This window comes from Echiichthys vipera (genome assembly GCF_963691815.1).
Source record: "Echiichthys vipera genome assembly, chromosome: 2".
Lineage (NCBI taxonomy): Eukaryota > Metazoa > Chordata > Actinopteri > Perciformes > Trachinidae > Echiichthys > Echiichthys vipera.
Genome location: NC_139827.1, coordinates 3,167,349 through 3,311,527, shown reverse-complemented (window position 1 = coordinate 3,311,527; position 144,179 = coordinate 3,167,349). Strand labels below are relative to the sequence as shown.

The following is a 144,179-nucleotide window of genomic DNA, read 5'->3' as shown; positions in this document are numbered from 1 at the left end:
TCCGGGCAGACCGTGCAGAGAAGAGGGGACAAGGGAGAAAACAGACAAGAATACAAAACGTGTCACAAACAACGAGCAGAAAAAGAAGGGCAGCTATTGTTTGACGGCACCAACAGCTCAGCTATTGATGGCCAAATTGGAGGAGAGATGAAGGAAGAAGAAAGGGAAAGAAGAAGTCTAAATGCTAAAGAAAAGAGAGAAATGAAGAGAGAGGCGGAGGAACAAAAACAGAACAGAGGAGGTGTCACGAATCTCGGGGCCGAGAAAGTGAGGGAAGAGGCTTCGGTGGAAGATGTAGAGGGATGAAAGGCAAAAGGAAGAGAAGAGAAGAGAAGGCGTAGTGAATCACAGGGTCAAGATGTGAGGAGAGAGGGAGCAGCTAGAGGAGTGAAAAGGGAAGATGGAGGAGAGGTACAGCAAAGGCATCCAAACTGAGGCTGAGATAAGAGTGTTTTTTTTTGGAGACTCAAAGAAAGAAAAGAGAGGAGGAGAAAAACAAGTCATGGATTGTGGGACTACGGTGCTGACGGGGTAATTATGGAAGTTGTAGAGGAACGAGAAAAAGGGAAACAGGGGAAGGGAAGAAGGTCTCCGGGCCAAGATAAAGGACGCCGCGGAGAGCTACAAAATAAAGGAAGAGGAGGAGCAGTGGATGTTGAGCAGAAGATGAACATAGGGGTGTTTATGGTAAATATAGAGGAAGTGTCCTAAAGGAAACCAAAACCACTAGAATTCCCTCCCTTGGTACTGAGATTTAACGCCTTTCCCACTACATTTCTAGTTCAATTTCCACCTCGTTTCCAGGTGACCGTTCTGACAAGCTAACGACTGACCTTGACCCTACTTCAGAGCAGTCTGATGTGGGCAAAAATGTCATTGTTCAACACCACCATCATACGACCTCGACTGTAAGACTTGCGAGGTGGAATATCAGAAGTCAGATGGGGCTAACGTGAGTAGACAAATGGTAAATGGCACATGCTAGCTTAAATAGCTGCACAAAAGAAACTTAAAGCATTAAAAAGAAACATTCTGGGGGTGCATCGTAGCTATGTTGTTCAGAAGAAGAAGAAGAACTTTATTTTTATCCCACACAGGGAAATTCAATTTTCACTCTTATTATCATACATGTTACACACACTGGTCTGAAATACACACACATGCACAGACAGGACCTTTATACATGCAATTGAGGAGAGATGTTAGAGCGAGGGGGCTGCCAGTGACCAGCACCCCGAGCAGTTGGGGGTTCAGTGCCTTGCTCAACAGCACCTCAGCAGTGCCCAGGCCACCAGTCCACGCTCCATACATGGTCCACACAGGGACTTGAACCAGCAACCCTACGGTTCCCAGCCAAGTCACCTATGGACTGAGCTACTGCCGCCCCTATTCATTAATCCGCTGACTATTCCTCTACACCAGGAGTGGGTGATCCCGGTCCTGGAGAGCCACTGTCCTGCATGTTTTAGGTTTCTCCCTACCCGAACACACCTGAGTCTAACAAAAATCAAACTGTGACGAGCTTCAGCTGCTTGATAACAAGCAAATCAGGTGTGTTAGAGCAGAGAGAAACCTAAAACATGCAGGACAGTCGCTCTCCAGGACCGGGATCACCCACCCCTGCTCTACACCATACGTCACCATGAGGTTCAGGTGTGTCTTTAAATGAAATGTCCAACAACTATTGGATGGATGGCCATAAAATTTGGCACAGACCTTTATTTTTCCCTTATGATGACTTTTAAGCATTTTAATGGTCCCTGAACTTTGCATCTATTAATTAAAATGTTCCAATACCAAATACCAGCAAAACGTATATTATTCCCATCAACTTCAGCTGTACTTTGTGTATTTATATGTATACTTTATTTTTGCGTCCAAACGTCTCAAAGTCAGTTTCTGTCAGTTTTACAAGTTTAAATTTGACTTTCTGAAACCTGAACATGTCCTGCTCTTCTCCTTCTCTCTCTCTGCATCGTACTCTCCTGCACTCACTTTACCAATTCAATTAACTTCACTTTAAAGCTGTTTTGTTGGCATGCGATTAAAAAAACCACAACTCATAATGCTGAAAAGGTTTGCAATCACTTAAACAGCAGAGCATGTGTTTCATGTTTCTGTCAGTGAGCCTAGCCTCTTGTCAGATGTGACCTATGTTGCAGTGAGAAGGTGCATAATTGAGTTTTCTATGCACCCTCACCCCAACCCTGGAACTACATCATGCCTAGTGCACTGTACCTCCATTACTAGATGTAAAACAACGTTAATTTATAGTATGTACAATGTATAAAATACATGTACTAGTATGTTAAAAGAACAAAAGAAATAAGAGTATGAAGAGTTGGCTGCCCAATGCATGTGGGTACAACCAGGGTTTAGCAAAGGGTAAAAAGAACATTTGAATGTCTTCAGTTTAATAGACGAGTGCATCTGGTTTTAATAATTTGACAGCAGTATTCATTCATTCATCATTCATCTTCAACCACTTGTCCCTGTCGGGGTCCCGAGGGGGTGGAGCCAATCCCTAAGTAAAGTGTATTTCCCAAAAACACCTTTTGTTTTACTACTTCACCTTTTTTAACATGTAGGAAGCAAGCCAACAAGCAAACACCCTTCTTTGACGCTTAACTGCTAAGTGGCTGACATCGGGCGTGAGGCGGGGTCCACCCTGGACAGGACGCCAGTCTATCACAGGACACATAGAGACCAACAGAGACAGACAACCATTCACACCTACGGGCAATTTAGAGTCATCAAGGAACCGAACACCTGCACGTCTTTGGACTGTGGGAGGAAACCGGAGAACCCGGAGAAAACCCACGCAGACACGGGGACAACATGCAAACTCCACACAGAAGGGCCCCAGCCGGGATTCGAACCCGGAACCATCTCGCTCTTGAAGCGACAGTGCTAACAGCAGTATTTATTGCTGTTTTTAATTCAAGGAACATCTTTTTCTTCATAAAGAGCCAACAAGTCAACCTTCAGTTGTATCTGTAACAGCTTTCCGTGAAACACAATCAGGGATCAGTCAGAGAGTAAATCACCTCCTTTTCTGATATGAGATAAATATCAAACGTCTACTCCCTGACTGTCTGGTTTATCTCAGATATTTTATAACGTTCTTTGTGAGTGCAAGGACATTTCTCTATCTGCTCTTAATCACAGCAAAGCAAAAAGACGGTATTTTAAAGCAGTGTGCCGGCTGGCAGACCTCAGACGCAGCAGAGACCATGGCCTGGTTTTTCTTCTCTTAGTACGACGAAAACAAGTTTTTAAAATAGTTTTTGTGAAAGTGAAAGTGTGCTAAAAACCCTAACTGTGCACTTGGGAATTAGTCCAACTCTTAAAAGGAAACTAAAATATGCATTTCAAAGAAGACCTGAGAATAGTTCCGCATTCGAACGCCGGTAGACCGTCACGTTCGAACGCCTGACGCACGTTTGACAGTGGAGACATTTTCATTTAACCCTCCTGTTGTCCTCATATTTGACTAACACCATTCATTCTCGGGGTCAATTTGACCGTAAATGATCCTAATCAATGTGTGACTCAAGTGAAGTCGGGTACTTTATGTTTTTATTTAACTAAATGAAAAATATCACTGATGTTAAACTGCATGGAGGGATTTCTGTGTGTGTGTTTTAAAGTAAGTCTGTTATTTTAAGTGCTATTTTGTGTTATTTGTAACATCTGGAATGAAAGTAACGTCCGTTATCAAGGACAGCAGCGTGAATTTGACCTCATATAATATTTGAATTGTAAAATAAACGATAATAATAATGATTAAATCATCCAGATGATCAAACTGACCCAAAGGAACACCGATGAGACAAGTACATGTACGATAAGAACAATAAAAAATATATATAATCATGACAATTTTAGGTTTTTTATGAGTCGTCCCCATAAAATGAGGAAAAGTCATAAATATAAAGCAAAAAAACAAGAAAAGACGTCGTTATTTAGAGATGTTAAACATTAAATGGGGTCAAATTGACCCTTAGGAGAACAGGAGGGTTAAACACACACACTGTTGGGTTGCTTTGGTCAGAACATGACTACGTGTGAAGACAGCCCACCGTACATAATCCTGTTTGTGCTGTGGCAGATGGGGAGCTGATGGTAAGCTGCATCTATGTAGAAGCTGCCAGTGTCCTTAACATACCAGTAAACACACTCCTAGACACCCCAGAGCTCACAGCACGGCGTCTGCTGCGTTCTCTCTCGGGCAGGATTTTCGCCGCTGGTCTTTTTTACTTCTATATTTGCGGAGGTCATGTTGGCGTTCTGCTTCAGCGGTGCTCGGCTGATTCGGTTCCCCTCTGTTTGTCTCTCTTCATCTGTGTCTGCTTATCTCTCCGTCTTCCTTTGCTCACACAAATGTCTCTCTCTCTCCCCAACTTCTTCTCTTTATACTGAAGCTGCACGATCACAAAATGAAAACACCAACCATGCAGCCTGCTGCCACCCACACTTTGATGTGTAAACTGTTTTTTGTCCCGTCATTCTCTGATTCTCTTCTTATTACTAACTCTCGGCCATTACTTTATTTCTTACTCATCCAAGGAAATTCACAAAAATTAACCGTTACGTGAATTCAGTAGTGTAAGCTGTGAAGTGCAACCACAGTCTTTATCTTGCTGACTTCAACACAGGTGGTGCCTTAGGGCGCACTCACACTGTCCTTCCGCACTGCGCCCCGGGCTTTAGGGTACTTGTCCTCCCCCCGCGCCCCAGGCCCGTTTGTACTCACACTACCTGGGCCTCGTGCAAATGCTTCTTGCTGCCTATACGTCATCACGCTGTAACACGTCACACGCATTGATTGACGTCATCGTGATGCGTCTCTTTGTTTCCAAATCTTTCCGTAGACCTCTGAGTTTTTGTGCGTCTTGTCGACTGTTTTTGAATCTTTTCATCGACCAAATCTGCAGTAAACACTCCACCTCCGCATCACACCAACGTGAACCTTTCACCGCCATTGTTGTTGTTGTTAAATGTCCGCGCATGGTCCGTCCTTCTATTTTCTATGTCCCAACAGGCGCACATAAATGACGTCAGAACCGCCGTAGGCCTCGTGCTCGTACACGTGCGCACACTCGTGCTCGTACACGTGCAAACGCACTCTATAAAAGCCCACCTCTCTCAGACGGGCTGTGGACGGCCAGCTGGGCCGGGTGCACTCACACTGGTCAAGCGCACTGCGCTTGACCCGAAAAACCGGTATTGGCCCGGTGCGGAAGGACAGTGTGAGTGCGCCCTTACTCAGGTGCAGCACGACAGGGATTATTGAGGGTGAGGTTCGAGACCCTGTTGAAAAGTCATGTACGCAACAAAAAGGGGTCCCTGGGCTTTATTGTTCAGACCTGCACAACAGCATTGGTGAGGCGTGATCTGATGATGACAGTGAAGTGTCTGTGGCCATGCTGCCCATGTCGCTTTTTAATTATAGCTCGTCTTTTTGTGTTGTGTTGATTCAGTGGACTTATAGAATAAACTGTCGATGAACACATCAAATCAAATCAAATCAACCTTTATTTATTTATACGGCGCTTTTCATACAGAACAGTATCGCAAAGTGCAGAGTTACAGAGATGTACAGAAAAAGAGAAACATCAAATAAAATCAGGAGAAGAAAGTTAAAAGAACCCTCCCACAGTCACGCACAGAGACACACACACACATGTATACGTTCATACACACATTCACACAAACACACACAGCCACGCTGACACACAGACACACACACTCACACCTACACAAACAATAGCTGTCACTACAGAGACATCACTACAGAGACATACACACATATACGTTCATACACACATTCACACAAACACACAGACACCTACACAAACACTAGCTGTCACTACAGAGACATGATAAGGAAATATCTTAATAACATGTATTTTGAGCTTTTCAAGTGTAAATAATACAAATACACAGTACATTTCCCAATCCATACAGCATCTCAGCTGTAATTACACTCCAGAAATGTGCTATACCAGTGTCTGCTGTCTTTGTATTCCTTTAAAGATAAATAATATAAATGTGGGTAACTGTCCTTGCACCACTTCTCTTCAAAACCAATCATGGCAAACCAGCTAGAGGTGCAAACGTCAATGGAGTGTTGAATAAGAGATTGTATAGCCTCTTCTATTGGCACCGTAGACTAAATATAAGATGGCCAACGCGTCTCCATTTCCTTATCATCACATGATCACAATAGAACAAGGGCAGGAGAGTGTGTTTATATAGAGAGAATAAATTAAATTCTCATACCTTAAACCTGGACTTCCTCTCTATAAGGCCCCGTTCTTGTCCGTGTAATACATCAACGACAGGTGCGATCTTGTGAAGAATGATGTGTTTGCGTTTGTCGCTGCCACACATTTAGCAGGACAAGACAAAACACCTCAGTCTGTTTAAATGCAATTACGGTGACTGATGACTCTCAACCTCCTCCCCGCCGTGCCTCTGTGTGTATCAGTGTATCCCAATATCTACACGTATCTGTGCTTCTACCTTCTGGGAATGTGTGTGTGTGTGTGTGTGTGTGTGTGTGTATGGTCACAAAAGAGTATATCTAGCTGTGTGTGCACCTGCTGATTTGATTGTGTATGCCAACTTCTTCCCAATGATATTGAGTGTTGTCTACGGTTGTGCGACGGACCAAAGCCATCACTTCAATGTCTCTGCCCTGGATGACTTGATTTGTGTTCGTAGGGAAAACTCCGTGCTACAGTGCGAGCTCCCTGTTTGCTGTCAAAGCGATGATTTTGCTGACAGCGTGATGCTTGTGTACACCTGTCGGAACAGGACAATGATTTGGTTAGGCTCAGGGGAAGATTGTGGCCATGGCTAAGCAAAGCCAACATTGGCTGTTGGTAAGCTGGTGAGGAACGTGTTTTGGTGCAGGCGTCAGAACCATAACAACATAGGAAGACAAATAAAATAAAATGCATACTGTGGAAGAAAATATGACTGAGAAAGTGAATAACAGGCCGAGGCCACCGTGTACTGGGGACATAGGCCTGATAAGCACATTCTGTTTAGAGAACAATAGAACTGTATTTGGGCGTGATGACATCTGGACACAGAGTAGACTCTACTGATTGTAAATGTATGGCTGTGTATTGGAAGAACCTGACGGGGCGTGTAAGTGTTGTCAGCCTCGTTATAAGACGGGAAGTTCTGTTAAGAGACACTTGGAATTCGGTATTGTGGATCTTGGAACTCTGTTATGCGTGTGTTAAACCTTGATTCAATAAATTCTCCTTGATTGACCTCTCTGCTGACTCCTTCTGGTAGACCTTTCTATTTTTATAATACATTGTTCTACCATAAATTGGTGACCCCGACGTGATCGGTTTGGACCTGCTCGCTGGGACGACGGCTGAGCTCACCATTGCAGGGGCTGTGAAGATTAGAGAACAATGACCAAACAAAATAGTAAAACAACTGCAAATACATTAAAATATTACTTTGTGTATGAACGTAAACATATGTGTGTGTGTCTCTGTGCATGACTGCGGGGGTGGGAGGGTTGGGTTCTTTTAACCCTTTAACTTTCTCTTTTTCTGTACATCTCTGTGAGGCCCTTTGGGATACTTATCTGTATGGAGAGCACCATATAAATAAAGGTTGATTTGATTTGATTTGATTTGATTTTAAACACACTGAACGACGTGTTGCAGCACACTGTTTCCTTTTTTCAGCCCGCTGTTTGGGACGTTACTATGTTTTGCTGTCATTTACATCCACGTTCCTCTCATCACATCTCATCCGACTCAGCAGTCGGCCAACATGTTGAGCTGGCTAGCAAAGTTAGCTGCTCTGTTTAAACCGTTTTAGGATTAAAAATATCCGAATATTCGCTGTTAATTCGTAGTGAAGCTAAAACCGATGGTATTCAGGAAAGCCCTAATAAATACACAGAGCAAACATTAAAAGAATGCAGCGTTGGTTGAGCACAATATTGATATTGTGCACAGTATCACAGTTGCACAGTTTGGGGCAGCAGTAGCTCAGTCCATAGGTGACCCGGCTGGGAACCAGAGCGTCGCCGGTCCGAGTCTTTGTGTGGACCATGAATGGAGCGTGGACTGGTGGCTGGAGAGGTGCCAGTTCATCTCCTGGGCACCGAACCCCCAACTGCTCGGGGCGCCGATCCACTGGCAGCCCCCTCGCTCTGACATCTCTCCATCAATTGCATGTATATAGGTCCTGTTTGTGCATGTGTGTGTGTTTCGGGCCTGTGTGTGTAACATGAATAACAACAGAGTAATAAAACCAAATTTCCAGTTGCGGGATTAATAAAGTAATTCTTCTTCTTCTTCTTCTTCAGTATGGTGAATTGAGGAGATCTGTATGGTGGTGAAAGTGACAATGGGGGATATAAACCTGTCGTATAACAGCATTTTAAAAACACTGGCAAACATTGTTTTGTCATTTGGGTGAACTGGCCCTTAAATTTGGCAGTTTCAGCATTTCATAACACTCATAAATAAGCTACTTCTCAGCCAGGCACGGGGCCCTGAGCTGCTCCGGTTGCCAACAAAGAAGAGGATGGCACTTACACTGGAAAGCTTCCATGTGTGAATGTGTGCATATGTGCAATCATCCCGTCCTTCTGGTGCCGTTGTGGAAGAAAAACTAAAGTAGGAATTCGTGATGGATTAGTTATTGATCTTGTTGTACTTCTAAGAAATCTCCTTATCCCTGCCTTCCTGGATTGAAGTCCTGGCTTTGCGGGGAAATGTGTTTCTTTCAACTTCCCTGATTAAATAAAGGTTAAAAACGTATCCTTCCGCCGTCCCTTCATCATCCTCTTCCCCCTTATCCTCACCTCTCATTTCCATGGAAAGGTCAACCTTGAGAAAGAGATTCAAACCCCAGTTGGGTTAACCTGTTGGAGCGACTGAGAGGCAGAATTAGAACTGATGAATGAATTCATGCTACAATCCCATTTCTATTCCACTTACGTGTCATTTACGATCTACTTTCTGCATATTCTCTCTCTCCTCGTGTATTTCTCTCGCTCTCTCTCCCTCATTCTCTCTCTTAATCTTGCTGCCTCCCCGCCCTGGCAACGAAGAGCTGCTCCCGTAGAGGGCTGTTACCTCACATACCTGCTGAGTGGAGCTGAAGGGTAGAGACTTTTAGAAGTAATTAAGACACAGAGGTATAGTGGACGTGCCCGCACATGCACAATGGCTCATACCCTATGCACAAAAGCACTGTGATGTACATTCAGTTTTTAATGCATTCCCTGCCACACTGAGGAACCTGATTACCGTATTTTTCGGATTATAAGTGGCAGTTTTTTTCATAGTTTTGCCGGGGGTGCGACGTAAAATATCAAATAATAGCCCGGGTTATTATTTATGTCAGTCACGTAAGAGACTAGGCGTATATCAGCAATGTCGAACATAGGCCTCCAATTAGTCCCCATGAAAACAATTGATGATTATTTAAAGAAACCAGGTTGTTGTTGTTTTCTGAAAAGACACATCACTGCTGAATTAGTTCATTTTTCAGTGCTGTGAGTGAAACCCAAGACTTACGCCAGTATGAGATTACATTACGTCTTTATCTTTAGAAACCTCACTGTGGCAAATTAGGTGATCATGAATTCGTGCTGTGACTTGGCTGAGAGACAAGGCAGACGACGCGCTGGAGCCTGACCAATCATAGCTTGCCTAGAAGATATTGTGTTCTCAGAGCCCGGCATTATGCTCATTTTAGACGGGGGGGGGGCGACTGTAGCGCCTGGTAATTAATTTTCACTGAGGCGAGTGTGCAGGTAGGGAGGCATGGGAAACCTCTCAAACCCAGGCCACTACCAGCGTTTAGTTGTTCAAATCAATGGTGGAGTCTGATCCCTGGTGTTTGTGAGTTCCCTGAAATCTAGAACTGTTTTCTAAATGGTTGTTAGGACACAAACAGGAAGCCAGGCTGGCACATAAAACACAGGAGCGTGGTTCAATTCCCGTCCATAGCAAAGCAATTAAAGGCCTCTTTTCTGATCCTATCCAGGTGTTTTTCATGCCTAACCCCAGCCTTCACCTATAGTTGGCTAACATCAGTCACGTAACTTTGTTTTTGTGCATTGTTGCACTTTCCGGTCTAGCACATTGTGACTTACTGTCTGTCAGCTTGTTTTTTTTCTTCTTAGTAACGAATTTCTGGGCATAACTTTATGTCGGATTTGCTATGAACGTGTTCATGATAGGGCGACACGGTGGTGTAGTGGTTAGCACTGTCGCCTCACAGCGAGAAGGTTCCAGGCTGGGGCCCTTCTGTGTGGAGTTTGCATGTTGTCCCCGTGTCTGCGTGGGTTTTCTCCGGGTTCTCCGGTTTCCTCCCACAGTCCAAAGACGTGCAGGTGTTCGGTTCATTGATGACTCTAAATCACCCGTAGGTGTGAATGGTTGTCTGTCTCTGTCTCAAAAAACGTCTTCACCTTTAAAATCTAAAGCTAATTTGGTCCTCACAATGATAGAAGTAAAAGAACACACAAACATTACACAGTAGGATGAAATAGACCTTGTCTGTGTTATGTTCTTCCGCTCGTACAGCGAGTCACAAGTTATTGAGGAGAATGGCCTTGGGCGTGCCTCGTGGTTGAGTTTATGAGAACACAACTAAGCATGGCTGAGCCTCATCCAGAGACGCAGCAGGAAAACTCTCACTGGGGCCGTGGTAATCTAACAAGCCAGAACAATATTCATATTTTGGATTAAAAGAGAAGCAGCCGGAGAAACCGCAGCCGGCACAGATTAGGGCTTTGCCTCGAGAGCTCAGATTTGGCCTTCTTTACTTCCATGAACAGTGTAGAGACAGCCTCAGTGACCCCGCGCTCTCTCAGCACTTCTGTATATCTCCTCGCATGTACATAACTTGCTATGCCGAACATTCACGCCTGACTCCGGGGGCGGCTTAAAGTAGTGTTAGCAAATTTAGGGAAATCATTGACTGGAGTAGGTGGAAATGATGCAGGTTGAGTTTGAGTGAGAAAGTCAATTAAGTGCATTTGGCATCATTACTGAATTGGTGATGTTTAATAGTCCATCCAAGGACTTGAAGCATCACTTCATTGGGACATTTTTTCTAGTAGAAACTATTTTCAATGAGAAATGAGAATATGCCACAGTGAGATCTGTATCATCCACAATATCTGAGGCAGGGTTCAAGGAAACATATGATGCTGTTCCTGCTTTAGAAGATCCCCAGTTTAAAGTCTATTTACCACCATTATCCGCTATTAATGTTTGATTAAATGTCCTTTGCTATATTGTGGTTTCTGTGTGTGTGTTTTTTTTTGTACTTTTCTAGGATATGTTCAGATTCTTGGGTCTTTTGGGGTCTACTCACTTACCAGTCCAACCTTGCCCAAGTACGATCCACGGCTATTGTCTAGTTCGGCACGACTGCACATGCACGAGCATACAAGGTGGTCCTGATGACTATCTATATGCGACTGTTCCCCGCCATGGGCATTTGAAAAAGTGCACAAAGTCAGTGGGGTGAGGACCTGTAAGCAAGAGGCAATCGTGCTGTGGCCCGGATCCTTTGAAGAAGTGTGAGTGCAGGCCGGGCCTGGCTAACAGGGGAGGAGGGAGGGGGAGACAATCGGGCTTAAGCACGGCACGGATCAACTGGGCCAAATGTGAGCACATTCTCAGGGCGCACTCACGCTGTCCGTCCGAACCGTGCCCCGTGCTTTAGGGTACTTGTCTAGGTGTATATGCCTCTGACAACGTTTGGACAATCACTACACAGTTGACACTTTCATCTCGAACACAGCACACATGAAGATGATCCCACACATATGTAATATTATCATGAGTCAATCTCTTTATAGAAAGGCTAGAATCACGGTCAGGGCTTTCTTAGGGCGCACTCACAATGTGCGTCCGTCCCGTGCCCCGGGCTTTAGGGTACTTGTCCCCCTCTCCAGGCCCGTTTGTACTCACACTACCTGGGCCTCGGAGAATGCTTCTTGCTGCCTTCACGTCATCACGCCGTAACACGTCACACGCATTGATGACGTCATCGCGTGCGTCGCTTTGTTGTCAAATCTTTCCATAGACCTCTGAGTTTTTGTGCGTCTTGTCGACTGTTTTTGAATCTTTTCAATCTGCAGTAAACACTCCACCTCCGCATCACACCAACGTGATGATGAACCATGGTGTTCGTGCTCGTACATGTGCAAACGTGCTTTACAAAAGCCCACCCTTTCCCAAACGGGCCGTGGTTGCACTCACACTGGTCAAACGAACTAGACTCTAGCCATGACACGTCCTGGGGCACGGTACGGAAGGACAGTGTGAGCGCGACCTTAGTGTCTTGAAAAGAGTCCAGTAAATTAAAATGTCTTCTATTGGAGTACTGAAAGAAGTCTCAGAGGCTGATATCCCAAACCCTCAGCGAATGAAACTGAAGATATTTGGCAGTGAAGATGTGTTTATCTTTTTTTTCTGATTTGAATTGACCCCAAAAATCTTTCCTCACCGCTAAATCAGTTAGACTTGGAGACATGCGCCGCATTACAATACTAGATGTGGCTTCGTGGGACCGTGTGGGAGGAGAAGAGTGTTATTCAGGCAGGGAAAACGTAGGTTAACATATAACAGTGACACGGTTGTCGATGCAGCCGAACCTAAAACTTCTCCTGTCGCAAACACTCTGCTGTCCCATGATGCTCCATTTGTCTAACAGTGTGTAGCGGTCGAATCCACCCACCTCTCATAGAAACACAGTAAGTGGCTGAAAGCACTCAGCAGCTGGAAACTTCCTTTGTGGTCCTCTGTCCCTGTGGAAGTTGCGTCTGATAGACAGCAACAAATATTACACCCACTTTAAACTGGAGAGAATTCAATGTACAGGAAAGAAGTCTCGCAATAAGGACGGGATATTTGTGATGCTGTGATGGAGGAGAGAGTGGGCCGGAGAGAGGGAATCAAAGAAAAGCAGGAGTAAAATTGAATAAGTTGATAATATATCATTTGTAAACATTAGTGCATCTGTGCTTTTTGATTTTGATAACTCAAATTATTCACCAAAAAGACATGGCGTAGTGGTAAGCACTGTGCACAATGAGAGGGTTCCTGGTTTGAGTCCGGGCTGGGGCCCTTCTGTGTGGAGTTTGCATGTTGTCCCCGTGTCTGCGTGGGTTTTCTCCGGGTTCTCCGGTTTCCTCCCACAGTCCAAAGACGTGCAGGTGTTCGGTTCATTGATGACTCTAAATCACCCGTAGGTGTGAATGGTTGTCTGTCTCTGTTTGTCTCTATGTGTCCTGTGATAGACTGGCGTCCTGTCCAGGGTGGACCCCGCCTTACACCCGATATCAGCTGGGATCGGCTCCAGCCCCCCGCGACCCCGACAGGGACAAGCGGTTGAAGATGAATGAATGAAACTCAGGGTTGAAAAACTCATAACCTTTATTTCCCTGTATTAAGGGATGCTCAAATTCCTTTAAAATGAACCTGTGATCCTTTTAATTATTGCTGTGATTATTTATTTTTGTACAAAATACAAATGCATTAATGTAAATACCCTTATTTATTTTCATGTAACATTCATAAGCAGCCTCCGATGACCACCCGTTGATGTAATTGCAACACAAAGAGAGATGGGTGACGATGCAAACCGGCGAATAGAGACATATTTAGTGAGCTGAAGTAATGTTAGCATGGAGCCGAACAGAAAGACATGAAATAAATTAACCTAGGAAATCAGAACGAGATATGGAGAGAGAGGGAATACATTATGTGCACAGCATCTGAAGGAACGGTGCAGCAGCAGCTTCGTGAGGGCTTGAAAGGAAAGGCGAGATGAGCGAGGGGGAAACAGTGCAGCAGCTTTGGGGGTGAAGCAGGTGAGCTGCCTGGGACGCAGGCTGGGACGCAAAGATAGCACTATAAGGCATAATGTTCAGTGCTTCCCTCACTGGTACCTGGAAATATGACCAGCCGACTAAAGGCCAATGCTCAGATCGACTCGCTGTCTGTCTGACTGTCTTGGTATTTGATTGGCTGACTGACAGACTGGATTGACTGCCTGGGTGACAGACTGAGACACCGGTTGACTGCTCGGCTGATGTTTGGTCTGTCTGGCTGACTGATGACGGGTTTCCTTGTCATGTTCCTTAGCACCTCAGTCTATCCGTACCGTCTGCTCTTTGGCTCCTGTCTGTCTGTCCGCTGTCTGTCTGTCTCACTCAATAGAAAGGTTCTTGGTGTGGTCTCGAGGGTGGTTGTGCTACAACACTCTTATCTCCCTTGTTATTGTCTTCACCTCAACTCCTGCAGCTCAGATTCTGGACAGAGTCAGGACTCCAGCGGCCCTTATATTAATCCAAGATCATTTCTAACCGTAACCCGAAAATCACATCTTCAAAACACATTTTTAGCACTCATAATACCTCAAAGCAATAACTGCAATTGCTCTTTATATTTATACCACAAGATGATATAGGGCGCACTCACACTGTCTGCCCTTACCGTGCCCCGTGCTTTATGGGGCACAGGGCACGCTCCCCCCGCTGGCAAGCCCATTTGTACTCACACTAACTGGGCCTTGCGCAAATGCTTCTTGCCTGTCCGTACGTCATCACGCCGTAACGCGTAACATGCATTGGTGACGTCATGGCGATGCGTGGCTTTGTTTCCAAATCTTTCCGTAGACCTCAGAGTTTTTGTGCGTCTTGTCGACTGTTTTTGAATCTTTTCATCGACCAAATCTGCAGTAAACACTCACACTGGTCAAACGAACTTTGCTTTACCCCTTAAAACCTGTTTGGGCACGGTACGTATGGACAGTGTGAGTGCGACCTTAGTCACTTTAGTGCACTTCTCCAGCTTTTACTTCGTCTTAAACTTCCTCTTGAAACTTAAGAAAGTTGCTCCTATCTTCTGTGAGACTGTGCTGTCAGTCAGGCCCACAATAACTGAGACATGGATGGGACAGGCGGAGAAAGTTCAGTTATTATGAATAAAAGAAGGAAGGTGGCAAGTAGCATGCAAGAGATCAACTCACAAACTGTTTATCACTACAAAGGTTTGCACGTCATAAGAATATATTTGGCAGTCAGTCAACCTGTTCCAGAGCTTTCTTCTCTACACTTTACTCTCCACAATTGAGCATCCAGTTATTTGACTGTTTAATGCAAAAGATAGTAATTCTCTAAAGGAGCTGTACTGTCATGAACGGTGCGGGGAAATAACACTGGGAGACTGGACCCAAATGCACACACGGACGTGGGGTAGAGACGGTCGAGGGGAACAGGGACGAGGAAACGACGGACGGTCAGGGAACAGGGACGAGGAAAACAGGAACGCAGGAGACTATGGGAAGAAACAAAGAAACAATGATTAACACAATCAACGAGGAGCGCAAAAACTAGAGCGAACGAGAAACGGGAGCCAATCCGACAAAGCGTTTACCAAGGGAAGGACAACAACGGTCCGGTGCTGCATGCCTGTCAGCTCTGGGTCCATCTTCTCCTCAGGTGATCAGCGTAACAGGCTGCAGCTGGGAAGGACCACGCCTACCCATACCTGGACAAACTCACACAAAAGGGAGAAAGGAGGGACTGACAGAACTGACTCTTGACATGTACTCATAATACTGCGACAAAATGTGGGCTTGGATTCCCTACACACCACTCGCACAGACTGGTGTCCAATATTTTCGACAGCTCGATCATGCGGAGGGTAATGGGGACTCTTGAGTTCCTGACCTTTCTGGCTTAAGGGAAACTCAAATGTTTACTGTTACGCAACAGATGATGTCTTGTATCTGAAGTTGGACATTGAAAAAGGAACACACTAAAGCCAGCGCAGCCATTCAATACTAGGTTATCCCCAAAGCAATTTCAGTCAAAAGCAACTGGACTTGGTTATTTGTCTGGTCAGGATAAGACCAGTCCCAGCCTGGTCCTGGTCCTGGTCCTGGTCCAGTCCCAGCCTGGCCAGATGCGTACATGAACTGATGAAGCCTCTTGGATGAGAGGTGAAACGAGCACACGGAGCATTTAGCAGTCAGAGCTTAAACTCCAGAGTCTCGTATCTCTGAATGTATTCAAGTCCAAGACAAACTCCATTACACCCAGGCTTCAGGAGTGCAAATGTTTTATTTGAGTGCTAATGTTTAAATTAAACTTGTAAATTCTTTTAACTTAATTTTGAAAATTCAATTGTTATTGTATTCTTATTGTTTCTTTTTTTGTCTTTGATTAATGTGTCCTGGTGTTGAAACTTCATGTGCTGTCATTCTTGGCCAGGTCTCCCGTGCAAAAGAGATCTTGGATCTCAACGGGACAAACCTGTTAACCCTCCTGTTGCCCTCAAATTTGACTAACACCATTTATTCTTGGGGTCAATTTGACCGTAGCAGTTTAAACATCTGGAAAATTATCAAAATCAATGTGTGACTCAAGTGAAGTCGGGTACTTTATGTATTTATTTAACAAAATGAAAAATATCACTGATGTTAAACTGCATGGAGGGATTTCTGTGTGTGTGTTTTACAGTAACTCTGTTATTTTAAGTGCTATTTTGTGTTATTTGTAACATCTGGAATGAAAGTAACGTTTGTTATCAAGGACAGCAGCATGAATCTGACCTCATATAATATTTGAATTGTAAAATAAACAATAATAATAATGATTAAATCATCGAGATTATCAAACTGACCCAAAGGAACACCGATGCGACAAGTACATGTACGATAAGAACAATAAAAAAATATATATAATCATGACAATCTTAGGTTTTTTATGAGTTTTCCCCATAAAATGAGGAAAAGTCATAAATATAAAGCAAAAAAACAAGAAAGGATGTCGTTATTTAGAGATGTTAAACATTAAATGGGGTCAAATTGACCCTTAGGAGAACAGGAGGGTTAAATACATTTAGTCTTAAAGGATTGCAGATTCCTTCCAACATCACTGTGATCTGTGAAACCTAACTTCATCCTGTGATTCTCCAATGAGGACAAACGCAACAGAAAACAGACTTTGTTTTTCTCAGGGGCCCTTAACTGCCTCCCCCCCTCCCAGCCTTACTTTGGGAACTTTCCATTTGTTTCCGTGACCTGACATCATTAGTGTTTGTCAGATGCAAAGCTTTAATTAAAGCCGAGCTATCAGGGACAATAATTAAACACAACGGGAGCCTGGTTTGGAGAAGAAAGGGATGGGGGGAAAGAAAGGCCGTCTCTTCCTCTGGCTTCTTGTCAAAACAAAATCAATGGCAAGAATGTGATAAATCAGCGCGGAGGGGATGTGATAGCACACAAAAGGTGTCAGGTGGTATTTTGGCAATGAAGCATATTCATTTGTGCTTCTGGTAGCAGAGATAGGAAGGCTTAAAATGAAGTCAGCAGGAGAAAGAAAGGGGCAGAAATAAGTAGACAGACGGATGAAAAGAAATACAGATGTGGACAGAGATGCAGAGAAAGACAGGAGACCGACCCAGATGCTAAGATAGAGAGGATTAGGGCCTAAAGTCTGGATCGTTACAGCATTTAAATAAGACAGGAAACTACTGCTCTACTGCACCGTTGTGACAAAAAGAGAGCTGAGGAAGACAAAGCTCTGGATCTACCGGTCAATCTTCGTTCCTACCCTCACCTGTGGTCATAAAAGCTGGGTCAGGACCCAAAGAACCAGGTCGAGGGTACAAGCGGCCGAAATGGGTTTTCTCAGGAGGGGCTCTGGAGTCTCCCTTAGAGAGAGGGGGAGAAGTTCAGCATCTGTGAGGAACTCGGAGTAGAGCCGCTGCTCCTTTGTGTTGAAAGGAGCCAGTTGAGGTGGTTCAGGATCATCTAGTAAGGATGAACCCTGGGCGCCTCCCTAGGGAGGTGTTCCAGGCACGTCCAGCTGGGAGGAGGCCTCGGGGAAGACCCAGGACCAGGTGGAGAGATTAGATCTCCACACTGGCCTGGGAACGCCTCAGGATCCCCCAGTTAGAGCTGGTTAATGTGGCCCGGGAAAGGGAAGTTTGGGGTCCCCTGCTAAAGCTGCTGCCCCGGCGACCCGACCCCTGATAAGAGGCTGAAGATGAGATGAGATGAGATGAAGAAACACTGTTCTGATCTCAGTTGTTGTGACCGGACTGCAGTAAACAACCAGCTTTGAAATGAGTCTTGACTGACTCGTCTTTCATGTTCGTGGAGCACATTAAATACCGTGTCGAGATAGCAGCCATGTCGTATCAGATCTACTTTAAACATGAGTTGCCGACGGGGGGGAAACGGTAATCACAAGCTTAAATATGCTAATGTGTGCCAGAGACTTTGGTACGTTCTCCTAAACTCTAGTGAAATCGAGGGTGTGGAGGAGTGTATCACCGCATCATGACACTAGACTCGGAGGTGTCTTCAGAGTGTGAGAGGAGAAGGAGTTCAGAGACGGGATGAAAGAAGGAGAACGAGTGTCGGTGTGAGCGTGGCCGTTATGATCAATGTCCAAATCGTTGTTTGATGAATTATTCACTTTGCTTGCTTCTTTTCATCGAAACGTGACATGAACTCACACACATGCACCTCGCAGCAGTTAAATCAGAGGGATACATCGGCTTCGGAGCTGAATACATAACGAGTGATAATGAATCATTCATTCATCTTCAACCGCTTATCCCGGGGTCGGGGTCACGGGGGGCTGGAGCAGATCCCAGCTGACATCGGGCGTGAGGCGGGGTCCACCCTGGACAGGACGCCAGTCTATCACAGGACACATAGAGACGAACAGAGACAGACAACCATTCACACCTACGGGTGATTTAGAGTCATCAATGAACCGAACACCTGCACGTCTTTGGACTGTGGGAGGAAACCGGAGAACCCGGAGAAAACCCACGCAGACACGGGGACAACATGCAAACTCCACACAGAAAGGTCCAGGCCGGGATGCGAACCTGTAACCTTCTCACAGTGCTGACCACTACACCACCGTGTAGCCTGTGATAATGAATGACTTTTATAATTATTAATGTGAAAGGGGGTCACTTTAGCTGTTGTTCCGCTGAGCTTACGCTGTAAATTGCTTTTTTTGTGGGTGCTTTATTGTATATATACACACACACACACATTAGGTTGACAACGGTGTTGGGTCAAAAGCAAATTGAAGGCCCGTGGTGGAGGAATTGAGTTGTCAATATCAATTTCATGGAACAATTTGAAGAGAGGACTGAGAGCTGCTCGGGGTGCGGTGCGGCAGAAATGAGAAGTGATAGGGAGGCTAACTGAGGTGCAAGTCAGGACAGAGGAGGAGGAAGAGGAGGAGGGGGAGGACAGGCTATTAGGGATGGGCCACTTTAAGAGATTCATCCAAAGTTGGCTTCCATTACTCCTGAGTAGATTGGGTTGCACCATGTCATTGCTTCTTAGAGCAGGTTATGTTTTCTTCATGTGGCTGAGCCAAACCTAAAAAGCACTGGAGGCAATTTATTTGGTACTGAGATAGAGAAAGTACTTAAGAAGAGTCTTACACAAAGATCCCACAATCGTACTGTGAATAAGATCTGCGTGTTTGCGCGTAGTCGTGTGCGGGTTGACCCTTTTTACACAGGAGCCGAGTTGCTTGTTGCTAAATTTGCTGGCGGTTTAACGACGCAGAGCGAAACACCTCACCTCACTGTGGAGTACTTCCGCTTCCTGGGCACCATCATCTCCCAGGACCTCAGGTGGGAGCCAAACATCAGCTCCCTCATCAAGAAGGCTCAGCAGAGGATGTACTTCCTGAGGCAGCTGAAGAAGTTCAATCTACCGCGGACAATGCTGGTCCACTTCTACACCGCCATCATCGAGTCCATACTCGCCTCCTCCATCACCGTCTGGCACGCTGCTGCCTCTGCCAAGGACAGGCGCAGACTGCAGCGTATCATACGTTCTGCAGAGAAGGTGATTGGCTGCAACCTCCCTTCTCTCCCACAACTCTACTCTTCCAGGACCCTGAGGAGAGCAAGGAAGATGCTGCTGATCCCTCCCACCCTGGACACTATCTGTTTGACCCTCTCCCCTCTGGCTTCAAGGACCCTGAGGAGAGCAGGGAAGGTAGCTGCTGATCCCTCCCACCCTGGACACTATCTGTTTGAACCTCACCCCTCTGGACGGAGGCTGCGGTCCATCAGGACCAAAACCTCCCACCACAAGAACAGTTTCTTCCCCTCTGCCATCAGGCGTTGGACTTCTGTTAAAGACACTTAATGGTCATTCGTTATATTAACGACATCTGGAACTCATACGTTATATTAACGTACCCAAATCACAGGTGTTATATTAACACCCCCCCCCACACACACACACACTACCACCTGCACTGGTCATTCAAACACACTCACTTATATTTCCTGTATATAATTCAATGCTATATGTTTAGTTTGCTTGTGTTCATGGTTATATTTATGCAGGCACTGTCAAATCAAGTCAAATTCCTTGTAATGAAAATTGCCTGGCAATAAACCTGATTCTGATTCTGAACAACGCCGCCCCCCGTTCAGAGACACAGACGAGCGAGGTGTCGGCACAGCGAGGTGTTGTAACAGTGCGACATTCCCGCCCCTGAGCAGGACGTCTGAACGAGGTTTATCCCTCAGTTGTTCTCACTATCACTTCCCTGTCATTCATGTAGTGGCTAGATAACTTTCCCTGGGAGGGAATCAAAAACTTAGGAAACAAATTAAAAGAGTCAGAGCTGTGGCGAGGAGATACATAATATTTTATGCTGGATTAGAGCCTAATCCACGGTTAATCCCCTGAGAAAGGTAAATAGCTAAATGTCAGCTAGTATCCTGTTGAAACATGCAAATTACAACATCTTCCCTCTGTTTCCCACTTAGCCCGCCTTCCTGTTTTCACCCCTGTATAACTGCAGCTATTACATTTTTATTGTTTCATTATGTGCCTCAAAGTCGAAACAATAGAACCTCGTCTGCACGCCGGCGAACCTCGTAAACAATGAGGAAACCAAAGAGAGGCGGTGTTGCTTTCACAGTCTCGGTCATTTCCATTTTTATTGGCGCGTCGTATGCTAATGTCAGAACGTACGAGCGGCAATTTATTCTTTTACGAGACTGTGATTTCCACGAACATGAATAATTACACGACGTAAAAAAAACCAAACCTGGTTTCATTTGAAAAGTCAAAGTGTATTTTCCGCGGGCTTTATTAAGACTTAATTAAATAATGGTGACAGTTAATGGATTCATGGCTGTGGTGCATTACCTCGGAGGGATTGGGTATCATGGGTATTAGATTCATATACCTTTTTTCCTTTTTCATACACTACTTTTAGACCTAAACTCAATTAATTCAAAACCATCTGGGGGAAATAAACTGTATTACAATCCTCGGCATTATACGCATTATGTCATTATCACTATTAATGTTGATACCCCCCCTCTCTCTCTCCCTCTCTCTCTCCCTCTCTCTCTCCCTCTCTGTTATATAGGCTTTCCTGCCTTTCATCTGAGAGTATTCCTCATCTGTGCTGTCAGGACGTGCGGTGGTCAGGGGCCATGAGTAGCTGCTGGGGCGACAGTCTCCAAAACCCTTTGACGTGGAACACCTAAAATGGGGACAGGACTCGCTGCCATGCTGCACGCTCACCTCTAATCACCGTGAAGACACCCTTTCCGTTCATCTGTCTCTCTACTTAGATTTGGCCCGCTCGCCCCTGACCTGCAGCCCTCCCTGATTTGAAACCGCTGCTCGCTGCCTCCCTCCCTTCTACTCCTTTCCCTCTCCTCCTTTCTACTGAGGCGATCTCACACTCCTAATCCAAACCATGGCCAGCAGACTCTGTTTCTCCTCCCTGTTCCTCTCCCTCCTGCTCCCCGCCCTGTTGCTCCTCCATCTGCCTGGCACGGTGAAAGGGGACTGCTGGCTGATAGAAGGGGATAAAGGCTACGTGTGGCTGGCTATCTGCAGTCAGAACCAGCCTCCATACGAGACCATCCCCCAGCACATCAACAGCACGGTCAGTATGAATTTATCTGTGGGCCTTTTTATGCCACCGCAGCCACCTCGATTAAACTCTGTCTTTAATGCACTCTGAGCTATGATGGTGTCAGCTAAAGAGCACATGCCATTAGTGGCTTATGCAAAGCTGCCAGTGAATCCTATCTTCTGTTTAGTCAGTGAAATGCTTGTGGTTTAGTCTGGATTTTGATGGTTGTGATGATACATTTTTATGATTGCGGTGATGACTATTACAGCAATGGAAACACAGTATCCATAATGTAATTTATCATCTTTAGATTCTAAAAATGCATGTTGCATCTTGTTAATCAAAGGTTATATTAATGTGTCCAACAATACGTGTGTACGTGTACATGTATACTGACACTAGCAGCAATGATAAACTGCTGTGGATGTGAGTTTATCTGTTACGGATCGTCAAGGATTAGGACCCAAAAGCGGGAACACAGGAGTTTATTAAACAAAGTCCAAAATTAACATAAGAAGAAGAAGAATTCCTTTATTCGTCCCGCAATGGGGAAATTCAATTTTCACTCTATTATTATTTTCCTTTTTACACACACAGAGGCGTTTACACAAATAGGAGAATGTAACACAGGGAGAGAGACATACAAGATCAAGGAGAGAGAGGTCCCAGGATGGCCAAAGCACAGCACAGCCTGACTTAAAGGGAGAAGGAGGCAGGGACACAGCAGTGCTTGTGGGACACAAACAACAGAATACCAAGTATTTCAATTACTCTCTGCAATTTGCCGCGTAACTGACTCAGTCTGAAATAAACATGACCATTATGAAGCAACTACATCCCGCTCCTTGTACCAGTATTTACCACTGCTGTATATCTCACGTGTGATGCTCAGCTGTTTGCAAACACGCTGTGATTAACTAAACACATTTTGACCAGATGTATAATTAGGGAAATTACTCATTAGACAGCAACCTTGTATGTTTGGAGGTGTAATACGCTCTTGGCAGCTATTTCTGGCAGAGTGTAGGTTCTCCTCCATGGCTGCCAGAGGGTGCGACGCATCACCTGAATGTCACCCGCTCTCTTGTCTCCCGCAGGTTCACGACCTGAGGCTGAACGAGAATAAACTCAAGGCTGTGCTCTTTACCTCCATGTACCGCTTCACGAACCTTACTGACCTCAATCTTACCAAGAACGAGATCAGCTACATCGAGGATGGGGCCTTCGCCGGACAGGCCAACCTACAGGTCTGCAGCCAAGAGCTTAAATCTGCTTTTATGTGTCTCTGATGTAAAGTCACAGTCGTGTCAAACAATCTTCTCAAAGCATGATCATACTGTACATTCATTGGATGTGTGTGAATAATTTGTGGTGCCTTTCATAATATAAATCCCGTTTAAGAGTCGATGCTAAACGAGGGTAGTAATGGAAGTGTGAACTGACCTGCATGAGGGCAACCCAAAGCACTTAGTGTGTACTGTGTGTGTGTGTGTGTGTGTGGGGGGGGGGGGGGTGCTGTAGCTATTTAAATTCAGCTTGATTAAATGTATTAGTGTCACTTTTTGTCACACAATGCAGTCCAGTGTTATGAAAGAATACAGGAATAAAGGAATATATGTGAAATAATCCAACCAAAAACTCTAGTTCTCACAACCTGGTCACAGGTGACGGTTGATGTATAAAAATGTGACTGAATGATGTTTCTAGTCCCGGTAAAACATACTCCATTAAAGTCAATTGCAAAAGCATACCTTCCGGCATTTATCAAACAAATAACAATTAGTTTTATTCAAAATTTCAAGGGGCTTCTCTCTCTTTTTCAATCTCAGGTTCTCCAGCTGGGCTACAACAAGCTGAACAACCTGACTGAAGGCATGTTAAGAGGTCTGGGTCGGATGCAGTGCCTCTTCTTGCAGCACAACCTTATTGAGGTCATTGCCAACAATGCCTTCTGGGAGTGTCCCAGCCTCAGCAGCCTGGACTTATCGTCCAATAAGTTGGCCCGTCTCGATCCGTCTACCTTCACTGTCCTCAACAGGCTACTGGTATGCGAACTAGCAGGGAATCCGTTCCACTGTGGCTGTGAGCTCTACAGCTTCCTCACCTGGCTGGAGGCGTTTAACAATGTTACCCATACCTATGACCGCCTCCAGTGTGAAACTCCTTTGGAAATGAACGGTTATCCACTTCTGAGTCCAGTGCCCGGACACGGAAGAAATGCCCGTTACACTCTTTTATCCATGTGTCGCAACGGTGTGATAATTCCGGGGATGACCTCGCAGACACCAGATCAAGACGGCTCAGGCATGGGTATGGACAACCCAGACCAAGGTCTGTACCATCAACCAACCATATCGTCCACTGCGGACCCTACCTACAACCACCAGATTTCCATGAAGCTTCAAACTGTCTCCCTCTACACCGCTTCTCTCGTAGTGCAGATCCCACGACCATACAGTAAGATGTACATCCTTTCCCAGTACAACCACACTTTTGTTGCAGACATCAAGCCCCTTAAAAACAAGAAGGAGACGCTCATTTTGGAAAAGCTGAAACCGCACACAAACTACACGTATTGTGTTGCCTCTGCGAGCAAGTCTCAGCGCTACAACCACACATGTCTGTCCTTTACCACGCGGGCTATCGGGCCAGAGGACCCGCGAGCCAACCCATCGACAACTACCCACTACATCATGACCATCTTGGGATGTCTGTTTGGCATGGTCATTGTGCTTGGATTGGTCTATTACTGTCTGAGACGGCGACGCATCCAGGAAGAGAAGCAGAAAGCTATAAGCGTGAAGAAAACTATTTTGGAGATGAGGTACTAGAACACTGTCTGTGTTTGTTTGTTTGTGTGTTTGTTAATGGAAGTCCTAAAGGCCACATTATACATGTTTTTATGATAATGAATTGTTGACAAGCCAGTACACAGATAGAGACGGCATCTGAGACGTTTAGCCACAACAGAAATGACAACTCCTGCATGTCCCTTGGGTAAAATTGATTTTATTGCAACAAAAGGCATCAGTTCATTAGTTGTTGTGCTGCAATGCTTTGTTTTGTTTTGATTTAAATTCTTGAAAGCCTCATTTATTTGAAATACAAACCATTTCCTCACACACTCACCACTAAACCATAATCTTTATTGGGGCTTCAATAAGTGTATTATTTTAGCTTTATCTAAATCTAAACCATCTGTCATCCAGTGATATTCCTGAGAGACCCTATTGAATCCAATTAACTTTGTTCAGAATATTAGATCAGATAATGCGTCTAGATGTATTTTCTTGTTAAAGTGAATCTATCATTCTTCAGGTATGGCCCAGAGGCAGCTGCGGCAGTGGCCAATGACTCAGGTGCCATGCAGCGTCTCCAGGAGCAGGCTCACCACCAACACCACCATTCAGGAGGAGCCGGGGGCAAGCTGCCTCCGTCTGCCTCTTCTAGCACAGGCATGCTCCACGGCTCAGCAAACACCAGTTCTTCCCGCCTCTCTACCTTGCCGCAGGTGGAAAAAATGGCCACTGCCTTCTCTGAGGCAATGGGAGGCAAGGGCAACTACATGGATGTGAGGACGGCGGGAGTGGCAGGGGAAGGCAGGGAGGGAGGGGTGGGAGCTGGAGGAGCAGTGATAGGAGGGGACGTAGTTGTGGATATGCGAGGTGGGGCTGAGAATGGGACAGAGGCTGGGGAGGATTCGGATGACGATGGTCATGGCTCAGCATCAGAGATCTCCACCATTGCTAAGGAGGTAGACAAGGTGAATCAGATCATCAACAACTGCATTGATGCCCTGAAGCTGGATGCCTCTGCAAATGTTGTAACCACAGCTGACAATGGAAACTCTGTGTCCTCCTCCCAGCCTCTAACTTGCATCGCGTCCCTCCCCCGCAACCTCCTCCCCCTCTCTCCAGGCCACCCTGGAGATCAGATAATGGCCTCTTCTCCAAAGGTGCATCCAAAGTCTCACCCCCAGCCTCATCCTCAGCCACACCCTCAGCCACATCCTCAGCCTCATCCTCATCCTCAGCTTCTTCAGCCACCTCACCCACCCTCTATGGCCCCAGTGCCCCTGGTCATGCCCCTGTCTGAGCGGCCGGGCATCAGCGGTGGGGGGTTTCTCTCCCCTCCTTACCGTGACCCGCCCCCAGCCAATGCAGTGCGGCCCCTTCAGAGGCAGTTGAGCGCTGACACTGCTGTGGTAAAGAACCGTTGTGGTGCTACTGCTACAGGATCCGTCAAGAGCAACAGAGTCTTCAGTGTGGATATCCCTGAGCAGCGCAGTGATCCTCCCAAGTACCCAACGGAAAAAGGCAGCCCTGTAGGTTGTGGTGGAGGGGTTGGAAGTGGAGGAGGTGGTGGAATGGGTGGCTGCAATGGAAATGGGATGGGAAACATAAATGGTGGTGGAGTGAGTGTGAATGGGGGCGGGATGGGGTGTAAAAACGGGAGTGGAGGTGGGGGTCCAGTGGTTGGCCCTGGACAGCAGCAGCACCACTTGGAGGTTCAGCCGGACTACCACAGCTCCGAGCACCGCCACTCCTTTCCTGCACTCTACTATGAAGGTGGCAACGACTCACCCTCACAGGCCCAAAAGGCCTCATTCCTCAAGCCACTGGGCCGTACCAAGAGGGATGCCACAGCCACCTACTCCCAGCTCTCACCTTCTCGCCACCACAACTACAACTCTGGCTACTCCTCCAGTCCAGAGTATTCTTCTGAGAGCACACTGCGGATCTGGGAGCGATTCCGGCCTTACAAGAAAAGCCCCAGAGAGGAAGCATCCTATATAGCGGCAGGCCATGCCCTGCGTAAGAAGGTGCAGTTTGCCAAGGACGAGGACCTTCACGATATTTTGGACTACTGGAAGGGCGTTTCTGCCCAGCAGAAGCTGTGAATCGAGCAAGTCGAATGCTGTAAGGGAGATTGTTAGGTTGGACGCCAACAGCAGATTAACAAAGGTGAATAGATGTAAATGTAGCAAGACAGATGATGCTGTTTCCTCTGAGGTGACCAGTGACATGGGTCTCTCCCCTGCTGGAGTTAAAGAGATATTGTTTCCGGGTGATTTTTTAAAAAAGAAAAATGATTCTATGATAATCCATTGCCATTTTAAAGAGGTTGTTTCTTAGGTTGGTTGTTTTTCACCACAATACTGAGTGATAATTGACAAGAATCAAGCTGTTCACCAGACTACCTCACCATGGGCACTTTGGTCCTCACAAGCTTCCGTAGACCCACAGAATCACCCACTAATGAGCAAAGAAAAGGTGGTAACAAACCAATGTCTTCCACCTCATTAATGGTACACTGTAGCCCGGCTATCTCACCAGAAGCAGCCCCATTCATGACTTAAACCCGCCTCCCCCTAGCTTCTAATCCCATCAAACCCCCATTCACAAAACAATCATTCCAATGCACCGCCAACACCTGCTCTCCTACAGAAGCATCATTTAGGGAGATAATGAGGGAGGGAGAAGGGATGAGGAATTAGGTGCGTTTGTTTTAGAGTAGCCTGAATCGCTCTCTTTGGGGGGAGGACATTAAGTGATACTTATCAGGCTAATTGTTCTTCCTGGCAATTAGCCAGCGTAAGAATAGGTCAGGGAGGCTGTGTGTTGAGCATGCTTATCGATTTGAAACACCTAACTACATATGTTCAACGTTGTGCGGGCTTGTATATAGTTTGTGCATGCTGGTTGTGTGCCATTGTGTGTGTGGGTGGGAGAATAGAGCCGGGGCTGAGTCGTCCATTATTCTCAGTCTCCTTTACGGCTGCAAAGTAGAGGGCTTAGTGAAGATGTTTTGCATATAGATAACAGTCCAGTCGTGTGTGTGTGTGTGTGTGTCAGCCTGCCTGCCTGTCTATCTAGATAACAGGAAGTAAACCACTTCAAGACCTGCAGGCTTTTTTGTCTCCTAACCCATTTCTTATTTACATGTGTAGCATATTTTTCTTTTGATATGGGAAGCGATGACGTAGGACATTTACATTTCAATAGTGCAAGTCATGCAGGAATTACTTTAGGGTGGGTTGTGCAGGTTGGCAAGCCAGGTGTTAGCTCCTATATTAAAGAACCCGATAATCGCATTTAGGAATAGAGGCAGATTGAGAGCTGGGTGAGAGGTGCATGTGCTGCATTTCATTTTGAACATGCCAGAGGCGAGATGAGGTCCTTGCATCAGCTCGAGGCGAGGCTGCATACAAACTTTAAATATGTCAACTGCTCCCTGTAGTACACAGTCAGATACAATGGTTGGATGACCCTGCTTTGCCCATGGCGGGAGCTTGCCATGGACCAGAGTGCCCTGAGGTATCAGTGAGGCATCTTTTCACAAGTTTCTATTATATTTCTTATATTTGCTTCTCCTATATCCAATGTGAGTATGACGTAATCCCAAGGAGCAAGAACGTGACTGCCTTGGTTTCATTTGGTGTTGTTATTCAAGATTTAACCTCCTGGGTGTGTTACAGTGAAATGTGTGGAAACAAATAGGAGCAAGGCTTGGTTTTATTACAGCCCCAACGAGAGACTTTGACATGAGTCGTGTTTCTCTCACTTGTATTTATGCACGGAGCGTTCTGATACACAAGAGGCACAAATGCTAATGATTCTTACCATACAAATGCTTTAGCTTTTCAAAACAAAAGCACCACTCATCCGTATAAATCGTCTTCATGCACTCGCTCTGCATCGACGTCCAAGCTGTCGAAATATTAATGTCAGTGTTTCTTTTTTCCGCCCTCTCTTCCGATCCTCACCGCTGCCGCCCTGACCTATCTTTCTCTTCTGTCATACACCTCAGCGGAAAAGGTATAAATTCTGCTTTAAAACGTCTAATTAATTCATTCTCCTCCATGTTTTTCCCCCTGCCGGCCACCTCTGTCCAACCTAATGGGGTAAATTAATGAGTAATTTGCAGAGGTTGATGTCGTACCGTCGTCTGGGGTCAGAAGAGCGTGCTGATATTATTAACTCTGCCAGACGCGGAGCCTGATCGAAATTAATGACGGCCGCCTTCGCCTGCCTATCTTTTTTTGTCACTTGCTACCTCATCTTATGCGTAACCATGTCCCACCTTCATCTTTTTACCTCTAACTCTTGCATAGGCATAGTCCTCAGTAAAACCGTTTGAAAAGGTCAGATTTATGCTTCAACATGATTGCGGAGCGTATGAATCGGCCCCGATGAGGCGATCGAATCTCCCGGGTGTTGCTCTTTCTCTTTTGAGTCAGATCCGCCAGGAAGGACAAGTCTATCGAGCCTGGAACTAATGCATTTCTATTATCTGTTAACACAGATGTCATCGTTTTGACAGTGTTTGAATTCACTCGCTGTTCAAAGTGTGAGTTAGACGGGCTAAGTGAGAGCGAAGGGTGGCATTTACTCTTTGACCTTTAAAAATCTGTCGACAGAATCATCCTCTGTTCAGAAGTTCAGGAAATAATACACTATTGAATAGACTATTTCTTAAGTTTGTGAATGTTCACATTCGTCCAGGTCGTCGTTATCCTCAAAGCAATTTCAGTCAAAAGCAACTGGACTTGGTTATTTGTCTAGGAAGACGTTTCACCTCGACGGTCGTTGGCACTTGCAGCACAAAGGGTTTCAGTGACATCATCGGCCTTGAGAGAGGTTAAATACCTGGATCTCACACCAGTTAGTTGGACCAGTCCCAGCCTGGTCCTGGTCCAGTCCCAGCCTGGTCCTCGTCCTGGTCCTGGTCCTGGTACTGGTCCAGTCCCAGCCTGGTCCTGGTCAGATGCGTACATGAACTGATGAAGCCTCTTGGATGAGAGGTGAAACGTCTTCCTAGACAAAGAACCAAGTCCAGTTGCTTTTGACTGAAATTGCTTTGAGGATATTCTTAACCCTCCTGTTGCCCTAAAATTTGACTAACACCATTTATTCTTGGGGTCAATTTGACCGTAGCAGTTTAAACATCTGGAAAATGATCAAAATCAATGTGTGACTCCAGTGAAGTCGGGTACTTTATGTTTTTATTTAACTAAATGAAAAATATCACTGATGTTAAACTGCATGGAGGGATTTCTGTGTGTGTGTTTTACAGTAAGTCTGTTATTTTAAGTGCTATTTTGTGTTATTTGTAACATCTGGAATGAAAGTAACGTCCGTTATCAAGGACAGCAGCATGAATTTGACCTCATATAATATTTGAATTGTAAAATAAACAATAATAATAATAATGATTAAATCATCCAGATTATCAAACTGACCCAAAGGAACACCGATGACACAAGTACATGTACGATAAGAACAATAAAAAGTATATATAATCATGACAATTTTAGGTTTTTTATGAGTTTTCCCCATAAAATTAGGAAAAGTCATAAATATAAAGCAAAAAAAAAAAAGAAAAGACGTCGTTATTTAGAGATGTTAAACATTAAATGGGGTCAAATTGACCCTTTGGAGAACAGGAGGGTTAAGTAGAAAGTAATTCAAGCTAAAACTGATGACAGCGAGATCTCTTAACCTTTTGTGACGGTGTCACTTTTTATTGTAATATTTCAGAGCTACCTTCACCTCCGCTGTGTTGGTGCAGTGGCAGAAATCTCAAAACGTGGCAAAATGAAAACTATGTGAACAGCACAGACACCTCGAGGGGTAAATGAAAAACATATATATATTTTATTTCAGTGAACCAGCCATTTAATTATGCCGTAGTGCTCCACTCACTGTTCCTGCTTTAGATATTACGTTGTGTTTGATATGAATAATGACTCCCCCTCTGCTCTCTCTGTCATCTGTGGCAGCCAATCCAATAGGCCCACAAGCGATCACAATGGGATGTCAAAGGCACGTCATTACTCTGCTCTCGGATCAATAGAACTTAATTTGGGCAGGTGGGACCAAATAAAAAACACAGCAAATCCCCTCGGGGGCTCGGTTGGACAGCTTCCATTTTTTCTTTCAAGAGCCCACTATTCTATTTTGGCCCGTTGTTCAATTTCCACCGGCAGCTCCCCTACGTGTTAGGTCTAAGGAGTTACCAATCAATTTGTTTTAGATTAGTACCACAGGCTGTGCAGGGGTGGAAGCTGTTTAAAAATAATGGTTTCCTTTGGAAGAATGGGGGGAATAGAGCTGAGGTTATCTACATATACGCTCGCCGGCTAACATTAGCTCAGCACAGTGCGTCCAGTGGTCATAGGTTGCTGGAGATCATTCATTTCAGTCCAATGGTGCATTGTTCTAAATTTGAAATCCATACACATGTTCTTTAATTGACGCTTTCTCCATATAGACTTTATTCTGCTTAGCCATATATCACTATGATATGATCCATTTTGGTCTGAACATACAGCCGAGCCTTGCTCCTCTTCTTCCGTTCGTGTATTTCCTGTCTTTCCTTAAGTATGTGTTCTTCCACAGAAGTTATTTTCACTTGACAGCGTCCTTACAACGAGCGGTGTCTGACTCCAGTCCTCAGGGGCCTCCGAGTCCATAAATCGAGACTGACGGATTTACAGACACTGCACCTTAGGGATCGCCCGTGTGTCTTCGTCTCAGTCTCGCCAATTAACAACAATGATGCATCGATGTGAGGGAACAATTGAGACGGCACAACTTGTGGCGGTCCTTGAGGAGTCGAGTCAAACCCCTCTCTCTGTCCAGGGCTGTAAATCCCAGAAGTACATTTAGACATGGTGTCTGCTCCAAACAAAATAATGAAACCATTCACTGGGCCTCTTGTTTTACCCAAAGTCAGGGTCACAGAGAGTCTAAGCGCTAAGTTAAGGTAGAGATTAATGGGTACTGTGGGTGGAGCAGCTCTGGATGAATAGGCGACCAGCTTTCTATTAATCTAGGAACTAGCGTAGATAGTTTACGCCTCGAACCAAATCACGGGGTTTTACGACTTTGCTTGACAACATAGCTGGCTGCCCCGGGGACTCATTGGCACACAAGTTTGGTTTCTCATTTCGGTTATGTAACATTTTGAAGTTCAGGCTTATTGGAAAACACAAATTAATAGACATGGAAAATGGTAGAACAACCCTCAATTGCCTCCCTTCGGAGCCGTAGTTGCTCTCAACGCGGACCTCTGGCAGAGAAACTGTAGACTTGCAATGGTTCCCTGGGAGCGGCAGTGAGCTCTCTTTGTTCCTGTTTAATTAAACTTTTGAATCCATACAAAAAGGTTTGCTGGGGGAAACACGGGCTTTGTTTTAAGGCTGTAAACATTAAAACATCGGTCAAGTAGAGGCCGGCTTTACACTCGCAGGTGAAAACCCAGGAGCATTCCTCTTCCCTTCTCCCCTTTTCGCTCCTTCGTCCTTCACCATTAACACGTTGATGGTACATTGAACCCTGGCTGTGAACATACGCCCTTGTCACTTCTCTTGGACTTTAATACGAGTGCAGAAAATCCTGGGAGGGAAGTTATTAGTTAAAGGGGAATCCGACAAAATGTCCCTAGAATTTTAATCTCCAACTCTGCCCTGGTACGTTTACTGGTATCTGCCCTTACAGAAGAATATATTTATGTTGTAAACATGTAAAATATAATGAATTTTTACATCCCATACATTTCAGAAGCTGCAGTTTGGTGCAGATTGAGTATTTTGTGCTATAGTGTGACGGGGTGGGACAGTCCTGCTTTCCACTATAGGGCTAAACAGGGCTAGCCTGGGCTTAATTCAGTTAAACTTACATATACAAACCTTTCTTTTACATCTTGCTGCTGCCCTTGGAGAAGAGTTAGCAGCAATTTAGCAGTTCATTTTATTCAATGCCTTATGAACACAACAAATTATTGACATTGCGTGACAGCCCCATGCCCATTTTACCCACATGGAGTAAGTCCGATGTACGCAACGCGGCTGTACTTTGGAGGTAGACGTCTCTTGTACGTTAATGAATCTGGATAAGCAGAGCCAAACATCTGAGGGGCTTATTTACACTGTTTCAGAGTCAGACCTTCATTTAAGGCTGTGTACCATGGCCGCAATCTGTCAAGTGCACTAAGTAATCAAGATGTCTGGGTCGCCGGAGGCAAAGCGCAGATTGGTGGGAATGTTCTGTTTGAAAGGTTCGGTTCAGCGCAACGAGCACAGTGAACCAAGGATCAAGGGAATACATTGTGGAGAAGGTGGTTAAATATAATGAAGCAGGGGAATTACAGTATGAGCTGAAATACACACTGTGGTGAAACTGGCTACCACATTTTTCAGTTAATGCGTAACTACTTTGGGTTAATGTTTGCTGGCCTGTCATTTTGTGTTTCTGTTTATTTCTGTTTGGCAGAAATGTCAAAAACCTAAAGCTTTATTTATGCTCTAATTATTTCTTTATATTGACATGAGCCATTTGAATCACTTCCTTACACATTTATGACCTAAACTTTGTATTTTATGTTCTTTATTATTAATATATTCAGGCATTATTCGGGCATCTAGTAAGGTTGCCCCCTGGTCGCCTCGCTAGGGAGGTGTTCCAGGCACGTGCACACATTGGCACTGACACACAAACACACACATAAACACACACACCTAATTACTAACAGTAGATGCAGTCATTTTAACAGACATGGTGGGGGCAGGTTGATAAGACCGACTCAAACGTAAAGAGGCGTGCTAACTGATTAGCCGAGGCTGCATTACTACGATGTACAGGCTAACGTTAAACCTATCCTCCATGACATAAGGCATTAATGCAACAGGTGTGCCTGTGACAACAGTTCAGCATGCGTGAGGAACTCGGAGTAGAGCCGCTGCTCCTTTGCGTTGAAAGGAGCCAGTTGAGGTGGTTCAGGATCATCTGGTAAGGATGAACCCTGGGCGCCTCCCTAGGGAGGTGTTCCAGGCACGTCCAGCTGGGAGGAGGCCTCGGGGAAGACCCAGGACTAAGTAGAGAGATTAGATCTCCACACTGGCCTGGGAACGCCTCAGGATCCCCCAGTTAGAGCTGGTTAATGTGGCCCGGGAAAGGGAAGTTTGGGGTCCCCTGCTAAAGCTGCTGCCCCCGAGACCCGACCCCGGATAAGAGGCTGAAGATGAGATGAGATGAGATTATTAATATAACAGATTCCTTGCCAGAGGTAAATACTCATTGACTCAATCTACACTGTTGCTGTCGATCTTTGGCTCTGCTTATAGAAATTCAAATGATCCGCGTTCAGAGATGTTCTTCCCTTGAGCGATGTCTTTGTAACTAACTGAAAGCTTCACATGAGACGAGTTAAGCTGAGCTCGGCCCTGGCTGGTGTTCCCGGCTCTAAAGAGGAAGCAGGACTGTGGGTTTGCAAACAATGCTGTCCGTCTGCTGTTGAGGCTGAGTCGGCGAAGTGCTGATTCATTTGCGGGGAACTGATCCGTTGATTATTTGACTCATCGTCGACCGAACGACGAGGACTGACGGAGGGAGTTCTCTCGTGAATCCAACGTAAAACAAAGGGGGAGGAGTTTCTACCGGAGGCCAACTGTGACAAACACACTCTTACACAACCACACGCACAGACACAAATGTAGAGAATCAATGAATATACTGTACGTGTTTGAATAGATTAGTTACACTATATGGACATGAAAATGTGACACACACACACACACACACACACACACAAAACACATACAACACTTACCGTCCCACGCATAACTTAAGTATACATAACACACACGCACGCACACACACATACGAACACACACACACACACACACTTATACACACACACACACACTTATACACACACACACACACTTATACACACACACAAACACACTTATACACACACACTTATACACACACACAACATATAAAACACATACAACATTTACCGTCCCACGCATAACTTAAGTATACATAGCACACACACACTCACACACACACACACACACACACACTTATACACACCTTCCCACACACACGCGCACACACACACACACACACACACACAACATATAAAACACATACAACATTTACCGTCCCACGCATAACTTAAGTATACATAGCACACACACACACGCACACGCATACACACCTTCCCACACACACGCACACACACACACACACCTTCCCACACACGAAACATACCATATTCACACCTGCCCACACAAAGTATGGACTATTTAAATCCACGTTTACAGACACAAATGGTCTTAAAAAGTGCCGATGTGGCGAGTTTTATGTGCAGGCGGAGTGGAACCAAACATCTGTAGAAATGAACTTAGTGTCCTTACAGGCCAAGAAGCCTATGTTCTGTTTTTATATATATACATATTTACTTCTCTGTTTTATTTATGCATTTCTTTTCTCTCCTGTTTGTATCACTGGTGTTTATGGTTCTCACGCTCTGCTCTGATCTGTTCTCTTCGTGTACGTTAGAATGAAATCGCTCTCTGTGAACGTCATATTTGGACTTCTCATGGGTTCCTCTGATCTGTCTGACTTTAAAAATCCCAACTCGGAGTCGTCACGCGTGCTCAAGTCCACACTGCGGTACCTGAAGGGGCCCTTTGCTTCGCGGATACCTCCCTTTGATTGGATCCAAAGATTAACCGAGAGCACAATTCTGAACCGATTCATGCGACTGTGTTTGTATCAGAACATTTAGGTTGTTTGTTTTTGTAGACATTTGCGTCCTCAGCTTTACGGATACAGGCGCATCCATCCACACACGCGCGTACACACACACTCACACACACACACACACACACACACACTCACACCCTGAGAGCTGTGTAGAAAAGCAGATAATACGCCTGCCATCGCTGGCCTTTTCAAGGAGAGGCAGACCACACACACACACACACACAAAAACCCAAAACAGGAGAGTGTTGGTGTCTGTGTGTGTGTGTGTGTGTGTGTGTGCGCGCCTGTGTGTGTGCGCGCGCCTGTGTGTGCGTATGTGCACACATTTTATTCATTTCCAAACAACCTGTCGTGTTAGACAGTGCAGCTTTGCATGAGCGGCCGGGGAGCATTCTTAATGATATGAGTGTGTGTGTGTGTGTGTGTGTGTGTGTGTGTGTGTGTGTGTGTGCGCTTGAGGGATTTTGTTATGAAGGTCTGTTTTGTCGTGGGTGTGACGGCTGAGGCTGGGTGTCTGAAGCATTTTCAATTAATCTGCCTTTCAGTGAGCAGGGCTCTCCAATAAAGCTGCGCTCATTCACTGGCTTGCTGTCACTCTCCCTCTCTCTCCCTCTCTCTCTCTCCCTCTCCCTCTCTCTCTCTATCTGTCACACAAATTGCATGCTACCCATTTCATACACACATTGCATTGGCGCATGCACACTCAGAGTGCAAACAATGAGCCAAACACATACAATATATCTCACACAAGCACTGATTGTAATTACAACCTACACACACACACACACAGTTCACTTAAACCATCATGTCACACCTTTCCATCACCGTCACCTCTTCATCACCCTGGTCGAGTGAATCCCCTTTTCTTCCTTTCCTGTAATGCTTTTACTGCCGACCCTACTGCCCCTTGTTGCCTGATTAGCATTAGCGCAGCAGGTTAGCTTGTTCTCTGACAACTAGCGTGGTGTGCTTGTTGCCCCAACTCGTGCCCTGCAGCAGGGGGCAGAGGCATGTCTGACAGACCCCACACAGACCTGGGTTAAGTAAAGGGGAGGCTTTTAAACCATGGTATCGCGTGACTCCATCACAGCTGTTTACTGGTATTTGGTTCAGAGGGTCGAGGGGAAAAGAGAGAGAGGAGGAAGAAGATGAACAGTAATGAAACAGAAAAAAGTATGGTGAGACAACAAAAAACTATGAAATGAAGATGGTTCAGCGAAGCGTATCTAGCATAAGTCCAGTATAAGTGAACTGTAGCGCCTCGGTGTGCGTGCTATGAGAGGCCCCATCGGTCGTCTTAATCCTCCCACAGTCAAATCTCTTTGTGTGAACGACCTTGCCGTGCAGCGCTGAAGACAGGCACGATCGTACGTAGCGAGTACTGCAGTTTGGCTGAAGTCAGAAATATCCTTAAGGAAGGCAGTGAAGCTGAAGACGTCTCTGACGCACCTGCACATCGGTCGGACTGTGGCTGTGCTCTGCTGCATGAAAACATACATTCAGAGGATCGGACAGGTGTGGTTTGTTTCTGTTGTCAGCAAATTCCATGAAGAGACCCAAACCAACGTGGTGTCAGTCAACAATGTCATTGTTAATGTTGTTGCGGTGTGTGTCAAGGAGGAGGACCTAAAAGCGGAAGACTGAGCGAATGAACACAGGCGTTTATTAACAAAAGGTCGAAAAATGATCAACAGAAGGAGTCCGCAGCGGCAAAACGACAGGCGACAGGCGTAACTGAGGGAGTCCGCGGCGGCTGGTGGCTGGCGGCTGGCGTCGGGTTGAAACAAAAGGTGTCCGCGTTGGTTGGCGGCTGGAGGCGAGCTCGTGGCAGGCAGGGCGGCGAGGCAACAAGCGATGAGCCGGAGTTATCTGGCACAGGAGTCAGAGCCGGCTTCTTATGGAGCAGGTGATTGGGTGAAGATGGGAACCAGGTGTGCCTCTCTGCGCTTGCCTGTGTGGGTCAGCCCCACCTCCTGACGCTCTCCACACTGAAAGTAAAAACACAGAAAAAAGGAGCAGGGTGCACACAAACATACGTCCCCGAATAAACCGGGGCAGCCCGAGCCATGACTAATAAACTAGAGTTCCATTACCAAGTTAGTTTAGCTAATTTAGATCAAGGTGCCTCTCGCATAAACTCCAACATTTCGGATTTGTCTCAATTTACAATAATGCGAGACACATTTCTCCCAGCGTAGCATCTGTGCGGAGAGCTCGAGTTTGTCATCGGAAAAAATGTCTTTTTTCCTTTGAAGACGTGCTTCGATCCTTACTCTCTCTCTTTTCTATCATAACTTTTTCCCCGTATGGTGGTTCAGAATTTCCTCCAGGGAATTTGTCCGTAATTTAATTTCTATAAAAGAACAATAATTCCCTCTGAGGTTATGAAAGTGGCTCTGATTTCAGGGTAGGGGGGGACCCGTCTCAGTCTCAGCGACAAAATGGCCGCTCTTAAAAGAGACCCCCTGACATTCACCGTTAACGTTTAACAACAAACCCGTTAAATGTTCTTTGCTTCATCCTTCACTGAATAACGTCAAACATCAAAACCTCGTATCTGGTGATTAAAGCGACCAGAGATGTTTTAGTTCTCCGTCCCTCACGGCGTAGTGGGTCAGTGGTTCTTTGTAATGTCACGCCGCGGTCCCCCCCGTTTGCCAAGCAATCGATTACAGGCGGCGGCGGCAGTTGTTGCCGGGGGCGACGGGCGGAACAGTCAAGGTTGCTAGGTAGCAAATAAGAACACAGGCTCTCATTAATTGCCTTCTGCTGAGAGAGTACGGGTTGATATGGCAGCGGGATGCAGACACACACACTCACGGATATTCAGATATGCACAGAGCGTGTGTGTGCTGTACCTACAGGCACACACACACACACACACACACCTTACTACAGCAGCATCTATCAATTAGACAACAAGAGAGAGGACAACTATGGGAAGATTGAAAAATAATGGAAATCCATAAAAGGAGGCAAACGTAGTTGATTTCATCCGGTGTGAGGCAGCGTCCCCCTTCACCCATGATCAGGCATCATGCGTTCACAATGGTAATGCACCGTCATTAGGCTACACGGGGCTGTGCTTGAGCTACAGTTAGAACATATTAACTGAGAGTTTCTCCTTCCTGTCTGGCGTCGACGGGTCTGGACAGCCATGAAAATGTCAGATCAGAACCTCAAAGAGGTAAACATCAAACACCTGCCCTCGGGGGGGAAAGCCTGTCTTATTGAAATCTGTTTCTGTGCGGATGAAATGCGAAGGTCGTTATTTTTTTTTACAGTTGAAAGCTAATTCGGACAATCTTGCCGGATAATTGCAGCCTCCGGGGCGCTGGTGTCATCCCAATCAGCAGAGACGGATACTGAAATCTGCACGCTCGAGCTTTAAACGGTTCGGTTTGACGGGGAAGTCTCGGTGTTCGTGCTCCGGGCTGATGTTCATCAAAAGCTGCGCCCATTGAAAAACAATGCAACACCTCCGCTGCTTCGTGTTCGCACAGGACTCTGATTTAAAAGTGTTACTTCACTGAACAAGTGACGGTGTACGTCTGTCTTCCCTTATTATTTGAAACACAGCCTGATTTAAATATGTCTTTTTTTATCAACCCTCTAATGCAGGGGTGTCAAAGTGATCCAGTAAAGGGCCGTGTGTGTGTGTGTGTGTGTGTGTGTGTGTGTGTGTGTGTGTGTGTGGCTGCAGGTTTTCATTCCAACCAATCAAAAACACACCTGGTCCAACAAATCAACTGTGTGAAGACAGTTCAGGTGATTTAGGGCGCACTCACACTGTCCTTCCGCACCGCGCCCCGGGCTTTAGGGTCCTTGTCCCCCCCTCCCTCTCCCCCCGCGCCCCAGGCCCGTTTGTACTCACACTACCTGGGCCTCGGCGAATGCTTCTTGCTGTCCATACGTCATCACGCCGTAACACGTCACACGCATTGATGACGTCATGGCGATGCGTGGCTTTGTTTCCAGATCTTTCCGTAGACCTCTGAGTTTTTGTGCGTCTTGTCGACTGTTTTTGAATCTTTTCATCGACCAAATCTGCAGTAAACACTCCACCTCTGCATCACACCAACGTGAACCTTTCACCGCCATTGTTGTTGTTGTTAAATGTACGTGCATGGTCCCTCCTTCTATTTTCTATGTCCCAACAGGCGCACACAAATGACGTCAGAGGTGTCGTGCTCGTGCTCGTACACGTGCGCATGCTCGTGCTCGTACACGTGCGCACGCTCGTGCTCGTACATGTGTAAACGCACTCTACAAAAGCCCACCTCTCTCAGACGGCCAGCTGGCCGCAGCTAGGTGCGGAGTGGTTGCACTCACACTGGTCAAACGCACTAGGCTTTACCCGTAAAACCTGTTTTAGCCCGGTGCAGAAGGACAGTGTGAGTGCGCCCTTAACAGACATATACATGAATTGGAAGGCAATAAAAAACTCTCCCTTTGTAGCTCAGAGGACTTCAAATGTCCCGGTGATCTTTTGATGATTGACGTTGTCAGAATAAAATGTCTTTTTAAGGCTTGACGTCAAAATAAAAGCCAAATTTCATAAAAGCCCTTTGAACTGAGTCCCACTCCACAGAAGTAGGAGGGACAGAGTGTCATAGATACGGACAGACACGGAAAGGAAGCGTTCAAGATCCCAAAAAGGGAAAAGCACATAGCGGATTAAAGAAAATGACAGAGGCAGCTTGTCGTGCTCCGGGCAGAATAAAACACTTAGCATGCAGCGAGGTGGTGGGTGAGGCAGAGAGAGAGAGCGCGGGACAGTTATTTGGAGACAGATGGAATGAGATTTCACCAAAACGATTCGCAGCGGCGCTTGGACGAGCATCAACCTCCACTTTTTCCTCTCCCCCTTTTTCTCAACGCCCTTCCCATCCCTCTCCTCGTCTCTCTCTGCCGCTCTCTCTCTCTCTCACTACATCCCTCCCATTTCTCCCCCTCCTGGCTCTCCCCATATCTCTCACCCCCACACTCTTTTGCCACGTTCCTGGAGTTTCATCAGAATGTGCCTGGCATCTCTGAGGGGATGCGGAACTGTGCGTTTGTGTGTGTGCGTGTAAAACCATCCGTAGAAACAACAGCGGCGTGGTCTAATCGTGCTGCACACTTTGTTCTTTTACAGCAACATAAACCAACACGTTCCTACGTGCTAATTTACGAGTGTATACAAAAGAATACAGTGCCGTGTGCATGTTACTAAGTCGTTTAATGTGCCCATCACAGAGGCAAGCGGTGTATGTGTACGCGTGTGTGTGTGCGCGTGTGTGCATTCCTAGTTCCCTCCTCTTTACGAGTGTGCGGGGGCGTTTCAGTTGATCAATGATGCTCCCCTCCATCCTGACACAGAGCTTGTTTTGAGAACCACTTACCCAGATTGGACTAAATGAACAGCGAGAGGGTGGGACGGAGGGAGGAGAGGAGCTAAAGAGAATAAACGGTGATAAAAACCGCAGGGCGCCGTGCTGTGGACGGGGGCCGATCCATCAATAGAGGTTGTTAAGGGGCAGGACGGGAATAGCTGAGTATCGCCTTCACAACACGATGCGAGCACACTCCACTTGAGCCGGAGACATGCACGGACCTGTGAGAGGTTATTCAAACTCGGGGTTCGCACGGTGCAAATGCATTTAACGTAATGTAACATAAACAACATAACCTGCCACTTTTCAATACATTATTGCTTTCCAAGACCACCTATTTGAGTGTCTTTACCTCATGGAAAGCATTTTGCTATAGGATTCAAAAATGAACAGGAAGTGTAGAGGCCACAGCTTTGAATGACTTCAGCACATCTGCGCCCACAGGACATCACTAGTTTCTCACTCTGCTCTGTTTTGATCTTGGTGCGTTCTTCTTCAGTCTCTTCCACAGTTCAGTAACTGTAGTGGGTTTCTTAGGGCGCACTCACACTGTCCGTCCGTCCCGTGCCCCGTGCTTTAGGGTACTTGTCCCCCCCTCCAGGCCCGTTTGTACTCACACTACCTGGGCCTCGGAGAATGCTTCTTGCTGCCTATACGTCATCACGCCGTAACACGTCACACGCATTGATGACGTCATGGCGATGCGTGGCTTTGTTTCCAGATCTTTCCGTAGACCTCAGAGTTTTTGTGCGTCTTGTCGACTGTTTTTGAATCTTTTCATCGACCAAATCTGCAGTAAACACTCCACCTCCGCATCACACCAACGTGAACCTTTCACCACCATTGTTTTAAATGTCCGCGCATGGTCCCTCCTTCTTTTTTCTATGTTCCAACAGGCGCACAGGAAATAACCTCAGAGCCACCGTAGGCTTCGTGCACATGCTCGTGCACATGCTCGTACACGCGCGCAAGCCCACCTCTTCCAAACGGGCCGTTTCCGGCAACCCTACCTAGACGCAGTACGGTTGCACTCACACTGGTCAAACGAACTAGACTTCACCCGTAAACCTGTTTGGGCACGGTATGGAGGCACAGTGTGAGTGCGCCCTTAGAATTTATTCTCGATGGGGTTAAGATCTGGACATTTCATTGTTGCAAATATGTAAATAAAAATATATAGATATAAAAAGTTAGAGTAAACCAAACATGGATCTTACGCAACCACTATCCAACAAGCATTGCATTGGTAAACCCATTGGCCCGCTGTCAAAGTCATCACTAACAGAGTCGTCAGCCACGGCTGCCACTAAACGTATGAACTTGGAGCTCTCAGCTGGGATCACACCACAAGTGATGTGTTCTCACTGTTAACTCTGCCTCTGACAAGGTGTGAAATCACATGACGGTTAGCATAACGGAGAGCTGCGCGTGTCTCCAGCGTTGAGAGCGTCTCGGACGTGTTCAGGAACCTAAAGGTTGATGCCTTTAATGAACGTGAGATCGTGAAAGAACGTATAAATTGTGACTGCAGCAGAGACGAGGAGGCGCGCCGTCTTTCCTGGAAAAAATCATCTGTTTGTAGAATATCTTTTTTTAATAGCCTGTGGCTGTCATAATCCTGCTGCAGTAGGATCAAAATGACAAACAGCATCACGCAGCTTCAGCATCCTTGGATCACAAAAATGTCTGTGCTGAGGAGGTTGTATGGTTTTAAAACCCACAGGGGCCATGGTTGCATACCGCAAAGTTTCATACACCTAAAGCGCTTAGATGGCACTTTAGGTAGATGGATAGATAGATACTCTAGGTGTGTCAGTCAGACAAGAAAAGGCTTTATCACTGTACACAAGTTTCAGAGCCACAGACGACGGTTATGAGTTGAAATCAAATCAAATCAACCTTTATTGATACGGCGCTTTTCATACAGAAAGTGTCGCAAAGTGCGTCACAGAGATGTGCAGAAAAAGAGAAACATCAAATCAAATCAGGAGAAGAAACTTAAAAGAACCCTCCCACAGTCATGCACAGAGACACACACACATATGTATACGTTCATACACACATTCACACAAACACACACAGCCACGCTGACACACAGACACACACACTCACACCTACACAAACACTAGCTGTCACTACAGAGACATGGCCGGGCAGCGAGACCTGAGGTACAGAGGAGGCTAGAGGAAGCTCCCTTTGGGGGGCCAACCACACCGGGAGAGATCCCAGTCCAAGGTCACAGGGAGCAGCGCCACAGAGACCACCGCCACAGAGACCATCGCCACAGAGACCACCCCGACCCGGGCAGACAGGAGGCTCCGCACCAAGGTGCAGAGCCCTCTAGTCGCCCGGGCCGGAACTGTCCACGGGACAGCACCCCCCGCGGCCAGACCAGAGACAACTCCACAAAAAATACACATTTTCTCATTAGTGTTCTGCGATGAATGCTGTTTCATCCGATACATGCAGCTACACAAGAGAAAATAACAGGTTTCATTTTAGTTGGGCGTTGATTTAGAAGCGAAGGCTCAGCCTGGGAACATATTCCTGATAGTCGTGATTGGGTTAAGACTCACACATTATGATCTCAGCACTGCACAGATGTGACTCAGAACTCCCCTGACCACTTTCCATCACGGACACTTCAGTCGTGTTACACAAACTACACAAACTACAAGGTCGCAGGGAGCACCGCCACAGAGACCACCCCAACCCAGGCAGACAGGAGCCTCCGCACCAAGGTGCAGAGCCCCCTAGTCGCCCGGGCCGGAACTGACCACGGGACAGCACCCCCCCACGGGCAGACCAGAGACAACTCCCAAAAACACTGAGTAAAATACACATTTTCTCTTTAGTGTTCTGCAATGAATGCTGTTTCATCCGATACATGCAGCTACACAAGTTGGGCGTTGATTGAGAAGCGAAGGCTCGGCCTGGGAACATATTCCTAATAGTCGTGATTGGGTTAAGACTCACACATTATGATCTCAGCACTGCACAGATGTGACTCAGTACTCCCCTGACCACATTCCATCACGGACACTTCAGTCGTGTTACACAAACTACACACACACACACACACCTCGTTAAGTTATTTCCGTCTCCACAGTTGCGACAGATTCCTCTCCAGGAGAAAATGCTGCTTAAAAGCTCCTTTAGAACAAAATCACATAATTGTGTTTCATGAGCTATTGTATGACCTTAATCACAGAAGCCTCATCAGTCCATTTTAGCCGACGTCTCCGGCTGTTGCCATGGCGATGGACCCAGGTGGCACGCTGCTGGATTCCAAATCCGCCACATTTTCTCACGCTGCTGAGGCGCCGTCCTTATCTCAATTAGCGGCCAACAATAGTCTCTGTGAAGTGATAATTTGCCGAGCGAGCCAAACCAAGACGTTCCCGCCCTTCGTCTTAGGGGAGGATTGTCTCTCCCTGACAGTTATTCATAGCTAATTCTGCCTTTTGAGTGACCGAGATAGACGTCGGCGCTCCCCTCCTGCCGTTCTCCCGCAGTGTCACGCTCCAGTCGTCATTTCGCAGCCCCCTCATTTCCCTCTCTCGTACTTTTGGCTTTGTACTCCGGCTCTGTTCTTTCATCTTCAACTGTGACAAAAGGCAATTCACTGCCATCACTGTACCGCCATTTCAAACGTAAATTCAGGTTATTTCAGGTGTTATTATTTCAAAATGAATATTTCAGCTTTCAATATTACGTCCCAAGTCAATCACTGTGTCGTCCGTCGTCTAACTTCGACCCTTTCAAAGTATATTTATTATATTATTTCAGTTCATGAAAGTTAAGATGGAAAGATGTATTGTTCAGCATTGGTTGTACTAAAAGACACTCTACACACACTCATCCCGATGCTTGGCTTTGTTTCCAGATCTTTCCTTTCCCCCCACGCCCCAGCCCCGTTTGTACTCACACTGCCTGGGCCTCACGCGAATGCTTCTTGATGTCCATACGTCATCACACCGTAACACGTCACACGCATTGATTGACGTCATGGCGATGCGTGGCTTTGTTTCCAGATCTTTCCGTAGACCTCTGAGTTTTTGTGCGTCTTGTCGACTGTTTTTGAATCTTTTCATCGACCAAATCTGCAGTAAACACTCCACCTCCGCGTCACACCAACGTGAACCTTTCACCGCCATTGTTTGAAATGTCCGCGCATGGTCCCTCCTTCTTTTTTCTACGTCCCAACAGGCGCACAGGAAATGACCTCAGAACCGTCGTAGGCCTCGTGCTCGTACACGTGCCCTCGCTCGTGCTCGTACACGTGCAAACGTGCTTTACAAATGCCCACCTCTCCCAAACGGGCCGTGGCCGGCAAGCGTGCTGCAGTTAGGCGCGGTACGGTTGCACTGAAACACTGGTCAAAGGAACTAGGCTTTACACATAAACCTGTTTGGGCACCTTACACTACAGTAATCCAAACTTCATTCATCAATCAAATGATCTTTTAAATTCCTATCTTTCCTTCATCCGTTTGCCTCCATATTTTATATGTATGCAGACGATAGTGGTCTATTACAGGCAATCACATTACATCAATGGTGTGTGTGTATGTGTGTGTGTGTGTGTGTGTGTGTGTGTGATTGGTTTAATTGCCCTAATCATTGTAACTGTAGCATCACAGGAGAGCCATTGTCCGTATGGGTCTGCAGCCTCTTACACTTTCTACTGTGACCTTGTTGTGTCCTGATGAGTGAGATTAGTGTCAAAATGTCTCACTGAGGAATAACACACACACATAGAGAGAGAGAGAGAGAGACATGCAGCAGGTGAGAGAACCCCTCTACACAGCGCCTCGTCGGCTGTGTGTCTGCCTTCATTAGCATCAGTCCCTGTGAACAGAGTTAAGCAGTGTTAACGATGCAACACATGGTGAAATGTTTTTGTTCATTCACTGGAGCTTTTAAAGTTGTAGGTGTCAACACGTTTAATGCTGCGAAAAAGGTTAGAGAAGACATCAGACAACAAAGACAAGAAAAACATGTCAAATATACAGTAACCATGACAACTTTAATGTAACTTTTTAAACGTTTTTACCCAGCTCGGTTGGGTCTGAGCGTACTGAGGATAGTCCGTCCATCCGTCAACCATGTGTCATGAACCACATATGCAGTCCAACTCAATGCGGACATTAATGATTCCCAGTGTCTTTTGACCTTTCCTCTGGCGCCATCGTAATCACAACATGTCTCCCTATAACTACGAAATATCAACTTATAACCAATAAAGTGAGATAGACAGGTTACCATTAAAATTTCCCTGAGCATGTCCATGTCCCCAGAAGATGAACCCTGAAGAATTTCATGACTTTTCTTTGAGCATTACAGTCAGACCCAAAATAATGGCTGTGTAAATTGAATATGTTATGATGGTATAGGTCAGGGGTCTGCAACCCGCGGGTCTTTGGCCGCATGCGGCTCTTGGGCGCCCTTTCAGTGGCTCCCTGTAGCTTTGCCGAAAGATAAGATGTAAAATAAAATAAAACAACATGTTGGTTTTTTTACATAGGAGACAATCAGTGAAAGGGAACACCTGTTCTCTTGGAGTTCGAGGTGATTTTTAAAAAATTATATTATGTAGAACTAAAATATGCGTCACATCCTTCGTCTACGGCCCGGCGCCTTTCCCTGCCGGTGGCTAACCTCGAGTTTCTCGCATAATGGTGGCTCCCCGTATGCCAGATATCGTCAACAGTTTTCTTTATTTTCGTTCTATATTTTTTGTATATATCATATAACTACATATAGACATTTATAAGCTGCGACATCAGATATGTTTTGCGTCTCCAGACAAATTTAAATTGGTGGAAGAAGGGCAAAAATGGCTCTTTTGACGGTAAATGTTGCAGAACCCTGGTATAGGTAGACTGCCATTAAATGCTGTCTAAACTCACCCTCAGGTTACACTGGAGAAAATATTAAACTCATTACAATGTGTTCATTATGTGCAACACTCTCCGATGGTTAAGTGTGATGGAAACAACAGCCTCAAGGGACCATTAGTGGGACGTTCAGCCTTGTTATAACACTATTTACAGTGATGCTCAGTGCGTGCAGATGAAGGGTTTCATATCCAAATGTTGTTCACGTCTGCGATTCATATTGTTTGGACAGATAGGTGTTTTCACCTGCTAGGCTCTAGGTCTGCCGCACCTCCACCGGCGCCCTTTACCCTAGCTGTGGGGTCATCAGCTGGGGACCACCATTCACCGATGTTTCGCCCCCTAACCCAGAACACCTCCTGGTGGCGGGGCAGTGAACAGGGACGTCTCCCAGTCACCCCCCGCAGCTAGCTTTCCTCAGGAGTTGCTCACTCCCCACACCTTGTCCCGCCCCCTCAGCCAGCTTGCATATTTTAATATCATTCATATACACGGATGATTCAACCCCTGAAATGCAGTTGTTAAGTCAGCGGAGGTTATTCGTTTCTTCGTATCTGACTACTGCGGATTACAGTCCAAATATTATAATACCTCCAAAATATGATCAGTTCTGAACAGATCGTTGTCCTTCAGCTAACATTTGCTGTGTCTCTCATTCTGACCAGCTTTCATATTACATTTAACTTTATCTCACTTTTTTTCTTCATGGTGCCCCGTGTGTCGTTAACCGCTGGGCACCCCTACAGCACATTTGACAAAATATCCTATTATTATAGCAGGGGACCCCAAACTTCCCTTCCCCGGCCACATTAACCAGCTCTAACTGGGGGATCCTGAGGCGTTCCCAGGCCAGTGTGGAGATCTAATCTCTCCACCTGGTCCTGGGTCTTCCCCGAGGCCTCCTCCCAGCTGGACGTGCCTGGAACACCTCCCTAGGGAGGCGCCCAGGGTTCATCCTTACCAGATGATCCTGAACCACCTCAACTGACTTTCAACGCAAAGGAGCAGTGGCTCTACTCCGAGTTCCTCACGGATGCTGAACTTCTCCCCCTCTCTCTAAGGGAGACTCCAGCCCCCCTCCTAAGGAAACCCATTTCGGCCTCTTGTACCCACGACCTCGTTCTTTGGGTCCTGACCCAGCTTTCATGACCACAGGTGAGGGTAGGAACGAAGATTGACCGGTAGATCCAGAGCTTTGCCTTCCTCAGCTCTCTTTTCATCACAACGGTTATTATATTATTATTATTATTATTATTATTATTATCCTAATATCCTTCATCTTATTTCACACACAATGCCCCATTGATAGCGTTCGTGCTTTCTCACTTTTCTCCGTTCTCCTCTCTGTAATCTTCTCCTCCACGTTCTCATCTTTATTAATCCAGGCAGCAAAACACAACTCATTAACAGCGATGCATCTAAAAGTCACGGCCGGCACTAATAAAAACCCGTTATCACGCCGGATATTATGAGGTTAGCTCGTTATGCGAAGCGACAGATCAGAGGAGAACCATGACACTGTGGCGTGACACGCGGGAAGATGAGTGAAATTCAGACTGCGAGCTGAAATGTGAATATCACTTGTCTTCGCTGCACTGCCCCCACTAACAGTCATATTCACAGAGCCGTATCAGCGGCGGTAGCTATTTCTATCCAGCCTATGTTCACGTTTGTTCACTGCTGTTTACTTTTATTTTGTGTACTTTTGATCTATTTCTGGTTGGTTTGGTCGGGAGGGAGTGTGTAAACTAAACAAGGAGGGCGAACAAACAAGATAAATCTGTGAATTTTGTACAAACTGTAGGAACAAATGACTGTTTTTCTACTGAGCCTGTTATCTCTGTATGTTTCTTTGGTGGAGGGGAGGGCGGGCGGAGAGGGGACGGCGCTCTATGCGTCGAGGGTGGCGGGAGGTGCGGGGGGGGGGGGGGGGGACGAGAGGTGAGATCTTTCCGTAAACGGTCGGGGACTGTGCAATGACTACTTGTAATTATTAAGAGAATCCAGAGTATAGAGGTGGAAAAAATGTCCCTTATGACGAATGAAATAAAGTGTTATATTTGCATGAGTTCCTGTATTTTCATCGAGCAGATATTTGTGTGTGTACGTCCGTTAATGAGTGTTTAACTATGAAAATGCTGTCACTTGCTTCTGTGAATATAAATGTACAGTTTTCTTAGATCTTTCATGACTAACTCAGCTGTTTCTAAATGTTTCCTGTCGGAGGCACTCTCCGTCATCACGCCATCCTTCCTGTCACGCCACTGCTGTGATCTTTCATCGACAAACGTAACATACTTTGAAAGAGTGCTCCATGGTTTGGGATTACCAAATGTATTTATTCTCTAAAGATGGACATCATTTTGACAGGGAAGAAAACAGGTTCAATTCAGTTCAATTTTATTTAAAGTCCCAAATCCTAACAAAAGTTATCTCAGGACACTTTACAGAGTAGGTAAAGACCACACTCTGTGACTTATTTATGATTTACAGAGACCAAACAATTCCCCCGTAGAGTACGGTGGCGTTGAAAACCTTCACTATAACAGACAGGAACGTCAGACAGACCCAGCTCTGTGGAGGACGCACATCTGTCTGCACCGGAGAGAGGAAGAGGAGAAGAGAGAGAGAGACACAGATGGACACTTCCAGAGATACAAGCAGCCAAGGAGTAACAGTAACTATAATAATATCTATAGTAATGTGAATATGACTCATATGTTATGGCAGTTAATACAGCAGATTAGTAGAAACAAGCACAGCTAAGGTGATAGATTATGAAAATGATAATAATTATGGTGGCAAACATGATCAATGATGAGTAGGGGCAATAGCAGCTATGATACAGCGAGACAAACCACTGATGGTGTTTTTATGGCTACAGATTTTATAATTTATAAGACTAGTGACAGGATAAATGACTAATAGTTATAGAAGGTTTAAGAAACATACCCAAAAAACCCCAATCCTCCCAAAAGTTAAACATATCTGACAAAGCTCAAGTTTACTGTCAACTTGTCATCAATTTCCAAAAACAAAATGGTGGACCCAATGCAGACACGGACACGAAGTAAAAGTACAAATAAAACGTTTAATAATATTAACAGACGGACGCAAAACACTACAAGGGAAACAGGTGATATAACTAACAAGACGAGCACGGGTAAAACAGGAACGAGGAGACGACGGAAGATCAGGGAGACGGACGGGAACGTGGGAAACTACGGAGAAAACAAACACGATTATTATACTTAACGACGGGGAGCGTGATAACCACAACGACAAAGGGAACGCCAATCCGGGGGGAATAGTTTTACCAGTAAAGGGTCTACAACGGTCCGGCGCTGCATGCCTGTCAGCTCAAGGTATTTGTAGTGGTTCAGGTGATCAGCGTAACAGGCTGCAGCTTGGGGGGAACGCCTACCGGACCTAGACAAACATGAACACACACACACACAAGCAGGGACAGACGGACAGAGGGATACAAACTCAAACAAAGAGGAAGAGAGGAGGGTACTGACAGAACCGAGTCTTGACAAAATCCCCCTTTCAACCGCCTCCCATGAGAGACGCATTCACGTTTCTGAATCAAAGCTTTAAATGCCACTTCCTCGCAGAAGAACTCTAAATGCTACACACCGAACCCTTTCCCTTTTAAAAATGGCTGCCACAGGGGAGGAGTCCTCCCTCGACGGGAATCAGCTCCTGCATCCTGAGTGGAGCTGTACACCAACTCGTCTGACAGTGTGTGTGATGCGTTAAAAGTCTCCAAACCCAAAGACGACCGTATGAGGTGAAAGATGAGCATGCTCAAGAGGCTTTTACCATGAAAGAGGAAGGACTCATGAGGTTTAAGTCCCGTATGAGTGTAGGTAAGCAAGTTTTGTCAGTTTTAATGTACAAAACTCAAAATAGGAACAAATGGCTCATTCAACTTTAAATACACTGAGATGCCCGTTGTGTTTCAGTGCAGATCATCTGCAACCACCAAAGACTGTGACTTAGGGCGCACTCACTCTGTCCTTCCGCACCGCGCCCCGTGCTTTAGGGTCCTTGTCCCCCCCTCCAGGCCCGTTTGTAATCACACTACCTGGGCCTCGGCGAATGCTTCTTGCTGTCCATACGTCATCATGTCGTGACACGTCACACGCATTGATGACGTCATGGCGATGCGTTGCTTTGTTTACAAATCATTCCGTAGACCTCTGAGTTTTTGTGCGTCTTGTCGACTGTTTTTGAATCTTTTCATCGACCAAATCTGCAGTAAACACTCCACCTCCGCATCACACCAACGTGAACCTTTCACCGACATTGTTGTTGTTGAATGTCCGCGTCCTTCTTTTTTCTATGTCCCAACAGGCGCACATAAAATGATAGCAGAGCCTCCGTAGGCATCGTGCTCGTGCTCGTACACGTGCGCACGCTTGTGCTCGTACATGTGCAAACGCGCTCTACAAAAGCCCACCTCTCTCAGACTGGCCGTGGACGGCCAGCTGGCCGCAGTTATGTGCGGAGCGGTTGCAATCACACTTGTCAAACGCACTAGGCTTTAGCTGAAAACCTGTTTTGGCCCGGTGCGGAAGGAAAGTGTGAGTGCGCCCTAAATATGCGCAAGGCAACATTTCTGGCCAGACTTTAAGAAATAACAACAGTAGTTATGGTGTTCAGAGGCGTGGGCAGGCTGTGAGTGAGAGAGAGAGCTGACTGATGCACATTTTAAATGGTTTTGAAAATGTGCAATCGACGACCGTGGCATTTGTGATATCATGTCAACTCACTGAGAGTGTACGGATAGGGATAAAGGGATGAAAATGGTTGAGGGTCTTGTTGATGCACTCCATCATTGGTGGAGGAGTGAGAAAATACAAAAACCAGGTGAACAGTGGACCAACAGGAGTAACACGAGCCAAAATATGATACAAAGTATATCTGAGATTCAGAAATCCTCACGAGTAAGGGCTTCATCACATCTATATATGAGATTAAATGAATTGCGATGAATTGTCTGCGTGGGTTTTCTCCGGGTTCTCCGGTTTCCTCCCACAGTCCAAAGACGTGCAGGTGTTTGGTTCATTGATGACTCTAAATCACCCGTAGGTGTGAATGGTTGTCTGTCTCTGTTCGTCTCTATGTGTCCTGTGATAGACTGGCGTCCTGTCCAGGGTGGACCCCGCCTCACGCCCGATGTCAGCTGGGAACGGCTCCAGCCCCCCCTCCCCCGTGACCCCGACAGGGACAAGAGGTTGAAGATGAATGTACAATTTGATTTTATCACTTCTGCACAATTTAAAATACAAGCACCAACGGTGGCCACCTTTGTATGACTGCTTTTACATTAACAAGCATTAAAACTGGACTGTAATTGGAGATCAAACTATAAAAGGAGAATACTTAACTTTGCTAAGCGTTCCCCGAAGGACAGGACAACTGTACTGCACTGCATATGTTGCATACGCGGCTCATGTGCTCCAGCTATCTGGGCAGCACTTTGAGCGGCCGTGAGGCTTTGAGAGTGTTGTTGTGCTGGTGTGAAGCTGCCTGTGGTGAAAACGACACCGGTGGCCTGCAGCATTAAACACAGATGGGCTGGTAGATATGAGCACTTGACTCTGCCCTCCTCCTTGATGGGAACTCATTGTGTTCTGACCTTTAAGTTCCCTCGATATCTCCCTCCATGTCTCTCTCTGGCTGTTTTCCTCCCCGCTGCTATCTCGCTGTGAGGGCCGGGGACTTGACAGCTGATTTGAAGCACTGCGGCGGCGGCACCGGCGTTTTTGTTTAATGATTTCCCCCCCTCTCCTATCTCCCTTTCAAAGCCAAGTCTGTCTTAATATGTTCTGTCTGTCACCTGCGATTCTCTCTCTCTCTCTCTCTCTGTCTCTCTCTCTCTGTCTCTCTCTCTCTCTCTCTCCCTGTTATGTATCAGTATGCAGAGCGTCCACCCCCTCTCTCAGTAGAAACCTGGTATCTGGGCCACAGAAACAATGGCTGCTCAGGGCGATGGGAATAAGGATTGGAGAAAGTCCGCTGACATTTCATATCAGTTCCTCATAAAATGGCAGAAACGGAGACAGAGCAGTACAGTCAGAGAGATTTGTGTATATCGTATTACGTATATATAAAGTTTAATGTCTTTATTTCCATCAGTACCACTTTGTCGATCAGTATATATCCCTTAAATACACTAGTTCCAGAGTTTTGCTTGGATTTAGGTCCAAGATGTCCAGTGTTTGAATGTGACCCAGGATGCTTTTGCGTGGCCTGAGCTGACATGTTCAAACAGACCCCACATGGGCTCCTTCCACTTCTTTCGTCCATCTGCTCCATGTACTGCAGGCCCCATGTGGGTCCGCTCATAACGGGAGGGCAGTATGGGACCAAGTTTGGCCACAAGTGGGGAACTATTTTTGCCCTCTGACAGAACAAATGTTCCACTTTTACAGCCCCTGAATGGGAAACATTTTCAGTAGCCTTTTGAGTCAAACATATGTTGCCCAAAGTGATATTTCCTGTAGTAAAAGCTCATTTAAAGCCACACTGATGCAACAAACAACAACAAAACTGTTCCAAACAAGGCTTTGGAACATAGTTTGATCGTGGCCTTTAACAAGAACTATTTCCATGGAGTCGTACAACATCGTGGATCGAGGCAAAGCAAGTCCATGAACTAGTTGGGTCCATGATTGTAATGATGATCAGATTGATTGATTACTGCCTTATATGCCGGCTGGCATGTAGGGCAGCAACAAAGCATCTCCACTCCTGTCTGTTCTGGTCTTTATGGAGCCCCAGGTACGATGCAGGGTCTTCAGTTCTCCCTCCGCAGTCCTCCGCCAGGTGTTCTTGGGTCGGCCTCTTTTGCGCTTGCCTTCTGGTGTCCAGTGAAGAGCAGTTTGGGTGATGTTGTCCTGCTCTCTACGGATTACATGCCCAATCCACTTCCACCGCCTTCTCATAAGGATGTCTGCCATGTCGTCTTGTTTACAGATACTAAGAAGGTGTTGATCAGAGATGGTATTGGTTCCAGAATATCTGCTGTATTTTCCGTAGGCTTTTGGTGTGAAAGGTTGACAGTCTGATCAGACAGGCTCCAAAAAAAGTACCCGTAGATGCTCTACCTAACTGTACATCTCCCCACTTGTCCAATATGAACACACTCCCATCTCTGCATGAAGATAACCAGCCAACAAAGTAGAATATCTTTAGTTATAAGTCAAAGACATCAGATTTGCTGTTTTATTCTCTCGTGTTTTACCATTTTTCTGTAGCTCAGGCCCTAGATATTCCCGTTCCACACCCCACAACACCAATCTCGCCTTTCTGTTTGCCTCTACTTTGAATTATTTTTCAACAATTACATCATCTCATCTCATCTCATCTCATCTCATCTTCAGCCTCTTATCCGGGGTCGGGTCTCGGGGGCAGCAGCTTTAGCAGGGGACCCCAAACTTCCCTTTCCCGGGCCACATTAACCAGCTCTAACTGGGGGATCCTGAGGCGTTCCCAGGCCAGTGTGGAGATCTAATCTCTCCACCTGGTCCTGGGTCTTCCCCGAGGCCTCCTCCCAGCTGGACATGTCTGGAACACCTCCCTAGGGAGGCGCCCAGGGTTCATCCTTACCAGATGATCCTGAACCACCTCAACTGGCTCCTTTCAACGCAAAGGAGCAGCGGCTCTACTCCGAGTTCCTCACGGATGCTGAACTTCTCCCCCTCTCTCTAAGGGAGACTCCAGCCCCCCTCCTGAGAAAACATATTTTGGCCGTTTGTACCCGCGACCTCGTTCTTTGGGTCCTGACCCAGCTTTCATGACCACAGGTGAGGGTAGGAACCAAGATTGACCGGTAGATCCAGAGCTTTGTCTTCCTCAGCTCTCTTTTCGTCACAACGGTGCGGTAGAGCGACTGCAGCACCGCCCCCGCTGCTCTGATTCTCCGGCCAAACTCACGCTCCATCGTCCCCTCACTCGTGAACATGATCCCCGAGGTACTTGATCTCCTTCACTTGGGGTAAGGACTCATTCATCATCAATTACATCATAGTCAGGATAAATCCCAAACTGGGGCTGGAAGACGTTGCAAATCCATCCATCCTATTTGGCAGAAGTACTATTGGCACGGGTGTGTTGATGATTGATCCATCCAGTAAATGCCATATGCACATAAAACAATGCTATATATTTTGCCTTTTGTATTATCTAATTGGTGAGCGTGCATTCATTGTACTCATCTATTGTACAGTGTATGCCTCCAATGATTTCTAAATGTCGATGTAAAGGTTCCAACTTTTCCTGTCATTGCCGTCGGGAAGTAACTCACCAAGTTCCCTGGGACCGCTCCAAAGTTTGTATTGTGCTGCGGTGGCACACTGCATTTCAAACCAACATTGCGATTCAATTTGCTGAAGCAGAGAAAAACCATAAGTACTTTTCTAAACACAATCAGGCTTTACACTCTTCACGGGAAGCAGTCCTCTCCCCTCTAAGGTCTGAAGGCATTCACCCTTCACGGAAACTGTTTGCAGTGACTATATTTCGCTGTCTCTTGGTTTCCTTCTGGCACGGCACAAATTGTTCCTTTAATAGCCTCCTTCAGAGATCTAACAACGCCTCTAAGAGAGACAGGGAGCCAGACATCTTCAATCACGCATCTGTCATCATCCCCGCTACCTGTGCGAAAGATAGTCCCCAAGACTTGGTTACCACAGCAGGAGGCCAGACGGAGCTTGTCTATCACTGACAGTTTCTATAAAAAACACCTGTCATCTATTTTCCGTTAGGAGCCGTGTCTTCATAATGGAACAAATCATTATTAGGACAAAGGAGAGGATGTTTTCCAATGTCACTTAAGTCAGTGCATTGACCTCTTTGACCTAGAAGGACTTCCTAAAGCAGGGATGTCAAAGTCAAATACATCAGAGGGCCAAAAAACCTAATTTGCTACAAGCCGAGGGCCGGACTGGTTCAGTGGTTATTAAAACATGTTAAAATGATGCATATAACCTATTGAACCAAGACCTAACACAGGCTCACAGACAAAAACAAACTTCCTCCAAAGAGAAAACGTCTTTGGACTGTGGGAGGAAACCGGAGAACCCGGAGAAAACCCACGCAGACACGGGGACAACATGCAAACTCCACACAGAAGGGCCCCAGCTGGGATTTGAACCAGAAAACCTCTTGTTGTCAGGTGACAGTGCTAACCACTACACCCCTGGCCAGACAGTTTATAAATTACACATGAAAATGTGATCAAATTACAGTAAAGTTACAGTAGGCAGCTTTTAGTAAAATATACTCATGAAGCGGTGGAGGAGAACATGCAAACTCCACACAGGAGTGCCCCATCTGGGATGCGAACCTGGCCATCCTCGTTGTTAAAGGGCCATAGCTGATGTTGTGTCGAAGTCAAATACATCAGAGGGCTACAAGCCGAGGACCGGACTGGTTCAATGTTTATTAAAACATATTAAAATGATGCATATAACCTGTTGAACCAAGACCTAACACAGTGTACCGTATTTTATTTAATGATTAAATTAATAATCCAATATTTTTGTTCGGCTCTGTCAGTGATTTTCTAACAGGCTCACAGACAAAAACAAACTTGTCCTGTACATTAAATGAATAAAGCAAGATTTTCTTATGACTTTAGTTATTTCAAGGAAACATTTTCAACAGGCAAACAGCAAAAAAGAAAATGACCTTCAAACATAAAACATGTTCCTTAATATCAAGATAAAGACGCACAACTTTGTGAACATGTGCTTGAAACACCCTGTTCTCATCGTCCACCTTCCCTTTAGCCGTTATTGGGGGGGGCTGAAAGTTGACATCTGCCCTGAATGCTGATGAATAATGAAGCCGAGGCGGCTCCCACTTGCGGCGTTGCAGTGAGTTTGCGGGCTACCGTTGCATTGTGGGTAATGTAGTTTTAGTGCGCGAAAAACACCAGCAGGCGGCTGTGGCGTGCGGGCCGGTTCTAATACTAATCATTACTAGGACAAAGAAGAGGATGTTTTCCAATGTCATTTAATTCAGTGCATTGACCTCTTTGATCCTAAAGCAGCGATGTCAAAGTCAAACACATCAGAGGGCCAAAAAACCTAATCTGCTACAAGCCGAGGGCCGGACTGGTTCAATGTTTATTAAAACATATTAAAATGATGCATATAACCCACTGAACCAAGACCAAACATTAAATGAATAATCCAATAATTTTGTACGGCTCTGTCAGTAATTTCAGGTGAAAACATTTTTGAGCAGCAAAAAAGAAAATGTCCTTCAAACATAAAACATGTCCCTTAATATCAAGATAAAGACGCACAGCTGTGTGAACATGTGCTCTGCCTCCCACCGAGCTTCAAACACACTGTTCTCATCGTCCACCTTCTGTTTAGCCGTTATTGGGGAGGAGCTGAAAGTTGACATCTTCCCTGAATGCTGATGAATAATGCAGCCGAGGCGGCTCCCACTTGCGGCGCTGCAGTGAGTTTGCGGGCTACCGTTGCATTGTGGGTAATGTAGTTTTGGTGCGTGAAAAACACCAGCAGGCGGCTGTGGCGTGCGGACCGGTTCTAATACTAATCATTATTGGGACAAAGAAGAGGATGTTTTACAATGTCATTTAATTCAGTGCATTGACCTCTTTGACCTAGAAGGACATCCTAGAGCATGGGTGTCAAAGTGATCCAGTAAAGGGCCGTGTGGCTGCAGGTTTTCATTCCAACCAATCAAAAACACACCTGGTCCAACAAATCAACTGTGTGAAGACAGTTCAGGTGATTGAATGAGTCGAGTCAGGTGTGTTCTTGATTGGTTGGAATGTAAAGCTGCAGCCACACGGCCCTTTACTGGATCAGTTTGACACCCATGTCCTAAAGGAATCAGTAGCGCCCGTTGATTGCAGGACGCTGTTCAGTCGCCACGTTAGCACGTTGTTCCGTTCTTATTGATGTAGCAAACGGCAATAGTTGAAAGCACCACAGCACCCAGTAATTCAGTTTCAGTCGGCTTGGAGGAAAATACGATGTGATAAGCAAATCACCCTGAATACCAACAGACACTCAACAGCAGACGTTTGTTTGATTGGCGTTATACTCGTAATACAGTTTCTACAGTAATCATTCCCAAACAGCTTCAGCTCTCAATGCCTTCACTGTTGGCACAATGCCATGTAATCTCCCCCTTTACAATTTCCCTACAAAAAGATCTGTTTCCATGTTTGCAGTGAATTGTTATTGAGAAAAGCTGGTTTTCACTTGAGTGTCCTTGATGTTCGTTTTATGGAAAGCTGTAAAATGTGCTGTGGGAGTGGGAAAGATCATGTGTGGTCCCATTACGTGTTGATTTTTCGTCCATTAAAGGCCAAATCGTTGTTTCATTTGATGATATATACGGACGCATCACAGGCCCGGCCCCGTTAAAGCCAACCGTGTCAGTCTCATTTTACGGGAAGTGCATACCTGTTCATTCGCGGTGCTGTGTCAGCAGCTATAAAGCCAGACAATGAAACCTTTAATGTGGCCATCCGTCCACAATGACCACACACACACACACACACACACACAAGAGCGCTCCCGGAAAATTGCCTCCGCCGTTAAAATAGGTAAATATGAAGTGTGTCATTTCAAAATCCACATCAGGAAATAAGCCGACCTTTCTCTCACTTGACCAGATATTGGTATGAAAACGAGTGATTTCTGCATAATAAAGAGATTTTAGGTTGTTTTAAATAAAATAAAACAAAGACCATTGTCTAGAAAGTGCTTACCTAGGGTGAAATACACGACAACATTAAGCCACACATGAAAGGTTGGATTTAAATCACAAAGCTACTACTCAATGAAATCCCAATGGTTTGCCGTCGTGGGGCCACAGCGGTGGAACGAGCTCGCCATGGACATTAGAGCCGCAGAAGCTCCACACGTCTAAATCTCATCTGTTCATACCGCATCTTTGCCCACGAAGGAAGGAAAAAATGCAACACCCTTCTCTATCTCTTGTTTCTAAAATGTAGCATTTGAAGCTGTTTTGCTTGATGCATCATTTATTCATTCATCTTCATCCTCTTGTCCCTGTCGGGGTCGCGGGGGGCTGGAGCCGATCCCAGCTGACATCGGGCGTGAGGCGGGGTCCACCCTGGACAAGACGCCAGTCTATCACAGGACACATAGAGACGAACAGAGACAGACAACCATTCACACCTACGGGTGATTTAGAGTCATCAATGAACCGAACACCTGCACGAGTTTGGACTGTGGGAGGAAACCGGAGAACCCGGAGAGAACCCACCAGGAATCGAACCAGCAACCCTCTTGCTGTGAGGCGACAGTGCGGACCACTACTTCACCATGTCGCCCTGTGCTCTATATAATTACATTTAAATTTGACATGACAGCTGTCCAGAGTGTCGATGCTGCAGCTGTCCTAGGTGTTACCAAATAGTGGGCTGCGGGCTGGAACCCCAGGGATGACAGCCAATAGTGTCCTTGACTGATCGGCCTCATCACCTGTTAAGCTAACAACATTCAACCATTCACACCTACGGGCAATTTTATTTTTTTAGAGTCATCAATGAACCGAACACCTGCACGTCTTTGGACTGTGGGAGGAAACCAGAGAACCCGGAGAAAACCCACGCAGACACGGGGACAACATGCAAACTCCATGCAGAAGCGCCCCAGTCGGGATTTGAACCAGAAACCCTCTTGTTGCGGGGCGATAGTGCTGACCACCACATCCCTGGCCAGACAATTTATAAAGTATATATGAAAATGTGATAAAATTACAGTAAAATTACAGTAGGCAGCTTTTAGTTAAATATACTCATGAAGCGGACGAGGAGAACATGCAAACTCCACACAGAAAGGCCCCAGCCGGGGTTCGAACCTGGCCATCCGCGTTGTTAAAGGGCGTTAGCTTATGCTATTGGGTAAGTAGAGAGATAAAGGGAGAAGGCTATCAGAGCCATGGAGCAGCTCTCTGACGGTCCAAGTGCTAAAATGAGAAAACAAGCGTCATCGCCTGAGAGCAGAGGAGCTGTCCATTTCACCGTGGTGCTGAAATCACTGCTGCTTTAACAAAAGGCATTCTGCGGTGCAATGGGAGTGCACTTGTGTTTGGTACAAAGGTATGTATTGATAGTGAAGTGAAGCGTAAAGCACACAATGAGACACACAAAAGCTGCAATATCCAACAACAACTAAAGTACATTGCTGCTGACTGTTTTACCGCTCCATGAAAGACAACCATGGGGTTGCCTACAGAGCCCATGGGACCATATTTTATTTAAGAGTTGCTCTTCTTCTGCGTATTTCTGAGGCGGCAATCTCAATTACTCACATGGGCTCAAGTGAGTGATAATTGTGAGTGATAGTTCTGTGAGTTCTTAAAACTGACTCTTACTTTCACACTACGGATAAGGGGGGAGGAAAGGTGGTTGCAGGGGGCGCGAGCAAATCCCAGGTGACATTGCGGGAAGGAAGGTTACACCTTGGACGGGTTGCCGGACTATCACAGGGCTGACATACAGAGACAGACAAGCATCCGTGCTCGTAATCACACCTACGGCGATTTAGAATCAGCAATTAACCATCACCGGTGAAACGCACTGTGGGAGGAAGCTGGAGAACCCGGGGAAAACCCTGGTTGACATAGAGAGAACGTGCAAACTCAACACAGAAGGGCCCCAGCGTGCCACCCTTACCATGATGCAGTGCAACCACACAGTCACAGTCCCCCCCCCCCCACACACACACACACACACAGTCACAGACAGACACACACACACATTCACAGTCACAGTACCCCACACACGCACACACACACACAGTCACACACAGACACACACACACACACAGTCACACTTTGCAATTACCATTGATCTGGCTGTGTGATCGTTCTTCACACACATGCTACACATAGAGCAAACACGCACACACACACACACACACAGTCACAGAGCAGGGATTAATCAGAGCGTTGACCCAAGCGCTAATTGCCGACACAGCAGTATATCCTGCTGATTTGTTATCTCTTTATTGTGCAGAGTCTGTTCTTCCACCTGAAACCGGACCGTCCGTGCTGAGAGAGTGACACAGTGAGAGTAATACCAATCAGGGGAAATCACTCTGGAGTGCGTCCTCCCATCTTTCACTCCCGTCCCCTCCGCTTTCCTCCTCTTATCTCTCCTTTATTACCTTCACCCCGTCATCTCCAACTCTTCCTCGTCCTGACTCCACTTTGCCTGTAATTTCCTCTCCTTTCTCTCTTCTCCTCTGCCAAACCTTGCCCTCTCCTCTTCTCCTCCTCCTCTCCTCTCATCTCTCATCTCTTAGCCGTGAGTGTGTTTCATAGAGTGGAGTGTGTTCATGAATCCTCCTGTATCTCATGGTTCAGATATAACCGGCTGCCAGGTTGGGTTGCTGTTGGAGTTTGAATAAGTCGATCCGCTGTAAGAGCACTGTAGTGCTGACTTGGCTGCTGTCTTGGTAATATGTGGGCTCTACAGATGAACTAAACAGCTAAAGCAAGAGGGCCATGGTGAGTTAGGGCGCACTCACACTGTCCTTCCACACCCTGCCCCGTGCTTTAGGGTCCTTGTCCCCCCCTCCAGGCCCGTTTGTACTCACACTACCTGGGCCTCGCGCGAATGCTTCTTGCTGCCTATACGTCATCACGCCGTAACACGTCACACGCATTGATGACGTCATGGCGATGAGTCGCTTTGTTTCCAGATCTTTCCGTAGACCTCAGAGTTTTTGTGCGTCTTGTCGACTGTTTTTGAATCTTTTCATCGACCAAATCTGCAGTAAACACTCCACCTCCGCATCACACCAACGTGAACCTTTCACCGCCATTGTTTGAAATGTCCGCGCATGGTCCCTCCTCCTTTTTTCTATGTCCCAACAGGCGCACAGGAAATGACCTCAGAACCGCCGTAGGCATCGTGCTCGTGCGCACGCTCGTGCTCGTACATGTACAAACGCACTCTACAAAAGCCCACCTCTCTCAGACGGGCTGTGGACGGCCAGCTGGCTGCAGTTATGCGCGGAGCGGTTGCACTCACACTGGTCAAACGCACTAGGCTTTAGCTGAAAAAACGGTTTTGGCCCGGTGCGGAAGGACAGTGTGAGTGCGCCCTTAAATACAGCCAGGTGAGATATCCAAGCCAAGACGTAACATTGCTTTTCCCCCTGGCTGTTTGGTGTCATTAAAACTATCTGCATTCTAATGAAAGACTTATGTATTCTACATAAATAAGGAAAACACGCAGCTCAATTCAGTCATACAGAGGATAAGAGAAATAACCAGCCTATCTTAGAGGCAGATACAGTCTGTTGACTCAACCAGTACAACATATATCTCTGTTGCACATTAGTAATCATGGAGGCGTGGCACAGCCGGGGTTTTACCTGCTGCACAGACAGAGTGTGCCTGACAACTTTCCAGTGTGCAGTGAGTTTTAGTAAAGAAGACGTAATGAAGTTGGTTATGCAGGGTTCAGAAGGCTATATCAACTGGTACTGTATTAATTAGCTTAATAGCTTATACAGGATCTTGGACACACATTGATTTGACTGATTCGTTTTAACGTGGAATGTAAAAACACATGGGTGCGCCTTATATATGAAAAAAGTTTCAAAATAAGACATTCATTGAAAGTGCGCCTTATAACGCGGTGCGCCTTTTAGTGCGGAAAATACGGTAATATAGTTTCCTGTGACAGCTGCAATCAGCCGACGACAGATCGGAGAATCACACAGGAGCAGTTCTGGAGTGGATTTCTTGTTGTTAATCACGCCGATAACAGGGTTTGTGCTGCATGGTTTTAGATCTCTAATACAGCTCGTATCCAAAAATGTGAGTAAGTCTTAAATGTCTCAACTTCCAAGGGGTGTTCAACAGCCGTAGAGCCCAATGCCTGGATGGATTCACCCACAACCAATCAAAGCAACAAAACATCACGTAGCACTGAGCCGAGGAACGAATGTCAACACACTACAGCATGCAGAGATGGAAGTTGTCAGTCAGTGTTTGAAACATATGAGATAAACTGCTGTGATTGGCCCAGTGGAGGAGGACCGGACGCATGACTTCATCACTGATCATTAAGACATCTGAAAGACAGACACGAGGAGAACCAGGGGACAGTGACGCTACGTTTACAGCAGGAAGCTCTCAATTTAAAACGCACTGGGAAGTTGTTGTTTAAATAGCAGATGGGAAACAAATGATTCTGCGGTTTGTGCCGCGTCTAAGAAGCAGGAAGTGGGTGATAATGTTTACTAGAGTGTGTATGTGAGTGAGTGAGCAGCAGGGGAGGGTACGTGTGTTTGCGTGTAAGGATGGATAATCGAGGGTCAGTGCAGACGTGAGAGTGTGTGTGTGTGTGTGTGTGTGTGTGGGTGTGCGTGTGTGTGTGTGTGTGTCAGGCCCTTTCATCTCTATTTTCTCTTCTTTCCTTCCTTGGTCCTCTGAAAGGACGCATTACAGTTTTCACTATTGTAATGTTTATCAGTTCTACGCATACGTAACATTTATTTCTATCTTAATTTACTGCATGTGTTATGTTAATATTACAGCCCAGTTTGCTTCTTTTTTATTACTTCGTCGTCGTCCCCCCCATTCAAGCCCAGTTCACCTCTTTTTTATTACTTCGTCCACCCATTCATATCAATGAGGGTTGGCTAAATAACAGACGCCCCTCACTGTTAATGAAGTTCAACAGCACCAGAAAACACATCCTCCAAAATGCTCATAAAGTTGAATCAACACCTCACAACAGCACTTTATAAAGCTGAACACTGTAACATAATAAGATGATATAAGCCTTCATGGGTCCCCAGAGGAGAAACTCAGGTGTTGCAGAAACACAGAAATAAGAACAGATATAGAGAGAGGTACATAAAACATGATAATAAATAAAATAGCAAACAAAAAGAACTATACAAGAGCTATTAAAGACAAAACTACAAAGTGACAAGTTAGGTGGTAAAGTGACACAACATAGTTAGTAACAGTGAGTTTAGTGTATGTAAACAGTGAACATCAGAATAACATGTACTGTGATTAAGTTATGATACTCAGTGCTGTCTGTATTAATACGGTTAGACAGTATAACATTAACACACTGAGTATGATACAGGATAGTATAGCAGGGCTGTAGTCAAGACCACCTTAGGGCGCACTCACACTGTTCCTCCATCCCGTGCCCCGTGCTTTAGGGTCCTTGTCCCCCCCCTCCAGGCCCGTTTGTACTCACACTACCTGGGCCTCGGAGAATGCTTCTTGCTGCCTATACGTCATCACGCCGTAACACGTCACACGCATTGATGATGTCATGGCGATGCGTGGCTTTGTTTCCAAATCTTTCCGTAGACCTCAGAGTTTTTGTGCGTCTTGTCGACTGTTTTTGAATCTTTTCATCGACCAAATCTGCAGTAAACACTCCACCTCCGCATCACACCAACGTGAACCTTTCACCGCCATTGTTTTAAATGTCCGCGCATGGTCCCTCCTTCTTTTTTCTATGTCCCAACAGGCGCACATAAATGACCTCAGAACCGCCGTAGGCCTCGTGCTCGTACACGTGCGCATGCTCGTGCTCGTACACGTGCAAACGTGCTTTACTAAAGCCCACCTCTCCCAAACGGTCCGTTGGCGGCAAGTGTGCCGCACCTAGACGCGATACGGTTGCACTCACACTGGTCAAACGCACTAGACTTTAGCCGTGAAACGGGCTTGGGCACGGTACGGATGGACAGTGTGAGTGCGCCCTTAATTAAGTCCAAGACTGGGTCCAGTTGAGTTTAAGTCAAGACCAAGTCCAGAGTCCAGAGCAAACTGAGTCCTGTTCAGGACCACAGTAGGCTATAGACCTTTTTACAGTGAGTGACATCAGCTGACAGGAAGTTCAGGACCGAGGCTGTTGCCTAGCAATGGATTTCCATTGAAAAGGTCCATAGTGTCTTTCCAATGCTAATATAGTGATTAAGGAGTAGGATGGTTGTCTAAACAAGGTTGATCTCCTAACATCAAACTAATCCATGCATATCATTAAGACAACAGCCAGGAACAACTTGAAGATTTATTTGACATAAACAAAGAAATTTGGTTTTGAATCAAATGTTTTATGGTCAAGATTCGCAGCTGGTTGGCTCAGTTCCAGGCTTTAAAGTCTTTTTATAACAATTTATTCCGGACTCAAGCATTACAGCCCTGTTGTACGGTGTGAGGTATAGTAAACGGTGCAATGTAACAGTAGTAAAAGTAATAATATAATAACGTGGGCAGGATTTATTGCAGGACCGTTATATCAGACTGCGTTTGTTTGAGCCAGGTGCTCCTCGTAAAGAGCCAACGGAGAGTTTTCTAAGAAATAAACGGGCCAACTAATGTAACGTAAGTGCCTGTGGAGTTAAAACCACACCACATTTGGACCCATTTATATCATTCGTGGCCAAAAGTGAACACATAAAACATTTTAAAAAGAAAAGAATCCACTGTTGAGGACTGCAGAGATACTACCTCAGCATTTTTGTTCTGCGGTGATGTGGTGGTCAGCACTGTCGCCTCACAACAAGAGGGTTCGAATCCCGGCTCGGGGGCCCTTCTGTGTGGAGTTTGCATGTTCTCCCCGTGTCTGCGTGGGTTTTCTCCGGGTTCTCCGGTTTCCTCCCACAGTCCAAAGACGTGCAGGTGTTCGGTTCATTGATGACTCTAAATCACCCGTAGGTGTGAATGGTTGTCTGTCTCTGTTTGTCTCTATGTGTCCTGTGATAGACTGGCGTCCTGTCCAGGGTGGACCCCGCCTCACGCCCGATGTCAGCTGGGATCGGCTCCAGCCCCCCCCCGAGACCCCGTGCGAACAGAAGCAACACAAGCGAACAGAAGCAGACAGAAGTGAAGCACCATCAGGAAACATGATGGGGGGGGGGGGTTGTGTATATACAGAGGTGGGGGTGTCAGTGTACGCCTTCGTCAACATCACGGGTCACATGATTACAGTTTGCAAATCCAGCTGCTTACAGAAGACTGGGGGGGGGGGGATCGGCTCCAGCCCCCCGAGACCCAGACAGGGACAAGCGATTGAAGATGAATGAATGAATGAACCTGTTCCATCCAGTATCAGCTCAATCACTAATAACCTCCGACTTTCCGGGTTCTCCGGTTTCCTCCCACAGTCCAAAGACGTGCAGGTGTTCGGTTCATTGATGACTCTAAATCACCCGTAGGTGTGAATGGTTGTCTGTCTCTGTTCGTCTCTATGTGTCCTGTGATAGACTGGCGTCCTGTCCAGGGTGGACCCCGCCTCACGCCTGATGTCAGCTGGGATCGGCTCCACCCCCCAACCCCCTGCGACCCCGACAGGGACAAGAGGTTGAAGATGAATGAATGAACCTGTTCCATCCAGTATCAATTACCAATAACCTCGGACTCTCCTGCTCACTTGCAGGTGATCTAAAGTTCATAGTCGTGTAAAAAGTCAACTTCGGCATCAGTTCATTTACACTTTGAATAGAACTTTCTAACATAGTGTCATTAATTTGATTGGCACTATCTGGAAGCTATCCTGTCCGCGTTGACACGTCCAACCAACACCGACTGAGTATGCTCTCTATCTCCCCCCGCCTCACTGACCTGTGCATATATACCTTTGGGCTGTTCATTAAAAAGCCTCGCAGCCCGTGTGCAGCCTCTGTCAATGAAACATTAAGCAGACTTTGCAGACTGAATATTGAACTTCTGGGGGACTTACAGTATCTTTGGTCCATTTTTTCAACATCTTGGAGATTTCATATTCCTTGTACAGTAACTGCAACTGTCCATCAGTTCGCCTTCACTTCTTCTTGCTTTTGCATGTTGGACTTGTACTTACATAGCGCCTTTCTAGTCTGCTGACTACTCAAGGCGCTTTCACAGAGTTTGTCACATTCACCCGTTCACACAGACGTTCACACTGATGGCAGTGGACGTCTACAGACCATCTAATCTGACCATTCACACCACATTCACACACCCATGCGCAGCACGCGGAGCAATTCAGGGTTCAGTGTCTTGCTCAAGGACACTTCGACATGTGGACCGGGGGAGGTGGGGATCAAACCGCCAATCTCTTGAATGGAGGAAGACCCACTCTTCCTCTGAGCCACGTTGTTAAGCTCTATTTCTTTTCATACTCTGCCTCTACCCCTTTCTTCATGCTCTCTTTTACTCTCACTTCATCTACTCCGGTGTTTTCTACCTTTCTGTTTCAGTCTTTGTCGTCTCGGCTCATTTAATCCGCTTCTTTGTCACTTTTGTTCTGTCCTGCTTCTTCCTTCATCCTTCTTTCCACCTTTCCTTCCGCATTTCGGTCCCTCCACTCGTCTCTGACCTCTGCATGTCTGTCTCCATTAGTTTTCTTCCAGCCCTCCCTTCTTCATCTCATACGCTGGCGTCATCTCTCTGTTCCCTTCGGAGCCGACCTGACAGCTTCGTTCTGCGGTGCCTCAGTCTTTACTCTCTCAGCTCATATCAGACTCTCTTTGCGCTTCATGTCCTTGTTTTTTTTTTACTATCTTTTTGTTCTTCTGTCCTTCCTGCTCCTCTGAAGTAACGTCCCGCGTCTCGTGTTTGATGTGGAGTTTTACAACACCTTGTTCTGTTTATCATGTTTTTTATTCCCAAGAGAAAGTAGTGTCTGACTACAGCCTATCTCTACTAGTGGCATCTCTTTACGACAGCTTTGGCTTTCAAGTGTTGCACAGTCTACACATGCAGGATGGTCAGTGTAAGATTTACAGTCGTGGCGATGCTTGTAAAGAGAATTGTTAGTATCAGATTATCTCCTGACAGAGGAAATCAAAGCAAAATGGCACGCTTGCAGCCTTTATTGAGGCCACCGAAGCACTTGGGACTCCTTGTTAGCGAAAGGACATGCACGACCCTTGTTTACCTAACCTGACTCCGCCAGATGGATTAAATCGCATTAGAAGAAGAAGTAGAGGAAGTTGTAGAATTCCTTTATTTGTCCCGCAATGGGGAAATTCAATTTTCACTCTTATTAATCATGTTACACACACACAGGCCCGAAATACACACACATGCACAGACAGGACCTATATACATGCAATTAATGGAGAGATGTTAGAGCGAGGGGGCTGCCAGTGACCGGGGCCCTGAGCAGTTGGGGTTCAGTGCCTTGCTTAACAGCACGGAAGGCAGTGCCCAGGAGATGAACTGGCACCTCTCCATCCACCAGTCCACGCTCCATTCATGGTCCACACAGGGACTCGATCCAGCGACCCTCCGGTTCCCAGCCAAGTCACCTACTACTGCCGTACCATTCTGCGTAACAACTTTTGACTACTGATGGTGTGAAAGATTCAACATCAAAGCACAAAACAAAAGGCATGGATATAACATGGAGGCTTCTCCTCCTGCAGGACCTTCCTGCTCTACATCATCGATCTGTAACTTCCATCTTAAGAAGCAGGACTGAGAGGTATGAAAACATCAAACCTGGCTCTGTGTGTAGTTTTCCTCAACTCTTATTTCTATTTCCAGACACAAATCAAAGTAATCATTCCAGCGCTCACTTCCCTTCCTGTGTCATTACGAGGGGGTGAGTCCCAGCGGGAGCATTTACTCCTGAACATGAGAGGATTAGGATGTGATGCTGAGCGCTGATGACCTCATAATGAGATGAGTGATCTATATTACAGTCCTGAGCCAAATGAGCCCTCTGCACCGAGTTAAAGGTTAAAGGCAGCAGGATCTCTCGCCTCATTTGATAAAGGCAGACGATAAATGTGCGGATAAGTGAAGAGATTTAAAGAAAATGGGGCAATGCAGATAATGGAAAAACTGTCAAACATGTGGCGTGAACCTCATCTCATCTTCAGCCTCTTATCCGGGGTCGGGTCGCGAGGGCAGCAGCTTTAGCAGGGGACCCCAAACTTCCCTTTCCCGGGCCACATTAACCAGCTCTAACTGGGGGATCCTGAGGCGTTCACTTGCCTGGGTGGCGATCTAATCTCTCCACCTGGTCCTGGGTCTTCCCCGAGGCCTCCTCCCAGCTGGACGTGCCTGGAACACCTCCCTAGGGAGGCGCCCAGGGTTCATCCTTACCAGATGATCCTGAACCACCTCAACTGGCTCCTTTCAACGCAAAGGAGCAGCGGCTCTACTCCGAGTTCCTCACGGATGCTGAACTTCTCCCCCTCTCTCTAAGGGAGACTCCAGCCCCCCTCCTGAGGAAACACATTTCGGACGCTTGTACCCGCGACCTCGTTCTTTGGGTCCAGCTGGACGTGCCTGGAACACCTCCCTAGGGAGGCGCCCAGGGTCCATCTTTACCAGATGATCCTGAACCACCTCGACTGGCTGGGATAATACACTAGTGACCATTTTAAATATCAGTGTAACGCCCTTTAGTTACACACACAGTGTAAACCCCAATATCTCTACTTTAACCACCTTAAACTCTACAGTCTGAATGAGTCTGTGGTTGTAGTTCCCTGATCTCGCCAGCAGGGGGCGCCGCTCGCACTCAAAGTTAATTGTTTACCTGTTTGTTTATTTATTTACTTCACTGATGAAGAAAGACACCACAGCCCGGAGTATTAACTAAAGTTATTAACTTAAAGTCATTAAAAATGTATTTCTTCCTGGACCGTGAGGAGCGTTTGAGGGGCCGGACATTTCCTGTTCATGTCGAGGGAAGACTCAGGTGAGCAGTAGCCGTTAGCGCTTAGCATAGCATGCTAACGGTTGCTAATTACTCACTCGTTTCATGAATAAATCATAAATATGTGTCGTTATGTTTATGAGAAGATGCTTCAGATCAACTGGAGGTATTTAAGAGTGTGTGCTTAAGTTGAGTATGTGGTTAATTTCGTTTCTGTGTGGAAATTAGCCGCGCTAATTGAGCTATTGCTAAAGGCTAGCGAATGCTAAACAAGCTAGTCTTGTAAGCTAATACACCTGCAGTCATGTGCATTTGAGTTATTGAGGCACAGTAATTCAGTTAATTCATCTCAAACATGACTGATATGTGATTTAATCCATATGTTGTGTGAACTACGCTGTGCTAAAAGCTAAAAACATTCATAATACACTCTTTTGTGCTTTTGTGGCTGTTAAAAATCCATTTTACAGCTGTTTATGTTACATTGTCAATGTGAATGGTCAAGTTCATTGATTTAAGGTTAAAAAGAATACATACTGTACAGTTGATTTAGATTAATAGAGATTAATAATAGATATAAAACTGCTGCACTCTGCAGGTTGTTTTTTTTTGTTGGTGTGTGAAACGGTTCTGATGGCGAACCAGAGCCCGAACCCGAGGATCGTGGATCAGGACCGGGCTTACACGCTGTGGAGGGTGTGACGTCAGAAACGGCTTCATCGTGCATCTGGAGAAAGCCCATCCATCACATCATACAGATAAGACGCACAATCACACCGACCGGGCAGATGAACAATTAACGGACCACCATGGACACTGACTCAAGTGGACATTTGACTTTATCCCACTGTGCCTCCGTCCCGTGCCCCGGGCTTTAGGGTCCTTGTCCCCCCCTCCAGGCCCGTTTGTACTCACACTACCTGGGCCTCGGAGAATGCTTCTTGCTGCCTATACGTCATCACGCCGTAACACGTCACACGCATTGATGACGTCATCACGATGCGTCGCTTTGTTTACAAAGTCGTATGCGCATGATAACGTTTTTGGCTTTGTGGTTTTTTGACTCATTGTGATGCAGCACCGTTTAGTCAACGCTTGGTCTCTCCTTCTTTTTTCTAAGTCCCAACAGGCGCACATAAAATGACGCCAGAACCACTGTGGTTGTTCACACTTTATTCTATTTAATTTGCACTTTGAACAGTATTTTTCCAATCTGTATATTATATTTGTTAATGTCTATAACTGAGGTTGTTAAATGGTCAATTCTAGGTTGCTTTAACTGAGTTAAACTGGCTTCGTCTGCCAATAAAGACGTAAGGATGAACCCTGGGCGCCTCCCTAGGGAAGTGTTCCAGGCACGTCCAGCTGGGAGGAGGCCTCGGGGAAGACCCAGGACCAGGTGGAGAGATTAGATCGTAAGAAAGTGTGCGTGAAGTAAAAAACAAACTGGTCGGAGCCCGCTGATGGTTAAAAAAATAAAAAATCTCCTACAGGCAGAGACGCAACGCAATCTACCAAACAACATCTGGATGAACCCGCGTTTACAGAACTCTGCTGGTTAATAAGTAAGTAAAAACGAGCCTGAAGCTGAAGGAACCGTAAAAGTTAACGGAAAAGACCCGTGAACCAGAGTGACAGAGGGAGAAACAGAGAGCTGCTCTGTGAGAGCGAGACACAGCGGCACGATCTGCATGTGTGTGTAGGGGAGGGGCGCTGCAACACACAGTCCACTACCCTGAGGATTTTCAATCAATCCGATATTGACGCGTATTTCTAGTATATTACTCTGACTCAGCAAAAGTGCTTTACCCGCACCGGATACTCGTTATAGCCTGGTACCCGGCTCATGTCTAACAGTGAGTTATGAGTTAAGGCTGACAGCGTGGACATGTAATGTGACAAAGGACACAGACGTGTAAAAGGTGAACTGGAGACTGCACGTAGGCGTGACTGTGCGTATGTTAAGTTGTCTGTGTTCCTACAAACACCTTTTTAAAGTAAAGGGAAGAGTGACAGCAGCGAACTGTCCCACGGTGGCTCGACTCCGGCTGCAACCATTAACAGCAGCCACACGCCTGACCACTGCTTGGTGAGACGCTAAGCCTCTTTGTAATCTTCCCTCTCCTGCATTTGATCATTTATAAAAGAGGAGGAGGCATTGTGCGTGAGGATGACGGTGTGTCTGCTGATTATTGGGTTTCTGGTACGCTAATAATGGGAGTGGTAACCAGAGTGAGCATCCACTGTGGCTAAATAGTGATGGATGAATAGGTACTAAAGTCTCGCATCAATTATTAACGGGTGCCCTTGTTATAAATCACCTGTGAGGCCGGGTCCTGCCTGTTTGTGTGCGCGCTGAGGGAGGGTTCTCTTCATGAATAATGAACATTCAATTCTCACCTCCACTGGGGGATTTTCACACCTCTCAGACTGTGTCTATGTGTATGTGTGTGTGTGTGTGTGTGTGTGTGTGTGTGTGTGTGAGAGAAGGACGGATAAATAATGGATCGCAGGATGTTGATGCGTTTGTGAGAGACTGTGCATGTAATAGAAAATCAAAGGGGTAGGAGAAATGGAATTAAAATGAAATCAGTCTTCGTCAGAGTTATTACGTGTGTGCATGTTTGCGCAGTATATGTGCAAACCTCTAAGTACACGTCATTCCGAGTATTGCATTATTTAGATGGCGGATGAGAGGCGGGCGAGCCGTTAACTACGTCGCGCTCTTACGGTCATGTTTGGATTTGCGTCAGAGTGATGGATTTCCAAATGAAGAAGCAGCGTCTCCCTTTTATCCGCTTGTTCCTCCCGTCTGCAGAGAGGAATGTACGCTGCAGCCTGCCACACTGAAAGCCCATTACGGCATCAACCAGTGCTGTTTACAGCCTGCCAGCGGATCCAAGAACGCACCTATTATGTCATTGCCTGACCATAAGAAAATATTTTATTCATTGTTTTGTTACTTAACTGCTACTTTCTATTATGAGCTTTCCTTTTTATTTTGTCTGCACGGTGGTGTGGTGGTTAGCACTGTCGCCTCACAGCGAGAAGGTTCCAGGTTTGCATCCCGCCTGGGGCCCTTCTGTGTGGAGTTTGCATGTTGTCCCCGTGTCTGCGTGGGTTTTCTCCAGGTTCTCCGGTTTCCTCCCACAGTCCAAAGACGTGCAGGTGTTCGGTTCATTGATGACTCTAAATCGCCCGTAGGTGTGACTGGTTGTCTGTCTCTGTGCGTCTCTATGTGCCCTGCGATAGACTGGCGTCCTGTCCAGGGTGGACACCGCCTCACGCCCGATGTCAGCTGGGATAGGCTCCAGCCCCCCCGCGACCCCGACCGCAGGATAAGCGGTTGAAGATGAATGAGTGATGTCTTTGCCCTCAAAAATGAAAAGTAGCTCCCGTTCTTAATATTTTATTATTGCGAACTAAATATCTTTGAAATCTTCCACATAATAAACAATCGTGACGAAGTGCATCAAATAATAGAATAAACCATAGTTGAAGTTCTAGTCTCTACTAAATGAATTACACTGTACAGTATTTTACGCTTATATTCACTAATTTACATTCATTCATTCATCTTCAACTGCTTATCCCGGGGTCGCAGGGGGCTGGAGCCGATCCCAGCTGACATCGGGCGTGAGGCGGGGTCCACCCTGGACAGGACGCCAGTCTATCACAGGGCACATAGAGACGAACAGAGACAGACAACCATTCACACCTACGGGTGATTTAGAGTCATCAATGAACCGAACACCTGCACGTCTTTGGACTGTGGGAGGAAACCGGAGAACCCGGAGAAAACCCACGCAGACACGGGGACAACATGCAAACTCCACACAGAGAGGCCCAGGCAGGGATGCGAACCTGTAACCTTCTTGCTGTGAGGCACCAAATCATAACAACAGTTCTCTCAGGACACTTTACAGAGTAGGTAAAGACCACACTCTGTGACTTGCTCCGCCCATTTTATCGAGTCTGCATCGAAGGTGACTTGTGTGGACTTCAGACAGCCAGATATCCCAGAATGCATTTCACATTAACGGCCGTACTGCGTCCTCCCGTCCTCTGGAGTGTGGACTCCGACTTGAACTTGCCAAGTCTGAACTACTAAGCTTACAAGTCCAAACTTGGAGTACTTGGTAGCCAACCAGCGGATTTAGGAGTGCACACTTTTTCGATCACCTTTCGTGGTTCAATAATGACCTCCCCTGCACCCTGCCACCCCCTGTTTTCATCAGAACCAGCGGTCCAATGGATAATCCTCATCACTCAAATAAACTCCAGTACATCCAGAACTCTGCTGCTCATCTGGTCACCTATTCCAGTGACCACACCTCCGCTGGCTCCCTGTCCCTTTACCAGATCCAAAGTCCTTCTCCCCACTCACACAGTCCTCCATTAATAGGCCCCCTCCTACCTCACGGGCCTGCTCCACCACCACCACCACCACCACCACCTCCCTGATGACAACTTCCTGTCTCTATCATTGAGGTCCGAGACCTGTGGGTGACAGAGCCTTCATTATATCTGCTCCCTCTGTCGGGAACGCTCTCCTAAAACACACCAATTTGCATTTTCAAATCCCCAATTAAAACTCACATCTTCAGAATTGCTTTTAATGTGTAATTCATATTGTGTGTTATATATTTAAGTGTGGTTTCATACAATCTTTTAACTCGGGTAAAGTGTCTTTGACTACTATGAAAAGTCTCATCTCATCTCATCTTCATCCGCTTATCCGGGGTCGGGTCTCAGGGACAGCAGCTTTAACAGGGGACCCCAAACTTCCCTTTCCCGGGCCACATTAACCAGCTCTAAGTGGGGGATCCTGAGGCGTTCCCAGGCCAGTGTGGAGATCTAATCTCTCCACCTGGTCCTGGGTCTTCCCCGAGGCCTCCTCCCAGCTGGACGTGCCTGGAACACCTCCCTAGGGAGGCGCCCAGGGTTCATCCTTACCAGATGATCCTGAACCACCTCAACTGGCTCCTTTCAACGCAAAGGAGCAGCGGCTCTACTCCGAGTTCCTCACGGATGCTGAACTTCTCCCCCTCTCTCTAAGGGAGACTCCAGACCCCCTCCTGAGGAAACACATTTCGGCCGCTTGTACCCGCGACCTCGTTCTTTGGGTCCTGACCCAGCTTTCATGACCACAGGTGAGGGTAGGAACCAGGACTGAGCGGTAGATCCAGAGCTTTGCCTTCCTCAGCTTCTCTTTTGGTCACAACGGTGCGGTAGAGCGACTGCAGCACCGCCCCCGCTGCCCCGATTCTCCGGCCAAACTCACGCTTTATCGTCCCCTCACTCGTGAACAAGATCCTGAGGTACTTGAACTCTTGCACTTGGGGTAAGGACTATGAAAAGTGCTCTACAAAATGCATTCAAGCATTGCAAGTTCATTCTTTACACTTTCAACACCATATTCACTTAGGACTGTGTGAATATTCCCTTAAAAATTATGACATCATGTGAGGATAATCACCGAAAACTCCTCCTGTGTTTCTTCAACTATTCCTCACACTACATAAAATAAATGAATGTACCCCTTTAAGCCACTCTTCAAATAATCAAAACAGTCTGCTGAAAAGAAATGTATTCAAAAACTTTCTTAACAATAATGGTACTTTTCAGCTGCAAAATATATTTAAAGTTGAATCTGACACGCCAAGGTCATTTTAATCTCCTCCAGGCTGAGATGTGGTGTTTTACAACACTCCTGACTTTTGCTCTGGGAGGCAGCGTCGTGTCTAGACTACATTAGGTGATTGATGATCTCTGTGGGGAAACTCGAGTCTTGCATCAGTAAAAGCAATGGGATCCTGAGTGGGACACAAAACAAGCATACAAATAAAAGAAGTCATAAAAGAGATGTTGGAGGTGATAGGCTGTTCTCATTCACTTTTTGTACATATAACTATGTAAAAGGAGGTGTGTATTCGATGTATGTATTTTGTGGGTATGCCACATACTAAAAGCAGGGGACGTAGTGTAAGACGAGTGATCTCCGGTTAAACATGTAGGATGGGCTGGTGGATGGGTCCGGGGTTTGTCTCCTGTTGGTGCTCATGACCCGGGCGGATAAGGCCAAACCACAACCGTCATGATGACCGGTCGGGTAACAGTAGTGTTGGAACCAGTCCTGTCACTGGCCAGGAGCCAGTAGTTCAACTCATTTTCTGTAACTAGTGTAGCATGAAAGTATAATGGAATTAGCTGGCCCTCTGGCTAACTAGCAGACAGCTAGCTAGCAGTTCCTCTTGTGCCGGGCGAATAACTACTCCAAATTAGGAGCTAAAAAAGTCCCTCAAAATGGCGTTCTAAGAACTACGATTGTCTCTAGTTCTCTAACCTATATGTTCTTGGAGCTATGAGAAAGTTCTTCTGTTCAGAAAACGTAGAAATGTTGAATACAAAATGTGCTCGCCTCCTCCCTTATGGATACTTTTATGACACTTGCGTACATTTAACCCTTCAACTGCATTTCAGTTGAGTATGTTCCATATGTAAAAATATCTTAAGTATATCTAAAGCACTGTCTGAGCCTTGGTTGAATGACTCCGCCCGCTCTCTCAGACGCTCATGTCGGCATACTGAGAGAAAGTGGAAGAAGGACAAACTCCATGTCCCCTTTAGAGGCCTTAAAGGTCTCTTCATCCAACTATCAGCCAGTTGTTAAAGAGGCTAAAACAAAGTATAAATCTAATCTTGTCCTCACAAACAGTCATATTATTAACTCTATTGTAAATCCCTGTGAGGTTCCTTCCATTCTGCCATCAGCTTCCCTTTGTGAAGACTTTGTTAAATTTTTTATTGGAAAAATCTCTGCTCTCAGGTCTGAGATACACACCCTGGCTGCCCCCGATTTTCTTGTTACACCAGTGTGTCCTGCTGTTTTCGACCAGTTTGAGCCTGTATCCCTGTCATCACTTTCAGATATAGTGAAGGGTCTGCGGCCCAAGAACTGCCCCTCTGGTAGCATTCCCTCTTGCTTTCTCAAAGCAATTTTTTGATACTGTTGGTTCAAGTATTCTTGTTCTTATAAACACTTGTCTCCCTCCAGGGTGTGTCCCAGCTGCCTTTAAACATGCTGTAGTAAGCCTATAATCAAAAAGAAAAATCTAGACCCTTCTGTTCTTTCTAATTTCAGACCCATTTCTAAGCTACCGTTTCTGTCTAAGGTTCTGGAGAAGGTAGTCCATGTTCAGCTGCAGTCATTTTTACGTGACATCAATTAAAAATTCCAGTCTTGCTTTAAACAGTGCCACAGTACCGAAGCGGCCATTTTAAGAGTTTTTAATCTTATTTTAACTGTTGATGCAGGTAAGTCCTTGTGCTCCTAGACCTGTCGGCTGCCTCGACACTGTGGATCACAGGACCCTTCTGTTACAATTAGAATAGTGCGTAGTCATCACAGGTACTGCCCTCAAATGGTTTGAGTCTTATCTGCCTGATAGGAGTTTCACAGTTCACCTAGGGGAGTTTTTCTGTACCGCTGCCCCTCTCACCTGTGGAGTCCCTCAAGGCTCTATTTTGGGCCCTATCCTGTTTTTACTGTACTTGCTGCCCCTGGGATCCATCTTCGCGAAACACAACATTTCTTTCCACTGTTTTGCTGACGATGTACAAATCTATATCCCTTTAAAGTCCAGTAGTAAGGACTCATTGCAGCCATTGCTTAATTGCTTATCAGATGTAAAAACTTGGATGTACATACATTTTCTCAACCTTAATGAAAACAGTTTAAATTTGACAGGCAGGTTAGTTCTGTCGTCAAAAGGAGTTTCTTCCAGCTTGGACTCTTAGCAAGGATTAAGGCCTATCTTCCTCCCAAAGATCCAGCGAGAGTGATCTACGCCTTTATTTTTTCAAGGCTGGATTACTGTAACTCTCCAACTCCAACTCCAACTGTTTGTTGGTTATCGACCGGTTGTTGCTTCGTCGCCTGCAGCTCGTGCAAAACGCAGCCGCTCGTCTCCTGACTGGTAAAAGAAGGTGCCACCACCCTATAACAGTCTTGGCCTCGCTACACTGGCTCCCTGTCCTCTACAGGATTGATTTCAAACTTTTGTCCCACTCCAGCAAGAGCGCTGAGGTAGGCAAATCAAATGCTGCTGGACGTCCCCAGGACCAGACTGAAAACCAGAGGGGACCAAGCCTTTGCCCTCTGGAATCGCTTGCCCTGGCATATTGGATCAGCCTAGGATAGGATAAGTTTTTAAGTCCTTGTTGAAGACTCAGCTGTTCTCCACGGCTTGACTCCCGTCTACTGTGTTTTATGCTTGTGAGTGAAACAGAAACATACACACTGCGCAGCTGATCGCTGCTAACAGCCGCTAACCGCCACTAACCGTCGCTTACATCACTAACCGACGCTGCCCTACGCTGACCAACGCTGACCTACGCTGACCAACGCTAACTGACGCTGACCAACGCTGACCTACGCTAATCGACGCTGACCTACGCTAATCGACACTGACCTACGCTAACCTTTATTCTAATTGTGTTGTATTGTGTTGTCTTGCTGAACTGTACAGCACTTTGGTTTGACCATTGATCGTTTGAAATGTGCTCTATAAATAGTCTGATTTGATAATTTCCTCCTAATTAAAAAAAATGAAACAGCTTTTACAGTGGCACATTATGGTCCACTAACCCACCAACATCTCAGACTCTGCACCCTTTAGTCATTGGAGAAAACTAACATACCCCGACCTCCTAGCACCCACCATTAGCCAGCACATCAGCCGTTAACCCTGTGCTGCAGCAAATAGCTGGAGCAATTCAGCCTGCAGAATTTAGCGGCTAAGTGACAATAATGCCACTTCAATATAATCAAGGGACAAGCTTGATTATATTGAATACAGTTTTCCGGCCCACGTTACACTGTAATAAACATGAAGGTTTGAGTGCTCAAAACACAGTGCTGCACAGGAAGCAGCTGCAGTGTGGAATATTAAACAGCACACTTATTTATTAATGGGTCTCAGCATGTCTGCAGTACATAAGGCATCCCAAGACACCACCATGACAGAAAGGAAGAACAGTTTGTTTGTATTTTTCAGCTAGAATATTACAAGATTGCATCAGTCTTGCAAGTCAAGCTGCTTTAAAGGAAATGCAGCGTTTCCTTACAAAGAAGCTCCGTTTGGTAGCTCCCTTTTCTTTTAAGTGTAGAAAAATCTGAGAGCACAAGGGGCAGTTTCAGTCAGTCAGTAAAACAATCAATCCAACAGTGTTCGTTAACCATGTCATATGCGTATTGACTTAGGTGCTGAGTTTGTTAAGCAGACTTTTGCGGTAACAAGGGAGCGTCTCGCTAAATACTCTTTTTTTTTTTTTTCTATGTCCGAACAGGCGCACTTAAATGACGTGAGAGCCGCCGTAGTCCTCGTGCTCGTGCTCGTACATGTGCGCACGTGCTTCACAAAAGCTCACCTCTCTCAAACGGGCTGTGGATGGCCAGCTGGCCGCAGCTAGGTGCGGAGCGGTTGCTACGGGCCAAAACAGGTTTTTCGGCTAAAGCCTAGTGCGTTTGACCAGTGTGATTGCACCCGCTCCGCGCATAACTGCGGCCCACCTGAGAGAGGTGGGCTTTTGTAGAGCGCGTTTGCACATGTACGAGCACGAGGCCTACGGCGGTTCTGACATCATTTTATGTGCACCTGTTCGGACATAGAAAAAAAAAAAGACGGACCATGTGCGGACATTTAACAACAACAACAATGGCGGCGAAAGGCTCACGTTGGTGTGATGCGGAGGTGGAGTGTTTACTGAGATTTGGTCGACACAAAGCGACGCATCGCGATGACGTCATCAATGCGTGTGACGTGTTACGGCGCCATGACGTGTAGGCAGCAATAAGCATTGGCTGAGGCCCAGGTAGTGTGACTACAAACAGGCCAGAAGGGGGGGACAAGTACCCTAAAGCCCGGGGCACGGTGCGGAAGGACAGTGTGAGTGCGCCCTAATAGACATAGTGACATTTACTGCAGTAAACTGCTATTATATATTCACTCACTAGTGCAAGATTTCTTTACTGCAAGAAGACTTTTTAAAAATAATCCTGGTTAACACAAGTAATACACGTTAACAGTGTCCATAACGAATGCTGCTGTTTGGGACAACAGAGGATTACTGCAGTTTATTCATCCTCAAATACTCAGTTGATTCTATTCTCTTGATTATTCCTGGATGTGCATCTTGCTGATTAAATTCACCTTTATGTAGAATCAAGCCATGATAAAACATGTACTATTTCATGAAATGGGCACACTCACATGTCTCTGAGCCCTAATGTGTCTAATGTGTTTACCGTCGTCTTTTTCTGTATTCGAGAGCGTGTCCTCTATATGAAGAGTCTATCGATCCCTCTGCGAAGAAAGAGTCGTGTGGTAGGAGGCCATGGACGTGTCTCTCGATCCACTCTCTAAATCAATGAGACACACATAGCAGAGAGGGACGCAAACATTTCATGGAAACTAATCAGGGTACATGTAGGAGATGCATGGGCAGTTTACGTGTGTTTTGAGTGTGTCTAAACTACTGCTCCTGGCTGTTGCAGTAGCTCGAGGATAATCTATAATGGAAAAACAGTTGTCAGGTGTAGAAAATGGATTTTCCACATCGCCAATGCGCCATAATGGTTACTGCAAGGTATACCTTTGTGTTGGTCAGTCCGCTGTTTGTAATTGCACGGATGTAAGGCTCAGATGAGTGTGTGTCAGTGTTCTTCTTTATGTCCGTGCTTGTGAACGTTGGCCAGCTTTCCTCTATACATGCCTAATTGCATCTCTGTTTAAATGTGTAATATGTGTGAATTTTGTGTGTGTGGGCACAAACGCGCGTACGTGTGATCATATGTGAGTAGGCCTATACATGCGGAAGAAAGGTAATTGCTTCTCGCTTAATTCCTCCCTCCACCCTTCCATATATAGGAGCTCGATCCAACAAAGGAAGAAGGGCAGCTGGTGCGAAGAGTCGTTTGTCAGCCATGTTGAAACGTTCCTAATTGGATTTCCTTGGCAGCAGTCTTGGATGGTGGGGAGGGGAGCTGAAGGGAGTGAGAAAAAAAAAAATGAGACAAGTTAATTTAGTCTTCTTGAGACAAACTTTTCCCATCTCGTTGGATTTCACCCCATCTGAATTTAAATGGAAGACCACTACCTACGACGAAAAGCGTCGCATGATATGACGCATTCATGTTAACATCACATTGCTTACTCCAGGTAGGGAATGAGTCCTTACCCCAAGTGAAGGAGTTCAAGTACCTCGGGATCATGTTCACGAGTGAGGGGACGATGGAGCGTGAGTGAAATGTTGCTTTCATTCACATTTCCATGTGAGCTGTACAAAAAAGGTACAAAGGTCGTCCTGGGGTCAAAATGACCCGTGTGGCACAAAGAGTTGAAATCAAGGTCACAGAGTTATTTACAAACCACAGAATGTTACAATGTTTGAGTTGTTTTAATCAGTCGCAGACGTAAACAAGACAGATCATGGGGTCTTCTCACGGACTGCTGTGCCTTTGATCAGTCTCAGATCAATGAGGAGCAGACGTGAACGAGACAGTAGCAGACGTAAACAACACACAGGTGTTATCGCAGACTGCAGAGGTTATAAAGGTGCTGCAGACGACAGGGCCCTGAACTCTGTCTGTGCTGAAGCCGTGAGTGTGTAGGAGCATGATGAATGCTTATATTAGGGGTTTAGTGAAGACACAGGGTGTATACAGAAAATTAGGACAACAGGAGGGTTAATTAAACAAGGAAGAGTTCTTTAGTTCTTCCAGGTAGGGAATGAATCCTGACCCCAAGTGAAGGAGTTCAAGTACCTCGGGATCTTGTTCACGAGTGAGGGGACGATGGAGCGTGAGTTTGGCCGGAGAATCGGAGTTGTGACGAAAAGAGAGCTGAGGAAGGCAAAGCTCTGGATCCACCGGTCAATCTTGGTTCCTACCCTCACCTGTGGTCATGAAAGCTGGGTCATGACCCAAAGAACCAGGTCGCGGGTACAAGCGGCCGAAATGTGTTTCCTCAGGAGGGGGGCTGGAGTCTCCCTTAGAGAGAGGGGGAGAAGTTCAGCATCCGTGAGGAACTCGGAGTAGAGCCGCTGCTCCTTTGCGTTGAAAGGAGCCAGTTGAGGTGGTTCAGGATCATCTGGTAAGGATGAACCCCGGGCGCCTCCCTAGGGAGGTGTTCCAGGCACGTCCAGCTGGGAGGAGGCCTCGGGGAAGATCCAGGACCAGGTGGAGAGATTAGATCTCCACACTGGCCTGGGAACGCCTCAGGATCCCCCAGTTAGAGCTGGTTAATGTGGCCCGGGAAAGGGAAGTTTGGGGTCCCCTGCTAAAGCTGCTGCCCCCGCGACCCGACCCCGGATAAGCGGCTTAAGATGAGATGAGATGGGACTGTCCAAGTTTGCACATCCACATGCACTTTAGGATGACTGCGCATGTTCCTTTGAATGATTTTCGTCTCCAACGTCAGACAGATAAAGGCAACAGATGCTTGCTGGCCACATTCAATATGACTGATTCTCAATCATGGTCATCATTAGAACCCAGAGCTTTCAGTCCACCCATCTAATCGAAGACTGATTTGCACTTTGGTCGGCAGGCGAAAGCAGTTGATAGAATAACAGCTGTTATCCAGCCTTTGATGACCAGGAGGAAGAATCACTGCTGGAAAGCCACTTCGTGTGACCTTTTCTTTTACTGCAGCCGTTTATATCATCATTTGAGTTTCATAGCTTTGGCAACTTGGGGACTCTTTGTGCCTCGGTTGTACAGTTTAATTATCACTTTCCTAAAGGGATTAATGGTCCCTACATGTGAAAGCTACGCTGAAGTCTGTCTGAGGCTCCTCAAAAATAGAACTTATTAGGGCTTCAATGGCTGTGAGCTTGGGCTGCTTCTGTTTTCACCCAAATATTTCTGATGGTGCAATAGAACATCAATACAGCATCTTTTATTAACAAGCCACAGAAAAAAAGCGACAGAATTGAAAACAATTGCAAAGTAACAAATAAAATAACTGAGGCTGGCCGAACAGCACCGAACCAACAAACCACCTCTCTTCTGTTAGATTAGATTCACAGCTGTTCAGAGGGCAGAAGAAACACAAAACCCAGAGAAAATACAAGCAAAACAAATATGCTACCTGCCTACCACAATTAACTAAACGAGCGTCTGTAACGGGCAAATAATAAACCCAAAAGAAAATGCAAAATCACGAAAAACAAGTCCGAGCTTTAGCCCTGATTTCCTGCTTGCCCATAGCTTTTGGCGCTCCCCAACAAAAGCTAATGCCCATAATACCAACGCCCAAAGAAACCTTGAGCGTTGGTTTCGAACACACCGTGTTGCTGATGTTTGGCATTAACCATATTCTCCATCTTAGTTAAGTGTTAGAATGCAATTACAGCCGAGGCTAATGGGATAGACATTGAATTACCAAGTGTTTAGTTTAAAAATTTGACAAATTAAATGATGATGATGATGAGTGTTGGTTTCAATTTCACCGGGTTGGGGGCGACTGTGGCTCAGAGACAGAGTGGGTCGTCCTCCATTCGAGAGATTGGCGGTTCAATCCCCACCTTCCCCGGTCCACATGTCGAAGTGTCCTTGTGCAAGACACTGAACCCGGAATTGCTCCCCGTGCTGCGCATGGGTGTGTGAATGTGGTGTGAATGGTTAGATTAGATGGTCTGTAGATGTCCACTGCCATCAGTGTGAATGTCTGTGTGAATGGGTGAATGTGACAAACACTGTAAAGCTAGACACTAGAAAGGCGCTTTATAAGTACAAGTCCATTTACCATGATGATGACACCAAATGTGTCACAGTTCACAGTTCATCCTGAGGGTGACATTAATACAACTCAAAACTCTATTTCAAATGTATCTGGTCATTTGGTTTTATTTGTTCTTCATGGTTCTACCTGGGTTTTGTAGTTTTTCGTAGCCCTGTAGGACTGTAATTAGAAACACGCACCAAACAAACTCATATTGTATTGGTCACACTATGACAAGGGTGTCAAAGTGATCCAGTAAAGGGCCGTGTGGCTGCAGGTTTTCATTCCAACCAATCAGAAATACACCTGGTCCAATACGTCAACTGTGTGAAGACAGTTCAGGTGATTGAGTAAGTCGAGTCAGGTGTGTTCTTGCTTGGTTGGAATGAAACCTGCAGCCACACACACACACGGCCCTTTACTGGATCAGTTTGACACCCCTGCCTTGTGATCTCTCTCTCTCTCTCTCTCTCTCTCTCTCTCTCTCTCTCTCTCTCTCTCTCTCTCTCTCTCTCTCTCTCTCTCTCTCTCTCTCTCAGTAGACCTTATACAATCCTAAAATGTTTTTTTCCCTTTCATGACTCAGATTTACGCCAAGGCCAAAGCCAAAGGACAGACAGTGCAAGTCTAAACAAACAAGACAATCCAACACAGACAGGCGAGGCAGCCAGACAGATTAACAGCACCGGCATAATTAGCTCCTAGAGCTATGTGCGTTGTGTTATTATGCCTGCCAGTGGTCAGGAATGCACACAGCGAGCTGCTGAGAGAAAGGTATTCTGGTAAAAGGGCTCAGCTTGGCACTCTGCCTTCTCTGGATATTACTGTTATAGCCGTCTGAGCGGTTGATGAGAATTGCTGTGTTTCTGTGGTTGCAGGGGGAAATTCTCTCTCCTGGTGGTTTCACAGCTTAGGTTTCACAGAACAAACTAAATACTTAACAATGTCAATCCTAGCCTACTGTTTTAATCTTATTGAAATGTGTTTGAGAGAGTAGGCTCACAGGATTCTGAAGTAGTATCTTTCCTAAGACAGAAAGGTTGTTAACAACGGCGGCCATCTTCAGGCACATACCGTATTTTCCGCACTATGAGGCGCATCACATTATAAGGGGCACCTTCAATGAATGGCTTATTTTGAAACTTTTTTCATATATAAGGCGCACCGCATTATAAGGCGCATAGAAGAGATGCTGCAGTCGAGGCTGGGGTTACGTTAAGGACCGCCTCTAAACCCATTGATGTTAAGTTGGCGTGCTAGCGCTGTTGCCTTCAGTGGAACAGTGATTGTACTGACACTTCTACTTGCTGCTCTCTGTTCAACAACCCACTGTTGGAGTTTGTCCTCCAGCTGCAGCCGTCTCGCTCTGTTCCCTCTAAACTCTGTTTAGTCTTCTTTACTTGGCGCAGGTCGTCTTGTTGCTTCCTCCACTTCGGCACCATTGATTGGTTCATGTTAAACTCTCTGGCTGCTGCTCTATTCCCGTGTTCTGCTGCGTGACTAATGGCCTTGAGTGTAAACTCTGTGTCGTAAGCGTGTCTCTTAACAGGAGCCATTTTGGGCTCTTTACACAAACACACACATGGAAATGAAACGGCACGCTTCACGCAGTCGTATATCTCAACATGCACCGCGCGCAAAGGAAAAATAGTACATGAATAAATAAATAAATGCATTTAATAATGAAAAAATACACTTAAAAATCAATAAAAGCCAAATATGTAAAGCAGGAAATTGAAATATAAATATAAATTTATGTCTCGTTTTATCAGTTAATGATTACCTTCATTTATTTATATGTTTTGTCATCTTCCGTATTCTTTATATGTGCACATGCATACAGTCCCAACTGCATATTAGCTTTATTCTTTCAGTTTGTCTCACCCTGTTTGAGGTGTTTTGAGCAGCTTGAAGTACAAGAAATTACAAAAGAGGATAACATCCCTGAGGATGACTAAAACATGTCTGCCAGGTTGACACATGACTCTTGACTCTCAGTAAAAGGTGCAGTGAGACTGTTGTGCATTTTGAATTATTATCATTATTATGAAATAATTACAGGATAATGCGACACGCTGCTCGGCTTTGCGTCATGGTCTTTGTTCACACGTCAGTCCTTTGGCGCAGTCAGAACTGGCTCACTGCACAGTGGTTCGCTGTTATTACAGTACTTTAATTACTGGACACAAGACCCTCTAATTGAAATATTCCAGATGGACAGTCCAACAGGTTTAGAGTCATTCATTGTCAGTATTATATCAGTTGTTTTATATAACCATGACGGTTAAATGCAGTTCAAACTACTTGATATTACATCCAAATTAATGGGGGGGGGGGGGGGGGGGGGCAAAAACTGCAGTTCTCTGAGTGTCCACTAGGTGCAGGTTTCATAATAGAGCAGTTTCTCATTGAGCCCCATGTTAAACAGGCCATTTTCACAGCATCATCAAACCTGTTCAAGGACAAAAGAACATTCTGGTCTGTGTGTTTAGGTCATATCTCCATGACAACACTGAGGGGGGGGGGGGGGGGGATTTATGGACCAGGCTAGTTTTTATTTTATTGGAGGTTAAAGTTCATGAATAATTAGGGGCGTGGCCTCTTGAGTTACAGCTAGCCTCTGGCCCTCACTTCTCCTCGGAGGTAAACGTCAGCCAGACGGACGTATCTCCCTCCCCGCAACGTCACATACATGCCCTTTTTTGGTAAGAGGAAATGCCGCGGAGTGAAAGTCTGACAAGATGGCGACTCCCGTAGACGAGGACGATTGGATCAAGTTGAGAGAACAGACCCCGATGTCCATTTTTATACAGTCTATGGTGTGTATGTATATATGTCCCTACAAATGCCCACGGAAACACACGAGAAAGGGTAATTATAGTTAATTCCACTCATCCATTACCCTCAAAAGTCCGCCAGGGCCAGTAACCAGCAGTCAGACCATTAAATCAGATGATAGATCGATAGATAATAGGCTTCAAACAAGCCTCTCGGTGAGCCACTTAGCCAAGCTAGCAATTTATTCAAAAGAGAAACCCCAAAGCAAACTATCAAAAACGATCTGATCACAACATCCAGCGCAGCTTAATGACTCACCGCAGTCTTTTATGTTGATGTATACAAATGGTTGCCTCTACAGACAGACAGACAGACACTTGAGCACAGACTGATACAAACAAATCATATAAAGAGCAAATACATATGTTTGTGTTGAATAAAATCAATCTGTTGCTGGACACAGCCTAAACTAAAGTGAATGACTGAGGTGAGGAGTTTATTTCCAGTGTAAGGAATTAGCATAAAGAGGCGTTCAGTCAGTGCGCGTACAGCTGAAGCTCCCACTCATCGACTCAATCACAGTCTGAAATCAAAAGCCCAACTCTGAAACAGATTATTCAGTTGACTGTCAGGTCTCATGTGGGCGGATGGTTTATGGAAATATGAAATTCCAAAGTTAACATTGTCAGTGTGTAACATACATTAATATTAAATAGCTAAAATAGCCGGCTACACCGGCCTCCCGACTGGGGCCCTTCTGTGTGGAGTTTGCATGTTGTCCCCGTGTCTGCGTGGGTTTTCTCCGGGTTCTCCGGTTTCCTCCCACAGTCCAAAGACGTGCAGGTGTTCGGTTCATTGATGACTCTAAATCACCCGTAGGTGTGAATGGTTGTCTGTCTCTGTTCGTCTCTATGTGTCCTGTGATAGACTGGCGTCCTGTCCAGGGTGGACCCCGCCTCACGCCCGATGTCAGCTGGGATCGGCTCCAGGCTGATGTAGTTGACCTCCATGTGTGCCATAAAGCTCCATTGCACATTGTTCCATGCATATTCTTTGCTGTCTCTACTACAGATATTTTGGAAACATACACAGACTGTTGCATATTTCACAATCTAGGTTTCTAGAAGAATGTCACGTCAAAGCAATATTTTACTGTAAATCCTCTTTGTTGGCTTGAAACCATCGAAAACACAAGAAACGTTGAGGAGTTAAAGGTCAACTGCTCAATCTGGCTAATAGAAGGTGGCTTATTTTAATTAGTTGACTGTAAAAGTCAATAATTATTGAATTGTACACATCGAGTGCAGGGAAATCCCATAAAGAGAACAGTGCAATAGACTGTACTCATATTGCCAGCACCACACCCTGGGAACACAGACCTTGGGAATACGCAGTCTCTGTGTGACACAGAAATATGCTCAGTGCATCTCCTATCGACTTTTTTTTTTTGTACCCTTAGCAGCAGAAACCTTATTATTTGTCACTGTTGTCTGTTTGTATTGGTTTTAGCCCATTCTCATTCAAAGGGCGTCACTCATTGATGTTTGTCACAGCCCTCAATGCTTGGCACGGACGCACGAGCCACCCACACGCAACAGGCTTTCAACTGAAACCCCATGGCTATGTTAGACGCTCAGAGTGCTCCAGAATATTAAGTCAGTTGGAGTGGGGGGATGATTAAACCAAACACCGGACTTTCACCAGCAGCCTGTGGTGATGTCCCATTCATGTTCCATGTGTCACCTGTGGTAATATTACAAATTCACTTACCGTATTTTTCGGATTAAAAGTCGCTCCGGAGTATAAGAGCGTACTCACACTGTCCTTCTGGCCGGGGCCAAAACCGGTTTTTCAGCTAAAGCCTAGTACCTTTAAGCAGTGTAAGCCATGTGAGTGCACCCGTTCCGCGCATAACTGCGGCCAGCCGTCCACGGCCCGCTTGAAAGAGGTGAGCTTTAGCGGAGCCGTTTGCACGTGTACGAGCACGAGCCCTACGGCAGTAGCGTTATGTCCGCCTGTTCGGACATGTAAATAGAAGGAGGGACCATGTGCGGACATTTAACAACAACAACAATGGCGGTGAAAGGTTCACGCTGGTGTGATGCGGAGGTGGAGTGTTTACTGCAGATTTGGTCGATGAAAAGATTCAAAAACAGTCGACAAGACGCACAAAAACTCTGAGGTCTGTGGAACGATTTGTAAACAAAGCCACACACACGCGATCAATGCGTGTGACGTGTTACGGCGTGATGGCGTATGGACAGCAAGAAGCATTGGCCGGCCCAGGCAGTGTGAGTACAAACGGGGCTGGGGCGCGGGGGGAGAGGGAGGGGGCACAAGTACCCTAAAGCCCGGGTCGCGGTGCGGAAGGACAGTGTTAGTACGCTCTAAGTCTCACCGGCCGAAAATGCAGAATAAATCAGGAAAATTGAATTGAATTGAATTGAAACGGGACAATTGGCTGAGGTTTGCAGTTAGTACACTAGTCGCTCATTGTCATTTCCAACATTACCAATGTAATATCTCTATTCAATTCAATTCAATTTTATTTATAGTGCCAAATCATAACCAAAGTGATCTCAGGACACTTTACAGAGTAGGTAAAGACCACACTCTATGACTTATTTATGATTTACAGAGACCCAACAATTCCCCCGTAGAGTACGGTGGCGTTGAAAACCTTCACTATAACAGACAGGAACGTCAGACAGACCCAGCTCTGTGGAGGACGGACATCTGTCTGCACCGGAGAGAGGAAGAGAAGGAGAGAGAGAGAGAGAACAGACGGACAGATGGACAGAGAGAGACAAAGACAGACACAAAGACAGAGACAGACACGTTGAAAACCTTCCCTATAAGAAGGTCAGACAGACCCAGCTCTGTCAATCCTATATGCGCCCTCCCATGTCTGTAAAATGAAAAGCAATTTGTCTCATGTGAAGGGTACGCCGGGCTTTACAACTACACATACAACTGTCGATAAGTGAATTACACAGCTGGTTGTCATGGTAATCATGGACCAAGACATGAAGGCATGAAATCGTTAAACACTTGAAATGCAAAAGAAAATTGATTAATCAGTTTTACATGTGGTATATCCAGGAAATGTTACAGCGCCGTTGAAGATGAAAACAGAAAGGAAAAATGGAGAAGCAACTTAAAAGCCACTGTGCATGTTAAAGCTTAACATCGCCAACTCAAAGGCTCTTTGAGTAACTGATTGTCAATCCCATTCACTCCGCTGGTGAATACATTGATGGCTGTTTATGAGAATAAAAGGACCAGAAGGGTTGATCCAGGATAAAGGACGTGTGAATGTGATCCAGTTTTACTCATTCAGGAAAATTGCACATGAAAAAGCTTTAGGTCTGATCGCATCGTTTCTTATCTTGTGTGGTTGGTACAGTGTTTGTAACCACGGTCAAATGGCAGTCATGTGAGGAGTAGTCAGAAGGAAACGGCATGCATAAAGAAGAAGAAGAAGAATTACTTTATTAATTAATTCAATTTTCTCACTCTATTATTAATCATGTTACACACACAGGCCCGAAATGCACACACATGCACACACAGGACCTATATACATGCAGTTAATGGAGAGATGTCAAAGCGAGGGGGCAGCCAGTGGATCGGCCCCCTGAGCAGCTGGGGGTTCGGTGCCTTGCTCAACAGCACCTCTGCAGTGCCCAGGAGATGAACTGGCACCTCTCCAGCCACCAGTCCACACTCCATTCATGGTCCACACAGGGACTCGAACTGGCAACCCTCCGGTTCCCAGCCGAGTCACCTATGGACTGAGCTAGAAGATAATAAAAATGTCTCAGTTTATAGAAGCGGTTTTAACATGTGTTAAAATGGCCCGTAGGTGAGAATGGTTGTCTGTCTCTGTTCGTCTCTATGTGTCCTGTGATAGACTGGCGTCCTGTCCAGGGTGGACCCCGCCTCACGCCCAATGTCAGCTGGGATCGGCTCCAGCACCCCCCGCGACCCCGACCCCGACATAAGCGGTTGAAGATGAATGAATGAATGACTGCTAAACAGCTCGACCAAATGAATCATGGTGGCACAAACATCACTTCTCATCTCTTTGTCTTATCCGTGCGCAGAAACAGAATACGTGACCCATGTCACTAATGACCCCTTGAATTAAAATTTCCCCATCATACCAATTTCCTGTTTGGCCTCTCCATAGATGATTATCGTCCGTCTGGCATCCTCTCTCGAATCAGCGCTAAGCTAATGGCATGTTGTTGGGCTGAGTGTGAGGAAAGAGGGAGCCACTTGAGTCTGGGCTGAGCAGGATTTTACAATGCGAGGCAGATGCTGGTGCCATTTTCCATCCCAGTCTTTTGACACGTCCTCGTAATCCTGTGGAATAACAGGGATTTAAGAGGGTTATAATACGGAGTAGAGTTTGATTGGTTTGGGTTTAAGCCGTTGTCGTATTAGTATGCACACGTTGTTTCTTAGTCACTGTACACACTGATCAGGTGCGTATGACATCTCACGGAAGGGCGACTGGAAGCGAACTGTGACGGTTTGACATTTAGGAAACAGAAGGTTTGGTACACCAAAATTAACATTACCGTATTTTTCGGATTATAGTTTGGTCGGGGGTGCGACTTATACTCTGGAGCGACTTATGTGTGAAATTATTAACACATTACCGTAAAATATCAAATAATAACCCGGGCTGTTATTTATGTCAGTCACGTAAGAGACTTTTAAATCACCTTTCAAGATGAAATGTCGTTTCTTGCTGTTGGATTTTATCAAATAAATGTCCCCAAAAAATGCGACTTATACTCTAGTGCGACTAATATATGTTTTTTTCCTTCTTTATTCTGTATTTTCGGCCGGAGAGACTTTTAATCCGGAAAATACGGTACGTTACCGGTTAAGTTTAAGCAACAATAGGTGACAGAGTTAGCATTAGGTATCAACATGACTTTGTTAGGATCCGGAAAAAGGTACCTCCAGTACCCATCCACTACCGTGACCTACCTTCCTTAAAGGGAAACTGTGTAAAATCATCCGAGGGTCTTTTTCGGAAAAAATGCACTCACCAAATAAGCCCTCAAGACCCCAATCCACTAGAGTCCCTAACAGCTGAGTACGGCAAACACTGATTAGCTCGTGAAGGCATTAAAACGGCTTTATTAACCACTAGCACTGCAATTTAAGTTTGTGTCCTTTTTCAAGAGAAGTAAAACCAGAATTTTACATTTTATTTTTAGAGACACTTTGGATCTTATCATACATATGAATAAAGAAATTAGCAGATACAAGACGATACATGATCTATCTCATATAGAACATGCACAACAATTGTATATTTATGTATATTTCTATCCACAGGTTTGAATGAAAGGCTGTCTTTTTAAAAGTTATGCACAATAATTTGTATATTACAAAATATGACGTCTTATTTAACACTGAATCGTGACTGGAAGGCAACAAAAGGGGATGGTTAGGTTCAGGCACTATTGTTTGGATAACAGGATTTCGTCCTAGAATCCATCATGAGTAGGTTGTTGTGTGACGCCAGCGTGGTCCGCTCCTCTTCTTCTTTTCCTAGTATCTGTTCTTATCAGTTTAATATCTGATATGTCCTCTATCAGGGAACCACATATTAAATGGATTTTTATCATCTGGAGTTGAAAAAGGAGCTTGCTCTCAGTGTTGCCGGTTTATTGGGGCGGCAGTAGCTCAGTCCATAGGTGACTTGGCTGGGAACTGGAGGGTCGCTGGCTCAAGTCCCTGTGTGGACCATGAATGGAGTGTAGACTGGTGGCTGGAGAGGTGCCAGTTCATGTCCTGGGCACTGCCGAGGTGCTGTTGAGCAAGGCACCGAACCCCCAACTGCTCGGGGCGCCGGTCACTGGCAGCCCCCTCGCTCTAACATCTCTCCATTAACTGCATGTATATAGGTCCTGTCTGTGCATGTGTGTGTATTTCGGGCCTGTGTGTGTAACATGATTAATAATAATAGAGTGAAAATTTAATTTCCCGGGATGAATAAAGGAATTCTTCTTCTTCTTCTTCTATTAAATCTATATTGGACAGAATAGCAGATGTCAAAGACTATACAGCTTTAATGGGTCTCTGTTCAGGAGAGCATGTTGCTTCTGACAGCTGCTGGGAAATCCTGAGGCGTTTTGTTTTCTAATTAACTCTTGTTAATGTACTTTACACCACACATGCAACTGCCTTCATGTTCTTCGTGTAGCCATAGACTCACTGCTCCAGCACCACTATTGCACTCCTGAAGTAATGGCTGCTCGGTTGACGAGAGGCCACAGGAATGTGCTGCTGATCAGCGGCCAAGAGTTTTTCATTAAAGATGTTCCCTTCGTCTCGGTAGCATCTCACAATGAAAAGGCCAAAGGGGCTGCGGTTACACAGATAACAGGAGATGAGAAACAGTTAATTAATCCCAGAGCGCGCTCCTGACTCTCCCGCATAGCAACAGTAAACTAATGACCATCAATTAAAAAATGGAGAATAAATGTTAGGAAAGACACACAAAGGAGGGTTGACCTCCACTGGATCCAAACCAAAATGAGTCCACAGGGTGTGCTCATGTATTGTAATGCAATATGCCTCTTATGTACTGATGATGGTGAGGGTGGGCAAATAGTGCTCGGTACGAAACTGACACTTCAAGGGCTGGATGAGTCAGAAACAGCTGTTTGCTAAGTGCTTAGCATGCAAGCATATGGAGGTACTCTGCATTAGTTTAAACACAGTGTTACGTGATGAAACGTGATCATGATGGAGATAATTTAGTTTTTCTTTCAGGGTATTGTGGTGATTTTTAGACATGAAGTCGTCACTGTCTTCCTCAGTATAATTAAAATTTTGTTATTACTCGCTGTGTACGTATCGGCTCATCTCATCTTCAGCCTCTTATCCGGGGTCGGGTCTCGGGGGCAGCAGCTTTAGCAGGGGACCCCAGACTTCCCTTTCCGGGCCACATTAACCAGCTCTAACTGGGGGATCCTGAGGCGTTCCCAGGCCAGTGTGGAGATCTAATCTCTCCACCTGGTCCTGGGTCTTCCCCACTGTGTACGTCATTCATCTTCAACCGCTTGTCCCTGTCGGGGTCGCGGGGTGCTGGAGCCGATCCCAGCTGACATCGGGCGTGAGGCGGGGTCCACCCGGGACAGGACGCCAGTCTATCACAGGACACATAGAGACGAACAGAGACAGACAACCATTCACACCTACAGAAGTTAATTTAAAATGATTTTGCATGCTTTCACATTATTATCAATTCAACACAGACGGCATAACTAAAGGTGGTTGCAGATAAGAGCTTGGCTGAAAGCCAGGATGGCTGCAAGTTCTGACCCCAAAGAGACCCCATGGCCAAGCAGAAAATTCTTTGCTGTTTCTATAATAAACTTTAAGAAGTAATCTGGTTTTCCTTGAATAAGAACAATATAAAAGAGCGAGAGGTGTTTATTAAAGGCCCATAGCTATCAAATCCCAGTACCAAGCTAAAACACATGAGATCCTTGATCCACTTCATGATGTAATGTAGATTAGTGAAAAGGAAGGAAGAGTGACCTTATACACCACTTGGAGGCCATTTTATCCCTTTTATCTCACTATAATCCATGATGACACTCGCCCTGCTTCCCCATCAGCATCACAAGATCTGAGCTCCTGCATCTTTATGGACTTTTACCGACCTCGGCAATGTGTGAATCCCTCCCTACTTACGATAGAGTGCACTATGTCTGCTTTAGTGTTTTCATTCACAAGGTTTATCTGCATTTTTGAAGCACCACATTCAAAATCTATATGCAAACAGAAACATCTGATGAAACAGCTGTGCTAAAAAAGTATTTACACTTGAGGTGGTTGTTGTCTTTGGGAAATGGAAACTCCTTTGCCGCATAAGTTGACACAGCGAACAATGAACTCACATGAGTGATCAGCTGTTGCCACTGTCTGTATCCCCCTGATGTTCCCATAACATGTCTTTGTCTGCGGACAGCATGAAACACGAGTTATCCTACTTGACTTGAAATTAACTGAAACATTAAAACAAAGTTGGGGTTCCAGTGACATCATCGGCCTTGTGAGAGGTTAAATACCTGGATCTCGCACCAGTTAGTTGGACCAGTCCCAGCCTGGTCCTGGTCCAGGTCCAGTCCCAGCCAGGTCCTGGTCCTGGTCCTGGTCCAGTCACAGCCTGGTCCTGGCCCTGGTCCGGTCCCAGTCTGGTCAGATGCGTACATGAACTGATGAAGCCTCTTGGATGAGAGGTGAAACGTCTTCCTAGACAAATAACCAAGTCCAGTTGCTTTGGACTGAAACTGCTTTGAGGAGAACGACGACCTGGACACATGAGAACATTCACGGGATTAAAACAAAGTCTATTATGTCCAAGTCTGGATCACACAAACAGTATAATGATATCTATTCTACAAGCAGATTCTGCATAGGAATGTAGTATATAATATATAATATTTGGGAAGCGGTCTGGTTTCTGTTTGTAGTATTGACCAATCGTGTTTGAGCAGGCTTTGGCTGCAGGAGGGTAAACAGTCTGTACGGGGAGTAAACGAGCACATGGGTTGGGTTGCATTCATGGAACAGTTTGTCAATTTTCTGGCGACGATTTAGCTTTACATGAGCTTTTGTGTTATTATTCATCAGGGTTCGTACACCTTTCACAAAGGCACTTTCAAGGTCCATTTTCAAGCTTTTACAGCACCTTACAGCTGTGGTAAAGAAGAAGAATTCCTTTATTAGTCCTGCAACGGGGAAATTTGATTTTTTCACTCTATTATTATTATTCATGTTACACACACACAGGCCCGAAATACACACACATGCACAAACAGGACCTATATACATGCAATTAATGGAGAGATGTTAGAGCGAGGGGGCTGCCAGTGATCGGTCCACTCTCCATTCATGGTCCACTCCGGGACTCGAGTCGGGGACCCTCCGGTTCCCAGCCAAGTCACCTATGGACTGAGCTACTGCTACCCCACAAATACACAAATAACATATTTCTATGAATACGTACATAGTTAAAAAGATTCTTTTACGATTTTTATTTCAGGCGCTGACTCATTGTATTTCTACCCGATAGCTGTTTGTTGTGAAAGACATTCAGATGCATTTTCAAGCACTTTTTAAACCTTGGAAACATTAGAGTTCAAGGATTTCAAGCATCAATACGGACCCTGATTAATCAGCATCCATATGAAAATATCTGTTTGTGGAGACGCCATCTCTCAACTCCAACTCCATTATTGCACCTCAAGTTTAACATCTGAGGAATGGTGTGATGTGTTCAAAGATAAGTAGCACACAAGGGAATTAGCATTAGGTACGACTAAACAGAGTAATCATGATCAGCACAATCAAGCACTTTTTAAACCCCGGAAACACGACATTAAAGTTCAAGCATTTCAATACGGACCCTGATTTATCAGCATTCATATGAAAATATGAATGAATGAATTCATTAATTTTATTTTTGGTTATACATCAGATGTTAAATAAAATGACATAATATTTTGACAATTTTAACCAAAAAAGGGATTGGGCTGAAGCAACTTGCTTTTATTAGCCCACCCTAACGATAGAGACGCCATCTCTTAACTCAAACTCCATTATTGCACCTCAAGTTTAACATCTGAGAAATGGCGTGATGTGTTCAAAGATAAGTAGCACACAAGGGAAATAGCATCAGGTACGACTAAACAGAGTAATCATGACAAAAAAAACAAAATTGAAATGTTGAAATGGTGGATGTCTCCGAAGGCCCGTGAGTGAAGTACCGTGTAAAAACAAAAGTGCATCATTTCCTGCAGTGGAACTAGAAAGCAGGTCCCATGTTGGAAGTTGCCCCACATGTTCCTGCGGACATGTCTGGAAGCTCGGCTGTCTCAGGAAACAAGCGCATTCATACTGTAGCAGACTGTTTTGCCATCACTGCCCTCAGCGGAGTGAGGCGAAGAGAGGTACGCGTAAGAGTGGCTAACATGCTGTAATGATTCCTGAGGCATGATGGCACAGAGATGGCTTCCTCGGGGATCGTGGAACGGCTACAATGCTAGAAAACACGGATATCACATTATGTAGACAAGAGTCTGAGGAGGCCGGCTGGCTGTAAGTCCTCATCTGGGAAGAGGTGCTGGAGAGGGAACAAGCAGGAGGGAAAGATAAAGGACATAAAGCGTGGGTAGCCAATCCATCAACAGAGAGAGTTCTTGTGTGAACCTGTGCTTGAATGCGTGCGTATCCTCTTAGGAGAGGGGAACTCTGGGGAAAACTCTGGTAGGATGAGACGGAGGTAGAGAGCGTAGGCACAGAAGAGACGATTGGTGAAAATTGACAGCAACCGTTTGTGTATGTCTTTGTAAGCGTGCACATGCAAGCGAGAGCGTGTGTGCTTATGTGTCTTAGGCGAAGCAGCTTCTTCTTAACGGAGGGGAAAACTCTGAGGTAGTGACAGGACAAAGCAGTGCAGGAGATGGAAAATAGACACGGCCTCAAAGGGAAAAGAACTGTCAGCAACAGACAAGTAGTGGAATAGTTTGACAAAAGGTAGATGGAAATCTAAAGTCGAGAATGTGTTTGTGTGAATATTTGCATGCGAGTGTCACGGAAGCAGCTTGCCGGTACATTAATCATATATGAAACACTTCCACAATTACACAGCGCCCCGGTGTCCTTCTAATTATCCATTTGAGGATGATGACGACTCGCCAGTTCGCCGCAGGGCTGAAATCAAAGAGGACGCAGAGAGAGGCGAGAGTAAGACAAAGTAATGAGGGGAGCGATACAAAGAAGAAAAAGGCGGGCGAAGGCGAGGGAGAGAACTAAAACAACGTGTTAAATGTTAATTAACCGGGGACAAAAAAGCAGCACATAGGGCACTGCATTATGAAAGCAAGGATGAAGAAGAGGGGAAGCGTTGAGGAACGAGTGTGTTCACAACAAATACATGAAAGTGTGGAGGAAGTGAAGGCAGCAGGGAGGGCTTAAGTATTAACCTATTAACGCAGCAGGTTTGTCATGCTGTAAGCCTCTTAGGAGGACCTTTCCAAACCCAGAGGCGGTGAGAATGTCAATTTAGGCACTTTCTCTGCTGGTAATTACACTCTATCTCGGGGCTAATGGCTTATTTTGCATGCGGACGGACAAGGCAGAGATATTAAAAAGAGAAGATGTCCACGCAGAGGACACGCAGAGGAGAGAAGGGATTCTTGCATGCGGTGGAGACACATTGGCTCTCTAATTGGTTGACGGTGTAATCGCAGGATATGATGAGATAAGCTACTGACAGATTCTCTATATTCGTCAAGACTCAAGTAGTTTTTGCAGCACTACTGTATTTAAAAGCTCGAATGGGCGTATATGAGGAAATGAAAGCACCAAACAGATCGATTGTAAGAGGACATCCTCACTATACAACTAACTTTTCTGACTGGAAGAAACTTTAACTTTCAAAACAAAACAGATCGTTAAGAGTTCGACTAAAGCACACGTGCCTATTTAAAGCAACATCGCAGACAGATGCAATAGTTTTTAGGCTTCGTGAGTATATTTTACTGTAATTTTATCACATTTTCATATATACTTTATAAATTGTCTGGCCAGGGGTGTGGTGGTCAGCACTGTCACCTCACAACAAGAGGGTTCAAATGGTTTGAATCCCTGCTGGGGTCCTTCTGTGTGGAGTTTGCATGTTGTCCCCGTGTCTGCGTGGGTTTTCTCCGGGTTCTCCGGTTTCCTCCCACAGTCCAAAGACGTGCAGGTGTTCGGTTCATTGATGACTCTAAATCACCCGTAGGTGTGAATGGTTGTCTGTCTCTGTTCGTCTCTATGTGTCCTGTGATAGACTGGCGTCCTGTCCAGGGTGGACCCCGCCTCACGCCCGATGTCAGCTGGGATCGGCTCCAGCCCCCCCGTGACCCCGACAGGGACAAACGGTTGAAGATGAATGAATGAACGAATTGTCTGGGCATACAAAAAACTACATTTTTCACTCAACCAAGGCCCTAGTGATGAGTTCCTTCACAATGCGTTGTAGAAAACAATGTAAATCTTTCACTTCACCCATATCCAGTAAAGCTGTTTTCACATATTCTGTACAGTGTGAGGAGAATCAGGTGCAGGCATTACCCGTAGACTCTCTTCCACACGTAGCACACAACAGGAGATCCTCCGTGTCAAACGTGTTCTCACGGTTCGTAATTTGATCATGATCGTGTCTCTCGCTGTTCCTCGAGACAGATGTCTGATGATTCCAGCGTCTGTCCTCGCCGACAGAACTTCCCGAAGCTCGTCGTCTCTCCAGATCAGCGTTTTCACGGGCGTACCTGTGTAAATCACCCTTCTTCACCGCCAGATGTGTTTTTTACGGTTTTGCGAGCAGCGTGGTAGAAATGTCATCAACTACAATACTGAGCCGTTCTGTTCACACATGTGCTCAAGCTTACGATATACACAGTCTTTGTACGCGGCGGCATGGTAAACCGTTGGATCCATTTGCATTCTCACGTACAGTTCTGCTGGGTAATGTTTAGGTAGTTAAAGGTTCTGCTGTGCATGTGTGAAAGAGGCTTTTGTTAACTTTACTGACTATAAAACTGGACAACCATGATCTCTGGTTTTATGATTTGTTCCGTTCCCCTCTACTATTCCTCTAGAAACACTTTTAAACTGCAGCATTTCGTTATAATAATTATTGCAGCCTAAAGGGGCTGCTAGAAAGGCTGTAGACTTGTAATCTTTTTAGTGCTAATTGTTCAAAGCAAAACAAGAGCCCATGTTAATGTCTGGCAATTAAATTGTAAATTATGTGAGGAAAGGAAAGAAAATGGACTGAAAACAACATTATTGTACTATAAAGTATTAACTGCAAGACAAAAAGAGAAGGGTCGGCCTCAAAACAGTTCCTACTTCCATGTCTGAAATGATAAAAACCAGAACGGTTTAAATCTTAGGTATACTGGGGATGCAAGAAGCTCCTGTTAACCCTATTGGAGGAATAATGGTTGCAGTTCAAAAGTCAGATCTCTAAAAGGAAGAGGTTGCTAATTAACACCAATGTCAGACTTCATTAAGTCAGGTCTGCAAAATGCACTTACCCCAAAGAATACTGATGAAATTGTTCTGCTGAATATAGAAATGTATTCTCATTAGCAGGTCGTAGGAAAGTGTAAGAAAAGTTATGCACACAAATTTGTAAACGCTGCACGAAAAAAGATGCTGACGGACCGTAAGGCTTAAAGTCACTGCAAGACCAAACCGAACCCTGCTCCCCTCCGTGAAAGTCCTGTTTTACGACCCATCTACCTCCATATGCAGCTGCTTGCTGTTCTGTACTACATCACACGCTATAAATACATTGCACACACACGAAATAAATGTCTATAAATCACTCTGCATTCTTCTTTACTGTTTCATGCAGAACTGTTGTGCTTTTATGTGCTTCCACTGAGGAGTGTGCCAAACAGCATTTAATGTTAATTTGTACAATGTTATATATAATTATAGGTTTATAAAATGAAACCTTAGTGATTGCCTGAGATGGGGGCGACACGGTGGTGTGGTGGTTAGCACTGTCACCTCACTTCGAGAGGGTTCCCGGCATGTTCTCCCCGTGTCTGCGTGGGTTTTCTCCGGGTTCTCCGGTTTCCTCCCACAGTCCAAAGACATGCACGTGTCAGGTTAAAATCACCCGTAGGTGTGAATGGTTGTCTGTCTCTGTTCGTCTCTATGTGTCCTGTGATAAACTGGCGTCTTGTCCAGGGTGGACCCCGCCTCACGCCCGATGTCAGCTGGGATCGGCTCCAGCCCCCCGTGACCCCGACAGGGACAAGAGGTTGAAGAAGATGAATGATTGCCTGAGACGGCAGAACAGCTTCAGTGCTTTCTGGGAAAGATTCTGAAATATTGGAGATGAAAACCTGTTTTTGTAATTATGTTTTGGGTTATTTTTATGCCAGCAGACAGGTGTAATGAGGAGAAAGCGAAGCTAGACTCAAACTGGAGTCAATGCTGTGCCTTAGTGCCTTGACATCTAGGCCTAGAGGGTGTCCTAATGAACCCCCTTATATGATGACGGTGGTGAAGAGGGCTCTCTAATCAAGACATCTGTTGAAATCAGGAGAACACACTACATTTTTTGTGTCCTATGATCTCACATTACAGCTTGTAAGAAAGCAAAGCTAGACTCACACTGGAGGCGATGCTGTTCCTGGTCAGTGCTTTAACATCTAGGCCTAGAGTGTGTCCTAATGAACCCCCTTATATGATGATGATGGTGGTGAAGAGGGCTGCCTAATCAAGAAATCTGTTGAAATCAGGAGAACACACATTGTTTGACCTATGATCTCACATTACAGCTTGTAAGAAAGCAAAGTAATCTACTGATGCATTGCATATCAGGAGGATTTGCATTATTTATGCTTAGTCATAGGAGACTTGTCCGTGCTCGGTCAATTGTAACTTGTTGTAATTTCTATGGCTTCTTGATTCTTGTGCTGTTTCGATCTCTGTTGATAACTTGTACTGAAGCCCTGTTTATTGAGATCCCCTGGAAGCTCATTGGAGAACTCAGATATTCTCCAGAGTCGGATAAACCTGCCTAGTTCTGTCATTTAAATATTTCATCTTCCCCACATCTATCTCTATCTCTGTCTCTCGGGGTGGTTCCCCTCTCCCTGTTGTACCCCATGATTGCGTTCCCTGGCCTCTCCCTCTCTTGCTGTTCTTGATCTTGTGCTCCTTTCTTTTTCTCCATTTTGCCAACTCAAACATTTTTTTCCTTTGGCGGTGTGACAGTTTCTCTCTCATACACAGACTTGGTGCATTTTCAAGCATCATGAAGCCGCCTGGCTGTCATCCAGCTAAGGTCTGACGACAGTCAAAGGGTATTTCCGTAATTTGATCAACTTTTATCAGACTCAATAACCGAGGGGACGCAACAGCATGAACGTGTCACTGGCACAGCTCAAAGAGGCCTGTATAGACAAGAATGGAAATGTCCCTCCTACTGTTACCAGATTATCTGATTACCATAATATGGCCTACAACAGAAGGCAGAATGGCTGGCTTCCTCTTTTAGTGAATCAGTTCAAGGTCTTTAGCATATGACTCAATCTGAATACACAGAATGCACTTCAGTTCCACTCTTAAGGATTAACCACAAGCATAATGAATTGAAAAGTCTGCCACATAACCATGGGGTTACCGGCACGTCCTCATGACACTTGGGTTCATATCCTCCTGTGTTGCCTGCCTGCCTGCCCGCCCGCCTACAGCCGTGATCTGTAATTCCTAAATCCTGGACCGATTCTACACATCGTCTCTGTCTGTTACACATGCTAAAGGCTGCCAAAGATGTTGAATTTCAACATATTTGTGGTTTGCAGAGACATAATGTCAACAGTTTTTTTCTGACGTCGAGGCTGGAAATTGAAAACTGAGATATTATTTTTATTTACTGAAGTATTTTTGCATATGGATGGATTGTTAGCAGATTTACAGGTTGGTATCAGCACGCACTGAATGTTGTGGTTTCAGTACTGGCATGTTCTCCCCGTGTCTGCGTGGGTTTTCTCCGGGTTCTCCGGTTTCCTCCCACAGTCCAAAGACGTGCAGGTGTTCTGTTCATTGATGACTCTAAATCACCCGTAGGTGTGAATGGTTGTCTGTCTCTGTTCGTCTCTATGTGTCCTGTGATAAACTGGCGTCCTGTCCAGGGTGGACCCCGCCTCACGCCCGATGTCAGCTGGGATCGTCTCCAGCCCCCCGCGACCCCGACAGGGACAAGCGGTTGAAGATGAATGGATGAATGTTACAGGGGAATAGGCCTACAGAGTAATACAACAGTAATAACTGTTACTCAAGATGATGTGTAGGTGTATCAACCTAAATCTAAATTACTTGAGCATCCAGAACTGCCACAGTCTTTTACTCCCTCTCCCCACTCCATTCAGGTTAAACAGTCACTCCCTTTGTTGTTATTACAATCCATCTTTCGTTCTCTACCTGCGACAACTCTGTTTACTCATCTCTGTCATTGTCATGCTTCTTCAGGCCCTGTTCTGTTCTCTCCTCTAATCTCCAGTTTGCTGTTTTCACTTAAAGCCGTCCACGCTCTATCTCTTCTATGTTTTTACACCAATTCAAACAGACAATTTGAGCGTAAACATATTCTTATCTGCAACAGCAGGAACACAATTTCAGGAAATGAACTGCAAGGAAATGAATCGTGATACCAACTCACTCACACCTGGAACAATGTCCCTCTATTGTCGAGGGAGCTGTATACACTGAAATAGAGAAACTCAACACACACAGAGAGGGAGAGTGGCTTCATTCTCTGCCCAGGACTTCATTTCTCCACTATATCTTTACCACAGAGTGTATCATAATGGACGCAGCTACCATAACTTCAACCATTGGTGTGTGGACGACCATTCTGAAGCCAGGAGATTGGGTTGTGGACATCGTCATCTTGATTTTCGTAAACCAGACTTGACGATATTTGGACAAATGGTCAGAGCTGGAGAGCAGTGCTAAGCAGCATCAGGCTGTGCTCTGCTGTAGTTTCAATGTTGCTGTGCTAAGCTAAATGCTTAAAGGTTTAACAAGTTGACGTGAATCACCTGGCCGGTGGGTGAGCAGGTGGCTCTGATCAGTCGGACACAGTGACAAAGCGCTGGTGGAAACTGGCTACCTAACATTAGCTTTGTTTGCGAGGTACAAACAAACACCGATCGAGACATTTTCAGGCAACCACAATGTTACAATGAGGATCAAAGTGCTCTGAATTTAATACAACACCCAAAAACAAGTTTACGGCTATTTTAATGTTCACAGTGTATACGTATGTAAACTGTATGTTCTTAATTATGACATGATCTTGAGTTCCCCCAGTCCTGAATAGAGTCTGATTAGAGATTTCAGACTGAAGGTTGTCTGGTAGATAATAATGTAATCTAATACACAATTTTGTCTGGATGGCTTTGAATAATGTGGAGAAAAACATTCAGATGAGCAACGGGCTTTAGGTGCTCCAAAACATTAATGGCGCACTCACACTGTCCTTCTGCGCCGCGCCCCGGGCTTTAGGATTCTTGTCCTCCTCTCCCTCTCCCCCCGCACCCCAGACCCGTTTGTACTCACACTACCTGGGCCTCGCGCAAATGCTTCTTGCTGTCCATACGTCATCACGCCGTAACACGTCACACGCATTGATTGACTGACTTGAATCTTTTCATCGACCACATCTGCAGTAAACACTCCACCTCCGCATCACACCAACGTGAACCTTTCACCGCCATTGTTTTAAATGTCCGCGCATGGTCCCTCCTTCTTTTTTCTATGTCCCAACAGGCGCACAGGAAATGACGTCAGAACCGTCGTAGGCCTCGTGCTCGTACACATGCGCACGCTCGTGCTCGTACATGTGCAAATGCGCTCTACAAAAGCCCACCTTTCTCAGCCGGGTGTGGACAGCCAGCTGGCCGCAGCTAAGCGCGGAGCGGTTGCACTTACACTGGTCAAACGCACTAGTCTTGACCCGAAAAACCTGTTTTGGCCCGGTGCGGAAGGACAGTGTGAGTGCGTCCTAAGATAATATTAAAACCTTTTTTTTTCAGGCGTGTCCAACGCATCCTCGCTCTTAACTCGTCATATACGGACGCCTGGGCAGGACCCCTGGGTGTCGTGTCTTCAACAGGGTAAAGATTCAATGGAAAAAAGAGTGATGTTCCAGAAGTGAAAATAGGCTTGACCCGAAAAACTCGAAAAAGCTTAATCTCCTCTTGTAGCAGTGGTTGAAGAGAGTGAAGTGTAAGTTTAGCCATGACATTACACACTAGACACTGAGTTCTTTCCCATACAACACATTCTCATGTAGCCATTCATTTCCTCCATATAGCTCACTTCCTGCCCTCGCTATGTCAAACTTGTATTTTTCAATGCATGCCGCTCAAACCATTCTCCTGTAGCCATTCATTTGTGCAATGACATAAGAACAACAGAAGGTCGTATCAAGGGTAACATGTAGAACATAGCCTTGAGTGTTGAGGGTGGTTGGAGTGTGGGAGCGTTCATTTTACTGCTGTACCAGCACTGTGTACTGTGCTGCCAGAGTGAACGTGCAGTGCAGACTGGACTCTGACTGTGATGCTATTTAATAAAATCATCTGGCCTCGGGGCCAAAGGTCTGTCCACATTATGGTGAGGTGGTGAGGGCAGGCCAAGAGTGTGTGTACGTGTGTTTGTGTGCATATTCACACACCGTCCTTGCCTTCATATTTCTACATGTTCGTATGCTGTAGATCCCCCGTCTGCACAGTAGCCTCATCATTACTCCTTACATTCTGCGTGAACTTCAAGTCACAGAAAAGCAGAGGTCGGGCACGGCCAGCTAGAGATGATTATTGTTGAGAGCGTCGATTTCTAAATGCTGGTTCTCTCGTCTCTAAATGGTAGACGGCGAAGGAGCTAATTAGCAGAGAGGCTAAGGAATCAAGGAGGAGGGAGGAGTGACAAGATGATGAATAGGATGTATATGGAGAGATAAACACAAAGACCAAAACAGTAAACTTGTGATAAAGAAGATGAACGTGATATATTTAGTTTAACCTTGTGAGTTGTTATCAGTCACAGAGCTGATGCAAGGCCAAACGGTTGCTGACAAACTCCCATGCAGTTACAGTATCCTGTAAAACACGTGTGCACATAGAGGCGGCTCATTCCTCATCTGCAAATATAAAGAGCAGAGCGTCTCTGGAGACTGCACCCTTTGGTGTTTGCAACACAATTAGCAAGAGTGCTCTAATTAAGGTAGCAGTGGAAGTTACTGTGCCCCACCTGTATATTGAAGTGGGTCAGTTGGGGGGTTTTGCGCTCAACACAACACCTGAAGACTCTTCTGACGCTTTAATTAGATGTGGGGTTTTTCAATCAGAGTCTCGAGGGCGTTTGTGTTTATTTGATGTTTAGGTTTTGTGTGCCTGGGAACAAACGGAGCGTTCCTAACAAAGTAATCCCATAAATTAGCCGCCAGGAAGCTCTTCACAGAAAGTGGTTAGCACACCCACACAGTGGCGCAGACAAACACACTTTTAAGCCTCCGATCTAAATGTATAATATATTCAAATTGGAATTTCACCGCTGTCAATATCTGCACGAGTTCATCGGCTCCACGATATGAATGCGATTGGATCTGACATGAGTAATCAAACGTAACCCGTCTCTCGTTTGACCTCTCCTCTTTTTCCATCTTAGTTAATCACTGCAGACCCACTTCAGTCTCATGTTGTCATGTGAAAACCTCAGGGCTGTCAGAGGACAGTGGTCAAGTGTGACAGAAGTCCAACAAAAGTAACCGTGTAAGCTTTTAGGAAAGAGGATCAATGGCTGAATGATCTGCTGGAGCAGTGATCATCACAGAACACCACAGTGATCAATGCTTATGTGTGTGTGTGTGTCTGTGTGTGTGTGTGTATTTTACATGACTGCCAGGAACTTTGTGCAGCTTAACCTCACTAAACAATCTCAATTTGTGTAGCATTCAGCCGCGTTCACATTGCCTCCAGCAGTGAATCGCTGCAGGGTTGTACGCACAGTGTACAGTGTGTAGTGTCACTTAAATGGCCCATTTGTGTGTTGTGTTCCTTAACACCCCTCGCACCCCTACACCCGTAGCACAAGAAGGCTGCTTCATTTCATGGACAAAAAGAGAGAAAGAAAAGAGACTGAGGGACTGTTTTGGAGCTTGTTGCAGGAAACAGTCAGCTGTTACACAAACTCCCAGGCAGTTAAATGTTTGCATTTTGTTTTTTTACCCGCCTTGTTCTTTTTTGCAGTGATAGGCAGGGATGTGTCTTGTACAGGACTCTCACACTACCTCGAAATGGACTGAGAAGTCTGATCGCCATCGGATCTGATCTCATTCATTCATTCATTCATTCATCTTCAACCGCTTGTCCCCGTCGGGGTCGCGGGGGGGCTGGAGCCGATCCCAGCTGACATCGGGCGTGAGGCGGGGTCCACCCTGGACAGGATGCCCGTCTATCACAGGGCACATAGGTTCATTGATGACTCGTAGGTGTGAATGGTTGTCTGTCTCTGTTTGCCTCTAACACCTGCACGTCTTTGGACTGTGGGAGGAAACCGGAGAACTAAAGATTTGAATCTGTCTCAACTTTTTACCACAGCGTGTTGTGTTTGTTTTTTTCTTCAGCACTGGTTGTGCGTATGTGTGTTTAGTTAGAATGCAAATGTAATACTTTGATACTGCATGAATCATCCATCATGACCGAAAGAACGAGGTCGCGGGTACAAGCGGCCGAAATGTGTTTCCTCAGGAGGGGGGCTGGAGTCTCCCTTAGAGAGAGGGGGAGAAGTTCAGCATCCGTGAGGAACTCTGAGTAGAGCCGCTGCTCCTTTGCGTTGAAAGGAGCCAGTTGAGGTGGTTCAGGATCATCTGGTAAGGATGAACCCTGGGCGCCTCCCTAGGGAGGTGTTCCAGGCACGTCCAGCTGGGAGGAGGCCTCGGGGAAGACCCAGGACTAGGTGGAGAGATTATGAGCGTGATCACACTATCCTTTTGGCCGCGGCCAAAACCGGTTTTTCAGCTAAAGTCTAGTACCTTTAAGTAGTGTGAGCGCACCCGCTCCGAGCTCAACTGGGGAAAGCTGGGCCGCCACGGCCCGCTTGAAATAGGTGGGCTTTAGCGGAGCTGTTTGCACATGTACGAGCACGAGCGTGCGCACGTGTACGAGCACAAGCACGAGCCCTACGGCAGTAGCGTTATGTCCGCCTGTTCGGACATGTAATTAGAAGGACGGACCATGCGCGGACATTTAACAACAACAACAATGGTGGTGAAAGGTTCACGTTGGTGTGGTGCGGAGGTGGAGTGTTTACTGCAGATTTGGTCGGATGAAAATATTCAAAAACAGTCGACAAGACGCACAAAAACTCAGAGGTCTACGGAAAGATTTGTAAACAAAGCCACACACACGCGATCAATGCGTGTGACGTGTTACGGCGTGATGACGTATGGACAGCAAGAAGCATTGGCCGAGGCCCAGGTAGTGTGAGTACAAACGGGGCTGGGGCGCGGGGGGGAGAGGGAGGGGGGACAAGTACCCTAAAGTCCGGGTCTCGGTCCGGGAGGATAGTGTGAGCGCGCCCTAAATCTCCACACTGGCCTGGGAACGCCTCAGGATCCCCCAGTTAGAGCTGGTTAATGTTGCCCGGGAAAGGGAAGTTTGGGGTCCCCTGCTAAAGCTGCTGCCCCCGAGACCCGACCCTGGATAAGAGGCTAAAGTTGAGATGAGATGAATCATCCACACATAAAGGTATATATATTTTGAAGGGAGAGGGGGTCATCCACTAATCGGAACGCATGTTAAAATGAACTAAGCCACTGAACCCCAAATTGTATGCAAATGTGCGTCTGACTGAGTAGACCCTGATGAGCAGATGGCACTTTGCATGGCAGCCTCTGCCATCAGTGTATGAATGTGTGGGTGAATGTGGCAAGTAGTGCAAAAGCATCTTGAGTGGCTGAAAGACTAGAAAGGTGCGAGAAAGTAAGGGTGTATTTTGCGTCACAGAAATAGAAAGCAGCATACATTAGGAAGGCTGTCAGCATGGGAGCAAGGCATTGTTATCCGCGAGACATCTGCAAGGCTGCACTTATTTCTCTGTAAACCCGAGAATTCACGAACAATTTCAATCCTCAGAATTTCTCAAATGAGGACGAAACCTTTCCATGACAAAGGCCAGAGCACTCAGAGCGCGGCGACTAGCTCTTAAAATGTGTGTGAGTGAAAAGAAAATGTCCCGTAAATGAAAACCGTTCAAAAGAAAAGTGCACTCTCCGTGTCGTGGGGAATGCTTTTGAAGGGTGTTTTTTTTTTTTTTTCTTACACGTCAATTTCTTTACAGGAATTTCTGCATACAGCTTCTGCTTTATGTTAATTGCTTGGCTTAAGGCTTCAAAGAAGAGAAGCTGGAGGGACTCATTAAAGCAAAGAAGAAGGGAAAACAAATAAGATGAAGGGGGGAGAGAAGGTTCAGTGATGGTCAGGAGGACAAAGGCTGTATTTTCGCTTGTTTGCCACGTCCAAGACCAGAAACATGTCACAAGTGAGGCTGCAGTTAAATGCTTGAAGAGTAAAAAGTGCGAGCTGATCCTCTACTTGGAAAACCGTATGTATTTAGTTGTCTGTCCAATTTCTTGTGGACGTGATGTCTCAGGAATCCCTGGATGCATTGTCTTGACGTTCAGCTCAAATGTCTGATTAGATTTTGGCGGAGTCAAGATCACTGTGACCTCAAAAAGGGTTTTTTTTTGACGACAACGCAAGAATTCCGACACTAAGTATGACCCTTCATCATCCATCATCTGCAAACGCTTATCCCAGTCGAGGTCGCGGGGTACTCAAATGTTAAGTGGGATAAAATGATGAAGTGATGACATTTTATATCCAAAAGGTCAAACGTCAACTTTACTGTGACATCACAATGTTTCTGTCCATTATCCAACGCCGTAACTCAGGAACAGAAGGGGAGACATTTGTGATAATGAGTTAGAGACACTCATTTTGAAACTGTGGTGATTGTATTGATCTGAAGATGTGTATTAAGCGTACACGCTTCACCAAAAATGCACTTAATACCTTTCATTAAATTCCTTCAAATTCTTCACTACATTAATTGTGGAAGTCTGGATGGTTTGGAATAAAACTGAAACTTGACTGGTTGGTGAAGACCTACAACTTAAGCTTTAAAAGTTCAGTCTTGACCTTGAAAACAGCTCAACTGACTCCGCCAGATGGATTGTTTTTGCATTTGCTCACCATCTGGGCATATTCGCTGCTCCTTTGCGTTGAAAGGAGCCAGTTGAGGTGGTTCAGGATCATCTAGTAAGGATGAACCCTGGGCGCCTCCCTAGGGAGGTGTTCCAGGCACGTCCAGCTGGGAGGAGGCCTCGGGGAAGACCCAGGACCAGGTGGAGAGATTAGATCTCCACACTGGCCTGGGAACGCCTCAGGATCCCCCAGTTAGAGCTGGTTAATGTGGCCCGGGAAAGGAAAGTTTGGGGTCCCCTGCTAAAGCTGCTGCCCCCGCGACCCGACCACGGATAAGAGGCAGAAGATGAGTTGAGAGATGTGCCTGTGACAACAGTTCAGCCATTCCAGACATTATGTAACGTGTATTTCAGTATGACAGATGTAACTTGTTAAAACGCTTGGATCTTGTTCATATATATGAATCAAACATCACCTTGAATCAGCACCTGTACCGTAGCTGTCCTCGTGAACGCCTCCCTGTTTAGCTTTTCATTGCAATGTTAACCATAACGTCACCTATCTGATCCGTCTTTATAGTTTTGTTTGAGGAAATGTGTCAGTCGCGCTTTAGACGTCGCTTATTGTTACTTTTATTGTAGCGTACTTTTTTACCGTATTGCCTCCCTTGGTCTGAAGACCGCGGTAGCATCGTTTGAATAGTTGCTTCTGCGGATTGATGATAATTCCGCAGTCATCTTCCTCAAACGCAAAGTCCTTCCATACACGACTCTTGGTGCCTTTTTAATCAACAAGTTGTTGCGAAGAGATTGTTGTAGCCATCTTTCACATGGGGTTTGTTAAACCATGCGAGTTCCACTTCTTTGTGACCTCCAATTTCTGAATGCAAGTATGACTGGAACACACGCTATACTGCCCCCATTAGTCCGGGAAGAGTCACAGCACCGAATCTGATGGTGCCTCGGTGCTTCCGGTGCCTCAAAACAATAGGCATCGTTTTTCGGTATTTTCTTATTTTAGGGCGCACTCACACTGTCCTTCCGCACCGCGACCCGGGCTTTAGGGTACTTGTCCCCCCCTCCCTCTCCCCCCTTTCCATAGACCTCTGAGTTTTTGTGCGTCTTGTCGACTGTTTTTGAATCTTTTCATCGACCAAATCTGCAGTAAACACTCCACCTCCGCATCACACCAACGTGAACCTTTCGCCGCTATTGTTTGAAATGTCCGCGCATGGTCCCTCCTTCTTTTTTCTATGTCCCAACAGGCGCACATACCGCTAACCCCGTAGGGCTCGTGCTCGTGCTTGTCCACGTGTGCACGCTCGTGCTCGTACATTTGCAAACAGCTCTGCTAAAGCCCACCTCTTTCAAGCAGCCCGCTGTCGGCTGTTATGCGCGGAACGGGTGCACTCACACTGCTTTAAAGTACTAGGCTTTAGCTGAAAAAACGGTTTTGGCCCGGTACAGAACAACAGTGTGAGTGCACCTTTAGAATCGAAAGGTACAGGAAGTATCGGTACTTGTGATTGGCACTTTTTGGTCTATTCGTCAATGAAAAATATGCCATGTACTCAAGACAAGTCTCAATCCAGGTACCAGTCTTAGTGAGAGATGATGAAGGACAGAAAGTGGGAAGATGAAAGATGTTTGTATGCATGGATTTAAGACGTGATCCTACTGTACACACACACAAACAACACAAACACAGTCAGAAACAAACCAAGAGTTCAGGAGATGCTTCTCCATATGTCACTTTTCTCTCACTCTGAGGTCACTTGTAATGCGTTATGGATCCTGCCCACTGTAGTTGGGGGTTTTGGTGCATTATATGCTCCACGATCCATCTATGAGATAATGTTTAGCTCTCGCTTCCTTAACTTTGCATTGGATCACCAATTAATTAGATGTTCAGCTCGTATGAAGACTCTTTTTCAGCACTTTTGAACATAATGAACATTATATATTATATGATTTTTCCAATCATGTCTCTGATTGTCTTAAATATATATATATAATATTACTTGTTCATAATTAATGGTTGTTTATTTGCTACATTGCACATTGTCTCTCTCTCTCCATGTTGAATGCTAAATGGCATATCACTGCCCACAGCTGAACGTTGACTCCGATTGCGACCTTGGTGTTAGTGAACGCATCGCAAACCAAGAGCAATTACCCCGAAATGTTCTCCGCACATAATCAGGCCTTGATTGCGAGCTATACTGCCTCGCACTTACCAACAGACATTAAAAAACAACCGATGACACGGACAATTATCCACAAGTATCCAACAATGAACCAGTTTCCTGAAAAACAGGTGGTTTATTGTTTAAGCAGACAAAAGGCTCAGCTTCCCTCATCACAGCCCAGGAAGTGAGCAGCCAGATGCAGAGCGTCCTCTGCCATGTTTTCAGGGCCGTGCTTTTGTGCACATAAAAAAAAGAACAAGAGAACAAGCAACTTAAAGACATTCATTCCTCCTGACGTTTATTTCGGTTACCCCGCCAGGCTCGGCCGGCAACACCGCGAGGTAGTTGTCAAGTAATCAATTTACAATGCGCTAATCACGGCTTTCAGCGGATTCAAGTGATTCCAAAGAGTTGCGCAGGCCAACGCGGCGGCGGCGGCTGTGGCTGAGCTGTGTGTGTGGTAAACGGGGGTGGAAGGCTTCCTTATGAATGACTGGGAGAGGCCGTGATAGGAGGAAAGTAGGTGTGATTCATGGAGGAATCTGAAGCCGGCACTTCTGACCAATTCTTCAACCATCGTTGAGTTAGCTGCACGGTGGGTGTTTGTGCTGTGCCTGTGTTCTTCTGTGTGCATGCTTTCATAAATATGTGTGTACACTTGCATGCAGGTGTACTAGGCTTAAATACTGGTATATAAAAGGGATTCTCACCATTATCTACTCCCTTTTACCTTCAAGAACTACAATATGTCTTCTGTTGTATCGCGAAACTTTGAAAGATTGAACTTGAAACTGTTGAATTAAATGAAACTTTGATTTCAGATGTGGTAGTTTCTTCCAGTTCCAGTTACTTCTCATGCAGAGATGGTGTCCTAGAGTTCAGCTGTGTGACAAAATACATATAAGAGCAAATAATCCCTACCTGCGGGTCCGGCCTAAAGCCGACAGATCGCAGGCCAATTAGCAGAACAGGAAAGCAGAACGGACACATTTCTCCTGCACAAAATATAAAGAGGGTGAATAAAGCAAAGTGCAAAATCTGTTGTCAGACATGTAACCTCCATCCCCAAACTAGACTGCAGAGCAGGATTTGACAGGTGGAGCATTACCTGCTCTCAATCTGTTTGTATGTCCTCCTCCCATGTGTGAAGGGCAGGTGTCTGTACTTGAGCATATGCTTGATCTGCCTCTTCATGGTGATGCAGAAGAGCACGATGAAGTATAGGCCAGAACATCGGCAGATTGAAGACATCATGGCAATGACGATGCCTTTTGTCGCCGAATGCCAGAATTTGAATTCAGGCAACCTCCTGATGAAAGGGCGGAACTCCTCATTCTGCTTGGTAGGAAGGGACGGGCCCTCATCTTCGTCGAGCGGTGAAGGATCCACGTTTGGCGAGAGGAAAGCAATGAACAGGTTGAGAGGGTAGATTCCCAAAGCATATGTTACTATATACCAACCCTGTAGTACACGGGTGTCAAAGTGATCCAGTAAAGGGCCGTGTGACTGCAGGTTTTCATTCCAACCAAGCAAAAACACACCTAACTCGACTTACTCCATCACCTGAACTGTCTTCACACAGTTGATTTGTTGGACAGGGTGTGTTTTTGATTGGTTGGAATGAAAACCTGCAGCCACACACACACGGCCCTTTACTGGATCAGTTTGACACCCATGCTGTAGTATGTACACTCACGCCCAACGCCCAATGCACTGCATAGAATGGCGTTGACTTGTCAAGCCATGACTGATACACCTGTCCAATCCGTGTGAGAAAAGGCACCAACTACAGATGGTTTCCCATGGACTGACTCCCCAACTGTCCCCCTTCTGATATTCTGATACGGCCGCTGTGTCACTACCCGCCTCTACCTAGCTAGCTAAACTAGCCACTTCTGCGTGGAACACGTCAGTCAAGATAACCTTAACAGTACAATTTGCTGTAACATCGAAGAACAATTCCCTCACAGCATTTAAACCACAGCAACAACGCCAAAATGGCCACATGGGACAGGTTTCCCTTTCCTGTCTGAAGACAAGTAACAACAAACAGGATCATACGATACTGTACGGCCGTCATTGTCTTTTTAAAGTGGAGTTTCTGTTCCATTAGAAGACATTACCATATGATCTGAATAAATGAATATAGATGAAGAACATCTGAAGACAACAACATTTTATGCTGTCTAGTTTTTAAAAGGAGACTCGATTGAGAAGTGAATACATTCTCATATTATAATAATTTTCTGTTTCTTTCTCAGTTGCTTTGGCTCAATTATCAAATGACAGAGTCTCTAAAACAATATGTAAAATCTTTCACAACATTAGATGAGTATTTCTTATTCTTTGGCACCATTTGTAAATGTTTTACCTGCCAGTTTATTTTATTTATTTATTTTATTCCCGAGTCGGAAAGACTTTGCGGAAGCTCTTCTCACAGGTGATTGTTGGCCTTAGATATACGGACGCTAATGATTTTTCTAGAAATACCAACTTTTGTCACCAAATATTTTACTGTACATGTCTGCCGGTCTACGCAAGGTTATTGTGCGCAGCAAGCTTTATGAATGAGGCCCCTGAGCTCTGAAACTAAGTCTGACTACTTAGGGCGCACTCACACTGTCCTCCGCACAGCGCCCGAGGCTTTAGAGTACTTGTCCCCCCCTCCAGGCCCGTTTGTACTCACACTACCTGGGCCTCACGCAAATGCTTCTTGCCTGTCCATACGTCATCACGCCGTAACACGTCACACGCATTGATGACGTCATCGCGATGCGTCACTTTGTTTCCAAATCTTTCCGTAGACCTCTGAGTTTTTGTGCGTCTTGTCGACTGTTTTTGAATCTTTTCATCGACCAAATCTGCAGTAAACACTCCACCTCCGCATCACACCAACGTGAACCTTTCGCCGCCATTGTTTTAAATGTCCGCGCATGGTCCGTCTTTTTTTCATTCTATGTCTGAACAGACGCACATAGAAAGAAAGACGTGAGAGCCGCCGTAGGCGTCATGCTCGTGCTCATACACGTGCACACGCTCGTGCTCGTACATGTGCAAACATGCTCTACTAAAGCCCACCTCTTCCAAACGGGCCTTGGACGGCCAGCTGGCCGCAGCTAGGTGCAGAGCGGTTGCACTCACACTGGTCAAACAAACTAAGCTTTACCCGTAAAACCTGTTTTTGCCCGGTACGGAAGGACAGTGTGAGTGCGCCCTAAGTCTGACTACTTAAAAAGCGGAGTGGTGGAGTGAGGACCAAACCAAATGTTTTTACTTTTAAAAATAAATCACACAAAGATAGAAGAGCACATTGACACATACACACACCACTTGCCCACAGCGCACATTTGAGACTTAACTTCCTGATGCACGACACATTTTTGACCAGGCAAAACACAAGATTAAATTATAGTTTTTCTATACATATATTACAGTCATTTGCTTTGGCAGCTTCTAAGGCCTCTCTGTCCTCGAGCCTTTTTCTAAATCTCACCAAAGCCAAACAAACCGTGACAAAGCATGTCGAGAACTTGCACAGAGGCCCGTGTGCCAAAAACAGACTTTTGATGTTGTTCACATCCCCGGAGCTGTAAGGCGAAGAAATAAACACTGCGCTAAACTGTCAGCTCTCAGTTGGAGACTCGCAGCACGTGCAGACGCCTCTTTGCTGCTGTCTGATGGCCAACTCGAGCCCACTGATTGCTCGTTGTAACGTGCCAACGGTGGTGCAGAGATAGCAACTGCGTACTGTACAACATGAATGTGGTTTGGCTGCTATGAGTGGCCTAAACTGTCAAACATAACGCTATTCATCCCTTATTTGACAGTTCCTCACATTTCTCACAGCCACCGGGCCAGAGAAGAAACATTTATCATTAGTGATAATTAAGATTGATAACTCCATATGATAGAAATCATCAATAATCATCAATATTTTCTCTGACAGACGCTGTCAAATATATTCTTGCCACTTTTAATAATTAAGTCCCATTTCATGCAGCTGATACACTTGTACTGACCTTATTTAATGACTTATCAGTATCGAATACTGGTTCCGAGTTATTGGCATTGCAAAATTGTGTCGTTTCACAATTTTACAAACTTTGTATAATTAATATCGGTGTGTGAAAGTCTCCTCTTACAGATACTAAGAGATCAGAATCATAAGAAGAGAACAATTTAAAGGTTCGACGGTGTGAGGTTCACAGATTTTGTACTGAAATAGCAATTGAACAAATTAAACATAGCCACAATTTTTATCTGCTGAACAGGAAAAAGGTGATGAATAATTTTAGATAACCTCAAAGCAATTTCAGTCAAAAGCAACTGGACTTGGTTATTTGTCCAGGAAGACGTTTCACCTCTCATCCAAGAGACTTCATCAGTTCATGTACGCATCTGACCAGGCTGGGACTGGACCAGGACCAGGACCAGGACCAGGCTGGGACTGGACCAGGACCAGAGCTAGGACCAGGCTGGGACTGGTCCAACTAACTGGTGTGGAGATTGAGATATTTAACCTCTCAAAATGACTGTCACTCTAACAACGGTCGTTGGCACTTGGAGCACAAAGGGTCCCAGTGACATCATCAGCCTTGTGAGAGGTTAAATACCTGGATCTCACACCAGTTAGTTGGACCAGCCTGGTCCTGGTCCTGGTCCAGTCCCAGCCTGGTCCTGGTCCTGGTCCAGTCCCAGCCTGGTCCTGGTCCTGGTCCTGGTCCAGTCCCAGCCTGGTCAGATGCGTACATGAACTGATGAAGCCTCTTGGATGAGAGGTGAAACGTCTTCCTAGACAAATAACCAAGTCCAGTTGATTTTGACTGAAATTGCTTTGAGGAGAACGACGACCTGGACACATGAGAACATTCACAGGCTTAATTTTAGACAAAACAGTTTTTTCATTGAAACAAACTTGATTTCTTGCTATTTGCTTGCCAGCTCACATGAGCAGGATTAAATGCTTCGCTTACTGTATAATTTATAAATGCTAGTTTTGCTTATTAATAACTAACAATGTTTTTTCTTGCATCATGAAATGTAGTGTTTTAATTAATAACATGTAGTTAGTTGCAGGCAAACTGCTTTCTAGCTATGTTAAATATTTTTTTAGTAGATCATATTTGGACATAGGGCGGCGTGCACTGTCGCCTCACAGCTAGAGGGTTCCTGGTTTAAATCCCGGCTGGGGCCCTTCTTAGTGGAGTTTCCATGTTCTCCCCGTGTCTGCGTGGGTTTTCTCCGGGTTCTCAGGTTTCCTCCCACAGTCCAAAGACGTGCAGGTGTTCGGTTCATTGATGACTCTGAAATTGCCCGTAGGTGTGAATGGTTGTCTGTCTCTGTTTGTCTCTATGGGCGCACTCACACTGTGCGCCTGTCCCGTGCCCCGTGCTTTAGGGTCCTTGTCCCCCCCTCCAGGCCCGTTTGTACTCACACTACCTGGGCCTCGGTGAATGCTTCTTGCTGCCTATACGTCATCACGCTGTAACACGTCACACACATTGATGACGTCATGGCGATGCGTCGCTTTGTTTACAAATCTTTCCGTAGACCTCTGAGTTTTTGTGCAACTTGTCGACTGTTTTTGAATCTTTTCATCAACCAAATCTGTCCTGTCCAGGGTGGACCCCACCTCACACAGATGTCAGCTGGGATCGGCTCCAGCCCCCCCGCGACCCCGACAGGGACAAGCGGTTTAAGATGGATGGATGGATATTTGGACATAGTGGTTGCATATTTGGATAAAAATCTGTTGTGTGGTTAATAAATAGACCTGGAAGAAACACAAAACACAGTATTATATTTTCTAGGAAACTGAATTAGATACTTGTGGGCATGTGCCTTTAATGCATAAGTGTGTCTCTCTCGTGGCAGTTCAGTTCAGACACTGAGAGAATCCTTCACCTCACAATTGTAGGTTGTTTACAGTTGTTACATTTCAAATTTGCTTTATTACTTATTATGTGAAAAACTCCACATAAATGAATCCATTAGAGAGTGGGGGACATTTTCAGTTCACACATGTACTCAATGACACAACAGGCACTTTGTCGAACAATAACACAAATGTGATAAAACGCCACATTTAGTGAAGCCAGAGTGTGTGCTGAGTTAGTGCTGAGACATTACGCTGCTCACTGATTTCCATTTAAATTTCCCTTTGGTCCTCTCACCGTGTCTCCTCTGACTGCTGCCGTCCCTGGTGGCTCTCCACCGCAACACTTAAAACACTTGGGAGGTCAGCGCTGTTTTAATAGCTTCTTCACACGCATGCAGAGTCGGCTCAAGGGCTAGGTGTAGTGTTAACCGCATCAGGCAGCAGGGCGTTGGTGACGGGAAGGCAGGTCGTCCTCCAATCAGAGCGACACTTCCTTTAGAAGTCAAACAGCAGAGTGTCGCTTTTGAAATATTCAAGGTTTTGACTTAATGGGAGACACCGCAGGCAGAGCATGAATTTTTCATGCACTGGTCAATTTTGAGATTTTAGGGTATTTTGCTTCCTTATCATGTCTTCTTTCAGACCAGTGGTAGGGAAACGTGTGCATCATCAACATAGCATTAGATAATGCCTCATTTGCATAAGTTAGTCAGTAAATAACTGTTTTTTTCATGGCAATATCTGTTAGTTAGCTTTTTTTACCCTATTCACCTGTATGCAGTGTGTTGCAAAATGAAATTCTACAATACATTCATTCATTCATTCATCTTCAACCGCTTATCCCGGGGTCGGGGTCGCGGGGGGGTGCTGCAGCCAATCCCAGCTGACATCGGGCGTGAGGCGGGGTAGAAGGATTCAGTACAAGATTCAAGATTCAAGAGGCTTTATTTATTTATCCCGAGGGAAATGATTGTGCAACAGTTTCAATACAAAGGTGGGAAAGGATCAGAGTAACAATAAACATAAAAACATAAATCAAATCAAAATAAAGCTGACGTAAAATAAATCAACAATAACTAAGTGTGACAGAGTGCAACAGACATTGTGGTTAAACGCAGGTTTATACAATATACAACAATAGTAACACGTCACACGCATTGATGACATCATCACGATGCGTCACTTTGTTTCCAGATCTTTCCGTAGACCTCGGAGTTTTTGTGCGTCTTGTCGACTGTTTTTGAATCTTTTCATCGACCAAATCTGCAGTAAACACTCCACCTCCGCATCACACCAACGTGAACCTTTCACCGCCATTGTTTGAAATGTCCGCGCATGGTCCCTCCTTCTTTTTTCTATGTCCCAACAGGCGCACAGGAAATGACGTCAGAGCCGCCATAGGCCTCGTGCTCGTGCTCGTACATGTGCAAACGTGCTTTACAAAAGCCCATCTCTCCCAAACAAAAAAATCCACGTTAGGACACAGTAAATTCTACTATTGTTAGGCAACCGTACTTAGGAGCGGTACGGTTGCACTCACACTGGTCAAAGGAACTAGACTTTATCCGTGACTGGCCTATAACTTTCATTCACGTGAGGGCAAAATACACTTCCCTGATATTTTCTTCACCTGCGTCTAAATCAAGAACAAGCTGACAAGACACAGAAAGTGTTGGAGAGGCAAATATGTACGTGCGGGATTGTTGAAATAATCCATGGTTTTATCCGTTCTTAATTATGTCACACGTGCAAGACAAGCATCCGCTTCCTGTTGACTTCACTTATAGTGAAAGGGTGAATAAACGTTTGATTCCTGGGGCAGAGCAGGTTTTAGCGCCTTACAGGAAAACAGCTGACCTGGAACGAGGAGTCTGACCTCACAGCATGTTTTCACTTCAGTTCACTGAAACACTTTGGTCACCTGTAAATGTCTTGTTCAGTGTTTGGCTGAATCTTGCTAACCAAGCTAGCATTAGCGTTAGCTGGTACCTTAAGCGCCAGCTAGCATTAGCGTTAGCTGGTGCCTTAAGCGCAGACAGTACATGCAGGTGAACAGCACCAGCGAACGGAGCTCCCCACTTCGACAGCAGCTCGCTGTGTCCACTTCCACTGTGGTGTAGACACTTTCTGAAAAAAAACCTTGTTCAGTCTTCAGTCCTTTGCCCCGCTCTTGTTCCAGTGTCCCACCGTCGGGCGCCTCTCTTCTCTCCAGACTGCTGCATTCCTCAGAGTCATGAGACGTGGACATGCTTGGCGTTTAATCAGCTACATTACTACCCGCTCACACTCTGCACTCTCTCTGGTCTGTGTTGTTTAGTTGCTCTCTCCCACTCCCAGCCCTCCCCTCACTGCGTCTCCTCTCTTGGCCTTCTCACCTCCCATTTCCTCTCCCCCCACTCCGCCTCGAGACCCCGTGGCTCCGAGCGGTTGGTGTTTGTCAGATCCATTAAGACGAAGGCGCGGCAAAGGACGGGAGAGAGGGAAGGGCTCACTGCCCCAGTGTTTGACCCGCTTTGACCTCCCCCGTCTCCGGGTGGCCTCGGCAGAGCCCTCCGGGAGGTTCTGCTTGTCAGACTGCTTCCTCTCGGCGTAAGCCTGCCTAGACAGTAATTGGCTGGCTCGGAGCTCCGCGATGGGGCCCTCTCCTGACAGCTGGTGGGTGGTTGCTGCACACCAATTAGAAAAACAGAGAGAGACACAGGGCGAGAGAGGGAGAGGTGCACTGTTTTTCTGTGATTACCTGAGGAAGTGAGAGTTGCTGAAATAGCGAAGAGACAAGAGAGCACAATTTGTTTTTCTACCTTTTCCAAATCCATGCTGGCTGAGGGAGAAACAAATAAATACAAACAATACAAGAACAATAGTCTCTCTCCATGGCAGCAAATGTCTTCTGCAAATACAGTAGCTATGTTTTCTAAATGAGGACCTCTTCAGAGCAACAGTGTAATACGCTGGTACACACGCAGAGTTAAACTCACACACACAACACACACATCTATTAATACTTTAAACCATCCTGAAGTAAATCTGTAAACACTGAAGGAAGAAAGAATCTGGATCCAGTGCTGCTTCCAGTTTCAAACTTTGCTCAGTGATGTTACATTTGCTTTTTAATTGGACGATATGAACAGAATTTATACATTTGACATTAACAGTTACACCTCGTATGGTGCCTTTTTTAATCTTTGAGAGATGGAATGAGAATTTTCTGTCAATCCAAGATAAGCCGAGCTGAACAAACGTACTTTCCCCCTACACCTTGCATTTGATGAAGCTTTCCATATGCATGTTAATACACCTATGCATTTAAATAGAGACTTGTTCTGATACTGCCCCTGTGTTGAAAGCTGTACAAGTCTGTGCCACATCTGCACACAGCAGCATAACATGTAAATCTCATCCAATGCACTCAAGTTGCATTAAGAACACACTCTGTTGCACAAACCCTGCAGCCAACATGGAACCTGTTTATGTAAAGCCTGTTTAAAGAGTACCAGGAGGGTTGCATCACCTTTAACTCCTATCATTTATGTTGTATTGAAAGCTACAGCAGTCAACTGGAATTATCACCACCAACCAGTCAAGTAGCAGTTAGAGCGTACTCACACTGTCCTCCCGGACCGCGACCCAGACTTTAGGGTACTTGTCCCCCCTCCCTCTCCCCCCGTGCCCCAGCCCCGTTTGTACTCACACTGCCTGGGCCTCGGCCAATGCTTCTTGCTGTCCATACGTCATCACGCCGTAACACGTCACACGCATTGATCGCGTGTGTGGCTTTGTTTACAAATCTTTCCATAGACCTCTGAGTTTTTGTGCGTCTTGTCGACTGTTTTTGAATATTTTCATCCGACCAAATCTGCAGTAAACACTCCACCTCTGCATCACACCAACGTGAACCTTTCACCGCCATTGTTGTTGTTGTTAAATGTTCGCGCATGGTCTGTCCTTCTATTTACATGTCCGAACAGGCGGACATAACGCTACTGCCGTAGGACTCGTGCTCGTGCTCATGCTCGTGCTCGTACACGTGCGCACGCTCGTGCTCGTACATGTGCAAACAGCTCCGCTAAAGCCCACCTCTTTCAAGCGGGCCGTGGAGGGCCCGCTGGCCGCAGTTGTGCGCGGAGCGGGTGCACTCACACTACTTAAAGTTACTAGGCTTTAGCTGAAAAACCAGTTTGGGCCGCGGCCAAAAGGACAGTGTGAGTAGGCTCTTAAATCCATGTGTGTCCAGACTTAGGGAATACATGTCCTCTAAATGGACGGGCACCACTGTACTAAGCTGAACTTTTACATTATCACACTCCAGCCAGAGCGCTGAGGTCGGCAGATCAAATGCTGCTGGAAGACCCCAGGACCGGACTGAAAACCAGAGGCGACTGAGCCTCTGGGGCAGCTGCCCCTTGACTCTGGAACAGCCTGCCCTGGCAGGAAAATTGTAATCCTGTGGTCGTTTGAATGATATTGTCTCCTGGCTAGCATCGGGTGGCACTGGGGAGGGAGGGAGAGGACCGCCTTCCATGCCCTGCTTTTGTTTGTTTCTTGTTTTTTTTGTAAACTTAGCCTACGTCACACTGAGCTGTCAGATGCAGTCTGACTCCATACAGTATCCTATGGCAGGCTGCTGTATGGAGCCTAGCAGGTTGCATATCACAGGGGCTGCCGCCGCACCCCTAGTATTGACGTCTATGTCCAGGGGTTCTTGAGATATCACATTCAAAGGAATAGGATGGACGAACACATAGAAAACCCGAAAATAACACAAAACCTCCGTCCACGACTATCGTCAGCACGGAGGCATAAAATACCCGAAAGCTATAATCACTAAACAATGCATGAAATAATTAGACCTTACAGAGTCACTGTGTGACAGTGCTGCTGAATGGTTAGTTTAAACTTTGTGAATTAGAAACAATAATGTTTCCGTGGTCACATGTTAAAAAGATGCTGATGCAAAGTAAAGACAGGTGAGCACAGATTTCATGCTTACCTTTCCAAGTGCATGCTGGTAGACTGCCGTCTGTGCACAGTGGGGAGTGCAATGACACACACACACACACACACACACAAACAGTAGACTTATTCAGCACAGATTGTATCCTGTCACTGAGGACCTAGTGATACTTCAAAGTGGAAAGACACTTTGCCTTGTACAGACACACATTGACACACACACACACACACACACACACACACACACACACTCAGTATAGTTCTTCCCTGCAGACACTGTTTCCTGTCACTGAGGACCTGAGCTGTATTTCAAAGCAGGGAAACACTTCACTCCATGCGCCTGCATTAGACGCTCACACACAAACTCACGCAGCCATGCAGCAGCTATAATTGATTAGCGAGCCACTCTCTGCTCTGTCTCTGGTCCTCTCAGATGTGAGTATGATGGATCTGAATCTCTCCTTTAATCCCTGACTCATTTCACATCTTCTCTACTGTAAAGCTCTGCTCTGCTCAGAAAGAATCAGACTTTGTTGGAAATCCATGTGTGGATGTGTTCGCAAACATTTCACCACCGCGGCTACATCATGTTCTAGCAACTAGTGTAGCTTTAGGGCTTATGTGCAGAAAATAGTTGTGTTTATTTCCAATGGACTATTTTTTCCTTTTCCCTACATAAAAATAAGCAAGGTCGTTGTTACTGTTTGCTGTATTATACTGGTTATTATGTCTACAGCAAGTGTACTCTTTGCAGTCCCCGGTTGGACCTACAAGTGTCAAGTATCAAAAGCTTATATAGATGATTGACGTTGTCTTGTTTAATTTCAGTCCTCCGAGCCCATCCCATAATGCACAAACAGGTTTTTACGGGTAAAGTCTAGTTCGTTTGACCAGTGTGAGTGCAACCGCGCCGTCCACGGCCCGTTTGGGAGAGGTGGGCTTTTGTAAAGCACGTTTGCACATGTACGAGCACGAGGCCTACGGCGGTTCTGAGGTCATTTCCTGTGCGCCTGTTGGGACTTAGAAAAAAGAAGGAGGGACCATGCGGACATTTAAAACAATGGCGGTGAAAGGTTCACGTTGGTGTGATGCGGAGGTGGAGTGTTTACTGCAGATTTGGTCGATGAAAAGATTCAAAAACAGTCGACAAGACGCACAAAAACTCTGAGGTCTACGGAAAGATCTGGAAACAAAGCCACGCATCGCAAAGACGTCATCAATGCGTGTGACGTGTTACGGCGTGATGACGTTTAGGCAGCAAGAAGCATTCTCCGAGGCCCAGGTAGTGTGAGTACAAACGGGCCTGGAGGGGGGGACAAGTACCCTAAAGCACGGGGCAGTGTGAGTGCGCCCAAGTCATTAAAAGCTTTTTGGCTGCAACAGTATGGAGTTTCACATCTGGTGAAAACAAAGAGTCCTGCATTGACAGACTGAAACGTCCAACTTACAAGCCTGTGGTCTTGCTATAGGTTATTCCCAAGTTAGCTTACCTGCTAAACTGTGTCTTTCCACCTCTTTAATTGAACAACTACCCGCTGCTTCAGCTTGTGTGTACCCAGTGTGGCCTTGTATATTAACAGGGCAGTGCCTTTTCCTAATAAGTCCCCTTGTGTCTTCAAACCAGACAATGTCAAATTCTCTGAGAACCGTAAACTACTTGAGATGTTTGCACCCAGCCAAACTACCTCTGTCAAGTCACACAGAGAATCCTTGATCGACAACGTCTAAGAAGTAAAACTGAGATTAATTTTCCACACAAGCATCATTTTAACAGAAGTTGTCTCAATTTCTAATGATATTTTGATTACATCCGCCCAGCTGGTGGAAGTATTTCTGACAGGCTTTGGCAGAGACAGCTGGTTTATTATAACAAGGGCACAATTTTTGGATCTGTTTTAATTTGTGGATTTATAGTTTCTGAGAGTTGAAGAAAAACAAATTTCACCGGCCTTGTCATGTGGCAGATAACTAACCAACCATCCATCCATCCATCCATCCATCCATCCAACCTTTATTGATCCTAGGATAATTGTGCAGGAGGGGGGCTGGAGTCTCCCTTAGAGAGAGGGGGAGAAGTTCAGCATCCGTGAGGAACTCGGAGTAGAGCCGCTGCTCCTTTGCGTTGAAAGGAGCCAGTTGAGGTGGTTCAGGATCATCTGGTAAGGATGAACCCTGGGCGCCTCCCTAGGGAGGTGTTCCAGGCACGTCCAGCTGGGAGGAGGCCTCGGGGAAGACCCAGGACCAGGTGGAGAGATTAGATCTCCACACTGGCCTGGGAACGCCTCAGGATCCCCCAGTTAGAGCTGGTTAATGTGGCCCGGGAAAGGGAAGTTTGGGGTCCCCTGCTAAAGCTGCTGCCCCCGCGACCCGACCCCGGATAAGAGGCTGAAGATGAGATGAACTGTAAAAGGAGCCAAACTTGTCTCATAATTTAGCCAGCAGGCAGAGGTGGGGTTCTTGGTATTGTGTTGTGTGAGTTCACCAACCCAGGTCCTTTGGACTGTATTGAAATGGCACTGTAGTACATTTTGAAGTCGTAATGCCAATTTTTTGGATCTGTTTTAATTTGTGAATTTATAGTTTCTTAGAGTCGAAGAAAAACAAATTTCACCGGCCTTTGTCATTTGCCAGTTAACTAACCATCCATCCATCTAACTGTATTGATCCTAGGATAATTGTGATACACACAGTGTGTAGCCTTGTACTAGAGAATAAGAGAAATGTATAATTGCCGGCTGAATGTATTTCTTTTGTTTAGTCGGAGAGTAGAAATTACCTTACGGGGCGGCAGTAGCTCAGTCCATAGGTGACTCTGCTGGGAACCGGAACCAGTTTGAGTCCCTGTGTGGACCATGAATGGAGCTTGGACTGGTGGCTGGAGAGGTGCCGGTTCATCTCCTGGGCACTGTTGAGCAAGGCACTGAACCCCCAACTGCTCGGGACGCCGATCCACTGGCAGCCCCCTCGCTCTAACATCTCTCCATTCATTGCATGTATATAGGTCCTGTTTGTGCATGTGTGTGTATTTCGGGCCTGTGTGTGTAACATGTATAATAACAGAGTGAAAAGATTGAATTTCTCCTTACGGGATCAATAAAGTACCTCCTCTTCTTCTTTAGGTTTTGAAGGACAGTGTATTGTCTCTCTTAGCTGCTTGATTAGTTAAAAATAGCCTATTAAACTTGTGTTGTGATCAGGAAAGCACGGTAAGAATCCAAAAATCCCTGAGAAACTAGAGCCTAAATAAGACATAATAATAATGACAAAGCATTTTAATCTGTATTACTCAGGATTTTTTTGATGTAGGGTTATTAAGACTCTTAAGTCTCTTTTTTTAATTCCTGCATAAACACCTCAAGTACCGTGAGACTAATTCCCATTAGTGGCGGCGTAGCGTTTAATAGGCTTTATGTGCTCAAAATTCAACACCAGTAAACACCATTTTTTTTTAAGTAAGCACAATAAAATGGATGATTTTGAGAGGCGACAATATGCGTTGGTGCTTTCACCTTTGGTGCGGATGAAGCCGAAGCGAAGAGTGAGTCAGTCTTTAAAAAAAAGAATAAAAAATCAGAAGCACTCAAGGTGACAATGATTGCATATAAGGCATTTTCATATCCAGATGAATGGAATAAAAAGGTCAGAGGCAGAAGCACTCAGAAGTGACAGCCGCCCTCTTTCTGATCTGTGTGATTACTTTGGATTCGTACGTTTGAGTGATGTACCTGTGTGCTGCAAAAACACACAAGTGCTCCTCTCTTCTACCTCGTCAAATTTAGAGTGGCAAAGGCCGACGTATATTTTTTCATTTTGCTGTGTTATATCACCCTCACCCGTGGTCATGAAAGCTGGGTCAGGACCCAAAGAACGAGGTCGCGGGTACAAGCGGCCAAAATGTGTTTCCTCAGGAGGGGGGCTGGAGTCTCCCTTAGAGAGAGGGGGAGAAGTTCAGCATCCCTGAGGAACTCGGAGTAGAGCCGCTGCTCCTTTGCGTTGAAAGGAGCCAGTTGAGGTGGTTCAGGATCATCTGGTAAGGATGAACCCTGGGCGCATCCCTAGGAAGGTGTTCCAGGCACGTCCAGCTGGGAGGAGGCCTCGGGGAAGATCCAGGACCAGGTGGAGAGATTAGATCTCCACACTGGCCTGGGAACGCCTCAGGATCCCCCAGTTAGAGCTGGTTAATGTGGCCCGGGAAAGGGAAGTTTGGGGTCCCCTGCTAAAGCTGCTGCCCCCGAGACCCGACCCCTGATAAGAGGCTGAAGATGAGATGAGATGTGGATAACGAAAATAACTAACTCATGATGATATATTGGCATATGCGTGCATGTGGACTCTGTGTTAGAGACCTTGGCCTATGTGGACCCTGTGTTAGAAACCTTGGCCTATGTGGACCCTGTGTTAGAGACCTTGGCCTATGTGGACCCTGTTTTAGAGACCTTGGCCTGTGTGGACCCTGTGTTAGAGACCTTGGCCTGTGTGGACCCTGTTTTAGAGACCTTGGCCTGTGTGGACCCTGTTTTAGAGACCTTGGCCTATGTGGACCCTGTGTTAGAGACCTTGGCCTATGTGAACCCTGTTTTAGAGACCTTGGCCTGTGTGGACCCTGTGTTAGGGACCTTGGCCTGTGTGGACCCTGTTTTAGAGACCTTGTGATGAGGTAGGTTCAGAATGTCCAGAATTGTAATGTCTAAGGCATGTTTTTGTTTGGTCTAAAGACGTCACCCAACCAAAGCTTAGCGCGTCCTGGCTCTTCCTCTAAAAGACTGAGCACCAGTTGGATCCGTGTCAATTCTTCTAGACTCTGGGTTTTGTGAGGACGCAGGGGTGAACGTGTTTTTGTCTGCAGAGGAAAATACTTTGTCTGAATACTTTGTTTTTGGCACTTCCTGATTGGATCAACAAGGAATATGCTGTGGCGGGGGCTTGGTGTGGACTAGGAGACTGGCCCCTGCATGTTAAGACTATTTTGGCCTTCTACTGCATGCTGAATTTTGTGAAGATGAGGCTTTCATTGTCCAATCAGGCCTCTCTGGAGGAGGTGAAGGAGAAGAGGATGCTGTGTGCATCCTAGCATCCTGAACATCTCCCGCCTCCTCCACAACATGCTGAGAAGAGAAACATCAATACACTTATAACCCCAAGGTGTTATACCGAGAGACACAGGAAGACATCTTTGCAGGTGACTTATCCCAACTCAATGCTGCTGAATGGACATCAGTAGTCTGGGAGGCTGCTGAGGTCCTTCTGGACTCACACTTATACTCTCTGTAACTGGCAAATTGAAATACATCTTTGTAGTTCATGGGTGTTATCAAAGTGGCACATATTCAAACAGTTTATAACTATAACTCCAACACATTCCTCCATTATCACGTAGTTTAAGTAGATGATTAAATATCCAGCAGCAAATAACTTCACACATCAGCACAAGACCTTTCCGTGTGTACCGTTATCCCTGCCAGCCATTGACTGGTCGACTTAAATCAAGTGGATGCAGCATCGCTTTATACACCAGGCAACAAGAATAAAAACAACTTGGGATCAGATTTAATGGCGTCACGTCAGAGGGGAGAAGTGGTTGACAAAAACACTCACACACATACACAAATGTGTGTGTCTAACAGCTTACCTGTTTGAAATGTAAGCAACAAGGACAGCTCCTCCAGTATTCATACTGTTGCAGCAGTATCACTCAGCCAGAGCCTCAGGCGACAGAGGAAATGGAGAGGGGAACTACACACAAACAGGAAGAAGGAGCTACACAAATGTTATACAATAAGAAATCTTGTATACAATACATATGATATTCCTCTAAACTTTGGTCACAAGTCAAAATGCTGTTTCTTATTGTTCAGTATTAATATGGAGACTTTAACGGAAAGGATCGACTCGATAACTGAATACATTTAGACTGTATGATCATTATTAGCAGTCGTAAAATATAAGTTTGTAAAAGAGGTAGTGCTAGAGGCGTGAGGATATAGTGATTACTCAGAGGGCTGGTTGGTGAACTGCTGTAGCTGCTAACGCGCAAAGCCACAGATGCTATGGTCTTTGTGCCATCTACTCCCTATTAGCATTGAGTTTTCAGGAGAGTTTATTCATTCATGTTGGGGTCGTGGGGGGCTGGAGCCGATCCCAGCTGACATTGGGCGTGAGGCGGGGTCCACCCTGGACAGGACGCCAGTCTATCACAGGACACATAGAGACAAACAGAGACAGACAAACATTCACACCTACGGGCAATTTTAGAGTCATCAATGAACCGAACACCTGCACGTCTTTGGACTGTGGGAGGAAACCGGTGAACCCGGAGAAAACCCACGCAGACACGGGGACAACATGCAAACTCCACAAAGAAAGGGCCCCAGCTGGGATTTGGACCAGGAACCCTCTCGCTGTGTCTGAGTTTAGTTTTCCTAAAAGTTTAGTTTTGCTAAAAGTTCACACAGTTTATTTCAGATCATGTATTTGTCTCATAACAGTCTCATAATAGTTGGAGAGGGCCTGCTACACCTACCAGTAGGTTCAGAAGGCCATTATTATATATTTACACACTAACGGTCGCTGTTAGCTTGTTCAGAACCCCTTGGACCCCCCAGTTATGTTTGGAATCAAAACAAAATGAATGTTACTTGGTTAGGTTTAATTCAATTCAATTCAATTTTATTTATAGTGCCAAATCATAACAACAGTTTTCTCAGGACACTTTACAGACAGGGTATAGACCAAACTCTATGACTTATTTATGATTTACATAGACCTAACAAGACCCAACAAGACCCAACAAGACCCAGTTGAGGTGGTTCGGGCATCTAGTAAGGATGGACCCTGGGCGCCTCCCATGGGAGGTGTTCCAGGCACGTCCAGCTGGGAGGAGGCCTCGGGGAAGACCCAGGACCAGGTGGAGAGATTATATCTCCACACTGGCCTGGGAACGCCTCAGGATCCCCCAGTTAGAGCTGGTTAATGTGGCCTGGGAAAGGGAAGTTTGGGGTCCCCTGCTAAAGCTGCTGCCCCCGCGACCCGACCCCGGACAAGCGGTTGAAGATGAGATGAGATGAGATGAGATAGATCCAACAATTCCCCCGTAGAGTACGGTGGCAACGAAAACCTTCCCTATAACAGGCAGGGACGTCAGACAGACCCAGCTCTGTGGAGGACGGACATCTGTCTGCAGAGAAGGAGAGAGGGAGAAAAGACGGACAGATGGACAGAGAGAGACAAAGACAGGCAACAAAACGACACGGTTGGCTATAGGAAAAGATTAAGAATGTTACGTAAGAAAGTTAACTTATATAACCAACAACCCTACAAATCCACGGGACTGATGGACAGATTTATTCCTTTCTCTCTGTGGCAACTTTGAAGGCGAGTCATTTCCTATTTCAAATCTTGTCGTCAGGCTGAGGATGCACATGAGTGACCTTTCCTCAGGCTCTGAACTCCACACCATCCCATTACAGTATACTGTGTGTGCTGTGTTCAGTGTACAGTGACAGTATCATCTGGCAACTGTGTCTCCTACCAACAGGATTGATGAAATCCATCTTTCTATCTAATTATGGATCAGCATGAGCGCAGAGGCCGTCTCTTGGATATGACATTACATTAAGCTCTGTCCTGCTCTTTCTTTCTCACTTGTTCTTTCTCCCTTTCTTCTTTCTCTCTCGAGCTTCGCCCCTAACCAATCACTCTGCCAAATTACATTCAACGGTCCCATTATGAATGATGACAAGCCACAGAGAGGACCTGGCCCTAAGAGCAGCTTCAATCATGGAGCAATGCAGTAAAACTCCTGTCTTGCACTATAGAAATTAGGTTAGCCACAAAGTAAAGTGACAGATATTGGTAAAGCAAAGCATCCCGGCATGCAGCCGCAGGATATATCGGCAGGTAACGGTGACCGTACTCTCAGTAAACCAACTTCAGGCCTGAGTTTGTGTTCAGGAGCTCTGAACATAACAGTGTTGCTGCCACCGGGACATTAAACGGACTTTACCCCGTTAGCGCCCCAGTACAAAGTCTGGGGCGCTATGTGTGTCTATCTTGAGCCCACGTGCGAATAAAGCGCTCAACGAAACCACAAAACTGGAAGAAAACAAAAGACAAAGGGTGAAGAAGAAGGTGCCAGCTGAAATGTTTAAGTGGAGAGACATGAAATGCTGGAACTTCTACGGGTTAGGGCGGACGCCACAATCACCAGACAAATTCAAGGTACGGCAAATAACGAACTGGTTACGTGACCACAGTGTAATCCACATCATAACCTGCCTCCTGCGTGCTCCGCTCTGGTGCCACCCCCTTGCAATAGTATTTCCCGGAGGTGAGAACGCGTTAGAGATGGACAATCTCTGAGTCTGGACCTGATTCACTGGACTCACGGATGGCTGAACTTCTCCCCCTCTCTCTAAGGGAGACTCCAGACCCCCTCCTGAGGAAACACATTTCGGCCGCTTGTACCCGTGACCTGGTTCTTTGGGTCCTGACCCAGCTTTCATGACCACAGGTAAGGGTAGGAACGAAGACTGAGCAGTAGATCAAGAGCTTTGTCTTCCTCAGCTCTCTTTTCGTCACAACGGTGCGGTAGAGCGACTGCAGCACCGCCCCCGCTGCTCCGATTCTCCGGCCAAACTCACGCTCCATCGTCCCCTCACTCGTGAACCCGAGGTATCATTGGACATTGTCCGGAGTTCAAATTTTTCATCGAGAGACAACAGCATCTAGTAAGGATGCCCCCTGGGCGCCTCCCTAGGGAGGTGTTCCAGGCACGTCCAGCTGGGAGGAGGCCTCGGGGAAGACCCAGGACCAGGTGGAGAGATTAGATCTCCACACTGGCCTGGGAACGCCTCGGGATCCCCCAGTTAGAGCTGGTTAATGTGGCCCAGGAAAGGGAAGTTTGGGGTCCCCTGCTAAAGCTGCTGCCCCCGCGACCCGACCCTGGATAAGCGGATGAAGATGAGATGAGATGAGATGAGACAACAGCAGGCCTATCCATCTGTCTTCCCCTCTGATGAAATTGTTTCCTAATTATGCCACGTTTGTTAATATCATACCTGTTCGCTACATCCTTTTATCAGCAACCTTACAGTCAATTACCAAAATGAATTAAAATATAAAATTACCAAAGTAGTACAAAAGCTTTGAATTTGAACTGCGTCTCCTTTTACGGTAAGTGTTTACTGTACTTTTCAAGGTCGACTATGGAGAATGAGCAGAACACCAGAACGCCATCTAGTGTCTCAGGATCGTAGTCGCAGCAAAAGGTTCTTTGCTGAGTGTGTCAAGCGATCAGCCTGCCCAAACAAGATGTAAACAAAGGGTATATACAAAATACATATATGGAAAAATGATAAAGATTGAATATGGAGAATGAACAGAACACCGCCATCTAGTGTCTCAAGATCATAGTCGCAACAACAAAAAATATTATTAAAAGCACTCAGGTTGCCAGGTTCGTTGCCGTGAGTGTATCAAGCGATCAGCCCGCTCCATGTCAGTGATGAATCATTCAGAGTAACGACTAATTTCAACTAATCAATTAATTTTACAACAGTATTTAACGTTAGCCAGTATCAACTGGAAGTCTTTCTTTGAGTGCTGTGTGATCGATGAGCTCTCAACTCAAAATGACTCCTTGTTGACCAGACGTGAGATTTGATCGTAGCTCCCGCTCACGTCCAAATTGATAAATGCGGAAGTTTGCCAGGAAATGGTCGTACGCACGTTTTTCTGCCGTACGTTCGTTTGATAAATGAGGGCCAATGTGTCTACAGAAAACTTCAGATGCCAAAAAATATATATAAATGCTGCATATACAAAAACAAAGAGGGCTTGATCTTATCCAATTATCTTGTTGGGAGATGGTTGCTATTTTTAAACCGTTAGCAAGCCTCATGCCAGCCCGTCCGTGTGCATGAGACGATGGCGCTTGTTTACCCATTTAGTATTTCTGTGGATTTTCAACTGAAATGTTTAGGTTTTCTTCATCTGCAGCAAACGCAGACTTGATCGATAGTGATTAAAGACAATCTCTCTGTCTAAGATGGTCTTAAGCAGCTTTCCAATTAAAGGTAAAGCTCAGTATCCGCGGGCGTATTAGTCCTAGGAAGTTAGTGTCACAAGAAAGAGATGGGAATCCTTTTGAAACAGCAGATCTTCTCCACCCTGTCAGAACCTCTTCTGTCCCATCTCCGGTCTATGTTTGTTCCCTGCTGGGTGGATGTGTGCGGTGTTTTCAGAGGAGGGATTTAATTGAAAGCACTTGTCTGCAGCAACAGCAGGTTTCTTTAATGCTGTCACAAATCAGTTTGATTTGAGGGGTGTTGGCTTTTTGTGATATACTAAACTACAACGTGCCGTATGGCTCCGGAGTGTGAGACAAACAGACAGAACATGACATTTCAAGTCAATTTTTGGATCATCTTAATTGTTGCATTATTTATACCTACAAAAACGTTAATTACTACGGATGAATTGTTTGCATTTATGCTTTTATCTGCATAATTATTTTCTGGTGAATGGCTTTTCTTTGTGTCCTCCCCACTGCCTTTTCTGTTTCTTCTGCATGTTCATTTTTTCATTAGTCACCATCTTGGACTAAAGTGACACCTGTGACTTGGAGAGCCCTGCTCTGCCCTGCTGCGATTGGTTGATTGATGGCTGCTCCAATTACACGGCCACTTTATTAGGTGCACCTGTCCAACTGCTCGTTAACTCAGATTTCTAATCAGCCAATCACACGGCAACAACTCAACGCATTTAGCCACATAGACATGGTGCAGACAATTTGCTGCAGTTCATATCGAGCATCAGAACGGGGAAGAAAGGTGATATAAGTGACTTTGAACGTGGCGTGGTTGTTGGTGCCAGACGGGCTGGTCTGAGTATTTCACAAACTGCTGATCTACTGGGATTTTCACACACAACCATCTCTAGGGTTTTTACAGAGAATGGTCCCAAAAAGAGAAAAGATCCAGTGAGCGGCAGTTCTGTGGGCGCAAATGCCGCGTTGATGTCAGAGGTCAGAGGGGAAAGGCCAGACTGGTTGGAGCTGATAGAAAGGCAACAGTAACTCTAGCATCCACTGGTTCCAACAGAGGAATGCAGGAGAGCATCTGTGAACACACAACACCACCGACTTTCTAGCAGAAGAGCACACTGACACTTTATTAAGCACCAGGTGCACCTAATAACGTGGCCGCTGAGTGTGCACCAGCTTTGCTAACCTGTGATAGACGGAAATAAAGGCGGTGGGTGGTTGGGTGTCAGTTCATCACATGTTCACATTAGTCCACTTTACAGTTACAGACAAACTGCAGTTCTTAAAAAATGCTTTTTCAGCTCAAAGTAAAAAGATTTCCTTCAAGATGTTGTTGCAGTCGTTTCATTACTGTGCAGAACTTTGCAGGAGGACAACACTGGTGTCAACACAGTTTTTAAAAAAAAAATTGAGGTCATTAAATACATGACCAAGGGCTACGTAGTGGTGTAGTGGTTAGCACTGTCGCCTTACAGCGAGAAGGTCCCTGGTTTCTGTGTGGAGTTTGCATGTTGTCCCCGTGTCTGCGTGGGTTTTCTCCGGGTTCTCCGGTTTCCTCCCACAGTCCAAAGACGTGCAGGTGTTCGGTTCATTGATGACTCTAAATCACCCGTAGGTGTGAATGGTTGTCTGTCTCTGTTCGTCTCTATGTGTCCTGTGATAGACTGGCGTCCTGTCCAGGGTGGACCCCGCCTCACGCCCGATGTCAGCTGGGATCTGCTCCAGCACCCCGTGACCCCGACAGGGACAAGAGGCTGAAGATGAATGAATGAAATACATGACCAGAATGTGAAACATAATTAGTAATTCAGACAAAACTCAGAGTCAGAGTTGATGATGACAGCAGTAAAGTCTGTGAAGATAGGAGCAAGTGTCGTATAACCCAACATCATATCCTAAGCTACTAGTTTGCATTGATCTTTCTTTTTGTAGGATTTTTAAATGTATTAAACATATTTTCCTCCAGAATTTGTCTTGGTTTGAGAAAACATTGCTGTCCTTTTAGAAATGCTTAGAATTCAACTGAAATTTAATGTCAATTCAAGTAAAAACCACGCACCAGTCAAACACAATCATACTTGTATATATATCAGAGTTTACTTTTATAAACTCTGATATAATTCATTTATGTTTGACTGGTGTATAAGTGATGAACTGGGAACCACATTCATCTTATTTAGCAAGTCAAAGTGATTCTGATGAGAGCTGAACTCATCTACATGCAACAACGTGCCAGAGAGACGTATAATGAAAGATTGCTGTTTGGTAAGTTAATCAAAACATCATCAATGTTCATCGCAGTATTACTGCGGCATGAATATTTATTTCCATGCTTTTTATTTTCACTAAAACGAGGACAAATATTAAGGAAGTAAAGTTAATTTCCAGAAAGAGGCGGTTCTGACTGACTGTCTGTTGGGGCCCTGGGCAAACATTCACAGGGGGCCCATTGAACCGGCTTTTATCACCATTATAGGTTTCTTTAAACTGAATCACGCAACCTGTTCATTGAAATCAACGGTCATTGCAAACTTTGTGAATTGTTGCTGCTGTAGTTTCAAGCTTGTCAGCGCTCAGGGGGGCCCCTACTGGCCTGGGGCCCCAAGCCGTTGCCTACCTTTCCCACTGGGAAGTGGCGCCGGTGTTTTAAGAGCACATTAAACAACACAGTCTCACACCCAGCACGTCAAAAACAGACGCTTGGTCAGGGGCCTTTGGCACACCGCGTCCCGGGCTTATGGGTACTTGTCCCCCTCCTCCCTCTCCCCTCGCTGGCCAGCCCGTTTGTACTCACACTACCTGGGCCTCGGAGAATGCTTCTTGCTGCCTATACGTCATCACGCCGTAACACGTCACACGCATTGATTGACATCATTGCGATGCGTGGCTTTGTTTACAAATCTTTCCGTAGACCTCAGAGTTTTTGTGCGTCTTGTCGACTGTTTTTGAATATTTTCATCGACCAAATCTGCAGTAAACACTCCACCTCCGCATCACACCAACGTGAACCTTTCGCCGCCATTGTTGTTGTTGTTAAATGTCCGCGCATGGTCCCTCCTTATATTTTCTATGTCCCAACAGGCGCACAGGAAATGACCTCAGAACCGCCATAGGTTCTGAGGTACACGTGCGCACGCGCTCTACAAAAGCCCACCTCTCTCAGACGGGCCGTGAACAGCCAGCTGGCTGCAGCTAGGCGTGGAGCGGTTGCACTCACACTGGTCAAACGCACTAGGCTTCACCCGAAAAACCTGTTTTGGCACGGTGCGGAAGGACAGTGTGAGTGCGCCCTTACTGACTAAAAAGGTCTCCTTAAACGTACAAACCTGACGCAGGGGGCTTTCAACTCATGCCAATGTAGCTCGAGCTGACAGAAAAGAAAAAGAAAGAAAAGCCAGCATCAAAGTGCTGAGTGAGAGAAACGAAAAAGTAGAAAATAACACAAAAACAACAACAATAAACAGCAATGCATACATAGAGAATGGTAGACATGACAGCAGATAATGACCCAAAAAGCCAATGCATAAAAATGTGCCTCGAGCGAAGATTGAAAAACAGAGATGGTGGCAGCATATCTGATATCTGAAAACAAGTGGCTCCACAGCGCTGGAGCAGCGACTACAGAGGCTCTGTCACCTTTTAAGTTTGAGTCTTGAACTTGGGACCAACAAGAGAGATTTGAAGTCAGATCTAAGAGACCGAGGGGCTGAGTGAATAATGTCTGTGATATGAGACGAGGCCTGACCATTAAGAGCCTTGGAAGCGACCGGCGGGGTCTTAAACTGAATTCTGAAGTGAACTGGTAGCCATTGAAGAGAGTCTGGTGCTGGAGTGATGTGCTTGCAGTTTTTAGTATGAGTCATCAACCTGCAGCTGCATTTTGGACCGTCTGTATGCGAGTTAATGACGACTGGGGAAGGCTTGGAAAGAGTTTGTTACCGGTGACTATTTTTAACAGCAGAACTGAGTTGTTTGTCAAAACAGAACTCAACATCAATATAATGAAGGTTTTTTTTGCATGTGACGTGATTCAAAGCAGAGTCAGTGATGACAGTACAGGCACCCAATAAGATTGTTAAAGGGCGCACTCACACTGTCCTTCCGCACTGGGCCAAAACAGGTTTTTCGGGTCAAGCCTAGTTCCTTTGACCAGTGTGAGTGCAACCGCTCCGCGCATAACTGCAGCCAGCTGGCCGTCCACGGCCCGTCTGAGAGAGGTGGGCTTTTGTAGAGCGTGTTTGCACATGTACGAGCACGAGCGTGTGCACGTGTACGAGCACGAGCACAAGGCCTACGGTGGTTCTGAGGTCATTTATGTGCGCCTGTTCGGACATAGAAAAAAGAAGGAGGGACCATGCGCGGACATTTATCAACAACAACAATGGCGGCGAAAGGTTCACGTTGGTGTGATGCGGAGGTGGAGTGTTTACTGCAGATTTGGTCGATAAAAAGATTCAAAAACAGTCGACAAGACGCACAAAAACTCCGAGGTCTACGGAAAGATTTGGAAACAAAGCCACGCATCGCGATGACGTCAATCAATGCATGTGACGTGTTACGACGTGATGACGTATAGGCAGCAAGAAGCATTCTCCGAGGCCCAGGTAGTGTGAGTACAAACAGGGCTGGGGCGCGGGGGGAGGGGGGGTGGACAAGTACCCTAAAGCCCGGGGCGTGGTGCGGAAGGACAGTGTGAGTGCGCCCATAGAAACCCATTTTAGGATCAGTATAGGGTCCTGATACATAACGTTTGGGTATCACAGCCATAGAAAATCCATTAGAGATGCGGAGAGACTTGTAAAGAGTACGCAGAGCGAGCAGACTCACGGTAAGTAAAATCAAACTGCACAGTTCCAATCATTAGACTCATTTGGCTTCCTGCTAAAACGCAGACATCTGACAATCTTTGAGGCTATTTTTAATTTGGCAAGTAGCGTTCTCATTAAAGGTAAAGTGCGGTGTTTTCAGGCTCATTAGCTCTTTGAAATCTGGGCCGGAAGACAATTTAAGTGGAGAGGACGTGTGTGTGTGTGTGTGTGTGTGTGTGTGTGTGTGTGTGTGTGTGACAAGAAAGTGCTTTGAAATGCAAACTTCGCCCTCCTGTCTCATTCTTTGCCTCAAATTCCTTTAAGTGTCTTTCTAATTCTTGTTTGTTTCTGGTGATGTCTGCAAAATTTTGGTTCGTTTCGGGGGAGAGTGATTGTAATTGAAAGTGCTTCTCTCTGATAACAGCAGGGCTCTCTTATTCCATCTCGTTGATCACTCTGATCTGAATTACTGTTTTGAGAGCTGACGCTAAATCATCTGCAGACACTCGGGATTTGTCTTGGAAACTACACAGCATTTTTTTTTTTCATATTTAATGAGTAAAGCCAGTTCAGGCAGCCAACTTGCTCTTTCTCAGATTCTGGATGAAACTACTGCTGTGTGTCTCATTAGCTCCACCTCCACCTGTAGGCTCTCAGGGCGCACTCACACTGTCCTTCCACACCGCGCCCCGGGCTTTAGGGTACTTGTCCCCGCGCCCCAGGCCGTTTGTACTCACTCTACCTGGGCCTCGCGCAAATGCTTCTTGCTGTCCATACGTCATCACGCCGTAACACGTCACACGCATTGATGACGTCATCGCGATGCGTGGCTTTGTTTCCAGATCTTTCCGTAGACCTCTGAGTTTTTGTGCGTCTTGTCGACTGTTTTTGAATCTTTTCATCGAACAAATCTGCAGTAAACACTCCACCTCCGCATCACACCAACGTGAACCTTTCACCGCCATTGTTGTTGTTGTTAAATGTCCGCACATGGTCCCTCCTTCTATTTTCTATGTCCCAACAGGCGCACATAAATGACGTCAGAACCGCTGTAGGCCTCGTGCTCGTACATGTGCAAACGCGCTCTACAAAAGCCCACCTCTCTCAGGCGGGCCGCTGTCCGCAGTTATGCGCGGAGCGGGTGCACTCACACTCGTCAAACGCACTAGGCTTTAGCCGAAAAACCGGTTTTGGCCCAGTGCGGAAGGACAGTGTGAGTGCGCCCTTATTCTCTGTGGTGGTTCTTGCAAGGAGTGATGACGTCAGAGACTAAATATCAAATATGTTTATATATACATACATTCTGTAAATCATATACAACAGGATTTAAAGGATTCAAATATACCTTACTTGCTGTGTTACGTAAATATGCTACTTGTTCTCACTGCATCACACATGAAATGTTTGTGCAGGTTTACTTCACCTTTGCCAGGGAATCAGCTCCATACAGGGATTCCAGTCAAATGAACACATTTTTGCCCCAAATGTTCGCTGTTTCTTTTAAACACTGATGTGTCTCGGTTTTCACGCAGGAAGTTCCAGGTGGCTGTGTCTGTTGCTTGTGTCCTCTTGAAACAGTTCAGTTCATGATCATTTGGACCCCAACACTTGAGCGGAAGCATAGGATCCTAACCTTATTTTCACAATATAATCTGTTACAATTAATTTAAATGAAAAACTCAACCAAATATTGTTATAATGTATAAAAAGATGTGATCCTTACATGTTATAGGGGGAAAATTAAAGGGCTCATACAGATGAGGCATAAAGATTAGAGCAGGAGAAAGCAACAGCTGCAAGTGTTCAAATAGACAAGTATGCTGCTGCAATCATACTTTACTTATTTATTGGTTATAGTATCTAATCTTATCTCCCACCAGGCAGTAACTGAGTCAGTAATGTGTGTGTGTGTGTGTGTGTGTGTGTGTGTGTGTGTGTGTGTGTGTGTGTGTGTGTGTGTGTGTGTGTGTGTGTGTGTGTGTGTGTGTGTGTGTGTGTGTGTGTGTGTGTGTGTGTGTGTGTGTGTGTGCACACAGTCTGTGTGGGAGCTGTCAGGAAAGTTAATGTTCTGTTTGACTAGCTCTCTGCGACAGTAAGATTTATCGTTGTTTCTATTTTAAGGCCATAAAACAACTGCCTTTCTCTCTAAGTAACAGAGAAGGCAGAGAAATTGTAACCATGACTGTTTGACGCAAAGAATGTCGTTTGTGTCAGAGCTCACGTCATTTTTAAAAGCAAGATTCTCTCAGATACCTTAAGCGTTCTTCTGTCATCGATTGAGTTAAGCACACGGAAGCAAAACATACAATAAAGAGTCTCAAACACACTCCCACACACACACACGTATGCAACCGTAGAGACACGTAGGCGACAGTAGGCGCTACCATCTGTAATCGCTCCAGTTGTTAATTAACATGGTTCGGCTGTGTGCACACAGTCCTATCCAGCTCGCATTTCTCAACCAGAGAGATTAGCTGCTGCCGCCGCCGCTGCTCTTGAGGCCGATTTTCAGCGTGTGATGAAGACGCAGGGAACATTTCTTCCCGAGCCAGTGAGCAGAAATAATGCCAACTCTGTAATGAATACCTGCTTTTATTCCTCTTCCTCTGTTTGCGGGAAACATCTTCATTTGACATGTTGTGTAATAAAGAAATAGGCACAATAAGGAGAGGAAATAAACAGAAGTGAGAACGTTGTTATTGGCTAAAACTTACCTCCGCACAATATTGCAGCACATAAGGTTTAAAGAATATGCCGTGTGGGAAGGAACATTTATTTTTGTTTTATGTTGCAGGGAAAAACTGATGCGTTAAAAGTGTTAAAACAAATGACTGCTATTTTGTGTCATAGAGAGCACACAGTTAAAGTTATCGGTGGATAAAGTGAGAACATTTTTTACTGTAATACTGGATGATGAAAAGGTTTATACTCTTTTGTTTTCAGAACAAATATGATGTGTAATACTGCCAAAAAAACCTTTATATATTTACTTTGTTGTCTTCCTTACTCTTCCTCTCTCTCCCTCTGTGGATGCAGCCATCTGTCTTATTGTTCCCTCATGTTCGGTTTCATCACAGTATAGTACAGCGCTCCGTTGCTTCTGACAGTCATTGGCTTTACCAAAAATGATCTGATTAGGTCTTATTTCAGAACCTTGAGAGCAGTCTGCAGGCACGGATGGATGACTGAACGGGCCCTGACTCGTACATTTTTGCAGAAAGAAACCACAAAGTGATCACAAAGAGAGGCTACGACCACAAGTATTCACAAAACGACCAAAAGTGAGCACAAAGAGACGCTAAATGACCACAAGTATACACAAAACGGCCAAAAGTGAGCACAAAGAGATGCTAAATGACCACAAGTATTCACAAAACGACCAAAAGTGAGCACAAAGAGACGCTAAATGACCACAAGTATACACAAAACGACCAAAAATGATCACAAAGAGACGCTAAATGAGCACAAGTATACACAAAACGACCAAAAATGAGCACAAAGAGACGCTAAATGACCACAAGTATACACAAAACGACCAAAAATGAGCACAAAGAGACGCTAAATGACCACAAGTATACACAAAACGACCAAAAATGATCACAAAGAGTAGCTAAGTGACCACAAGTATACACAAAACGACTAAAAATGATCACAAAGAGACGCTAAATGACCACAAGTATACACAAAACGACCAAAAATGATCACAAAGAGACGCTAAATGACCACAAGTATACACAAAACGACCAAAAGTGAGCACAAAGAGACGCTAAATGACCACAAGTATACACAAAACGGCCAAAAGTGAGCACAAAGAGATGCTAAATGACCACAAGTATTCACAAAACGACCAAAAGTGAGCACAAAGAGACGCTAAATGACCACAAATATACACAAAACGACCAAAAATGAGCACAAAGAGACGCTAAATGACCACAAGTATACACAAAACGACCAAAAGTGAGCACAAAGAGACGCTAAATGACCACAAGTATACACAAAACGACCAAAAATGATCACAAAGAGACGCTAAATGACCACAAGTATACACAAAACGACCAAAAATGAGCACAAAGAGACGCTAAATGACCACAAGTATACACAAAACGGCCAAAAATGAGCACAAAGAGACGCTAAATGACCATAAGTATACACAAAACGACCAAAAATGATCACAAAGAGATGCTAAATGACCACAAGTATAAACAAAACGACCAAAAGTGAGCACAAAGAGACGCTTTAGGGGCCCTTTGTCTCAGAAACCGTCCATTAGTGCAGTAACGGTTTGCCCGGTCCGTCAGCATTAAATTAGCAGATTTAAATTATCGGCAGGGCGATTGGTGGTTAGCACTGTCGCCTCACAGCGAGAGGGTTCCAGGTTCGAATCCCGGCTGGGTCCCTTCTGTGTGGAGTTTGCATGTTCTCCCCGTGTCTGCGTGGGTTTTCTCCGGGTTCTCCGGTTTCCTCCCACAGTCCAAAGACGTGCAGGTGTTCGGTTCATTGATGACTCTAAATCCCCCGTAGGTGTGAATGGTTGTCTGTCTCTGTTCGTCTCTATGTGTCCTGTGATAGACTGGCGTCCTGTCCAGGGTGGACCCCGCCTCACGCCCGATGTCAGCTGGGATCGGCTCCAGCCCCCTGCGACCCCGACAGGGACAAGCGGCTGCTTATAGGGAATAGATGGCTCAGTACAAACTACCATAGCATCTGTGGCTTTGCGTGTTAGCAGCTACCGTAGTTCAAGATGAATGAATGAATATTATCGGCACCTATTAGCTTGTGTCTATGTGCACAATTCCTAACAAACGTCCGTGCGCAAATGCTAAAGAGGATATGTGTTTGTGGTGCTTTAGAAACAGTATTTCAACAATGTCGCTGAGTTAAAACCGTTCACTCTGTCACCCTCACACCTTGGCGTTAAGCTCCCGCGTGACCACCACCTGGTCCATGAATATGCAGAGAATGGAGGTGAGTATCACAGTCCTGAGCATCATTGACGACAGGGATGATGGCTGTGTCCTCAAATGCCGTGGGGACGAAGCTGGCATTCAGGAACAGCTGCAAACACTGTGCACCCTCACCGCCCAGCTGAGCATAGCAGTCTTTCTGTGCACGGCCCTTGAGCCCATCTGGTCCGGGAGCTTCCCTCGGGCGTAGCTCGGAGGGGACGGAAAGGTCCTTGGTGGAAGGAGCCCTCATATTGTTTTTTACAGCGCGGTTTTAACTGGTGAACATGAATAGTCATTTAACGGTCTGCTGAGTATCGTGAGCTCTAATTGAACACTTTCCAGTGCTTACTTGATGGATCATTAATGTACTGTACCAATTGTTTCTTTGGTTTGATTGTCATGTCTCCTTTTATTACTTTACGGTGCATGTTAAAATGTCCAGCAGGTATATATGAGGCTGAAACATGACTCGTCTTCTCGGGTGTACCTGGGCCACTGTAGCGAGATGGCAGTAGCTGAGACATGCTGAGAAGATTTGGGTGGACTGTCTTTGGGGGTTAGGGTTGGGTTAGGGTTGGGTTAGGGGTTGGGTTAGGGTTGGGTTAGGGTTAGGGTTGGGTTAGGGTTGGGGTTAGGGTTGGGTTAGGGTTGGGTTAGGGTTAGGGTTGGGTTAGGGTTGGGGTTAGGGTTGGGTTGGGTTAGGGTTGGGTTAGGGGTTAGGGTTGGGTTAGGGTTGGGTTAAGGTTAGGGTTGGGTTAGGGTTAGGGTTGGGTTAGGGGTTGGGTTAGGGTTGGGTTGGGGGTTAGGGGTTAGGTTAGGGTTGGGTTAGGGGTTAGGGTTGGGGTTAGGGTTTGGGTTGGGAGTTAGGGTTAGGGTTAGCCCCCTGAATAATGCACACCACATTGGTCAATAGCCATCAACAAGCTGCCTTTGAGCAAAGCACTAAAGGGTAATACCCGCCCTGTCTCTGTGTCAGGGTTTGGGAATTCTCCTTTTGGTAAAAAACAAAAGAAATGCTGTTAATCATTGTTGAAAGGCCGGGAAACAACTTCCACAGCCTCGACAGCTGCCTAGGCTGCATAGTTTATCACAGTTTTATTCATTTTTTATATTAGCATTCATATCACTGTGCATATTCAGCAATTATCTGGCACCAACGGGATACAATGGTTGGGGAAAAATGGATGGGAAAAAGTTTTTCTGAAGAAATAATTCTCATCTCATCTTCAGCCTCTTATCCGGGGTCGGTCGCGGAGGCAGCAGCTTTAGCAGGGGACCCCAAACTTCCCTTTCCCGGGCCACATTAACCAGCTCTAACTGGGGGATCCTGAGGCGTTCCCAGGCCAGTGTGGAGATCTAATCTCTCCACCTGGTCCTGGGTCTTCCCCGAGGCCTCCTCCCAGCTGGACGTGCCTGGAACACCTCCCTAGGGAGGCGCCCAGGGTTCATCCTTACCAGATGATCCTGAACCACCTCAACTGGCTCCTTTCAACGCAAAGGAGCAGCGGCTCTACTCCGAGTTCCTCATGTGTGGCTGAACTTCCCCCCCCTAGAAGTAATTCTCACAAACACAATTGAATCTTCTAATTCATATTTCTACGTCTGTATCAAACCCTGTTGCTGGATGGGACAGCTCAGTCTGACGGCACAGAACAAGAGCAGCAGACGCAAGTGGCTCTAAAGTACATCGCTTTGAAAAGCAGCGATGCTGAAAAAGTACATGCAGGTTCGTGAAACCTTTTATCTCCATCGACTGTAACACACAAATGAAAAGTCAAACCTCGAACAGGTCTTGTTCTTGTTGCAAGCAGAGATTAGAAAAAGTCAGTCTTTAATAGAGTGCAGAGGCAACAGATCCAGTGGAAAGTGTGATTCATAGTGATGAGTGATATGGTGAATATGTAGGATCAACCGCACACGTTGCTGGGAAACAGCCGTTAAAACCCTGGTTTGAAGAAGAATTGCTTTATTTATCCTGCAACGGGGAAATAGAATTTTTTCACTCTTATTATTATTATTCATGTTACACACACACACACACACACACACACACACACACACACACACACACACACACACACACACACACACACACACACACACACACACACACACACACACACACACACACACACACACACACACACACACACACACACGACCTATATACATGCAATTAAGGAGAGATGTCAGAGTGAGGGGGCTGCCAGTGACCGGCGCCCCGAGCAGTTGGGGGTTCGGTGCCTTGCTCAACAACAACTCGGCATTGCCCAGGAGATGAACTGGCACCTCTCCAGCCACCAGTCCACGCTCCATACATGGTCCACACTGGGACTTGAACCAGCAACCCTACGGGTCCCAGCCAAGTCACCTATGGACTGAGCTACTGCCATGAGATGTTAGAGCGAGGGGGCTGCCAGTGGCCGGCGCCCCGAGCAGTTGGATTGAATATTAAGGTCCAACTATAACTCAACAACAACAAGTAAAAGCTCAAACTTAAGGGAGATGCTTCA

At 45.8% G+C, this 144,179-nt stretch overlaps 1 protein-coding gene and 1 pseudogene across 2 annotated transcripts; one reads left to right on the top strand and one right to left on the bottom strand.

Moving 5' to 3' along the window:
• Positions 1–21,796: 21,796 nt before the first annotated feature.
• LOC310954292 (protein phosphatase 1 regulatory subunit 29-like) lies at positions 21,797–26,858 on the top strand (the record flags this gene model as incomplete). The annotated part of the gene is made up of 4 exons (XM_083923698.1): positions 21,797–21,988; positions 23,056–23,205; positions 23,788–24,782; positions 25,277–26,858. 4 exons carry the CDS (start codon positions 21,797–21,799, stop codon positions 26,856–26,858), a joined length of 2,919 nt encoding a protein of 972 aa, XP_083779824.1.
• Positions 26,859–37,412: 10,554 nt separating this feature from the next.
• On the bottom strand, positions 37,413–119,165 carry LOC310963515 (protein RER1-like; annotated as a pseudogene). Its single transcript has 5 exons — positions 118,960–119,165; positions 112,736–112,869; positions 112,148–112,545; positions 111,961–111,973; positions 37,413–37,505 (listed from the first exon to the last, which is right to left on the bottom strand). The product of its transcript is annotated as a protein RER1-like (transcript).
• Between the last annotated feature and the right edge of the window lie 25,014 nt (positions 119,166–144,179).